Raw genomic sequence first — 144,179 nt, 5'->3', positions numbered from 1 at the left:
ATAGTTTAAGGCAGGGATGTCGTCTTTCAGCCCTCGCGTTCAGTTTATACACCGAAGAAGCAATGACGGAAGTAGGTTCAAGAAAGAATGACACAAAAACACAAGGTGACAGGATACATCGATAAAAATCCGCTGATGACACTGCGATCCTCAGTGAAAGTGAAGAAGAATTAAAGAGTCTGCGGAACAGACTGAACAGCCTGAACTGAGAAAAGTGATCACGAATTACACGAACTTAAAGAATTTCACTACCTAGGCAGCAAAATAACCCATGTTCGACCTAGCAAGGAGAACATGAAAAATGTCTTGCACTGGCGAAAAGGGCTTTCCTGGCCAATAGGAGTATGCTAGTATCAAACATAGGTCTTAATTTGAGGAAGAAATATCTGGGAAAGTAGATTTGGAGCACAGCATTGCAATTAAAATCACTCCACTTCATAACTATCGCGGTGGCACTTTTACCACTCTGTAATTTCTCCAGATTGTCTGACGATGCCTAGAACGGGCGAAGTGCGTCACATATGAAGATTAAATAAAACTGTCTTGTGCTACTAAGTTTCTTTTGCATCTACACTACTGGCCATTAAAATTCCTACACCACGAAGATGACGTGCTATAGACGCGAAATTTGAGCGACGAGAAGAAGATGTTGTGATATGCAAATGATTACCTTTTCAGAGCATTCACACAAGGTTGGCGCCGGTGGCGACACCTACAACGTGCTGACATAAGGAAAGTTTCCAACCGATTTCTCATACACAAACAGCAGCTGACCGGCGTTGCCTGGTGAAACATTATTGTGCTGCCTCGTGTAAGGAGGAGAAATGGGTACTATGACGTTTCCGACTTTGATAAGGGTCGGATTGTAGCCTATCCCGATTTCGGTTTATCGTATCGCGACATTGCTGCTCGCGTTGGTCGAGGTCCAATGACTGTTAGCAGAATATGGAATCGGTGGGTTCAGGAGGGTAATACGGAACACCTGCACATCCCAACGGCCTCGTACCACTAACAGTAAAGATGATAGGCATCTTATCCGCATGGATGTAACGGATAGTGCAGCCACGTCTCGATCCCTGAGTCAACAGATGGGGACGTTTGCAAGGCAACAACAATCTGCAGGAACAGTTCGACGGCGTTTGCAGCAGCATGGACTATCAGCTCGGAGACCATGGCTGCGGTTACCCTTGATGCTGCATTACAGACAGGAGCGCCTTCGATGGTGTACTCAGCGACGAACCTGGGTGCACGAATGCCAAAACGTCATTTTTTCGGATGAATCCAGGTTCTGTATACAACATCATAATGGTCGCATCCCTGTTTGGCGACATCGCGGTGAACGCACATTGGAAGCGTGTATTCGTCATCGCCATACTGGCGTCTCACCTGGCGTGATGGTATGGGGTGCCATTGGCTACACGTCTCGGTCACCTCTTGTTCGCATTGACGGCACTTTGAACAGTGGACGTTAGATATCAGATGTGTTGCGACCCATGGCTCTACCCTTCATTCGATCCCTGCGAAACCCTAATTTTCAGCAGGATAATGTACGATCGTATGTTGCAGGTCCTGTACGGGCCTTTCTGGATATAGAAAGCTGCCCTGGCCAGCAAATTCTCCAGATCTCTCACCAACTGAAAACGTCTGGTCAATGGTGGACGAGCAACTGGCTCGTCACAATACGCCAGTCACTACTCTTCATGAACTATGTTATCGTGTTGAAGCTGCATGGACAGCTGTACCTGTACACGCCATCCAAGCTCTGTTTGACTCAATGCCCAAGCGCATCAGGGCCGTTATTACAGCCAGACCTGGTTGTTCTGGGTACTTATTTCTCAGGATCTTTGTACCCAAACTGTGTGAAAATGTAATTACATGTCAGTATAATATATTTGTCCAATGAATACCCATTTATCATCTGCATTTATTGTTGTTGTAGCAATATTAATGACCAGTAGTGTTAAATAACCATAGCATTGTTTGGCAAAGGGACATGGACTGTGGGAAAATCGTAAGATTAGAGAATAGAAGCAGTTCAGATGTGGTGCAACAAAAGAATGTTGAAACTTAAGCGCATTGGTAGGGTAAGGAATGAGAACGTGTGAGTTTCCCTTCTCCCTGCATACAGAGTGCACAGCCGAGGCAACGTAATTTATAGATGAACAGTTAGCAAGTTATTGATTCGAGCTGTAACCGTCTACCGCTGACAGCTCTACACACATACATATATAGAGACCATGCATGCATATTACCAATCGTGAAGTCTCGATTTCAATCACTAATACGTTATTTTCGACAATGCAACAGCCACGTAAATAGCAAAAAATCTCTTCGCAAAACAATTATGTAGTGGATGAAGGCACATTTAAATTCATCCTGCTATAGAGTATAACATCCGCGATACCAGTTACATTACCGATTTTTCATAAAATATTGTCTACATTGTCCAGTAATGACAACAAACAAATGGATCCTGCTGCGCCTATCACAACCCTTTTATACTTTTAAAGATCTATGATGACAATACATGATCATCCCAATTCCGCTATTTTCTGTGCTAGATGGTGACAGGGCATCGTGAATATTATCCTTATGTACAAGACTGAACAGCACATTAGTCAAATGGTATAGCATAGCACTGTACCCGAGTCCATCCAGTGACCCACAACCAAATGTTCTACAAATGCAATGCATTCGCTCTATTTTCTGTATGTCTATGTCCATGCATGTGTCGTGGATGGCTCCAATAAACCCCAGCCAGGCGTCTCGCTGGTGGATCTACCTTCGAATCCTACCCCAAGCGTATCGTATTGTGGATCATCCTCTAGACAGCGTTCCTGATATAATGTATAGTGGATCCATCTCCAAACTCTGTCCCAGACATAGCGCATTTTGAATCCATATCTAAATTCTGTTCCAGATATAACATGGGGTGAATTGACATTCTACGACTACCTCAGACCTACCTTGAGTCATGGGATCCACCTGCAAGGTGATGGTAAAAGGGAGGCTGGCTAAAAATAATATTAAAGAAGTCCATAAAAGGAAAGCTACTTGATGGCCAAATTTTCTGGATATTTATGAAGGGCTCCGAAAGGGTGACCAAGACGTTGTTGCCCAGATTTTAGGTCTTTTTCAGATTAAAAAGGTTTTTCACTCTCTTGGTTAGTCTACACTGTCGTGCATAACGCAACTCAAGGGTTCATTAACACAGTGTTTGTATGTTTGTTACACAACTTGTATAGTATTGCATTCTTAATTCCCTGAATAGAATTTAGTTAAAATGTACTGCATTTTGGCAAAACTGTAATATAAATACAATGATGGTTTATGTGGTGTCACCGCCAGACACCACACTTGCTAGGTGGTAGCTTTAAATCGGCCGCGGTCCATTAGTACATGTCGGACCCGCGTGTCGCCACTGTGTGATCGCAGACCGAGCGCAACCAAAAGGCAGGTCTCGAGATACGGGATAGCACTCGCCCCAGTTGTACGGACGACTTTGCTAGCGACTCTACTTTGTCTTATGTTGCTCATTAGCCGAGCCAATAGTTAGAATAGCCTTCAGCTAAGTCAATGGCTACGACCTAGCAAGGCGCCATTAGTAACATTGCACGTATCTAAAGAGTCTCACTTGTATCGCCACAATCTCCAGATGTACCAAAAGGATGGATTAAAGTTAAGTATTCCAGAAGCTACGTACTTTTCTTTATAGCATTCATTACGTATCCTGTTTCAGAGCTCACGCCCATCTGCGTGAGCGTAGCGCGTGCCTTTCGGCTTCCTCTCAATGTGCCTAGGCTGTCTTGTCTAGACACAACAGTTTACAAACTAGAAATGTTTTTGGCTGCAATGCATTATACTTTCTAATTTGATGTGTACCCATAAGATTACATTTACTAGAGTGAAGCACTGAGATGTCACACACGTCTGTCATCATTGACATCTAGATGCTGTCTCTGACGCCACCCAGTGGCAAAGATGTTTACCTCGTAAAATGCTGTACAGCATGAGCCAATTCAGACGTTGATGTTATTAGTGCTCATAAATGACAAGATATTATGTGTCGACGTAAGGCATGTAACCCATCTCCACTGTTTCACTGCAATATACTTTACTCTACTTTGTCTTATGTTACAATTTTTTACCTCAAATGCAATTACAGTTATATGAAAATATGTCATGAGATGTGGAACTAAGGAAAAAGAGAAGTGTAGTCATGGGTGTCAAATATGGGAGCAGATCCCTTGAAAGACTTCTTGTGTAAAGTGGTTCTCAGATGAACATCAATAAAGGTAAAACAAGAATAATGGAAGGTAGGTGAATGAAAACTGGTTATGCTCATGTAATTGGATAAGGACATGGGAAACAAAAAGTAAATGATGAGTTTTGTTATTTCTATATGGTGGTGTTGTATTACATCCCTTATAAAATGCAGCAGGATAGAACACTTGTTAATTTACATGGTGAGATTGCTACGCTTCTACATATTTTTGGGCCAAATCGCAGTCATAGTATGGCTACAGACATTCCAAGCCCCTGCGCATATGACTGCCACGTCCCCACAGTGACTTTTCAATATCAAGATGGTGGGGGTAGGAAATTAAAAAATGCATGGGGGGGGGGGGGGGGGAATCCCTAGTGGCAGTGGTGGGAAATTCAAAAGTCCAAGATGGCGTAAGTAACCCTACTGCGCTAACAAAATGTTTTTAAAACAATCTGAGTTGATTAAACCAGCATTCTTTGCAACCTCTCTAATGTCACAATCCGATACAGTGGACCTGACTTGTATAAACTGACATCTTGTTCAAAAGTATCCGAATGGCCTGAATTATTTAAGAGAAATACGTGAAGATACTTGACATTATTAATGCATCTTACACTACTTCCATTTGCATGTGTAAAATTTCTGTATTATTTTTCACAAGTATGCTGGCAATAGACACATTGTTTAAGTGAATATCATTTCCAGTCATAAAATGTCTCCAGAAAAAACATTAAGGGTGTAGGTTTTATTATTTTCACATATAAAATGTCTCAAAATACGCATGAAACTGCTGACTTAACATACAGGTTAAACTGCACTGAACAATGAAAACAGTTCGAGCATTATACCACACTTAGTGCAAGGAATAATGGAGTCCCAAATTAAGTGTTGTCACATGTATATGTTCTATAATAGCACAAAACACATGTGGCAGTTGTAATAATTGGAATTTCTACTTATGCCTAAATGAAGCTATGTTACTCATGGTGCAGAAACTAAGTTTCATCAGCTGACCATGTGCCCGTTTACAAAGGAAGAAGACAATGCACCAAGAAAAATACAGTTGATCTTACTGACCGGAAAATGTATCTTATTTATTACCTTTGATCTTGTGCACCACTGTAATTATATTCCACTAACATGCTTATCCACCAACGTCAGATTACCCGACACTTCAGACAATGAGCTTTACTAAAATGGCACGTTTTGACGTGAGCTTTAATGCGTTATATCACTTAATCTGAATAGTTTCGTAATACACAAGTAGAGGGCCGAAATATACCGAATACAACGAGCAAACACTACATGTCTTGTTTATGTCATAGACAAATGGCTCTGACCGCTATGGGACTCAACTGCTGAGGTCATCAGTCCCCTAGAACCTATAACTACTTAAACCCAACTAACCTAAGGACATCACACACATCCATGCCCGAGGCAGGATTCGAACTTGCGACCGTAGCAGCAGCGCGGTTCCGGACTGAAGCGCCTAGAACCGTTCGGTCACAAAGTCCGGCCTTCACTTGAAGCTCAAAGCAACCGACTAATTGATATCGACGTTTCTGATAAAAAAGTGACTGACGTGAAAAAACAACTGTTGGCCTGTCCTGCAAAGTCTTTTTGACATTTATCTCAGGAATTTGGGATTTCATGGAGCACATGTCGCAGAGCTGTGAAGAAAGACAGCATGCATCCATACAGGTTTACAGTTCTACAGAAACTGAATGTCAATGACAAAGACAAACGCATTACATTTTGCAGTTGGTGTCAGGAAATTATTTCTCAGAGACCAGAGATACTGCAGTACACGAGGTGCAGTGATGAGGTGTGGTTCCACCTCTCTGCCTATACAAACTCCCAGAAAATGAAAATCCACATGCACTCGTCAAACAACCCCTGCATTCACAAAAGACTGATGTGTTCTGTGCAATATCACATTGTCGTATCATCAGACCAATTTTTTTCTAGTTTACCGTGACAAGCGCAGTTTACATCGTATTGTTTTGGAAATTTGTGAATCTGTTTGACGATGAATAATTTACACTCGGCTGCTACCAAAAGGATGGCGCCAAATGTCACACATCTCGCGCGACCATGGATGAGATCTAATCATTTTCCCCACCAGAGTGATTTCGAAAGGACTATGGCCCGCAACGTCACCTGATTTAACACCACTGGTTTTTCTCTGGGATGACCTAAAGGGCAAGATCTACAGAAACAAACCACACAACTTGGAAGACTAATGAGAGAATATCATCCGTGAAATCCAGACAGTGATACAAGAGGTTTTGGTAGCAACATTCGAGAACCTGCAGCGTCATGTTCAAATGTGTTTACACCTGAAGAGCGGGCATTTCCAGCACCTTTTGTGATTCTCTTTTATTAACCCATGAACAACGTATTACATGTTCATTTAATTTCCTAATTTTTATGCAAAGCCTTCAAGTGTAATTTAAGCAAATGTTTGTTTCTGGGACCTCCTTTGAGAGGGACACCCTGTATAATAGTATGAAACACATGTGTCACTACTGCTGTCGTTTATGTGTTCTGTATCAGTAGAAAAACAGAAGTAGCTTGCAAATTGGCACTAAAGCTGCTCTGACAACAAGCAAAATTCAGGCACTGTACTCCACTTCAAAGAATGTTTCGCCTGAAACTTCCTGGCAAATTAAAACTGTGTGCCCGACCGAGACTCGAACTCGGCAGCTTTGCCTTTCGCGGGCAAGTGCTCTACCATCTGAGGTACCGAAGCACAACTCACTCCCGGTACTCACAGCTTTACTTCTGCCAGTATCTCGTCTCCTACCTTCCAAACTTTACAGAAGCTCTTCTGCGAACCTTGCAGAACTAGCACTCCTGAAAGAAAGGATACTGCGGAGACATGGCTTAGCCACAGCCTGGGGGATGTTTCCAGAATGCCAGGTAGTTTCATATCAGCGCACACTCCGCTGCCGAGTGAAAATCTCATTCTGGAATGTTTCGCTTATTGGCACTACCGCTCTAACTTACAGGTTAAGGCATATTTCTCGACAACAACACTTCAATCCTTGTGCCACACTTTAAGTAAAAATGAGTCCAAACGAATCTCTTATAAATTGCCAATTAAACTGACAGTTACCGATAAGCATCAGATAAGATCAGTTCTTTTGTTTTGCGTACTGAATCACAGTTTATCTTAACCCTGTTGCCGTTAATTCTTTGATATTATATAAATGAATGCTGTTGGGGTAATGATGGCCATTTCACAAGGAGACTGTCATTACCTCCACAATCATAGTGATTACCATCACAATGAATGCATGGTGAATATTACTTCGGTAATGATGGTCATTTGACATGGTGACTGCATTACCTGATCATGTTCAGTACCATTGCGCTGAATGTATGGTATACTGTAATAACGTAGACCACTGCCAGATGCTAGAGCTGTGACTATGGCACAACTATCATGGATTGCCACATTCAATAGATTGCCACATTCAATGGCCTGCCAACACAGCACTGCAGCAGAACCAGGCACTTCCACGTCATACCCATCCACAAAGCAATAGTGTCCCAGGACACTGACCATCCATTCAGGAGACTTCTGTGTGATATAGGAATTCAGTAATGTTACAGTATGTCTTCCCCATGGTCAGCCCAAGGAAACTTTATTTAGATCTATGGCCCAGTTTAATAAGTTGTTACATGATAGGGCTGCGTTATGATGCCTGCTGAGTAACCTGTTGTGAGACTGACACTGTTCTACTAACGCAATCATAATCACTACAGTTGGACTATGCTGTGCCAGATGACGCTGTACTTATGACGCAGCCGCTACCGCCACTGCTAGACCCGAACCATCAGTCACTACCTCATGGTCTAAAGCACAAACGGACTACCATGCGTCTCTATACCACTGGTGTCTGCCAGCTGCACACTGCTCCTCTGCAGTCAGTGGTCCACTGTTAGACTGGGCGACGCCGTCATCTGCCACAACGCTAGACGCCGCCTTCGGCTGCCTCTTGGCAGCAGCAGAGCAGTTTCAGGAACTTTACTTGGACATCGCCATAAGTGTTGTGTTGGCATTCTCTGAATAAGCGGCTTCACTTCCCGCTGTATGCTACCATGCCGTTCTGATGCACAGACAATGCAGAATGACGCCCCTCTAATACAATTGTTCAAGCCTGAGAGAATAATAAAGGACTGCCATGTTTACTAATGGTTTTGCTGCAGCTACCAATAACGTCCTTCAGTCTCCTTCGCCATCATCCAAGTCCAGGAAGCCCCAGGTGGGAATCGAGGACATAGTGACAAACACGAAGAAGGTTCCCACAATTCGCCTGCTGCACTGTGGAATGGCTTTGAGACTGATCGATGGCGAAGAAGCCATTCTGGTGGCGGAAGCAGATGGAGACTGCAATGTTTTTAGACTTAGACAGCAGCGTATAAAGGGTGTTTGGCGAGGAAATATCAATATTTAGCATAAGTAATTCTGAAAAAAATTTTATATGAACATTGGCCCGCAAATGTTTCTTTATGGAGGTATGGGTACTGAAAGGAACTTAATTCTGCAAAATTGATGTGCACAACGTGAACGTATACGCAATACAACTGGGCCATAACGTGATTTTCTAGCAAACAATGCACGGGTAAATGCCATGTTTACGCTATACAACCTACCATGTATTATGGTCATGTGACGTACGTAATACAATCACCCGTTGTTCGCGCAGTTGTGCTGTGTAGGCCGCATTGTGTAGTGTATCTGCGACGGATCGGTTAGCTGCGTAGTGTATTGTGTTAACTGTGTTCGTACAACTGCTGCTAACAGTGCTACACTTCTGCAGTACTGAGGAATACGCAGATGTCGTGTATGTTTATGGCTTCTGCGATGGTAGTGTTACCGCTTCAAGGGAAGAATACCACAGGCGCTTTTCGATTCGACGATTACCTGATCGCAGGGTGTCTACCAAAGTATTTATCGCTTTGTGTCCAACAGGCTCTCTTCCAAATCGACATTTTTCGTCCAAGCGTGCACGTCAACAAACTGTGCAAGAACAGGAAGAAATTATCGCAAGTGTGAGCGAAGTCCCAGTACGAGCATACGGAGACTGTCCCTGCGTATGAATGTTCCATATAGACATGTATGGAGAACACTACATTCGGAAAACCTGTACCCATTTCACACACAGCTTGTTGAAAATCTGCATGTTGGCCAAAATGCCCAACAACTTCAATTCTGTCATTAGGTAATTGAGAATAGTCATTTGCTTCCGTACTACTATTGACTGACGAAGTCCAGTTTTCACGGCGTGGAATAAACAACACAAGCAATAATGATCGATGGTCACGGGAAAATACACACACTTTAGTGGATTGCCATTTCCAAGTTCCTTTTGCCACAAATGTTTGGTGAGGCATGATCGGTAACCTTTCGATAGGTCCTTTTATTATCAATCAGCGATTGGCGGGAGAGAGGTACCTGCATTGTTTTGGAAAATTCATTTGTGGCACTATTGGAAGACGTTCCCTTAGCCAAGAGAATTGGAATGTGCTTTCAACATGATGGTGGCCCTCTACATGTTACCTTACTTGTGAGGGACCGCCGGCCGGTGTGGCCGAGCGGTTTTAGGCGCTACAGCCTGGAACCGCGCGACCGCTACTGTCCCAGGCTCGAATCCTGCCTCGGACATGGATGTGTGTGATGTCAGGTTAGTTAGGTTTAAGTAGCTCTAAGTTCTAGGGGACTGATGATCTCAGCAGTTAAGACCCATAGTGCTGAGAGCCATTTGAACCATTTTGTGAGGGACCATCTCAACCGCACCTACCTTAATCGCTGGATTGGCCGTGGCGGTGCTATTAACTGGCCTCCAAGATCACCTCAGCTTATAGCCTTAGATTTGTGTTTATGGGGTTGGATGAGATCAGAGGTGCAGAAAGTGAAGGTAGATACACGAGATGAACTGCTTCGTTGCATCATTGACGCTGCTGAATTGATCAGGAACCAACCACAGGTAACTGAACAAACATTACAACATTACACCAGAGCGTAAAAGTGCATTGACGTTCATGGTGGGACATTCGAACCTGTTTTGTGAACTGAACAACATCTCCAGTAATTAAAACTTCCGGGCTAAGAGGCCGTGGTCCAATAGTAGAAATACTTCTCCCTGACGTTTCGTTGCCAGCTGCGGGCAACATCATCTGAGGTGAGTCTACGAGTCGTAGACTCACCTCAGATGATGTTGCCCGCAGCTGGCAACGAAACGTCAGGGAGAAGTATTTCTACTATTGGACCACGGCCTCTTAGCCCGGAAGTTTTAATTACTGAAGACGCCGGCCGTGAAAGCCTACACGCTATGATTGAACAACATCTGTACGGTAAGTGTTAAAGCCGTTTGCAAGAGGCATGGAACGTCTTCTACAACTGAATACATGTAACATGCATGTTGTAATGCATTATGTACTAAATCCAAAGTAAATGAACATTATGTAAAAATTTGTAACATAACTGTACTTCTCTATAACATTGTTTTCACGAAAATAACGTTACGGTCCAGTCGCATTTCGTATGTATTCACTTTGTGCACAAAAATTTCGCAGAATTAAAGTTCCTTTCCATACAAATACATCCTTAACGAAGCATTTGCGGACCTATGTTCATATAACATATTTTTGTTCAGAATTACTTATACTATCACTGTGTAAAATATGGACCTTTCCTCCCCAAACACCCTATATAAATAGCAGATCAGATTTTGAATTTTACTCTTGCGAAACCCTGATATCTCTATCCTCGTATAATTAGATTACCACCGTCCTGTTTTTCAGTGTTTTGTATTTAGACTCAGTTTTATTTGGTAAAGACCTCTGGTCTGAACCATTAACACCTGTGGTATACCTGCAGTGCAGTTTACAAGGACACAGCTCCATGCTTTGAATCACACGATGTAGTTTGTTGGGTATGCCAACAAAAAGGGCATTACGCCAGCCAATGGCGAGAATGAGCTATGCTCAGGGGTGGGAAACAGTGGGCTCCACGATTGCTCAGGAATACATCAAAATAGCAAAAAAATTTTTCTGTAGACAGGAATTTTGCAAAATAGAGTACATGTTTAGGTAAGAGATTAAAGGAACTTTTAGTTGATATTTATATTACTTAGAATGTGCACTGTAGCACAGTGAGTAGTAGAAACTTAGTGTGTTTAATTTTGTAGGAAACGCTGACATCTGGTAGTTCGATATTATGAATAGAGGGGACAGTATAGTCTGGTGGTATGACGACCACAAGCGCAATAGCTCGTAAATACTATTTAGCTCCCATATGTAAGGGAGATGATAAAGTGAACGTAAACAGTAATGGTGCAGTGCTGGCAAAGTATAACACGTTCCAAGAGTCACGACAGTATCGTATGGTTAGAATTTCCTGTCTTTGCATCATGCGGCACTGACTTAAAGCGTCCAGCCGCCGTGCACCACACGGGTAGAAGACGAGTCATCGACCCTGACGTCGTCAAAATGCTCCAAGTCCCTCGAAATACAGTGAGCATCATGACAGCACAAAATGCGTCCAGGCTAGAGCTTTGACATTGAAGATAACGAGTCAGGTACTAAGAAGAATTGTGAAGTACATAAGGCAGACTAAGAGTACCAGAGGGTAGCTGATAAGCGCCTGAAGCGCATGAAGTGAGTCCGTGGTATCAGAGAGCTCTTGAAGCAGAGCAACTGGATTAGTCTCTCGGGCTGAGCGGTAATAGTGAGTTGAGGTGTTAAGGTTTCTTAAGATGAATTAAAGTTTTCCTATGACGCGATACTGTAATGAAAAGGCGTTAAGATTATTATTATGCTGACTTATTGAAGATGATGAAGTACTATGTGTATTTCTGAGGTATTGTGAAGACGAATTGTATTCATTGTGCCATAGACCGGTAGTTCTCGTCCCAGTCAATTTAGCTGAGAATACGACCCAACAGTGCTACCGCTGATTCCTTTCTTTTGCGAATAGTTTTCTTTGTTTGCTTTATCATAGTGATAAGGCAACAGAACTGATTAGCGTACATGAGTTCGCACAGGTTCGCACAGCGTTTACTTTCTAGTTTGAAGCACCGGAGAGTGCACGAGATTGTTTGTGCATCTTAAATTTACAAGAATTTTTTAATACTGCGTAGTGGTATGCTGTGTATGTGTTATGAAAACGTGCGAGATTCGGATTTTAGTATGATACGCTTTTGTGGAGAGTCTTTGAGCCCTTAATTCCAGTGAACTCAGGGATAAAAGTTCGTAGCGCTAGTATGGAGATAGTGGTAGGACTAGCAAGGTTGTGTTGATAAAATGCTTTCATGATCCCCCTCCTACACGGTGAAATAAAACAGCTGCTAATAGAACTGAAGAGAAAGAGTTGAAGAAATCCGTGCAAACTAGGAACTAGAGACTATGTTGTGAGAGAGTGAAACGGGTGTAGAGAGATAAATGGAAGGACAAGCAAGGTTACGCTTATAAAATACCTTCCTGATTCCCATTCTTCTCCCACAAGGTGAAACAACACTGCTGCTAACAGGACTGGAAAGAGAGACTTGAAGAAAACAGTGCAAACTAGGAACTAGAGACTGTGTTGCGAGTCAGTGAAGTGACTCTTGAAAGAAAGGGACATGGTGGGATGCAGGTTCTTCCAGAATGGTTACCATGGATTCGAGGTAGAGAACGTGAAGCGTAAAAGGAATAACAATATATTTGTGATTTTACATCCAGTTATGTCAGTCTCCCGAAATACTTTGCACATTCAGAAACGTTGCTGTTACCGTCTTTAAATTAAGTTTCTCAGAAGTGTTACAGGTAAGTCGTCGAACGGAAAACTAGAGATAAATACAGCAGCACAGTCACCATTCTTTATATGTCATCTCATATTAAAGCTCAACTTGCAAATCCTCTCTTTGTACTAAGAAATAGTATGTTATTTGCATTCGTAAGAAATGTTACAAATTATACAAACAGCACTGACATGTGCACAGGATATATTCCTATAAGGATGACTCGACACTAAAACCTCTTGGCTAAACATCAATTCTTTTTATGGACTAAAGATCCATTCTTCCAATTAATGATTTTGGTTATCCTCTAGAGAACGTTTTCATCATGTCCAGGACTTGGAGACGAGATCAGTTCGCACGTCTCAGCATCGGTTACTTCATCTCCCACGATATTTGCCTGCACGTCCGCCGTACCTTGCGGCAAACTGTTGCCAAATGTATTGAACGTAGTGGCTTGATTGTCCTGCACTTCAAGTCACTTGCCTCATCCCTGTTTTCACTCACGGTTGACCGTATTCTCCATTTGGACCTTGTGGCCACATTCATTCCTACTAAGAATTTATTTACCCTTGACACAACAAATCAAAGCTAGCTAGTAATCTAGAATGACGCATTGCTGTACCACTATGCATATTAGCTCTTGGAGAATTTCGGCTTACTTCACGTGCACATTTTAAACAAAGTAACTCCTCCAAAAGAAAATTACAGGAAATTTCAAACACAGCATGCAGTCAAACAATTAAAAAAACGTCCAAAAAACAACGCTGATTCGAGACACATATGGAAATGTGTGACTTCTGAAAATTAGAAGCATTAGCTAGTAAACAGCATCTTACTATCTGGCTGTTTAACAGAAGCCCTATTGAGCACGGTCGACCACATGAAAGCTGTCTACTTCTTAGAAATCGGACGACTGATTTAAACTAGTAGCATTTACCTTTGATTTTTCTTCAGCCCTGCTACATTCTTCTCTAGCAGCCAGATCTTGATTATGGACTTGATTTTCGTCACCTGGTATGCCAATTGAGAGAATGTTCATAAGATACATGACGACGGCGTCCCACTATATTAATTATAAAGTGATTACCTGATAATGTGCAATGGCTGACGATACCAGGATTCTGTTAAGTATGTGATAGTTATAGAGGTAACAGGGGAGATTCACGTCTTGAGCAATGCAACTGCTGACTTGAATTTTAAGAAGGCTAACCTTTTTGTAATACTCAGTGTACTAATGGCTCAAGATCACATTATTCACGGTTTTGGGGGCCCACAATGGGACTGGTGAAGAGAAGTGGTGATGAAATTCGCTGTTTGATTATCCATGACAAGGTCTAGTAATTGCAAGGATGATTTATAGTCTAATATTCTTGAACACAGCCCATCTCGTGGCATACAATCGCATGAAGCAGAGTACACAAACAGATTGGCATCTCACATACGAAAATTGATCGGTTAACTGACAGAAACTCTCCACAAATGTATGTGACCAATATACTTAGTCATGAGCAAGATGAACTAAGTTTAGAAATCATTCCAACCACGGATTTGATAACTTTGAACTAAGACACACATGGCAGCCTGATGCGCAAAAATCAATTTCCGAAAATTCAAAAACTGTGACATTATTCACAAAAGTGCAGGCGTCCTGGTATTCACGAAACGTCAGAGTAAGGAAACCATGCATTTAACATCATTGCAAAATTATACTTCGAACTGATTCGCACTTGGTTGCCTAACTGGAAAAAAAAATCAGTCAATTCAAGAACCATGGAGTATGTCACAAGAGTGCGGCATTGAATTCAGAGAAAAAAAATGTAATAAGGACTATCACAAAATCATAGCATCAGACAAAAAAACACAGGATGACCTTATGGGCGAAAATCAACCAATTTACGAAGATTCAAGAACTACAAAAATCTTATCAGTCAATTTAATTTTCAATATTCTTCCGTAGCATCACATCTGAAATGTTTTGATTCTCTTCTGTTCCGGTTTCACCACAGTCCATGTTTCATTACCATACAATTTCGTGCTCCAAACGTTCACTCTCAGAAATTCCTTCCTCAAATGAAGACCAGATACCAGTAAATGTGAAGGCCATATACCAGTAAATTTCTCTTGGTCGGCAGTGCCCTTTTGACGGTGCCAGTCGGCATTTTATATCCTACTTGCGCCGTCCGTCTTGTGTTATTTTGCTGCCTAGGTAGCAGAATTCCTTAACTTCGTCTACTTCGTGGTCCCCACTTCTGATGTTCAGTTTCTCACTGTTCCCATTTTGCTACTTCTCATTACTTTTGTCTTTCTTCGGCTTACTCTCAGTCCATATTCCGTACTCATTCTGATCATTTCATTCAACAGATCATGTAATATGTTTTCACTTTTACTGATGATAGCAACGTCATCAGCGAATCTTATCATTGATATCCTTTCACCTTGAACCTTCCTTTCAGTTCTGCCATTGAACAGTGATTGTAAAAGACTACACCCTTGTCTTACACCGTCTGTATCCCGAGCACTTCGTTCTTGGTCTCCCAGTCTTCTTGTTCCCTCTTGTTTGTTGTACATATTGACATTACCCGTCTTTTCCTGTAGCTTATTTGTCCCAGTATGGCAAACATTAGTCCATCAGTTTTCTAAAATTCAAGAACCACAAAATAATTCGCAAAAAGAAAAACCCATTAAAATTTGACTAAAATAAATAGGCATGATTCAATCCATGGGTAAAGAAAACAATAGGTCTTTCCAAATGATATTTCTCATCTTTACACTAAAAAGGTTGCTTTCAAGGACCCCAGGTATAGTGGTTATTTTCACAGCAGAAAGAACGACCCAGGGAGATCCGGGGAAAAAAAACGATTAAATTTAAGCCAAAAACTTCACAATGAGCGAAATCTGTGACGGCTGTGCGCACCGAGCGAGTGTACAACCCTACTTCAAATACAAACTGACGCAATCCGACAGAATGCATTATTCATGGAATCAGAGCAAACTGGCAGAGCGCGTCTGTAACTTCCTGACATCCAACGGACGGTGACGAGCCCCTGCCCCGTGGCGCGCATCTACTTCGTGCGAGGGAAAGCGGAATGGCTCTTGTTGCCAAATTTTGCACCTGCACTCAATGAAGACGGCGCATCCGCCCAGTATTGAGTGACGAGAATCTCTGGTTTCATCTAAGATGGTTGGAAATCTAGGTTGGTTTTACGAGTCTACTGCTCTAAGAAAACTTCTGAATACCTTCACTTCAAACCTGCTGTATCCTCCCATTTACACAAGCTCACAAAAACACGCGCAGCAGAAATATAAAGGAGAAAAACGGACTGCATAGAAAGGAAAAAGTAAATAAACATATGTGCATTCTCCCTTACCAGAAAATATGAGTGGTGCTGCAGTGAAACAAAAAAATATGTGTATAAACTAGTCGCTGGCAACAAGTTAAGGCAAAAGTTTTACACATCTTTTATAAATGTGGGTTTTATTCATCCGTTTCAAGGTGATCATACGTTTATGGCAGCAGTGGGAGATTGTATTGTCTAAGATGATAGTTATCACGGACACAGAAATCTTAGGTTTTGTTTGATGAGCATCAAGAGTAAATAATCGGACTTCAAAGGCCCGCACAATCACAAGTACTGAATTTTATCAAGACACTGGACAGTTCGATAGAATTATGTCACAATACTTCGTGATCAGTAGTTGCGTCATATTTTGGAAGGGTCTTACGGTCATACTGAATGAAATGGTAACTGGTAACGAATATACACTATTGTTGGTGATCATTCGTTCCTCGGCACCAGTAGGGAATTGCATCTTCTAGGATGACAATGTTCTCATTCATACAGCTATAGATCTTAGATTTTGTTTGACGAGATGATGAGTAAATGACAGCCTCCAAAATCACTGCTTCTGGATGTTATCAAGACGCTAGACAGTTCTACATTGAAGTCTACGAATATACTCGGCACCCCGGTATGTATCGAAGGATACCTTGTATCGCTACGAGTGGTTTCCTTTCCTGTTCCACACGCAAACAGAGCGAGGGAAAACGACTGTCTATACGCCTCCATACACACGCTAATTTCCCTCATCTTTTCTTTGTGATTCTTACGGCACGCAGTACGTTGGCGGGAGTAGAATCGTCCTGCAGTCAGCTTCAAACGCCGGCTCTTGAAATTTTCTTAAGAGGGTTCCTCGAAAGGAGCGTCACCTACTCGCCGGTCATATAGGACGTCTCTCTTCAAATTAACATTCAAGTCCTGTTCGTAATTTAAAATTAACTCCGGATTTCTATCTACATTCATACTCAACGTGTAGTCGGGTGAAATGGGATGCATCTTTTTCAAACATTCTATTTTATAAAAATCATTTCGCTGCATCTCTGTATTTATGTTTCTGACGTCTAAAGTGGCCACCCTGCTCACGTTATCTACTACGTCTAATCGGACCCATATAGTACCTCGTTCGATTCAGAATGAGACTTGAGCAGTGCGGGCGCATATTGAGATAGTGGAGGGTTATTTTCTTGCCCTGAGCGTTGCAGCTGTTCAATGCACAAAGGGTCCGGCAAGGGATCGCCATTTTCGTGTTCCAGACAGAAGGAGAGTATCCAGGGGAATAAAAGAATGGCGTGATACGATTTCTGTAACCAATGTGAAGCACAAGGGACCTGAAATGACAGTTCAAACACCGTACAATATCCGATGAGGACACGCAGCTCTGCAACGAACCCGGTAGCGATATCACAATGGTCATTCCAGAACACTGCAAATTCCGTGCAGATCCCTGCACAGAACTGTCAAACAAGATTATTGTTCCTTAAAAACCGTAAATGGCTGAACAGTTCCGCCTGGGAGATAGAATAAATAGGCGCAATACCAAAGAGCGTGCCAGGTGTGTCTTTCTGAATTAAACACACTAGGAAAGTATTCCGACTTATACTTGAAAAGCGAAGTGCTGCTATTGGGCGACTTTCTTGAAAATATCCGTGCACTCTCTCTCAAAAGAGACGAACTGGTTGCAGTGCGTAACGTGACTTCAACTGATTAAGCGCGGAATGCTTTGCTTAAAACCGCTAACGTAAAATTTTGTAACTTTAACGGATCATAATTTGTTGCTAAGTTACCGGGGGGGGGGGGGGGGGATGGGGGGCGGGTGGGTGTCAACTCCAAGCCAAGGGCTGGACTCTGCCTTACGTGAGACAAGGTGGTGGAGGATCCCAACACTGCAACTCCCAATGACTGATGGGCTACTCATGCAGATATGAAGATGGTGTGCGAATAAGGATTCGGAAAATAAGCGAGTATGAACTGAAATACTGACATGGATAGTCCAGTAAGGGCCAGCTCTATGGGCAAGCAAATTTTTGTTTGACTTGCATTTCTCACTGATCATAGCCAGACAATGGTTGAAATCTAGTTCTGCCTTGAGGGGCAAGTAAAAAAGGCCCTTAGAACAGAGTTCCTGCAGAAGAAAGGAAATACGGTACTAACCCGACTCTAGTAGATTGTAAAAGGGATCACCTTTCATCTTTTAGCACTTTTTGGCCCTGGTCAGCAAGATGAGGGAAGCAGATCGACGTTGGACTGCTGGCATTGCTGCAATCTCATCCGAACTGTTCTGCTGCAGTTCTTGAAGACTATGAGGATTGTTACGATACACCTTAGATCTGAGCGGTCACTTCACAAATTAAACGCACACTGGAAGATCAGGTGACCTGGGTGGTCAGCTAGGGCCGCGACCAGACGGCAGGTCCAGGTGGAGTATTCGTCCGAATGATCGACGTGATATGCCGGCCTCTTGTGTAAGTAGGCTGTTTAGCTTCTTATATTGGTAACGCCACCGCCACGTAGCGCTCTGTATGAAAATCACTGACTGTGCTGAGTGCAGTCTGAGGCTGGTCGGCATTGTTGCAATATTTGCTATTTTAGTGTTGGGCAGTTGGCTGTTAACAGCGAGTAGCGTTGCGCAGTTGGAGCTGAGCCGCCAGCAGTGGTGGATGTGGGGAGAGAGATGGCGGAGTTTTGAGAGCGGATGATCTGGACGTGTGTCCATCAGAGACAGTAAATTTGTAAGACTGGAAGTCATGAACTGACATATATATATATATATATATATATATATATATATATATATATATATATATATATATATATTATGACTTTTGAACACTATTAAGGTAAATACATTGTTTGTTCTTTATCAAAATCTTTCATTTGGTAACTATGCCTATCAGTAGTTAGTGCCTTCAGTAGTTTGAATCTTTTATTCAGCTGGCAGTAGTGGCGCTCGCTGTATTGCAGTAGTTCGAGTAACGAAGATTTTTGTGAGGTAAGTGATTCATGAAAGGTATAGGTTATTGTTAGTCAGGGCCATTCTTTTGTAGGGACTTTTCAAAGTCAGATTGCGTTGCGCTGAAAATATTGTGTGTCAGTTTAGTGTTGATCAGAATAGGGAAAGAGCGAAATGTCTGAGTACGTTCCGTTCTGCTCAGCTGTTTGAAAATCAAATAATGTAAGAGGTTTATCAGCACAGTAATTCATTAATTTTTCTAAGAGGACGTTTCACTTGCGACAGGTGACGTGTTGATTTGGTAGGATTCTGAAGTATTTTCAGGTGAACTGCAGCCACATTTTCTGGTGTGCGGGCACGTTTCGGAATATTTTTTTGACTTTTCAAAACAGATCCTGTCTGAGGCCACTTTCGGACTAAGCGTGTGCAGCACACTTAGCTGGCACCTTGACACTTTTAAACTACTCAGCAAACAACTGACCGCACCGTTTCCACGACTTCGTTGTCACGTAACATTCCACGACGAACAGCCGCTGTTCCAGTGTTAATACCACCGTCCCCTTTGCGCTGCTCCACTAACGTTGACGCAACCCGCGCTACGCTCTGAAGCGGTGTCGATCAAGTGGCGGGCGCACAATTGGTGTGCGCGTCACGGGTAGTGGCTACGTGCTTACATTCACGTGCAGTGGTGTCCACTTGTCCGGACCACTTTTATTTGCCCTGTCCTGTATAATAAATAGATCGATAGCGACTGACTGCTGCACATTTTCTAACTAAAAAACAAGCACCCGCAGATAAGCTGAGCAAGAAAGGACTTCAGTGAACAACCTTGACGCTGGAATAGGTCCGTTTCCAAGGGCAGAAGTGGTGGCAGAACCAGTGCAACGGCTTACTATCGTAGTTTTAACAATGGACAGAAATATCTGCCCTCTCAAATGTGCTGTGATGTAACAATGTGCATGATGGAAACAATTTTGTAAACAACTACTGCAGGTGATGCCGCCAACGGGACTGCCTAGGCGGCGCGCAAACATCTTCAGTTACTGGGGAGCACGTACCTATATGCAGGATGGAGTCTACATCTACATCTACATCTACATGTATACTCTGCAAATCATATTGAAGTGCCTGGAAGGGGGTTCATCGAACCACCTTCACAATTCTCTATTATTCCAATCTCGTATAGTGCGCGGAAAGAATGATCACCTATATCTTTCCGTAAGAGCTCTGGTTTCCCTTATTTTATCATGGTGATAGTTTCTCGCTATGTAGGTCGATGTCAACAAAATACACTCCTGGAAATTGAAATAAGAACACCGTGAATTCATTGTCCCAGGAAGGGGAAACTTTATTGACACATTCCTTGGGTCAGATACATCACATGATCACACTGACAGAACCACAGGCACATAGACACAGGCAACAGAGCATGCACAATGTCGGCACTAGTACAGTGTATATCCACCTTTCGCAGCAATGCAGGCTGCTATTCTCCCATGGAGACGATCGTAGAGATGCTGGATGTAGTCCTGTGGAACGGCTTGCCGTGCCATTTCCACCTGGCGCCTCAGTTGGACCAGCGTTCGTGCTGGACGTGCAGACCGCGTGAGACGACGCTTCATCCAGTCCCAAACATGCTCAATGGGGGACAGATCCGGAGATCTTGCTGGCCAGGGTAGTTGACTTACACCTTCTAGAGCACGTTGGGTGGCACGGGATACATGCGGACGTGCATTGTCCTGTTGGAACAGCAAGTTCCCTTGCCGGTCTAGGAATGGTAGAACGATGGGTTCGATGACGGTTTGGATGTACCGTGCACTATTCAGTGTCCCCTCGACGATCACCAGTGGCGTGCGGCCAGTGTAGGAGATCGCTCCCCACACCATGATGCCGGGTGTTGGTCCTGTGTGCCTCGGTCGCATGCAGTCCTGATTGTGGCGCTCACCTGCACGGCGCCAAACACGCATACGACCATCATTGGCACCAAGGCAAAAGCGACTCTCATCGCTGAAGACGACACGTCTCCATTCGTCCCTCCATTCACGCCTGTCGCGACACCACTGGAGGCGGGCTGCACGATGTTGGGGCGTGAGCGGAAGACGGCCTAACGGTGTGCGGGACCGTAGCCCAGCGTCATGGAGACGGTTGCGAATGGTCCTCGCCGATACCCCAGGAGCAACAGCGTCCCTAATTTGCTGGGAAGTGGCGGTGCGGTCCCCTACGGCACTGCGTAGGATCCTACGGTCTTGGCATGCATCCGTGCGTCGCTGCGGTCCGGTCCCAGGTCGACGGGCACGTGCACCTTCCGCCGACCACTGGCGACAACATCGATGTACTGTGGAGACCTCACGTCCCACGTGTTGAGCAATTCGGCGGTACGTCCTCCCGGCCTCCCGCATGCCCACTATACGCCCTCGCTCAAAGTCCGTCAACTGCACATACGGTTCACGTCCACGCTGTCGCGGCATGCTACCAGTGTTAAAGACTGCGATGGAGCTCCGTATGCCACGGCAAACTGGCTGACACTGACGGCGGCGGTGCACAAATGCTGCGCAGCTAGCGCCATTCGACGGCCAACACCGCGGTTCCTGTTGTGTCCGCTGTGCCGTGCGTGTGATCATTGCTTGTACAGCCCTCTCGCAGTGTCCGGAGCAAGTATGGTGGGTCTGACACACCGGTCTCAATGTGTTCTTTTTTCCATTTCCAGGAGTGTATTTTCGCATTCGGAGGAGAAAGTTAGTAATTGGAATTTCGTGAGAAGATTCCGTCGCAACGAGAAACGCCTTTCTTTTAACGATTTCCAGCCCAAGCCCTGAATCATTTCTGTGACACTCTCTCCCATATTTCGCGATAATACAAAACGCACTGCCTTTCTTTGAACTTTTTCGATGTACTGCGTCAGACCTACCCGGTAAGGATCCCACACCACGCAGTAGTTTTCTAAAAGAGGACGGACAAGCGTAGTGTAGGCAGTCTCCTTAGTGGGTCTGTTACATTTTCTAATTGTCTGCCAATAAAACACAGCCGTTGGTTAGCCTTCCCCACAACATTTTCTATGTGTTCTTTCCAATTTAAGTTGTTCGTAATTGTAATACCTAGGTATTTAGTTGAATTTACGGCTTTTAGATTAGACTGATTTATCATGTGACTGAAGTTTAACGAGTTCCTTTTAGCACTCATGTGGATGACCTCACACTTTTCGTTATTTATGGTCAACTGCCACTTTTCGCACCATTCAGAGTCGGTTCCATCTCGAAGCCCTTTACGCACTGGTGGTAAGGAGAGGAGAGTGCAAAAGGAGTGGAGAAGGATGAGGGGAAGGGAGTTACAAGGTCTAATTTTATTCAATGTCACCACTGCGTTCCCACTGCTTTCTCGTAGTAATATTTACCCCACTAGAGCCGAAATGTTTATGATATATTAAAATTGTTTTTCAGCATTAAAAGACCTTGAGAAGACATTTGTTTTATACATTTAAATACGAATGGTTCATTATGAATTTTTAAACAAGTAAAGGAGTCGATTTTGTTGACTATTTGCACTGATCTTAACGGTTTCCAGACGACGATAGTAAATTTAACTAAATGAGAGAAAAGATATTTTGAAGGTGAGGGATGGAGTACGTATTTATTCGCGTAAGGGAAAAGGTAGCCTGAACCTCTTGTCATGTTTTAGCGAGGAGAGGGGTGTGCGACCCCTAATAAGATCTCGAACCAAGCTGTTGGAAAGGAGCTTTGGCAGAAGTGAAGAAGAGGGGAAATGAGTTTAATATGAACCGATTTTCCAGAATTAGATTTTCACTCTGCAGCGGAGTGTGCGCTGATATGAACTTCCTGGCAGATTAAAACTGTGTGCTGAACCGAGACTCGAACTCGGGACCTTTGCGTTTCGCAGGCAAGTGCTCTACCACTGAGCTACCCAAGCACGACTCACGCCCCTCCTCACAGCTTTACTTCCGCCAGTACCTAGTCTCCTACCTTCCAAACTTTACAGAAGCTCTCCTGCGAACCATGCAGGACTAGCACTCCTGAAAGAAAGAATATTGCTGAGATATGGCTTAGCCACAGCCTAGGGGATGTCTCCAGAATGACATTTTCACTCTGCAGCGGAGTGTGCGCTGATGTGAAACTTCCTGGTAGATTAAAACAGTGTGCCGAACCGAGACTCGAACTCGGGACCTTTACCTTTCGCAGGCAAGTGCTCTACAATCTTTTTTTTTTTTTTTTTTTTTTTTTTTTTTTTTTTTTTTTTTTTTTTTTTTTTACTTTCGGTGTAACAGTAACAAACATAAACTGCTTCTAGCATTTTTTTTAAATATATAGGACGGTGACTTTATAAAATAAAATTTTGCTGGGAGACGTAAACCTGTGGACTTTTTTTTACATAATAGTGAAAAAAAAATCCTGCTTCTGTCAGTACAAAACAACAACGGTCTACGTTCCTCTTTCAGGCGCGTAGCTCGCTAATCTCGTCATACCTCGCGTTGGTGTCGGGTACGTCTTCACGTGTGTTTGTGGATCCTCTCCACTGTCCTGGTCCTTTCTTGTTCTGATACTTATAGACAATAATCACATTCTCGTACCCAGGACACCCCAGCTGGGTGGGGGATCAAGCAAGGCACTAAAAAATTTGCGTAATATGTTCGATATCTCGGATGTCTCATAAGCTGTGAGTGATGTTGTAGTAAGCCCCTAAAGTCAAGCACATTCTTACCGCCGTCTCGGAAAAGATAACGCACAGTCAAACCTCGAATCCAAGTCACTGCGTTTGTCTTCGTTCAGGGGTAATATGTCTTATCTGGGAGAAGTAGTATCCGTGGTTCTATTGTTTGCGGCCCCACCCGAAGGAGGAAGGCGATCATTTTTTTTGACCAAACACCTTTACGTCCGCCGACGGTCCGCATATCAGGCGATGCTCCTCTGTTTCTATAACATTGCACTGCGGACACAGTGGCTCGTCCGCCATATGAATTGTATGTAACCTGGAACGAGTCACGTATTTCCCATTTACCACCTGATACCAAAGTGCGCGCGTTCCCGTATCAAGGTGTGGGTGGTGCACTGTACGCCATACCACTGACCACGTAACTGTTGATTGGCGGCGCTCTACGGCATTATTCGGCCGTCGTCGAGTCAAGATGTGATATATATCACGTGCCGTTGCCGTCCTGGTAGTCGGTAGTTCCATATGTACCTAACTGTGTTCCACAAAGAAGGTTCGCATATGGGCAAGCGATGGTGAGATGTGAGCCACCGCTACCGGAGCCGAACGAGAAGGTGGAGCGAGTTCGTCCATCAAGCTGCCCGTCAGACGTGTCTGGTGTCGTGTCCACATCTTTATCATTGTGGTTACATAAATAGCCACTGCTCGGTCGCGTACGTGGACTAGTCCAAGACCTCCACGACTACGAGGAAGGGTGAGGGTTTCGTATCCTACCTTAAAAAGCAGACCTGTGCTCACAAAATATCCTAGTGCCGCCAGGATTCGGCGGGCCAACACCACCGGCATAGGAAGAACTTGTGCCAGGTGGGGGATGCGAGAGGCTAGATAAGTGTTGGCAAAGGTGACCAGTTGTATCATATCCAGTGCCCTTAACCTCTGACTTCGGACACTCGCACGAATTGTTTGCAGAAGATGTCTGTAACTCAGTGCCGCCAAGCATCGAACGTCTGTAGTGAAGATAATTCCTAGGCATTTCATCTTGTTGATCGGCTGTAATGGTGCTACACTTCCTGTCGGGAGTCCTCTCCCGATGTTCATTGCTCCCGACTTTGCCATGTTCAGGTGACTTCCCGTAGCCATACAATACAAATTAATCCAATGCAAGGCCGCTCTTGCCTCGTCGCTTGACCGCGCCAAAAACACTAGGTCATCTGCGTATGTTCGGCATATAAACTTGTTGTGCCTTATCGTCATTCCTTGGAGTCGATTCCGGAGCCCGCAAAGCAGCGGCTCGACAGCCATGGCATACAATATCGTTGACAGCGGGCACCCTTGTCTGACCGATCGTGAGATGGTGGTGGGCCCCACCAAGCGTCCATTGATGAGCACTTTAGATGCGGCTCCGTGGAGTAGTCTCATGACGACGGTGACAAAACTTTCCGGAAACTTCATTTTCGTCATCACGTCCGTGAGATAAGCATGACTCAGCCTGTCAAATGCGCGATCGAAGTCTATCGATACCAATACACCCCGGAGACGACATGTTGATGCCAGTGCGATAACATCGCGGTAGTCGCTGAGTGCCGTTTGTATATTGCTAGCTCCTCCTAGCTGGGTTTGGTCGAGTGAAATCACTTGGCGTATTACGCGTTTAAAGCGTGCTGCAAGTATCCTGACGTAGATCTTGTAGTCGCAATTAAGAAGGGTCAGTGGCCGGTAGGCCTGTATCCCTGTGCCGCCAGATGGTTCGTGGATGGGGATGATCATTCCTTCCACGAAGAAGGGTGGAAGAGCCACGTTGGGAGACATCAATTCGCAGTACATGGCAGTCCATCGTGGAATTATGAGATCTTTAAATGTACGATAGAACTCTAACGGAAACCCGTCGGGCCCCGGCGATTTGTGCGACGCTCCCTTATCAATCGCTTCCATTACGTCGTCAACTGTGATTTCACCTGTTAACTCCAGGTTGGCCGATTCGTCGAGACACGCGGAGAGCGTTCGTCGGACCTCATGAAAGGCTGCCTGATCGTGTTCCGCTTCTTCATAGAAATGACCGTAGTGTTCAACGAAAACGTTGGCAATATCTTTTTGCGTTGTCATGCGGCTACCATCTGGCAGTACGACCGTCTGTATTAAGGTTCTGCGGCTACGTTGTGTTTCTCTGATAACGTGATACATCGACTGGGATTCTCCACGGACTCGTTCAAAGGCCCTTGCACGGATTGCGACACCCTCCAGACGGCGGCGCGTTATGGAAATTATTTGGGCCTGTGCTCGTTTTATACCGGCACGACGCTCCTGTGAATGTGCTTGTACTAAAGTTCGCGGAGCATCGTGAAATAAAATTCCGTCGTGTATCGCCTCCACATCATCTGCTCTCTTCCGTATGCAATTAACGCTCGGCGCAATGCAGGCTTAACGCATTCCAGCCACCACTGCAACGTCGTCGGATATGTCGGGAGGCGTCGTTCACACACATGCCAAGTGTCTTCGACTAAGCGTCTGCACTCAGGTTCCCTAAGGTGTGCTGTATTCAGTTCCCAAACACTGCGACTCCTCCACACTTGTTGACGACTCAGGGAGACCGTGCATATATATGCTATGTGATCTGAAAAGGCGACAGCCCACAATTCCGCATCGAGGATCGCAGGTTCGGGACGACGTGTTACGTAAATGCGATCGAGACGACTTGCAGAGTGACTCGTGACGTAGGTGTTTCCACGTCTGTCGCCATGTATCTTCTTCCATGTATCAATGAGATTCATGTCCTGTATGAGTTGCCGCAGCTCCGGGCATGAAGTATAACGTGGGTGTTGATCTTTTGGTGCGGGCACGCAGTTGAAGTCGCCTCCAAATAAGGCATGTTCATAACGACCTAAGAATAGTGTTGCAATCTCCTCTGCGTAAAATCGGGATCGGTCGCGCCGTCTGTCTGACCCCGACGGTGCGTAAATGTTAACGACCCGTAGTAGGTGTAATGTACGTATCGTACTCATAGAGGTCGGGGAAGCTCTCAGCACATACTTCCTGCAGCAGAACGATGTCGACGTCTGACGCATGCAACATGTCTCGTAATAATTGCAATTTGACAGGCGTTCTGATCGTATTAATATTAATAGAGGCTGTTCGATATGCCTGCCGCTGTTCCTCAGTGCGTAAAGCGCACATGAACGCTTATGTTAATTTGTGTGCTGCTGCCCGGTGACATGCTGTCTGTGCGTCAGTCTGCATCTTCTGCGAGGTTAACATCCGGTGGACGCAGCACTCGCCATTGCGGGTGCGTCGTCGGTGTGTGGGTCAGTATCGGATTCGTCGGCCCAGTTCCTGTGCTGGAGGTCCAGCTCCCGTCGTGTCTCTCCGGCCGGGCTGACCGAAGGCGGTGGCGTTGCTGCGGTGGGTGGAGGGACTCCCGTCGGCTTTCCGTCCGGTGTGTCTGTATTCAAACCCTGTTTAGCATGATTCGCGTCGTACTGCTGTGTGGGAAGTAGAACCTCCCGTTGCGCATCCGGATGCACTGTATCGACGTTACACCCAAGTCCATCTGACGTGGACTGCAGTAAGCAGGTATCCGACGGCGCTAGCCGTCGTTTCTTGTGGCGCTTCGGCGATCGTTGTTTGCGCGTGTGCGCCTCCGTATCCGAGTGCGGAAGTGACTCCCGGTGCTCAGGGACGAAAGCAGCTGTCGGCATGACAGCAGGATCAATTTCCATATCTCCTACCGATCCTTTCCATCGGTTAAGTGCGTCGTCGGCGCCGGAGCGGCAGACGTGTGCGTCGTTTCGTCACTGGAGGCGGTCTCTGCTGCAGTCGGTTGCCGTAAACTGTCAGGATTCTGTAGCTGGTCATTCTTCGGGATGGGATCCGTTCGAAATGCGTCCGCATACGTTAGTGGCAGCGGCGTTAACGTGGACGGAGGTACGGGTTCGCCGTTTGGAACTTGCACTGTCCTCCGCTGCATACATTCGGAACGGACGTGGCTCTCTTTCCCGCAGCCTGAGCATGTTTTGGGTTGTCCATCGTAGATGACAATAGCTCTGCATCCGCCGATGAACAAGTACGAGGGTACATGTTGTGTCAGTTCTATTCTGATTTGACGCACCCCATTGAGAACGGGGTAAGTCGTGAAGTTGGACCATTTTTCCTCAACGTGGCTGAGCACTCTTCCAAATGGGCGTAAGGCGTCAACGACCAAGTCAGACGGAACCTCGAAGGGAAGTTCGAAAATACGTATGTTTCGTAAGCCCAGTCCTGCATGATCAATAGTTACTTCTCCAACATGTCCATCAGAGTGACGAAATTTGAGTCCATGTTTAGTATCTCGGATGATTCTGTCACATACTGCATCGTTAATCAGCTTGACGTAAACACTGCTGCTCACTATGGAGAGGTGGATTCCGATAAGTTCGTTGTAGTCAAATTTAACTTCGTCTCGTAGGAACCTTTCTATTTCGTAGGCTTTCGGTCTCGCATATTCATTCGAAAAACTAATCTTGAGAGTCGACTTTCGGTATGCATGTGCCATTCTATATCGAGTCGTCTAAACGCACGAGTACGCCGAAGAGGTAAACAACTGCGCGAGCGCGAACTTCTCCGGCAGGGACGTAAACAGACGTCCGTGCAGTAGCACCGCCGAAGGCAGACTCTCCATCTGAGCTATCCAAGCAAGACTCACGCCCCGTCCTCACAGCTGTACTTCCGCCAGTACCTAGTCTCCTACCGTCCAAACTTTACAGAAGCTCTCCGCTACAGAGTGAAAATCTCATTCTGGAAACATCCCGTAGGCTGCAGCTAAGACATATCTCCGCATTATCCTTTCTTTCAGGAGTGCTAGTCCTGCATGGTTTGCAGGAGAGCTTCTGTAAAGTTTGGAAGGTAGGAGACTAGGCACTGGCGAAAGTAAAGCTGTGAGGACGGGGCGTGAGTCGTGCTTTGGTAGCTCAGTGGTAGAGCAGTTGCCCTCGATAGGCAAAGGTCCCGAGTTCAAGTCTCGGTTCAGCAGGAAGTTCCATATCAGCGCACAGTCCGCTGCTGAGTGAAAATCTCATTCTGTAAACATCCGCTAGGCTGTCCCTAAGCCATATCTCCGCAATCTTTCAAGAGTGCTAGTCCTGCATGGTTCGCAGGAGAGCTTCTGTAAAGTTTGGAAGGTAGGAGACTAGGCACTGGCAGAAGTAAAGCTGTGAGGACGAGGCGTGAGTCGTGCTTCGGTAGCTCAGTGGTAGAGCAGTTGCCCTCGATAGGTAAAGGTCCCGAGTTCGAGTCTCGGGTCGACACACAGTTTTAATCTGGCAGGAAGTTTCATGAACCGATTTTGTTAAAGATATATGGATGTAAATGTGTATTTTCATTGATTTTAAGGGTTCCAAGATGCTGTTGGAAATCGGGTGTGGAAACAGTGTGCGTTTAAAGTTGTAGGCACGTTCTGGTGCTTCACCGCGGAGTATCAGGACTGAACATCGGCGCGAAACACCGGGATGGCTAGTACCAAGTTGTGTGGCGAATACAAGATTCGTCGATTTAAAGAAATCACCTGAAGCAATGTGTAACGATGTCACAACTTTTATTTGATTATTCCAAGGTAGACGGTACAGTAAAATGTTTCACCACAAGTAACAACCTCGCAGCACTAAACCATTCTGAAGTTACCCGGCAGGAAGCTATAGGAGCCACGGCTGTTTTCTAGGAAGAAATCCCTGTAGACCCAGATGCAGCTGCAGGAAAACTGTCAGCGTCTCGGGGAGTTGGACGCAAATGCTGCCGGCTGCAGCGACCGCCAGGCGCCGCACCGCAGCTGGAGGCTGGGCTCGTGACTCACAGCGACCCAGCTGAGGAGCAGCGAAGTAGCCTCAGGCAGTCGCAGACCGGCCTCCATCACAGCTACAGTAGCGACGCGGACCCAGGTAACGCTCATCTTCTTTACTAACGTCTCACCCCACAACGAGATATTCTCTGTGAAATCCAGCAACATTGTTGGTAGGTCGTCAGATAGGATCAGTTGTCTTTGAAGCTACAAGAGCAACGTGCAAGTGCACGCGTGTATGTATTCGTCCCGCTTTCTACCACACCTCTGTGTTTGTCGTCAACCATATAGTCTCATATGAAACGGTTGTTAGGATCTGAACACGAGAGCGAAGAGACGTTCAATATCGTCCCATGTCAAAAATTTTATTTCGCGATATTTTGATCTGCCGTACGCTGAAGTCTATATATATAAAGCGAAGGACAGGTTGTGTGGGGATTGAACCTATAAACTGACTCCTTGCACATCAATCCCATAACTAAATCGTTCAAATTATGTGTGAAACATGTAAGTAAGTACCTTACATCTCAATTTAAACTCACAGATCTCGTATATCTATACTGATGGCAATTTTTTAAACTGTTTTCAGCTATTCAGTGTCACCGAAAGTAAATTTTCGAGCATTTTTAGCTGTCGTGGGTTTGATATATTACGTTTCACTGGTTATTTTTGTTTACGTCATCGGCATTCAAGGAATGTAAACATAACTTTCTTCTAATGATACCAAACAAGAACAAGTAGCCTTTGTGCGCTCTTTAAACGTTTTTATGGCTCCGTGACTCAATCGGTTACAACGCAACCCTTATAGGATCACATGTTGTCGGTCTGTCCGACTGTTAAGCCCCTATTTCTCAAGAACGGCTACACGTATCAACTTGAAATTTATGTTACGTACTGACGTCTACGGTGCCTTGATGCCTCAGAAATTTTACTTTCCCCGTTAATGCACCCAGACTTCACGACCATTTATGTCACATATTTTGATACTCATAAACTCATTCATAAAAACCTGTAGTGGAGTTATGCACGTTCTTAAGTTTTTAGGTAACCCTAAAAGGTCAAGTTCTACTGGCACTTGTCAGCTTTTGTTTTGTTTCTGTCGTTTTTCGTCTCTTCCATCAGCCAATCCGAAAATTATGCCGATCAACAATATTTTCCCGTCATCAAAACTGTGAAGCACCACATTTTTTCAATCAATTGTGGTTTACTTACACTCTCTGCACTATCGAGTCCTGTATAATGTACTTCTTCGTGACCTAATAATGCAATTCACTTACGTGCAAGATTTCGAATTATATTTATCCCTGTGAGTGTTTAGTGGAATATAGGGTAATTGTTATATGAGAACTACATTGACGGAAAAAAATCGCAACACCAAAAAACAAAAGTAATTGTTATATGAGAACTACACTGACGGTAAAAATCGCAACACCAAAAAATAATTGACCTATAGCGATGAAAAAATGTTCAAATGTGTGTGAAATCTTATGGGACTTAACTGCTACGGTCATCAGTCTCTAAGCTTACACACTACTTAAGCTAAATTATCCTAAGGACAAACAGACACACCCATGCCCGAGGGAGGACTCGAACCTCCGCCGGGATCAGCCGCACAGTCCATGACTGCAGCGCTGAGACCGCTCGGCTAACCCCGCGCGGCTATAGTGATGAAATTACTTTACGTAACGTATTTAAGAGATTAACATTCCAAGGTCACAGGTAAATGTAAGCGGGTGAGAAGCCATTTGCAAAAGTAAAATACTGGTACGTTAATAACCAGCGTAACCGCCAGAATGTTGAATCCAAGAACGCAAATGTGCATGCATTGTGTTGTACAGGTGCGGATGTCAGATTAACATTCCAAGGTCACAGGTAAATGTAAGCGGGTGAGAAGCCATTTGCAAAAGTAAAATACTGGTACGTTAATAACCAGCGTAACCGCCAGAATGTTGAATCCAAGAACGCAAATGTGCATGCATTGTGTTGTACAGGTGCGGATGTCAGATGCCTGGTGAACTTGGTCGGTCAGTAAAGGGACGGTTAATTCTGTTTGCCGATGACTCCGGAGTTTTCGTCCGATGATGTCCCGTATGTCCTCTATTGGAGACAGATCTGCTGATATAGTGTCCGCAGCTCGTGGTCGTGCGGTAGCGTTCTCGCTTGCCACGCCCGGGTTCCCGGGTTCGATTCCCGGCGGGGTCAGGGATGACTGGGTGTGGTGTGACGTCCTTAGGTTAGTTAGGTTCAAGTAGTTCTAAGTTCTAGGGGACTGATGACCATAGATGTTAAGTCCCATAGTGCTCAGAGCCATTTTTTTTGCTGATCTAGTAGACCCAGGCAACATGTCGACACTTTGTAGACAGTGTTGGGTTACAACAGCGGCTTGTAACCCAAAAAATACCCTCTGAAGTGCTGTTCATGAATGGCAGCACAACAGGTAGAATCACCAGACTGACGTACAAACTTGCAGTCAGTGTCCTGCTGTTATAAGGAATAGCACCTCAGCCCATAACTCCAGGTGTTGGTTCAATGTGTCTAACACGCAGTCAGGTTGATTGCTGGCACCCAGCTGGCCTTCTTACAACCAACACACCCATCACTGGCACCGAGGCGGAACCAGCTTTCATCGGAAAACACAACAGACCTCCACCCCGCCCTCCAAAGAGCTCTCGCTTGACTCCATTGAAGTCACAAATGGCGGTGGTTTGGGGTCAGTGGAATGCACGCTACAAGGCGTCTGGCTCGGAGCTATCCTTGAACTAACCGATTTCTGACAGTTCGCTGGGCCACTGTGCTGCCAACTGTTTCTAAAACTGCAGCTGCAGGTGCGGTACGATGCGACAGATCCATACACCCAACACAATGGTTTTCGCTCTTGGTGGTGCCACGTGGCCGTCTGGAATCCAGTCTGCTTGCGACTGTACATTCTCGTGACCTTCGCGCCTAGCAATCATGCACAGTGGCTACATTCCTGTCAAGTCTTTCTGCAGTATCGCATAAGAAAACATCCAGCTTCTCGTAGCCCTATTAATCGACTTCGTTCAAACTTAGTGAGATGTTGATAATGGCGTGCCGGCCGCAGTGACTGAGCCGTTCTAGGCGCTTCAGTCTGTAACTGTGCGGCCGATACGGTCGCAGGTTCGAATCCTGCCTCGGGCATGGATGTGTGTGATGTCCTTATGTTAGTTAGGTTTAAGAAGTTCTAAGTCCTAGGGGACTGATCACTTCAGATGTTAAGTCCCATAGTGCTCAGAGTCATTTGATTTGATAATGGCGTCTTCGTCACCGTAAGGTATTCTTGACTAATAAGAACTCACCACGTACAACTTCAAAGGTTACTAACGCTAACAACCGCTACAGCGTGCATTTAAAGCAAACCTGATCTGCATTGTAACGGTCTTTTAAATTAAGAAATCTTTTGAATATTTAGTAAAATTATTCTGCTTTGTATGAAATACACTGAATGATGACGAGTGCATAAAAATATTTATTTTGCCTTACCTCTAAAGCAGCAACAGTGGAACGCGATATATTTTGGTCTCTAACGAAAAAAATAAAATAAAATGATAGCTACAGGCTCAGCAGTTGCAATGCTGGCCCTAATACTCTGAAATGTATATGAAACTCTTTTGGCTGATAAATGAAAATTTTTAAGGTAAAATCCAACTTCTTTTGAAAACATGTGACCTGGACAGGGAGGCGGTAGTGATTGTGGTGAATTACTAACACTGAGATTTTTAGCAAAGTTATATTGCAAGTTATGTTTGTCTTTCCAAAACATCTAACAACTGAAGTTACATTAGTCAGAGAAATGCATCATATTTACTAAATGATTCACGGACAATAAGATTTGTACAGCAAGTATCACGTAACCTCACTAAACCAGCATAAATGCAAATCAGCAAATTAGATCTAGCTCTGCTAACAAATCTTGGAAACCTTATAAAAGTGAAATATCTAATTAGCCTTTTTACTCAAAAATTACAAATTATCAGTCAAGTCATCTATACTAACGCGCTGCAAAACGAAAATCATAATTCTTTAACATATTTACCTTGCTTGTGAGAAGACTTCTGCTTACATGTTCTCGTAATTCCTACATTAATCTAACACCTGGTGGCTTCACAAAGCACACTACAAAAACTGCCTACACCATCCTCTTCCAATCACAGACAGCTACCACCAACTGTGCGCCAAGTGCTCTTTACGCCAACACTACAATCTCAGACCAGAAACTGTATCTTTGGCTCTGCGGTCGTGCACAGTCAGCGATCTATTTTATGAACCCTATCAGAGACATACATCGTTTATAACATACTAGTTTTATTTTAATTTACATTAATATTATTGTCGTAGTTGGGTGCCACAAGTACAAGTGTCCTCCAGTAGACTCCTGTCACAACCCTCCAGCGGTCTTTAACAAATTTGGCACATATTTGTAAGTACCCTGTACAACAAATGTGTGGTAAATTTATCCCACTACTGATAAGTAGAAATCTTGAGTTGTGTAAGACCATTACAGTGTAGTCCTGAGGATCATTATAAAGTAACAATGATTGTACAAAAAATGTAACTGTATAACATAATTAAACGTGAAAGAATTGGTGGTGCTTAGGTGCAGTAGTATTAATTATAATCTGGTTATATTATGAGTAAATTGTCTCGTAAGCAAGGTTGTTGACAAGTACATCACATAAAGCAATGTCGGCATACAATCCTGACCGTGAAGATGATGGTATAGGATTGGGCAAGGGAAAACAAGAGTCATGGCTGAAACCTACGAGTATGTTGAAGTGAATGCATCATAAATTCCGTGTCCTTTGTATTGTGCAGGTTCAACAAATGAGTAGTGACCAACGTGGATTGCGTTCAGAGGACGAAGAGAACCGAATTCCGTATTATTTGCTTCAGTTATGTACAGAAATACAATAGGTACTCGGCAACAAATTATTAGAAAACATAGTTGTCGATTATCATATGACAGTAATGTGGTGATTTGCATCATCACTGTTCTTCATAGTGCAAATTCCTCTGAGAAAAAACATATACAGTCAGTTATACCAGTAATAAATTGCTTCAGTACCATGAACAGAGGTAGGACACCGGATAATGGAAGGTATGAAAAGGTAACAAAGGTAACGTAGGGAAAAATGGTCATTTCTACCTATCTCAACATCGAGTAATCTATCTGATGAGAGAAAGTTCAGTATCCTAATTAAATTGTAGACTGGATGACACAACAGCACATTACATCAGAGTGAATAGGCAAAATTGGAGGTGAACTCAGAATAAGCCAACATCAATAAGTGTGGCATCGGGCTGCCGATTATGCACTAGTATAACCTAATATGACAGAGAACATCACTGGTACATAACATTATACTGTGGCTCTAAGTGGCCTTGTGCATGCAATAACGTGACATAATTTCTTAAGAAAACCTAATATCAGATCAAGACTGGAATGGCTCCAAGTGACATTGTAATTGGTATACATGCAAATTTTAATATTTCAAATAATTGTACAGAAACTATCAATCAGATGCTCGAAGTTGCCTTCCTACAAACTTAAATGTTGATCTTAGTAGCTGTAAAATGTGACAGAAATCATCTTTGTGGCTCAAAGTCGTCTAGTTTTAACATGAAATAAATGCTGACCTTAATAGCTAAAATGTTTGAGGCTCCAAGTGGCCTGGTTTTACATGAGATAAACATCAAAGCTGAGAAAGTATCAAAAACTATCATTTACCTATAACAGTACATGGCTCTCATAAACCTATCCATAATTCATAAGGGGAATATGTAGCTCGATATGGTTTTTCCAAGAACGAAGTGCATAAATAGCAGTATTATACAAGAGTATGGCTTTTTGCGAGTACATATTGGACAAATAGCATCACAAAATACATATTAACATCTTACAAAATCATTATAGATGAATCATCAATATGATCCTCATTACAGTAGTGCAGCTCAGTGCATGAACGCTCATTAGACATCAACATAATGGCTCTTTCGGATACAATGAGACTTCAATACATTGGTTCAGCAAAATATACGAAATGGATGAGTATATGCAATGGACATGAGTTACAGGGTACATTGATTTCTTAAATTTACGTAGGTTAAAGTAAGTAAACTATTGACATCATCAAGTACAACAGATATATAGCAAATTACAGCACAAGACTGGACATAAATGACACATGGCAAAATTATAAAATGCAAAGAGTGACTAACCTAACAAAAAATGTAATAATAATTCATCAATCAATGGCATACATTTTGGTAGTAATAATATCTTGTATAGGATGTGCAATAATGGCAAAGAGGAGAAGCAAAGCTACATAAAAAGTAGCACATTAAAGTAGCACATTACATGATGTCAGCAAAGACAAAATAGCATCAGAAATAAACGAATATAGGATATATAAATGCTGTGTACAAAAAGGACACCAATTCTAATTATGAAAAATAATGCTTGAGCTACAGTTTGTAGCAGTCAGTCCACCAAAGGGATGTAATCCACTTGACACATTTCAAAATAAGTGGTGTCGTTTTCAATTGTTGCTTTCGCGTACATGGGTATGAAAACAGATAAATGCGCAAGGTGTAAACTTACGGTAACAGAACCGACCTGCGAGATTCTCCGTGCCAGGTACGTCGCCAGCTAATAAAATGCTGTATAACCAAGGAAAAGTGAAAACAAGGTACTTATAGAATTTGTGCAAGCATGGGAAATGTGTCAGTTAAAAGGTCTGGTGTGCTTTATAGTTATGTGGACTAGCATGTAGAACTAAAATAAGCATAAACTGAGATTTACTGGTATTGCAAATAACGACTTCTACAGGACAAATGCCAAATATCATCGTTCCTCAAAAGTACCAAAATATTTTATATACCAGGCTGAAAGGCGGAAAATAAATAGCTGTGGCATGTGACCATCAAAATTCTATCCAGCAACGTGAAATGAACCAAAGCAAAAGTTATTAAGGTGCTTGACTATGCTGACGTGATGATTGCCTCGCGATTTTCTTGTCCGTGAAGTTTCAGTATGAATCACATTGGGATTGGGAAGGTTACGTATCTTAAAAGGTACAGAATACAAAAGCTCAAATTTAGTGTAACGACGTGTTCCTCTATTGGATAGGTAGTGAGTGCGTACCAACACTTTTTGTCCTATGCGAAATTCCTGGAGGTTACATGTTTTTGTTGCGGCGCTGTGGTGCATGCTTTATATTGTTAACTGCAATGTCCATAATTTCATAGTGACATAATCTTTTTGTAGTACGAAAAGAAAGAATTTCACGAATTTTGTTAAGTGAATCCGTATTTTTCGACACAGGATACGGAAAAGCATGGTGGAGTCATTTAGTATGGAATTGATGTCGTCCTTACTTGCGAGAAGACTTCTGCTTACATGTTCTCGTAATGCCTGCATTAATATGACACTTGGTGGCTTCACAAAGCACACCACAAAAACTGCGTACACCATCCTCTATCACTCACAGACAGGTGCCTACAACTGTGCTCCAACACTACAACATCAGACCAGGAACAATATCTTTGGCTCTGCTGTCGTATACAGCCAGCGATCCGCTTCCAAAAGCCTGTTAGAAACATACATCGTTTGTAACATACTAGTTTCATTTTAATTTACATTAATATTACTGTGGTATTCGGGTGTCACATACAAGTGTGCCCCAGTAGACTCCTTTCAGCCTCATCGCACAACTCCTTCTTGGTGTTTTGTTCATCAGTGTATGTCGATAACAGTAAATCTGTGGGTGGGACTGAAGGCGAAATTATATGAACAGATTTTGTGTTCATTTATGTCAAAATTTGTCACAAATTACACTAATGGGTTTTACAAAGTCTGAGTACTATTACGTATGAGAACTGGAGCCGAATCGCTTGGGTTTTCCAACGGATCACATCAGTGGTGGCACCCGAGGTCAAAGGTTATCAGCAGTGCCCGCTCTTGCGCGCCGACCGCACAAACAGACCGCGTGTTTGACCTCCACTCACGTCATTTACTGTACAAGACCCAATTGTTGTCGCAAAGTGATAATACTCTGATTTTTCAGTAATTTTCAGACTTTGTTCATCGTAGAAAGTTTCCTACAAGTGTCCCAGTGATTTCTGTTAAGAGCATATGGGACGATATTTACATCACGTGTTTCTTACACAAGCTGTAGAGAGGGAAGAGCTCACTGAAAGCATTTTGCGTATACACTCGATTGTAGATAAATCGAAACTCGATAAGTCGAATTTCTCGATAAATCAAGTAGTTATACTGCACCTCGAAAAAATGCCCACAAATTACATACTTCTAACTCAATGGCTATCTAATACTCGATAATTCCAATCGCTTCGTCAGTTCTTTCGGTAATTTTTTAGTTATTTAACTACTCATGAAATTACTCTGTTTATTCATTGGTGAATAAAAAACTAGAGTTCATAAATCAGCTGTAAAAATGACTTCAAATAACTACGCCTGGTTGACTGTCACAGAAAGATAGCAAGTTGTTGGTTAAGTAAATAAAAGGATGTAGTGGCTGTTATCGTGATTCCGTCGTCCACGTAGTTGAAACAGGAAGACAGGATTGCAGAAAAGAAAAGTGTCGCATGGAGGGAGATAGCCAGCCAGGCATGCTGAGTTTTCGTTTCTTGAAGAATTCTTCGCCACTACTGAGGGATGGATTACTAGATTATTTAGAAAACCGTTTTAAACTGTTCAGTGCCGATGAAAGGTGATTTCGTTTTCGAGTGTCTTCGCTACCAAACATGGAATTACAAAGAAGAAGACTCTCGTGGGGGAGAAAATGACCACGAAAGACTAACGTGAAAATGGACGATTCTCAGAAACTAAAATAACATTGATAGCGAAGACTAGTGGCCACAGATGTTTCAAGGGTATCGGATCAATTCTAACAAAAATTCCTGGATGACAAAAGCATAATTCAATGAGTGCCTGAAACAATTTGCTAGACAGTTGCTATTGGATACCGATAATTTCATTTTTTTACTTTCGAGGACCCTCTCGAAATTCCAGCCGCTTGACCAAGGAATAAATTCAAAATTTAAAACTCTGAACCGAGAAGCAGTGCGATGGTTGTGTTGGACAGCACCGAGAATGCCGGAGGCAATCTTTTATGCATTAGAAAAACAAATTGCTGACAGAAATGGAGCATATGACAAAAACTAATCACAATAGCTGTATTAAGCTGCCGTAATAGTAATCCACTGTAAGATATTGGTTGATTTGCGGTAATGGACCAAAAGGCGAAGTCATCAATCCCATCGGATTAGGAAAGAACGCGAAATGAAGTCGGCCGTGTCCTGTCAAGCGAACCATCCCGGAATTCACCTGAAACGATTTAGGGAAATTGCGAAAAACCTATATCAAGAATGCCGGACGCTGGTTTGAACCGTCGTCCTCCTGAATGAGAGTCCAGTGTGCTAACCACTGCTTCATCTCGCTAGGCCACAATAAGATTTGACAACGGTGAAGGAAACAGAAGGTGCGACCCGGCTCGCTCTTCGTGGGGTTGTTGCAAGTTTCCCGTACACAATTAACAGTTATTCTGATACAGGTGTAGTGCAAAGCATTTTGAACCTAACAAATTTCGGTCCGGACTGACAATGATACTCGTACCTATACAGTATACTGCTAATTCGGCAGGCTAGAGCCGTTCTGGAAATTGTCCCTTGAAAATCCCTTAAGTTCCATTTGAAACATGGTATACAACATTTACCGATCCTCATCCTGCACACGCGATTGTAAATCTTGAACACTTCAGCTACGTAAATCCGAACGAAACTTCCTTACTTTATTTTCCTCTGAATGCTTCTTCTCATCGCACAATCATTTCTTACCTCCAGGTTAATTTTTAATTTTTACCAGTTTCCAACACCACTGTTATCTTCTAAAGATTCTTCCTTCGTCCCCTCGCGAAGCTACGTACTTGCTCACTCTCACCCAAATTACTCTTTGCTTTCCACTTACTTAAAAATCACTCGGGGTCTCGAATCGAGAAACTCGGATTGTCAGTACGACAAGGTTCACCGAATGCCCACCTCTCAAGGAACTTGGCCCCGACAGATCTGATACCTACCCCGTCATCGTGGTTCTTTATTTGGGTCATGCACAACCTCACTCGACATTATCATCTTTTCACAAGTAATGTATAAATGAAATCCCACTGATTGCCTCCGACTGAACATAAAAACAATTAAGAATTTGGAAATAAGTCCTGTCTTGGCACGCTTCAAATCTGAGAATAAAATCAACTGAAGCTGAATGTATTCCAGTAATCTACGATATGTTCACAAAATGATGGCAGAATCAGTAATAATGATCGAGGCAGCGTCAAAGCAGGTTGCGTGAAGTGGTGGGACGTCAACAGAGTGTTCTGCAACAAGATTCTTCAGAGTAAATTATCCGTTCTGTTGATAATGGTGGGCTCCATTTAAAGCTCAGAGCAATTGACTCATGAATATCGACTTTTCTGACAGAAAATTGCAATGTTTATTTGTTTTTACTTTTTTCTTAATCGAATAAGAAAGATGTGCTGAATAAAAAGAAAAATATGTGGTCTACAATAAGCTAAGTTACCAGTGAAATGAAAAAAACCTTCGGTTCAAGGTTTTTATCACGTAAATGGCAATTCAATAGCATTTCCTTGTGTTAGTTTCAGTATTATTTGTTTTTAAGAACTAAATGAACTATACACAAATCAGTTGAACCATGTGTTGATTCGTTTCTCCTCAAAACCATTGTTTAGATTAGTGGCTCCCAACCTGGAGAGAAGTACCTCCTGAGGGGCACAATGAAATTTTATGATTTTGTCTCAGTCATTAAACTAAATTAATTTTAAAAGATCATTACTATTATCATAATTTTACAAGACTCTAATATTTACTACATAATTTATCAGTAATTACTTTTTGTTAAATACTAGCATTAAGGAGTGACACGATGCGGTATAGGTTACAGCTTGTAAACTGAATATATGAACAACATCTATGTCACACAGTCCACACATCACACATGTACTTTGTGCTGTAAGACATATACATCACACATGCTAAATATATCATAAACGTTCTCTTCAGAGTTGTAAATAATTTCTATTGTCTATCATAAATGGCTTCATCACTTATTTTGAAACAGACAAACGATCTAATTGACAGTACAGGACAACGGTAACTACATAATGGCTACTATAGTGCTCCACACAGGATTATTATTATTGTGTTATCATTATTATTATTTGTCGTTATTACTGGCAGTGGTCAAACACAAAGCACTGACAGCCTGAAATCTTCCAGTCTCTGTTATTCAGAAGTAAAATCGTCAGAAATAAGCTGTACCAATCGTCTCACTGACTCATCAGCTCTTGGTTTAATGAAACACCTACAAAAACAAAATGTATCATTTTAAAAGTAAAAATCTTTTCATTGTACAATTTAGTTAAGTTCAAATGTTAATTATAGTAGTGTGGAGAGTGTAGAGGGGTACTAGCTAATGCTTGATTGCACCCAGGGGTAATGAACTCACAAAGGTTCGGACCCTACTGGTTTATATTAAACACATAACAAAGAAAATTAACATATTTTATCAAAAACCCGCAAATGTTATACACTTATTACAAAAGTCTATCTAAATACATCCGACTTCATAGTTTCTTTTGATCTAGCTCTTGATGCAATACGCTGATTAAGAACTTTCTTCTAAGAATTTTGTAACTGTATCTCGCTAGATGACGTCATATCACCGATGTAAACATTGTGTGCTAAATTTCAATAGCATTTGCAGACCCCCACCCTTAATTTTCAGTACGAACTTGTCACATCTTTCCCTACATTGGCGATGTTTATTTAAAATAACGCCTTTTCTTCACTACCTACACGTGTCTATTAAATACGTTAAATAAAATCAAGCGATGACTGGGAAAACTTGCTGAAGGAGTTTCATGTAATGCCATACATACTTACACCGCATTGTCTACGAATTGCAGTATTGATATCCCGGTTTCCATAATATACACAGAAGAAAGTGGACTGAATGAAACATTTTACTGTTAAAGGAGCTACATAGGGGGAAAATAATAATAATAATAATATTAATACAATAATAGTCCATCTGCAAAGAAAAGCAGGAAAGTATGTATGGTAAAGAACACATTTGGTAGAAAGAACTAATTTACTCAACATAAGGTACAAACGGTCTTAATGGGAACATTTAGGAGAAATCGTTGCTTAAGAAAAGGAAATAATAGACCAGAAATAGCAACATATTTTACGCAGTAGACGCTATACAAATTGATGATAAAGGCAAAATTCTCTCTACCTCTTTGTCTCTCTCCTTGCGTTTGTCTGATTACCTGTGTGTTTAACAACTCACTATATCTACTTTTAAATCCATGTGTACGTCATGTCATTAAACGATAGTTACGTCGTTTTGCAAACGGAAATACTGAACGTGTTACCGGCACCTGTTGTATGAATGAGATGCAGATATATGCCAGTAATTCAGGATTCTGTATTCAAAACGAGGGAGCTGTTCGCCTCCCCATTATGCTATCGATAGATTTTCAGAGTGATAAATTATATTGGAATATCGCTCATAGTGACAGACTTTTGGAGGAATACTCTCTCGTTAAACTGTTGATTCAACGCACTGTTTAATCGCGCCATTACACAAAGTGGTGGGAATAAATTGAACGAAAGCTTTTCCAGTCTTTATCCGGAAGATATGTTTTAGAAATATACTTAATGACGGACCCCCCACTTACCGCTCTCAAAGAGACTGCATTATTAAGATGGTCTGCAAGTGTAGCGTGTCCCACTAAGTCAATTGGGCACCGTTGCAGCAGTCCAGCGCTAATTAAAGTGGATCGACAGAAACATCGCTACCGAGAGAGGTGGAGAGAGTGGAATCGCAATCGCGAGAATGGCGGCTCACATGTGTGCCCAACCTATCAGATTTAGATTTTCCGTTGATTTTCGTAAATTATTCCAGGCAAAGTCAGGGATCGATCTTTTCAAAGGGCGCGACCAATTTCCTTCCCCATTCTTGAATTATTCTGAGCTTGTACTCTGTCTATAATGACCTCGTTGTCGAAAGGGCGTTAAATCTTAACCTTCCTTCCTTTCTTCTAGAAACGTCGCTGCTCTTCTTACATGTTCTACTTACTTGTTCAACAAGGGCCTTACAAATTGTACTGTCATGTGACAAATGGAGCAAAAATCTAGAACGAAATTTTCAAGTCCAACTTATGATACAATTGGCCTGAAGTCGCTGAGAGTTTCTATGTATCTTTATTATTTAGTTCACACCAAACTTTAAAGTGATTTCACAAAGTAATTTATACTTCCTCCAAACATGGGGTGTAGGGTTGTGTTTTACATTAGGTCAGTTTGAATCATTCGATATATTTATGTACCTGTATACCACGAACAGTATGCCCTCGGCTTAAACACCGTTCCTCGGATCAAGGTGTTACAAATAAATAGGGTGAAGCATTAGAGACGATATCGCTTAAATACTGTACGGGAACCAAAGAGTCGTAATTGATTTTTCTGTGAGTAAAGGCTCTTGAACGAGTAACGCGTGTGAGGAATGTGATTGTTACTGTTTATCATTCGTAATAAACAGCCCTCCCATTGAACTAATGTCCGAGGTGCTCTTTTGAAAAACAATGCACGTCTTCACTGGTGTGACCAGTCTGATAACGTTTACAGTTCATGGCTGGTTGCCGGAACATTGCTAATTACAGGATACAGCGACGGACAGTCAAATAAATTTACAGAGAAATGTTTGGAAACAGCTTTCCCTCTAATTCGAAGAACTTTATCTCCATGGATAAAAACTTGCGAGAAAGTGTAACTTCCAGGTAGTAGAGGGTGGGTCGACAACGGTTCTCGGCAAAGGCTCGTTGCAACTATAGAATTTGAAGATAAGATGTTGGATCAGGTAACAGAAGACTCGTCAGCACAACAGCCGTGAACATGCCAGTGAAACGCACGCTAGGCAGTTATCGCTTTGAGCAGCTGCTAAGAACTGAAGCTGTTGGTATAAGCTACGAGTCGTTTGTGTCAATGAAAGCAATTTCCTTACCTCAGGCTGCTCACTTTATCATTGCCACCATTCGTACAATTTTGAACCTAAAGATTTGGGATGCCCTACATTAACCGTTCCATTTCTTGCAGGGTATCGAGCTTTTAATTTCCACAAAATTATGTTTGATAGCACCATTAATTAATACGAACGTTTTAGGCTGCTGCTGAAAGTTGCTTTTATCAGCATAATAGTGTGCCCCGTCACTCCAAAAAGCTACAACCCTGTATTAATAAACAGTAGACAGACGCTAAGAGGTGCATTTAATGCTTCAGATGTTCTTAACAATCTCCTCCCCCCCCCCTCTCTGTAACACACACACGCACGCACACACACACACACACACACACACACACACACACACACGCACAAAGTTGAATACGACGATCAGAACCTTCATACAAACATGTGAAATTTTCAGTACAGTCCTTCTATAGAATGTTGTTCAATTCGTGCATCACAGTGGCTTGAATGTCAGTTGCCCGACAGTCAAAGTGTACAGGGTAAACCTCGCACACACTTTTCCACAAAACATGTCTTGAACACTCGATTTTGCTCCATTGTGATCTGTGACAGAGTAAAGTTGACACACTGCGATCGCAAGCCCACTACTTAATACTGCCCGCCGACAACTGACTGGTCGAATGCATATTTTATTTTGTTTAGAATTGTTAGTTCAGGCTTTCAATGTAGTTAGTGCGTTGACGTCGCTTTTACGCAAAAAATAAAATCAGTTCCGAACTCTCTGGCAGTTCGGTGCATACTACTGGAAACAGTCGCCGAAACGTTTGTTTGTTTTAAACGAGAACGTCTTCATACGCACTGTAGAATTTTATTTAAAGCGGTCCCAGGAGCATGCGCACATGGACATTTTTCAGTGGAGAACACTGTTGCTAAACAATAGTCACATCTGGAAAGAATTGAAGCAAGAGGAGATGTGGAATTTCATCCTCATGCTCATGACAAGAGTTCTAAACCCTTACAGCCATGTTAGTGATGGCATTATCATATCATAGTTAGGAATTCGTAACATTTTATTCCTGACGCATTATCACCGTCAGTACTTAAGGAGAAATAATTATTTAACTTAACCATAGATTCTTGGGACTTAGCTGAATTAACTGAAATGCAGCCCACAGCACCTTCCATTGTCAGTTATTACTTTTTTTTCTCGTTTTAAAGAGTAAAAATTGTACTGTCCAGACACGTTACGTTTTTATTGACGAAGCGTCATCACTGGGGACGTATCACTCTTTTTCACATATTTTAAAGCTAACAGTCTTTTCCTCAACGCCAGTAGAGGTTTTTATCTAACAAGCTGGACCTGATTGTCACCCTGTGCGGATAATTTTTACGAACCTGCTTAATCTCCTGCTGTATTTGCATTATTTGCACTCCACTTTATTTCCGCAGCACTTCACGGAAGCTACTTTCATAGAAATTTTTTAAGCACTTACTGCTGGCAACGAAGGAAAGTAGACACTTCAAAACATCTGAAAACGAGTAATAAATGCCAAGCGCTTCTGAGGATGCTATGTCAGTAAAAGATAAGAGCGCCTTCCTTAAAGCTCCCTTAAATTGCAGTATTCAACAGGAGAAAAAAATACTATGAAAGACACCTATTCAAAAAAGCAGAGTATCATCCATTCTCTTCTCTTCTCGCATCATGGGTGTCAGTTCTAGTGATCTTCATGATGTTTCTTATTTGTCCCACCTAGGTGTAAATTTTGTACCAGGATGTTCTTGAAATATGTAACTCGACTGGCCTGAAGCCATATCATGAGAAGAAGTCTTTCGTCGACTCACGTACAAAAACGTCTGCTTTTTGGACGCTATTGATTTAATAGAAAGATATCTGAACGTTTCTGACATATCTTCTTATCTAAAATATAATTATCATATAAATTACAATCACTTGAAAGCAATTCTGCCTTATTTTGTGATAAATTGTAGTCAGACACTGCCACATAGTTTGCATGCAGCAATGGAACAAAGAAAATTTACACCAATGAACGGAAGAAAACTGCTTCGCAGCTCACAATGAAAGTAGCAATCACTAACCGCCTAATCTCTTATTATTGTATCTGTACTCGATGCAATTCATACGTCTTCTGATTACAAACTCTGGTCATATTTTTCAGGTTGGTCTCGGCAGTTATGGGGAAGCTACCTATGCTGAAGCAATGCTGCTGTGGTTGTTCTCTCAAGAGGGGCAGCATTATCATTGGAGCTCTGGGAATAGTAAGTAGCGCGAATACAGGCTATATATCTAATCCAAGAAAAAGGGAACTAAATATACAGAAAACATTTCACTCCGTTCTAAAAATAAATTATTGTACATCTCACAATTAAAGGAACTGAAATATTTTCCAGCCAGAAAGAAAAAATTGTTATTACATGTCCGTTAAACTTTGGGCGCATGATACTGCCCCTTACAAATGATTTGCTATAACTAACCAAGTGGTAAACTCCTGTCCTGGTGACAGGACTGAGTCGTTTTTATTCGAAGCAGGAAGTGGGCACACTGAATAGTAGGAGTAGAGCGCTAATTAAAGATGAACTGACTTGCTGTTCAGCTTGGCTGTGAGTTACAATATACAATATACTTTTTTCACACACACATCTGAATGAACGGTGATTTCGCTTGCTCTAAATTGTCATGTCAAATACGAAATACTAAGCATAAAGGATGGAATTCATGTAGCACATATGAAAAACACTGGTAGACTCCTAGCTCCACTCAACATAAACTGAGGCCTAATAGTCACTGACTGATAGCCTGTGTCATCAGTTAGTATATGCAGAATTTTGGTCTGATTGTCACAGTTTACCGCAGGACTAACGAAGAGATTCATTAGAAGTGTAATACCTGAAAATTTACTTTCCTTTCACTAGAAGGATTGTAAGTTTCCTAACCAAGAGAAAGTAGCGTTAGCATAAAATGCATCAATAGAACTTAGCTTTTTTCCTGTTATGCTGTTTGTCATTAGTTTTCAGTAGTTTTTTAAGAGTGTTACTGATTCAGAGCTACCTATGTCTACTATGTAATTTCAAAACATTGGGCGACAATGGAAGATAAAATGTTTTTAGATTCCTTGACCTGCTGATGATTCCATTTTGTGTACAATACATCGACTATGAAATAGATGGCTCCTTCCAGAAGAATTCCTGCGTATGCTCGCTGCCTGGTTTCTAGCTGCTGTCCAGATTAAGTGCGAGCACACAAGGCTACAGATCACAGCACCTGAAGGAGACGCCAACGAGAGAGTCAGTAAATTGGGTACAGAAGGCAATCGTATTTCCAATCTTCAGATGCCTTTTTTTTTCTAACTGGCCTCCGAGTCAAGATAAGTTGTTCTATTCAGATGCATTTCATGTGCGAGAAATGGAACGTAATCGGGAAACTTTTGGAACGTCCGAAATAAAACAGCTGGGCGAACGTTTAACATCGCTGTTTCTCCGCCATCATAACGTTTACTGTATCTGTACATGCCATTCATCGTCTCAGCTTCGAAAAAACGTTACGCAGTTAATGTTACAAAATTTATTGTCCAAACGCAGTAACTTCGCAAAAAATATATGGAAGTCGCCCTATACCGAGAAAATATTCCTACATTTTCTGTGTTCCGAGCCCAACGCCACTGAAGAGCTCGTATCTACAGGCTTTAATAATGTAGACACACCCTGCGCCATGAACATAATGTCACTCGCCTTGTGAGATCCCGGAATGTGTCAGCAGTTAAACATGTATCTGGACGTTCAAGGAAAGTTAAAGTGTCGTCGGCCTCTAGGAAATTGTCCAGGGATGAGGCAAAAGACAGGCCGTTGCCTTGCATCGATAAAAAATTCCAGTACTGGTATTAAGTGATTTAGGAAAACCGAATAAAACTGCTTGAAGAAATGGCGTTTGTAGCTCTATCTCCCAAATCTCTCCTAAACGACTCAAGCGAGGAAGATTTGTCATGTGGTCTGTCTACCAGATGGGATGGTGAGCCTGGCGAACCCCTTGCTATAAAACTGTTCAGCACTTGTGTAATTTCCCTGGTAGTTGATTCCACAGCTAACATCACCGAGAATCAACCACCAAGTGAGTTATACTCCTTGATGTCATTCGGTATTGCTACCATGTTTCACCTTTCCATCTTCCATCCCGTACTTATAACCTCACATGTCACAACGCACTAAGCAAAGAATATGGGACCGAACTAATGAGTAGACATTGGCCTAAAGTTACTTGGGTAACCACGTAAACCTTATCAAAACTGCAGGACACGCAGTAACTGCTCTGTTTTGCTCGATGTCTTAACAGATAGCTACATACGACTGTTACAGTTTCCAGGCCCGTTGGTGGAACGCTTTATGTGAACGAACATTATTGTTTTACTAAATGATGTATCACTTCACACGCTTTCTGCCCTTAGAAACATGTTTGGAAAGGATGTGGACTTTTCTTAATGACTTGTAAGTGTAACTTTAGGCTTTGGATATCACAGAAATGTTTGATCTGCAGTGGTGTATGTATGCGACGTACCGATCATAACGATCATAATGTTGCTTACTAAATAAATCTCTTTGACAAGATTAAGCGCTAGAGGAAGTTGGGCGATACACGGCTCTATTTGGAACATTAGCTCGACATTATCGTAGAGTAGAGGGGTACATGTCTGTTTTCTTGTCCAGCAGCTAAACTCTCTAAAAGAATAGTATCATCCTCTGACTCTTTGGTCAAATTTAACTAAGCATAATCAAATAATGCGAACTGAAATAGATGCAACTTGCATAACGTAAATATTAACAAAACGTTAAAAAGTTTAAATACTCCTGAATAATTGATGTAGCCAACTCCAAAACGTTTATATTCTAATCAACTGATTATTTATTCGATCAGTTAAAGCACACATCAGTCAAAATGGTGATACTTCAAAACATGTTTAACCACGAAAAAAAAAATCACAAAATTTATCAGAGCATTAAAGGTAGCATGATTGTGCATTTTAAGTCGTAGCAGATTCCCCACTTAGTATTTACACAGCACTGATCTCGTTCCGTTGAAACAAACAAAATATTTGCTAGTGAATAAGTAAATGAGCTTCACCTTGGCGATCAACATATCGAAAATCTCGTAATCGTGATTAGATTCCCGCAGTCTATTCAATAATAATTCTAGATTGCAAACGAAAATAATTAGCCTTTGCGAAATGTTATAGTACTAACTGGCTTGCTGATTCAAAGTCCGATTTGATAATAAATTTTTAAAAGTTTAGTATTCCAGAGGCCGCTTGCCGCCAAAAATCGATCGTTTCGGAAGTCCTAAAACCACGGTATCGGATCCCCAACACTCAAATAATGTCCAAGATGGATCTGCACACCGTGAAGGCGTGCCACAGAGTTCGTGTGGGCCTTAGGATGACAGGAGCTACAAGACGTTCGAGATTGTAATCTTCGGTTTCCCTACCAAAATTAACAATGAACGTAAAATACAGTAAGGGATCACCACTCAAAATACATGCACGTTACAATTATAACGTATATGTTAAATGAAAATTGTTTCTTTCTCAGTCATTCATACATGTTTTCCTCTGCCTGATGGCTTACGTACAATTAAATAAAATAAGAAATATGATCACACTTTTTGATGATAAATGACAAATCAATTGTTGCTAAACAGGGTAAAAAATAAAGGTGCCCTGTTCAACGGTAGTAACAATTACTACATTTAAATTACCGCTTTCAAGAGACGAGAGCCTTTAATACGGGAAGAATTGATTATGTCATTAATTATAATAGAATTCATGCAATAAGTTATACACATGTTACACAGGGTAAGGTTTACGCATAAAGAACGACTTGGTACATTCATGTTCTGTTTAAGCGAGGAAAATACGATGATCAGGCACATATACACTAATATAATGATGCAAAGCACATAATAATTATATATATACATTTGCGTATATATATATATATATATATATATATGTGTGTGTGTGTGTGTGTGTGTTGGTGGGTTGGGTGGAAGGCTGAGTGCGTCGGAGGGGGGGGGGGGTTACTGATGATAGCTAGCGCCCCCTCCGCTATATGTATACCTTGTTTGTTCAGATTGCATGAAGCGTCGACTGTTATTAACTGTTAACGATTATTATAAGGGTATTCGGTTGCTGTTACATCTAACGGAGCGTGGCGGAGGGTACCCAGTACCACTATTAGCCGTTTACTTTCCTGTTCCACTCGCAGATAGAGCGGGGTAAAACGACTGCTATATGACTCCGTATGAGCCCTCATTTCTCGTATTTTATCTTCGCGATCCTTATGCGATATGTATATTGACGGCAATAGAATCGTTCTGCATTCAGCTTCAAGGGCTGATTCGCAAATTTTTTTCAGTAGTGTTCCTGGAAAAGAGCATCGCCTTCCCTCCTGGGATTCCCATTTAACTTCTCGAGCCATTATCGCAACTCTTGCACCTTGTTTGAACCTACAGGCAAAAATCTAGCAGTCCGCTTCTAATTTGTTTCTGTTTCTTCCTTTAATCCTACTTGTTGCAGATCTCAATCACTCGAGCGGTGCTCGAGACTAGGTCACACTAGCGAAATATGTGAGAGAGTGTCACAGAAATGATACAGGATTTGGGCTGGACTTCATTAAAAGAAAGGCGTTTTTCGTTGCGACGGAATCTTCTCACGAAATTGCAATCACCAACTTTCTCCTCCAAATGCGGAAAATATTTTGTTGACACCGACCTACATAGAGAGGAACGATCACCACGATAAAAAAAAAGGGAAATCAGAGCTCGTACGGAAAGATATAGGTGTTTATTCTTTCCGCGCGCTATACGAGATTGGAATAATAGAGAATTGTGAAGGTGGTTCGATGAAACCTCTGCTAGGCACTTAAATGTGATTTACAGAGTATCCATGTAGATGTAGATGTAAACCTCTATGCACTCTCCTTTACTGATGAATCACACTTTCCTAAAATTCCTTCCCTGCCATAATCTTCGTACGTTCGTTCCATTTCACACTGCTTTGCAACATTATGCCCAAATATTTAAACCACGTGAATGTGTCAAGCAGGATGCAACTAATGCTATATCTGAACATTAAAGGTTTCTTTTCCTTACTCATCTGCATCAGTTTACATTTTTCTATATTCAGAGCCAGATGCAATTGATCACATCAACTAGAAGTTTTTTCGAAGTTACCTTGTATCATTAATCTTCGACACCTTCCCGTACGCCACAGCATTACCAGCAAACAACAGCATATCGCTGCTCATCCTGTTCGCCAGATCATTTACGTACATCTAAAATAATAGCGGTCGTATGACACTTCCCAGGAGTACTCCTGTCCCTGACGAACATACGCCGTCGAGGACAACACACTGAGTTTTATTACCTAAGAAGCCATCAAGCCACTCACATATCTGGGAACCGGTTCCGTATGTTCATACCTCCATTAACAGTCTGCATTGCGGTGCCGCGCCAAATGCTTTTCGGAAATCTAGAAATATAGAAGCTGCCTGTTGTGCTTCAAACAAAGCTCGCGGTATATCTTGAGAGGAAAGGGCAAGCTGACTTTCTCATGACCAATTCTTCCTAAAACCTTGCTCATTCACAGACATAAGCTTTCCGGTGTTAGGAAATTTATTACATTCGAACTCAGAACAAGTTCTACAATTCTGCACCAAACCAATGATAAGGATATTGGTCCGTAACTTTGCGGGTCCGTTTCTGTGATATAAATAATATTAATGTCTCAATAGGTACACCTCACTGCCATGGTTGATTTGATTCGTCTAGCTACACATCTAAACTGTGAATTATTGTTTAATTTTATATTACTTCCCAGTAGCCGCAGTATGCCGTGTTACGACAGACGCTGCCTTCAGTACTTGCATCTCCCTCGGCGTGCTGGTGCTGCAACCAACGCTCACATCACACCTTCCTTGTGTGGGAAAAACCACCGAATTACTGCGGCTGGTCGCTTGATCGTCGCCAGCCTCGCGCCTACCAAAATAGCCCCAGCCAGCCGCTTGCCCATGCCCTGGTGGTCAGCCTTGCCAAAACAAAACTTCCTGATTGCAATATGTTTAGACGGCTGACAGCTCGCGAGCATATACGTCATGTTACACGTGGTAGAGAAACGCATGAGAATGTGGTAGGGCGCCCTATTCACTGATTGTTAAGCAACCGCTTTTCTGCTTTAGAACTTTAGCTGTTCGCCAACAGTATCTTAATTCTTTCGATATTTTGCACAGAAAGTCGAAATATCCTCTCCCCATAGATGTAACAGCAAGAAAAAGTTTATTTTATGTGTAGACTACTAATGAAAGAATAAATGATTAAGTCACAGGGCCGTGCGGTGTGCACGCCCGGTCTCGGGCGTCTTGTCATTGTTCGCGCGGCTCCCCCCGTCAGAGGTTCGAATCCACCCTCGGGCATGGGTGTGTGTGTTGTCCTTAGCGTAAGTTAGCTTAAGTTAGATTAAGTAGTGTGTAAGCTTAGGGACGGATGACCTCAGCAGTTGGTTCCATGGAACTTACCACAAATTTCCAAATTTACAAGTCACGGGACTCGCTTGCGGAAGAAGCAGGAATCAGATCCCTTTCCTGCCAAACAAGAAACGGGTTTCCTTAAATTTCATAAAATGAAATACACTGTTCCATCCTTGTCTGATTGTAGCTGTAACTCCATCTTTTATGATCGTTGTCTCGACACTTAGCTGACCTAACGGGAAGTATCAAATCAGCATGCAGTGCTCTGTAAAATGAAAATACATTCTGGAAACAATCCTCTAAGCTATCGTTAAAGCGTTTCTCTGCAAATCTTTTCTTCTCGAAGTGCTAGTCCCACAGGGGATGCAGGAGAAGTTTGGAAGATATGAGAAATTGTAGTGGTGGAAATAAAGATATAAGGACGGGTCCTGAATCATGCTTATATAGTTCATTCAGTTGAGTGTTTTATCGTGGAAGGCTACAGTCCTGGGTTTCAGTTCCAGACCGGCACACAGTTCAGTCTGTTGGGCAGTATCACACACGGCATGATTCTTCCCAGTGTGTCTATGTGGATATAGTGGAAATATCATTGCACCACGCTGACTGTACATCGTTTTCTAGCTTGCGTAATTCGTACCAAATCACACAAGTTTTATGTTTTTGCCAAAAGTCGTAAAATTTAATTCAATTTATCCATGAATATTTGGCGCTTGTTCACGATGTTATTTATTAATTCTCAGTAGCTGTATTGTATTAACATTCGTCAGATTTCCATATTTTAAAACTCTTAAAACGTTTTCTTATTTCACAGGTACACGGGATAGCGACCATCGTCGAGGCAGTTCATCTTCGTAAGTATCAGATCTGCTTTCTCAGTTCGTGTGAGATCAACCATTAAATGGCCTCTGTATTTTTAATTCACATATTGGTTCCCGACGAAACTCTGTAGGATGTTCGATACCATTCACCGAAAATACTTTGCAAATATTATGCACTGCACTTCTTGATGAGCTGACCCATATAATTGACATCACTATTGAGAAACAAATGTTCCTTTTTGTGTAGCTGTCTGTTTACTCAGCACACAACGGTTACAATTATGTCCTCAGTAATGTGTAAAAACCTAGAGAGACTCCCACTTTTATGCCCAGAGACAGTCATATGATTTGGTGGATTACGTCATGGAGATGGCGCGTGCTGTGGTGGTACCCTCGCTGTCCCGCATCGTTTGCATCGGCAGCAGATGGCGACAAGTCTTCCTCTTGCTGTTTATCAAGAGTGGACTTCCATGAAGAACTAGGTCCGTGACTGGTGTCTGTATTAAAGTTACTTTCACACAGCCCAATTTCCACTGCTCTCAGGAATTTAATGTTGTTACTTAAATAATACATAATACCGTTCGCATTATTCTCTATTTGCACAGAGCCTTTGAATTCACATGCATAGTGTCGTTTTAAAATGGTTAAGCAAAGTAGTTCTTAGTTCTACAAACATCTCTCAGTTGGACTGAAAAAAACACGACAGAAAAATCCTCCATTAATTATCACCAAGCTACTAGACCAGCATTCTTAACACTCGTGTTTATTATCGCTTTCAGAGAGCCGGGTGGGGTGTTTATGCACAGTTTGCCTTCATTTTTCTCTGTCTTCTTATACTTCTTGTCTTGACATTGTTTCCCAGTTTCTCTTCTAGTCCTCAGGTCTTCCTTAATCTGATCCAACCATCTTTTTCTGGGTCGTCTTACTGCTCATTTCCCCTGCCCATTTACATCCAGATATTGTTTTGGCAGACGGTTGTCGTTCACCCTCTTCCCATGTCCAAATCACTTGACTTGTGCGGTACGTAGTCCCTCTTTCATTGTCAGATCCATTTACATCTCTCCTCTGATGTCTTCATTCCTAGTTTTATCTCATCTACTCTTCTTCAAGGCTGATCACAAGAACTTCATTTCGCATGCTTGTAGCTTGTTCAAATAGGCCTTGTAAATTACATAACACCTCAAGCTGTACGTCGCAATCATCAGGAGATACGTTTTAAACATGTTCTGTTTGACTCTCAGGTGAACTCCCTAGTCACGCACGAGACTCCTCACGTGAAGAAGAAGTATAGGTCCTTTTCTTACTCTGTTCTGTATTTTTTTTAACGCTTTCAGTCCTTGAAATTGTACTTTTCAGGTAACTGAAAGCTTCCACACAGATAATTTTCTCTCCATTTAGCATCAGGTTACCAAGGGCAGATGTCTGTCTCATAACCATTGCTATAGTTTCGCTCTTCCTTACTGTCAGGTGGTACTCTTTAAACGTGAGGTTCCATTCTTCTTATCTTCTCTGTACCTCTAGTTCTGTTTGTCCTCGAATAGCTACATCATGAGCAAACTTGTTTTTATGCCAGGACATAACTGGATTTCAAGTGAACGCTGGTGTAATTTCTGCTTGAAGATCACGTCCAGTGCAACAGAAAAAAATGTAAATGTCGTGTGACTAGGGCCTCCCTTCGGGTAGACCGTTCGCCTGGTGCAAATCTTTAGATTTGACTCCCCTTCGGCGACTTGGGCGTCGATGGGGATGCAACGATGATGATTACGACAACACTCAGTCCCTGACCAGAGAAAATCTCCGACCTCGCCGGGAATCGAACCCGGGCCCTTAGGATTGACAGTCTGTCGCACTGACCACTTTGTTTTAGCTGTTTGCTTCATTTAATTACAAAAATAAACATTCTTTATCTACAAATTTATAATTGCCTTTCTCACTGTACATTAGTCAACAACTGCTGGATACATACAAAGCTGAAATGATGGTGAGAAAGTCAACTGACATGTTTCCTCTTCTTGAAGTTCTTACTCAATTTCTCCTTTCTGCTCTTTCTTTTAAGCATCTTTCTTCTTTTCTCTTCTTCTTCATCTGGATCTTTCCCCTCGAGGATTAGCTTCTTTTTTCTGTTAATCATTTTTCTCACATAAAAGTACACTAATAATCATCTCACATAAAAGTCTGTTTCATCAAGCTTGATCTCTCCTTCTCTCTTAGTAACGGACACCTGTGCGCATACCTTTGCAACATCTTTATAGTCTACATCATATTGTTTCAGCTTTGTGTTGATTGCATTTTCAATTGCATGAACAAGGTGAATGTCATATGGTGAGACCAAAGATATGGCTACACCAAAACTACCTGCACGAGCAGTTCGGCCAACACGATGGATGTAATCTTTTGGAATGTTAGGCAGAATGTGGTTAATAACCAGCTCTACAGCTGGTATATCAAGACCTCTACTAGCTACATCAGTGGCGATTAAAATTCTAATAACATTGCTCTTGAATTTTGCAAGTGCTACCAGTCGTAGCCTTTGTTGCGTCATGGGATGTAATGGAACATTTTCAAATCCAACTTCATTTAGCGTCATCGACAACAACTGACAATTCTTGCACGTATCAGTGAAAATAATTGCAGAGCCATTTTCATGATGTTGTCTGAAAGTTCGAATTGTTTCGACCAAGTACCCATCTCGTACATCATGTGAGCAAAGAACGTAGAACTGATCTAGTTGATCAACTGTAGCAACTTCAGTCTTATCTTCCCACATAAATACCTCATTCGCAGTAACAGCTCTAACTTCTTCCAATGTATCACTAAGCTACCGGGGGCGGACAGTGCAAAAGAGAAATACTGGTACATTAGTAACCGTTGTAACCGCCGGAATGTTGAATCAAGTATGCAAACGTGCAAGCAATGTATCGTGCAGGTGCCAGGTGTCAGTTTGTGGGATCAGTCAACACAGGGACGGTTAATGCTGAAGCTGTCGTACTATGATGTCCCGTATGTGCTGTGTTTGAGACAGATCTCTTGATCGAGCAGGCCCGGGCAACACATCGACACTCTGTAGAGCAAGTTGGGTTACAAGACCGGTGTGTGAGTGAGCATTATCCTGTTGGGAAACACTCCCTGTTGTTCATGAATGACAGCCCAGTAGGTTGGATCAGGAAACTGACGTACAAATTAGTCAGGATGCGTGGGACAACCCATAGCATAACTCCAGTTGTAGGTACAGTGTGCCTAGCACGCAGACAGGATGGTTGCAGACCCTGAAGTATTCTCCTTCTAACCAACACACGCCCATCACTGGTAGTGGGGCAGAACAATCTTTTATCAGAAAAAACAACAGAGCTCCACTCTGCCCTCCAATGAGCTCTCGCTTGAAAACACTGCAGTCGTAAATGGTGGTGGTTTGGAGTCAGTGGAATGCGCGCTACAGGGCGACTGGCTGCGAGTTGACCTTGAAGTAACCCATTTGTAACAGTTAGTCAACTGCTGCTCCAATTGCTGCTGCTGTTGGATACATTATTATGAGCCAGACACATGCGCCGAAGTTGATGGTCTTCTCTCTCGATGGTGCGACGTGGCCATCAGGAATCCGGTCTTGGTTCAAATGGCTCTGAGCACTATGGGACTTAGAACTTAGAACTACTTAAACCTAACTAACCTAAGGACATCACACACAACCATCCACGAGGCAGGATTCGAACCTGCGACAGTAGCGGTCGCGCGGTTCCAGACTGTAGCACCTAGAACCGCTCGACCACTGCAGCCGGCAACCTGGTCTTCTCCCAGCAGCCATTTACAGTGGCTACATTGATGCCAACTCTTTCTTCAGTATGTGAGAAGGAACATCCGGCTTCTCGTAGCACTATTAAATGGCCTGGTTGAAAGGCAGTGAGGTGTTTATAGTGGTGTCTTCGTCGCCTTAAAGGCATTCGGGACTAACATCAACTCACCACGACCAAACTTTCAAAGGTAATTACCGCTCACAGCCGTCGCAGAGTGTATGTAAAGCAAGCCTGATTTAAATCCTCGTAATGGCGCTACTAGCGCCACTCTTATGCGACCGGCAGGGCATTTGAACAGACATCATCTTTCAGATTCAGAACCACGCCTACCAAATTACGTTTACGTCGCACAACTCTTTTTTGGTGTTGCGATTTTGTTCCGTCAATGTGTTTCGCTGGCGTACGTGAATGGATCTGTTATAGAACATACACACACACACACACACACACACACACAAACACACACGCACACACACTGGTCATACCGGACTCGAGAGTCCATTACCGCAGCAACATATTTTCGCCATTTGTCCCTGTCTTGGGCTATTTCCTTCCATTCACCTTCAATACCTAGGCTCCTCAAATCAGCCTTCTCATTGTCCCCCCATCTACACCTCGGTCTCCCCACAGGACGTTTTCCCTCTAAGTGCCCTACCAGTACTCTACGCGCTGCCCTGCCCTCATCCATTCGAGCTACGTGACCCGCCCATCGCAGCCTGCGGGATTTAATAATACTGATTATGTCAGGGCTTGAATCGAGTTCGTGAACCTCTTCGTTGTGCAGTTTTCGCCACTCTCCGCTAATGTCATCCCTTTTTGCTTCGAAAATTTTCCTCAAATTTTTGTTTTCAAATACTCGAAACTGCTTTTCATTTTGCACAGTGAGAGACCGAGTCTCACACCCATACAGCATAACTGGTAGAATAATAGCTTTGTATATTCTAATCTTTAAATCCCTAGATAATATCCGTGATGGAAGTAATGTATTCAGTGAGAAGTAGCACGCATTTCCCGCCCGTAATCTCTTCTTCAGTTCGGATTCAATCTCATTTCTCGAAGTGATGTCCACGCCTAGATAATTAAATGTGTTGACTTTTTCAAACTGCATGTCTCCAACTCTTAACATTTCCTGATCTACTGTTGTTGGCATTCTAGTAGTAACCAGATATTTAGTTTTGTCTTCACTTATCCTTAGACCTACAACTTCACTAGCCTTGATTAACGCATTCGCATTTGCTGTTACAGATTCTTTCCTATCGCTAATGATTTTTAGATCATCTGCATACCCTGTTGTTGTTGTTGTGGTCTTCAGTCCTGAGACTGGTTTGATGCAGCTCTCCATGTTACTCTATCCTGTGCAAGCTTCTTCATCTCCCAGTACCTACTGCAACCTACATCCTTCTGAATCTGCTTAGTGTATTCATCTCTTGGTCTCCCTCTACGATTTTTACCCTCCACGCTGCCCTCCAATACTAAATTGGTGATCCCTTGATGCCTCAGAACATGTCCTACCAACCGATCCCTTCTTCTAGTCAAGTTGCGCCACAAAATTCTTTTCTCCCCAGTCCTATTCAAACTTCCTCATTAGTTATGTGGTCTACCCATCTAATCTTCAGCATTCTTCTGTAGCACCATATTTCGAAAGCTCCTATTCTCTTCTTGTCCAAACTAGTTATCGTTCACGTTTCACCTCCATACATGGCTGTACTCCATACAAGTACTTTCAGAAACGACTTCCTGACGCATAAATCTATACTCGACGTTAACAAATTTCTCTTCTTCAGAAACGATTTCCTTGCCTTTGCCAGTCTACATTTTATATCCTCTCTACTTCGACCATCATCAGTTATTTTGCTCCCCAAATAGCAAAACTGCTTTACTACTTTAAGTGTCTCATTTCCTAATCTAATTCCCTCAGCATCACCCGACTTAATTCGACTACATTCCATTATCCTCGTTTTGCTTTTGTTGATGTTCATCTTATACCCTCCTTTCAAGACACTATCCATTCCGTTCAACTGCTCTTCCAAGTCCTTTGCTGTCTCTGACCCTAATATCTTAAGATTTCCATTTAACTCCACACCCTCTGAATTATCTGCTGTTATTCGTACAATATATTCTAGGACTAAATTAAAAAGTAGTGGAGACAGGGCATCTCCCTGATTAATATCATACACACCATTGAATCCCAGAATTCCTTCAGAGTCTTTGCAGCGAAGTTAATGCTCGAATTCTCTCCTTGTTTCAGTCTGCGGGACATGCCCGACAACGTTCAAGATGAGCCTCGGGTCAGGTGAGTAGCAGAGATCGCCCGTGGGCTCGCGGCGCTGCAGCGGCTCGCAGCATCTTCACGCAGCGTCCGCGCTCTGGAAGCGACCAATGAGGCACGCGGCAGCAAGCCAAGGCCCCAGCCGGCCGGCCGCCCAGCCACGCAGCACTGCGCCATAGCGTCGCCGCCCACGCAGCCTGCTAGGGCTCGCTCTCGACTCGTGCTGCGCATCCTGTACGTCGCTGAGCTCAGAAATAACGGCACGAAGGTCATGTACTATCCACACCACCGGCTAACGTATACGCCTAATTAATTTAGTCATTATATCTGTGTCTACAGTCTCGAGGTATACTGAAGCGCCAAAGTAACTGCTGTTGGCATGCGAATTCACATACAGAGATATGTAAACAGGCAGAATACAGCACTGTGGTCGGCCAACGCCTTCATTACACAAGACCTAGTAGATAGTGTTGGAAGTTCCATGCGGCTTTTCGCGGATGATGCTGTAGTATACAGAGAAGTTGCAGCATTAGAAAATTGCAGCGAAATGCAGGAAGATCTGCAGCGGATAGGCACTAGGTGCAGGGAGTGGCAACTGACCCTTAACATAGACAAATGTAATGTATTGCGAATACATAGAAAGAAGGATCCTTTATTGTGCGATTATATGATAGCGGAACAAACACTGGTAGCAGTTACTTCTGTAAAATATCTGGGAGTATGCGTGCGGAGCGATTTGAAGTGGAATCATCATATAAAATTAATTGTTGGTAAGGCGGGTGCCAGGATGAGATTCATTGGGAGAGTCCTTAGAAAATTTAGTCCATCAACAAAGGAGGTGGCTTACAAAACACTCGTTCGACCTATACTTGAGTATTGCTCATCAGTGTGGGATCCGTACCAGATCGGGTTGACAGAGGAGATAGAGAAGATCCGAAGAAGAGCGGCGCTTTTCGTCACAGGGTTATTTGGTAAGCATGATAGCGTTACGGAGATCTTTAGCAGACTCAAGTGGCAGACTCTGCAAGACAGGCGCTCTACATCGCGGTGTAGCTTGCTATCCAGGTTTCGAGAGGGTGCGTTTCTGGATGAGGTATCGAATATATTGCTTCCCCCTACTTACACCTCCCGTGGAGATCACGAATGTAAAATTAGAGAGATTCGAGCGCGCACGGAGGGTTTCCGGCAGTCGTTCATCCCGCGAACCATACGCGACTGGAACAGGAAAGGGAGGTAATGACAGTGGCACGTAAAGCGCCCTCCGCCACACACCGTTGGGTGTCTTTGCGGAGTATAAATGTAGATGTAGAAGTGTCTGAAGCAGTTGTTACATCGGGCACTGATGCCACAATGGCAGGCCATACAGAATTAAGTGAATTTGAACGCTGTGTTATAGTCGGCTTACGAGCAGTGGGACGCAGCATCTCCGAGGTAGCGATGAAATGGGGATTTTTCCCGTACGACCATTTCACAAGTGTACAATGAATGTTACAAATCCAGTAAAACATCAGATCTCCGATATCGCAGTGGCCGGAAAAAGACCCTCCAAGACGACTGAAGACAATCGTTCAACTTGACAGAAGTGCAACCCTTCCAGAAATTGCTGCAGATTTCAATGCTGGGCCATCAAGAAGTTCAGCGTACGAATTATTCAACGAAACATCATTGATGTGGTCTTTCGAAGCCAAAGGCCCACTCTTGTACCCTTGATGACTGCACGGCACAAAGCTTTACGCCTCGCCTGGGCTCATCAACACCGAGACTGGACTGTTGATGACTGGAAACATGTTACCTGGTCGGACGAGACTCGTTTCAAATGATATCGAGCGCATGGTCGTGAACGGGTATGGAGACAATCTCATGAATCCAAGCCCCATGCATGTCAGCAGGGGACTGTTCAAGCTGGTGGAGGCTTTCTAATGGTGTGGGGCGTATGCAGTTGGAGTTATATGGGACCCCTGATACGTCTAGATACGACTCTGACAGGTCAGACCTACGAAAGCGTCCTGTCTGATCACCTGAATCCATTCATGTCCATTGTGCATTCCGACGACCTTGGGCAATTGCAGCAGAACAACAGCACAATGCGACACCCTACACGCCCAGACTTGCTACATCGTGGCTCCAGGAACACTCTTCTGAGTTTAAACACTTCTGCTGGCCACCAAACTTGTCAGACAACATTATCGAGCATATCTGGGATGTCTTGCAACGTGCTGTTCAGAAGAGATCTCCACCGCCTCGTACTCTTATGGATTTATAGACAGCCCTACAGGATTCATGGTTAGGCAGGTGTACCAAGTTGCTTTGGTTCTTCAGTGTATTCTACAACTGGTAAAAATCAGGAAACATAGACCACTACAACTTATGTCAAAGCTAACACTGGTCAGCCCTATGCTGGGCAACCAATTTACAGCATTAACTCTGTTAATTGCACTTAGGAAGATATTATTATGTTGTGCTGCTCTTTTTATATCATCCAGTTTGATAAATTAATTTCCCTTTAATCACATTTATGAACTACAAACACTGCATGTTTTTCACTTTTGATTTTCTTCCAGTACAGTGTAAGAGACAGCAACAGGAGTTGGAAGATCAGTTGAAAGGAAAGGATAGTTGCGAGGATAGTTCTATCGCCGTAGTCTTAGTTGTGACAACGTGAACTTTGCTTCCCTCTCTACTAGAGCAGTTTAGGTGGATTGCACTGTCATCTGTAAAGTAATCGGAATGGCAGTGACTGTCTCCCTACCTTCATGCTCTTCCAGGTGTTTTCCCTGAAAGACTACTCTTCTGTTGCAGCCATGTTTTAGTGGAGCTGCGAAAGCCCATCGTGATTAACTTCCCATAACCCTCCCAAATTAATTACATGTATCCAAATTTATATATAGAGATTAAATGGAAAGCAGCGTAACTCCACTATCAGTTATTACTTCTTTCCTTCTTAAGAATTTACTCTCTCCCGTTGACAATCATTAAATCCCGTAATGCTTGATCAGAAAAGAAATTGGAAGCTAGAGATAAAAAAAGCCGGAAAACCACATATTCAAAGGAGATGAGACAGGCGATCGTCCTAGATTCCACTACTTTGTACTTGATTTAACTATTCTGCTGGTGCTGCCAGTCATACTCGCCTAAAGAAAGACTGGGATGCACCGAGCTGCGCAGTGCAGAAATTTAGGCTCCTTCCCAAAAGGGGGAAGCGTCATCCACTGAGCGGTACTCCAAGGCGTGGCGCCGTCTACTGCACTGCTACAACGAGTCAGTCAGGACGTTTGCATGCTACGGACCAGTCAGTCTCATGCAGTGCTCACTTTCAACCTGTGTATTCCTTGCCGCCGAAACAGTGTCAGTCGCAAATGGCAAAATTACGAACCATTGCAGTACGTTCACGACAATTCTTTCCAATAGTGAAACCCCCAAAAATAATGCGTCTTTTTCAGTCTCCAATGACAAAGTGAAGGTCGCCCCTCGTAAGAAAAGATTTCAACACTGGGACATAGTCCCTCTCCCCCCCTTCCATCCTCTTTCTTCCCCACCTCCCCTCTCTTTGCCCCCTTCTCTCCCCCGAGTCCTTTTACATTTCCCTCCTCTGCCTCCTCTCATTCCCTCTCGCGTCTGCCCTTCTCCCCCTTTATTAGTCCTCTCCCTCCTTCGTTCCCCCCCCCCCCCCTTTTTCGTTTTTTTCCTTCCTCCCTCCTTGTTCTTCCCCCTCCTCCAGGTCCCCCCCCCCCCCAATCTGCCTTTGGCTCGCGAGTGTCATCCTTGTGCCGCCACTTTCGTGCCGTGTTCTACAGTGAGTGTTCCGTGTTGTGTTTTTTTGGGAAGTGTTGCGAACGGCCATCATACTGTCGCTGGGTGTGCCTTTTATCTCTTGCGAACAGAAACCAGACTGTCGCTGTGTTTTTTAATTGTGTGTGTACTATGTTCTTGACTGATTCCTGTGTCTTTTATTAACGTTGCCAACCCCTTTTGCTTTCTGTTTTAACTTTCCGCATTTTTCCGCCATTTTACACTTGACATCACCATTTTATCGCCTGTTTTTCTTGTTTCTTTTCTTCTGCCATTTTTTAAAATGAAAGTCTGTAGGCTGTAGAGCAGCGTACTAAGCTGCTGCCAGCCTGCCCCCTTCGGGGGGAATTGAAAATCAATAAAGGAAAAAAGAAAATGGAACATAGTATCACACTACTTTACGCCAACTGTACGTTCCCCTACCAATGTCCAAAGCCTCAGAAACCAGTTCGAAAAATTCAGAGAGGAACACTATGATACCAGAGTTTGTTGCCAGTGGCCTGCATTTCCTGCAATTACTAATCTTCAAAGGAAGTCAGAGAAACATGGAAAAGTCGCCCCCGAGTCCTGCACGCAGAGCCGTACCGCCAGAGTCACCATGCTAAAAGGGAAAAGGACGCAGGCACAAGTTGGGGCTAGCAGGTAGACCCAGGACCTGACCGCTATAAAACTGTACCCCACAATGGTGAACGTGTCGGGGCAGACGAGTTCGGCAACTGGGACTGGCCGACTGGTCGACCTGTGAATGGGCTGCTTCCCAGCAGGGGGAGAACCAATTCTATATCAGCACTTATTTTGATTCTTTGGACGCCCAGTAATTTATATTTTTTCTGCCAGGAATTGGTTCAAATGGCTCTAAGCACTATGGGACTTAACATCTGAGGTCATCAATCCCCTAGACTTAGAACTACTTAAACCTAACTAACCTAAGGACATCATACATGTCCATGCCCGAGGCAGGATTCGAACCTGCGTCCGTAGCAGCAGCGCGGTTACGGACTGAAGCGCCTAAGCCGGCCGGGGTGGCCGAGCGGTTTTAGGTGCTACAGTCTGGAACCGCACCACTGCTACGGTCGCAGGTTCGAATTCTGCCTCGGGCATGAATGTGTGTGATATCCTTAGGTTAGCTAGAGTTAAGTAGTTCTAAGTTCTAGGCGACTGATGACCTCTGTAGTTAAGTCCCATAGTGCTCAGAGCCATTTGAGCCATTTTTGAAGTGCCTAGAACCACTCGGTCATGGCGGTCGGCACGAGGATTTGGTATTATCTCACATATTGAACGCCAAGAAAGAGGAAAATTGAATCATTTGGAACAGTATGTACAATTTATGCCATAATATCAGAAGGACAATGCTTGCCACCCTGAGTAGATTCGTGCCTGACCTCACTTTCCAGAATCTTACGCCATCCAGGCTGCGGTCTAGTACATCCGCCACTGCCCTGCTCGGCCAAAGCGTTTCCTACCGCTCTACTTCGAATCCTCTCCAAATGTGCACGGACCTCAGACACTAATAAACTATTCAAACCATCATCGAGATAATGAGTTAGAGAGCGACTTGCAAATTTCACAGAGCGCAGTACCGCCGGCCACTGTTTATTACGATATCAGTAATACTTTCCACACCGAATTTCTGTTTTCTCAGCATCGGAATGATAAATATATTGTAATTATTAATACAACCAGCACGCGAAATGCTTGCCGCAGTTCATAGTAGCACTGATATCGCGGGAAAAAAAATTCTAAACAACAGGTACAATAATAAAAACTCTTCAGAACCATATAATTCGATCACGTACTTACTGCCATTGTATATGCAATAATACCTCAGGTTCTCCCCTCACTCTCGACATTCAAGCCCACATTCGTTACAAATTATGTGGACAAATTTCATTTAAAATCTTGCCCTGAAGTGCACACTTGAAAACCTAAATTAAGGTTCCATAATAAGAAACGAGCAATGGACACGTCTGAAAAGGGTGAAACTAGGACAGACAAGTACGGACGCAAGAAGTAGGTACAACAGTTCTCAGGAAATGACAGGGAAACAGCAATATAACTCACGTAGAAATAAAATAAATAGAAATTTTAAGGAAGTTAAAGTTGAATGGTTACAGGGATAAGTGAGGAAATAGAAATAGAAATAGAAGGCAGATTCAGCACCTGGAAATTTCAAAGAACCACCAGTGAAATTAAACGCAAAGGAGTCAATATTAAGATTGCAGAAGGAATTCTATTGTTAAATGCAGACGAAAGAGCAGATAGGTGTAAAGAGTACGCGGAAGGGCTCTACGGGTGTGAAGAAATCAGATGATGTGGTAAGGTCTCCCGTAGTCAGTTGATACACAGTTTCTGTGGTAAGCAGAGTATACATAAGCTTTACTTTGTATCAATAAAACAACTTCTTAGTGGAAGCAGATAATTTGGGTTTAAAAATTTGGAGAAACGAGCTTTAATGCAAGAATGGAGTTGCGTAAGAAATAGAAATCAGTACTGCGATTTCTTTTTCTTGAATTTAATTTTATCACTATATTGTAAAATAATGGAAAGAGGAAAATAGTTTTCGTTGACTACAATTCCACCAGTCAAAACGTTATTGCTGTATTCTGTGCTTGTATTATCACAAACAAAACGTAGTGCCTCCGGATTAGTGACACATGTAACAAAAACTTTGGCGCTTACAACCAGTCAGTTCCCTTGTATGATACCAAGAACTTCCATAATAAACTATTTATTATCTAATTTGTCTCACTATTTTGTGCAGTGATTAGGTGTCAACCATAATTTTGTGGTATCAAAATGCCTTCTTATTTTGAAGGATATTAATAAATTATTCACAAAAAGAATACTTTTTTTTTATTCTCGGTAGTATCGCGTACACAAGGTATAAAAGGGTGGTGCATTGTCAGAGGTGTGATTTGTACCCAACTGATTCATGTGAACAGGTGCCTCAAATGGCTGATTGACGTGAATGGTAACTGGAACGAGAGGCATAGGATATTCCATTTGGAAATCGTTAGGGAATTCAATATTCACGGATCCACTGTGTCAAGAGTGTGTTGAGGATACCAGATCTCAGGCATTACCTCTGACCACGAATGAAGCAGTCGCCAACGGCCTTCACTTAACGACCCAGAGCAGCGGCGTTTGCATAGAGTTGTCAGTGCTAACAGACAAGCAACACTGCGTGAAATAACTGCAGAAAGCAATTTGGGACGTACGATAAACGTATCCCTTAGGACAGTGCGACGAAATTTGGAGTGAATGGGCAATGGCACCAGACGGTGCCTCGCGGTCTGAGGCGCCTTACCAAGGTCCACGCGGCTCCCCCCGTCGGAGGTTCGAGTCCTCCCTCAGGCATGGACGTGTGTCTCTATCCTTAGCGTAAGTTAGATTAAGTAGTGCGAAAGCTTGTAAGCTTAGGGACCAGTGGCCTCAGCAGTTTGGTCCCATAAGACCTTACCACAAATTTCCTTTTTCCAGCAGACGACCGACTTGCTAATAGCACGACATTGGCTGGAGCGACTTGCCTGGGCTGGCCATATTGGTTGCACCACAGACGACTGGAAAACCGTGCCCTGGTCAGGCGAAACCCGATTTCAGCTGGTAAGAGCTGATGGCAGGGTTCGAGTCTGGCGCAGACCCCACGAAACCATGGACCCAGTTGTCAACGAGACACTGTACAGGCTGGAGGTGGCTCCATCATCGTGTGGGCTGTGCTTACATAGAATGTTCATAATGGCTCTGAGCACTATGAGACTTAACTTCTGAGGTCATCAGTCCCCTAGAGCTTAGAACTACTTAAACCTAACGAACTTAAGGACGTCACACACATCCATGCCCTAGGCAGGATTCGAACCTGCGCCGTAGCGGTCGTGCGGTTCCAGACTGTAGCGCCTAGAACCGCTCGGCCACTCCGGCCGGCACATAGAATGCACTGGATCCTCTGATCCAACTGAACCGATTGTTGACTGAAAACGGTTATGTTCGGCTACTTGGAAACGATTTGCTGTTATTCATGGACTTCATGTTCCCAAATGAGAATTGTACTTTTATAGATGACAATGCACAATGTCACCGGGACGTAATTCTTCGCGATTGGTTTCGAGAACAGTCTGGACAATTCGATCAAATGATTTGACTACCCAGATTGCCCGATATGTATCCCATCGAACTTTCATGGGACACAATCGAGAGATAAGTTCGTGCATAAAATTCTGCACGGACAACACTATCACAATTATGGACGTCTGTAAATACATCACAGCTCAATGTTACTGCAGAGAGCTTCCAATGGCCTGTTGAGTTCATACCACGACTTGTTGCACTACACCGGGAAAAAAGAAGTTGGACACGATATCAGAAGGTATCCCATGACTTTTTTCGCCCAAATCTATTTTCACTCCGCAAGCTTTGTTTATCGGCTGTAAAGTAATACCAACTGGCTGTGACTTCACTGCTAAGTGCTCCGTGAACACGACGGACAAATGAGTATGCTGTGGTGCAAAAACTAGTGGCAGTTGGGAGGAACCATTTACATGCTTCCCCACATAGTGCCTTTAAAGATGTAAGATGAATATCAACGAAAGTATAATAAGGGTGATGGAATGTAGTAAAATTAAATAAGACGATGTCCAGAAATTAGATTAGAAAATGAGACACTAAAAGTAGTAGATGAGTTTCGCCATATGGGCAGCAAAATAACTGATGATGGCCAAATTATTGGGGACATGAAATGCATAACTGCAATGGCAGCAAAAGATTTCTTGAAGAAGAGAAATATCTTAACGGATGGTAGGAATTTTCTGAAAGCATTTGACTAGACTGTGGTCTGTACGGGAGAGAGGCGTGGTCAATAAATATTACATACAAGGAGAGAATAGGGAATATCAGAACGTGGTGCAGCAGAGGAATTCTGTAGATTAGATGCGTAAATCGGATAATTGTTGGATAAGTACTGAATTTATAGGGGATAAAAACATTTTTGGCACAACTTGGTTGATAGGGCACGTCCTGGGGCATCAACGAATAGTCACTCTGGTAACGGAGTAAATGGTAGATGATATAAATTGTAATAGCAAAAACGGAAATGATATATCTTGAATAAGGTGTGTTGTGTATAAACTGTAAAGGAAGACCAAGTTTTGGCTAATGTAAGCAGGTCCAAGCATTTGTAGGTTGTAGCAGCAATGCAGAGGTGAATAGGCTTGCACAGAATAGACCAGCGATTATGTGTGTCAGAGTAGTAATCTGATTGAACCCCTCAATAATAAGGTGGACTGCGGGCTGTTTGAGGCCAGCCAAATACCAGGCTTGCTGTCAATGTGGTAGAGAATTCCCCAGTTGAAAGTTTATAGGACGGGGGTACTAGCTCCTACATTTGCCTTACCACCAAGGGAAACCTTCCGTAAACCGTGGACAGAATCCAAGGAGTTGGAACCATTTTTAATGCAATTCCAGGACCATGGATAATATTTTCTGTTGTCCCATAATTACGTTAAAATTATTCCAATCATCCGGTTCTGACTAAGGTTTCGGGAAGTATCCCTTCGTTCATTAGCACAGAGGCACATTAAAAATGCATTTCTAGTCATTACAAACAGTTCTAATCACCCCCGTCAGGACCAATGATTTTCCGAAGATTTTTCTTGATCCATTATCCCAGAAAGACGTTCACTATAGTACCAGCTCCACGGTTGCGACCAAGGTTTTCTTGGTGGTAAGGCAGATGCCGGAACTGGTAATCCTTCCTCATTTACTCTCACTTGGGAATTTTCATTTGCAATAATTAAAAACAAATAAAGCAATAAAAATAAACAGATTAGGTGCATAAGCTGCTGCATTGTAGTTAAAGTCCATGGTAGTTGCTTCTGTTTCCATGAATTTCACCTATTTTTGGGGTACCACTAAATTTACGACAGTTATAATTCATGAAGGCACTCAGTAATGTACCTTGAAGTGTACCAAAAGAATGGACGTCTTTTTCTCACACACTGAGATTTAAAAATGTGCATTCTATTAATGATAATCTGTTGCTGTCTTACTTTAAGACGAATGGAACATTGCAGGCCGGCATTCACTGGTGTGGTTCAGTGTGGATCATTATCAGGTGGTGTCTGATCGGCCTGGTGGTATCAAAGCACTCACAAATTTCACACTACGTCGTTGTGATAGAAGGCAGCGGCTGTTGTCTACGACCGTGTGGGACTGCACCTCAGGCATGTAACAACCGTGGTTGACCGTAGGAGTCTACCCAACACCGAGAGACGTCGCTTGTTGTCAACATACTGGACTCGCATTCACGAGATCAGCATTTCCATCCAGCCATCCTAATTTAGGTTCTCCATGGCTCCATGGCTACCACAATCAAACAAAAGCTACTCATTGAATTTACAATTAGTTTTACCTTCTTAAGAGGAGCATTTTCAATAGGGGGCTTCGCAATGCTAGCATTTCCTTGATATATCTATAAATGGGGTTGGCACTCCTCATTGAAAATCGGATTAAAAGCACAACAATTTGTTATATATCGAAATTACACTTGTACAACCGAAGTATAATTACTGAGTATACATATTTTGTTACATATGGATGTTAACACAAGATTGGTGGGCATGGGGGGATATATCCTAAATTCAGCAGTCACTTACAATACTAGCGTTCGAAATGGACAAGGAAAGGTGGGAGCTCACCATTCAGAAAAGAATTTACTCTAATAATTAGTGAAAGTTAAGAGACGGGATCCAATAGTTAATACGTAAATGTATTGAAAAGACAAACTATGAACTACTTGTGGGTGCATGTTATTAAAGCGGCCTCCCATCCATAAAACAATAAAATTCATAAAACTCATTCTGCAACACCTAGATTAACGCAATAAAAGATACGCGGGTCATGGTACTTCTGGATCAATTTAGATATCGTGTGCAGAACTACTCATCAAGTGTTCCCACGTGGGCGACAGACAAGGGTAAATGTAACACACAAACTGCCGTTATGAAATGTTCACTAAATCACGGAGTATTGGAGAAGGAAAGACATTCGCTGAAGTCGAAGAGCTTACAAGGACGGTTGAATTATACCGAACGTGGTGACTGAGAGTTCTACGTATATTTTGCATAATGCAACTGACCAGGGTCTGAAACAAATTTTAGAAAGACTTCGTAAAAGAGTTCTTCGTGTCCGTGCCAACATCGCTGATAATTGGATTCTGCATCACAATAATGCTCCATCCCATACTGCTCTGTCAGTACAGCAATTTTTAACCTATAAACAAATTTCAGTACTACCACAGCCACTGTGTTTCGCACGTGCAACTTTTTTCTATTTCAAAGAGTCAAAATGGCGGTCAGGGGACCATTTTCAAACAACACAAGATGTCTAAAAGCCTGTGACGAGGGTCTTGGAGGATATTACAGAAGATGTTACCATCAATGGCGGAAGCGCTGGAAAAAGTGTGTGCAATCAGAAGGGAACTACTTTGAAGAAGACAACACCAATCTTGACTAAAACGGAAAGCAACATTTTTTTTCACATCAGTCTCATTACTTTATTGTCGCACCTCGTAGAATGCTTGTATCTCAGCAGTGTTGTTGCTTCTGTCTCAAGAGAAGTACTAATGCAGTCATTTAATTAGAATTTGGGTTAGTAAGTGCTCCAATGGAGCAGTTTCACTTGATCGGGAACGCACATCTCACACCATCACATACTTTACCTGCCTTTCTGTTACAGAGGGTGAGATGACGGTGGTGACGGGAAGCGTGTTGGGCTCGCTACTCATCGCTCTCGGAATCGTCCTCATAGTTGGTAGCGTCATGGTGAGTACCGCCAGCCCAACGTACAGGGTTTCTCGTATTGTACATTACCTGTTCTTGTTTGCCACCTTGTACTATCCTGAAACTCCCTAGCAGATTAAAACTATGTGCCTTGCAGGAACTCGGACCGAGGACCTATGCCTTTCTCACGCAAGTGCTCTACCGACCTTTTTTTTTTTCCGCGGGCAAGTGCTCTAACAATCTTGTTTTTTTTTTTTGTTTTCTCTACTGACTTGCTCTACTGACCTTTTTTCTTCTTGAAATAAAGAATAATGTCTTCCTTATAGAGAACAAAAAACAGACGTACTGTATGAGCAAAATGTTGCACATGATGAGAACCGACTGAGCTACCATCCTCACAGTTTCACTTCTATCAGAAAACATTTTTCTGTCTTCTAAACTTCAAACATGTTTTCCTGCGATACTTGCAGGACTAGCACTTCTCGAAGAAATGTTATTGCGGAGATGTTACTTAGCTACAGCCTGGGGGATTGTTTCCAAGAAGCTTCGTATCAGCGCACGCTCAGCTGCACAGAGAGAAACTCATTTTACTGTCCTGTTGATAACGAATTTCGCAGATTTGGGCAAGGATGGAGGAAGCAATTGATCACATGCTTTCGTGAGTAAACACGTCAGCAGTTCTTAGAGGTCAGCATTTCTGCGTCCAGATAGCGGCGTTCTGGCCTCGATTTCCGGCCGGGTCGGGGATTTTCTCCGCTCGTGGCAGGGGGCGCGTGTGTTGTCATTATTTATTTCCATCACACGCGCAAGTCGGTGAAGTCGCGTCTAGCACAAAGATTTATGCATGGCGACCGAGCAACCCTCGGGCAATAACGCCATATAATCTCTTCACTTCGTTTTCATGAGTAACCGTATGGTCTTTAGCTTTAAGAACTTTAGAGAAATTATAGAAAATTATGCCATTCCCGTTTTGCAGGAACTGAAACCAGGCCTCTCAAAACTATTAGTAAGAAGAACTAGTGTCGCTGTACGAAACCTTCAGTGATTAGACAGAGTTTATCAAAACTGCAGCTCGATACAAACTTGTCTGCTTCCTGTATATTTTATTAGCACCACCCACCCTCGTTTTATGTTTTAACTTCCCACAATTTTCCGCCGTTTTACAATTTAAGTCACCGTTTTATGGCCTGCTTTTATTGTTCGTTGTCTTCATATGCTTTAAAAATTCTGTAAGCTGAAGAACAGCGTACTAAGCTGCTGCCAGCCCGCCCCCCTTGGAGGGAATCAAAATTCAATAAAGGGAAAAAAACGGGGAGGGGGTGTTACCTCGTGCACCCTGAGTCAAACCCTACAGTTTCCCAGAACCGTGCATTTTTCATAACAACCTGATCATTAGTCAGGTTGCTGTCGGTATTTTTGCGATGGCAGAAGATATCGAACTCCTCCAGGAGGTCGAGGAACCTGCCCTTCTCGCAGTTCTGCAGCAACCTCACATTGGATGTCAAAGTCGCCACCTTATGTTTTGTTGTAAGTTAATTTGGAGCCATACTCGATTTCTCCATGGTATCTTTTCCTCCCAATGCGACGTGTTCCCCAAATCTGATTTCCAGCCACTTTCCCGTGTGGCCAATGTTACAGGCCCTACAATATGGGTAATCAATTTTATAAACTCCAGATGCATGAAATATGTTTTTTACGTCCACAGAGTGTTGCAAAATACATCCTAAGTTACTTTTGGTACCAGAAGACACTGTCATATCGTACTTTAGAAAGATAGTTGCAATCCTAGTGCTCACTTTGCGTAGTAAGGTAAGCTGACAAACGTAGTATGTTCTTTAGAAGCCGCATTATTATTGTAAAGCGTGATTCTATTTTTGTATTTATTAGCTATATTCTTATATATAGTACCTGCAAAGTCACGAGGATAGGTATTTACTTTTGCAATGTGCCTTATTGTTGCCATTTCCTCATCGTATTCGTCTTTTGACAGCGGAATTTTAAACAGCCGATTGAAAGCAAAATTGGGAAACGCCTTTTTATGTTGAACTGGGTGGTCTGAAGTAAAATCCACAATCCCATCGGTACAGGTCTCGTTACGAAATATACCAAATGTGTGCCTGCCATTTTCATTTCGAATTGATAGATCTAGAAAAATAATAGATTTACTTATTTCAGTCTCACAAGTACATTTAATGGTTTGATGCAAATTATTAATTTTGGCTACTATGGTGTTGATGACACAATTTTGTCCGCTAACCAAGGATTTGCAGAGAAGAATCTGTTTTCTAGATAATTAATAAAGATGTCTGCAAGCATTCCCGATATTGAGCTCCTCATACTGAGACCATCTTGTTGGAAACAAATGTCCCCATTAAATTTAAAGTAGTTAAACTTCATAATTATGGTAAGTAGCCCAATGAATTCATCTGCTACTTATTTCCTCTCTAACTTCTCCCTTCAAGATTCTATTAATATCGTCATACATAATCGCTGAAACTGATGGAACTTGTCCGATATTTCTAATATAGTGGTAAATTATTTGCTTTCAGAAATAATTATTACACTTAACTTGTTCTTTTGTTCTGTTTTTGATAACAATTTTTGGTGTCATTGGTTTCAACTACTTTAGAAGCCATTCTTTTAATTTTGCTAACAGAGATTTCCATATGGTAATCTTTTTTCAGGAGGTTCTAACATCCCTACCACAACAAAGGTCAGCATTTAATAACGATTGTGGTGTTGCTCACGCTGCCTAATACTGCATTTTCTGGCAACAACAGTCATATTATGTGGCAGGTGTCATTAGAGCACAGTTAATAAAGTCATTTCATGTAATAATAAATAAACTAGGCACTCATCTTTTCGTGTTTCCCACGCTGGTCTCGTCGTAAAATCATGGCTCAATCGTTGAAAATCTGGGTGGTTATGATTCCAAGCTCGGATGAAAAGAGGCCTAGGTTTTATTCTGCTGTATTCAAAAGTTTTGTAGATGCGCTTCACAAACCATTCTTGAAGCTTACACTTTTACTGGACAATGGTGATGTAAAAAAAATAATCAGCACTCCGAATTTAAGTTACACTTCCTTTTAATTGCTTTTATTGCAATATCATGTAAACACAAAACATCACTTCACAATACAAAACATATTTGAAAACATCTCTCTCATAGTCACTGTTAAAGTTCACATTTTATAAGCGGACTACGTTATGCGTCTTTCCAACATGACATCCAACACTTGACTTTCTCAAGGTCCGACTCTCTTAACAACTCAACAACTAACTAATAATCGCTTACGCGCCCAAAAATCGGAGTTACAAGTACGTCAAAGATCATAGCGACAAAAGAAAGCCGGCCGGTGTGGCCGTGCGGTTCTAAGCGCGTCAGTTCGGAATCGCGTGACCGCTACGGTCGCAGGTTCGAATCCTGCCTCGGGCATGGATGTGTGTGATGCCCTTAGCTTACTTAGGTTTAAGTAGTTCTAAGTTCTAGGGGACTGATGACCTCAGTAGCTAAGTCCCATAGTGCTCAGAGCCATTTTTGACAAAAGAAAGTGTGGTGTCACCGCCAGACACCACACTTGCTAGGTGGTAGCTTTAAATCGGCCGCGGTCCATTAGTACATGTCGGACCCGCGTGTCACCACTGTTAGTGATCGCAGACCGAGCGCCACCACACGGCAGGTCTCAAGAGACGGACTAGCACTCGCCCCAGTTGTACGGACGACGTAGCTAGCGATGCACACTGACGAAGCCACGCTCATTTGCAGAGCAGATAGTTAGAATAGCCTTCAGCTAAGTCAATGGCTACGACCTAGCAAGGTGCCATTAGTAGTTTATTGCCTGAATCTACAGAGTCTCAATTGTATCGTCAATAGCGATGTACAACAAGGATGGATTAAAGTTAAGTATTCCAGCAGCTACGTACTTTTCTTTATAGCATTCATTACGTATCCTGTTTCAGACCTCACGCCATCCTTCGTGAGCTTATAGCGTGCATTGCGGTCCCCTCAAACCACACTGTGTCGGCACTTCTGTCGACACATCAGAAAGAATAGACATAAGAATAATGCCATTGCAGTATAAACATATCGATGTATCACAAATGAAATCAAATATGAATGCTGTCTCAGAAATATGTCAACTACTTTGCAGAAACACAGTAGAATATAGCTGGTATCGAGAGGTTCAGGTGAGGTGCCGTAATGGTTGCGTAATTCAAGTACCATTACAAGGTGCACGTTGCAATTTCTTTTCATCGTCAAGTACAATAAACTGATTGTCTGCAAAAATTTAGTTGCTTATGGTTCCCTACCATTGTGTCTACAACCCTATGTTTCCATCTTCTTAAGACGTCGTCAGTGTATACACTAAATAACGTCGATGATAAGCTGTACCTTTGTCTGGCACCTCGTTTACAATGATCGTATCTGAAATTCCTGCACCTGTCGTAACGTTGCGTGAAAATGTGGAGAGTCATCTGATAATCTGACGGCAGGCTGTGTGTGATGTGCAGGAGGCGCCGCGAGTGGTGTTGGCGTGGGTGGTGGCGCGCGGCCTGGTCGGGCTGCTGACCGCCTTCCTGGTGCCCATCAGCATCGGGCTGAAGGTGGCGGAGGGCGGCGTCAGCCACCTCTTTGCCGCTCACGCGTTCCTCGTCTTCGGCGTCCCCGAGATAGGTAAGCCGCTCAACTACGTGCTGCAATATACAGGGTATTACGAAAAGGTACGGTCAAACTTTCATTCCTCACGCACGTTCCTCACGCACAAAGAAAAAAAATATGTTATGTGGGCATGTGTCCGGAAACGCTTACTTCCCATGTTAGAGCTCATTTTTATTACTTCTCTTCAAATCACATTAATCGTGGAATGGAAACACACAGCAACAGAAAGTACCAGCGTGACTTCAAACACTTAATTACAGGAAATGTTCAAAATGTCCTCCGTTAGCGAGGATACATGCATCCACCCTCCGTCGCATGGAATCCCTGAAGCGCTGATGCAGCCTTGGAGAATGGCGTATTGTATCACAGCCGTCCACAATACGAACACGAAGAGTCTCTACATTTGGTACCGGGGTTGCATTTCAAATGCCCCCATAAATGAAAGTCAAGAGGGTTGAGATCAGGAGAGCGTGGAGGCCATGGAATTGGTCCACCTCTACCAATCCATCGGTCACCGAATCTGTTGTTGAGAAGCGTACGAACACTTCGACTGAAATGAGCAGGAGCTCCATCGTGCACGGACCACATGTTGTGTCGTACTTGTAAAGGCACATGTTCTAGCAGCACAGGTAGAGTATCGTGTATGAAATCATGATAAAGTGCTCCATCGAGCGTAGGTGGAAGAACATGGGGCCCAATCAAGACATCACCAACAATGCGTGCCCAAACGTTCACAGAAAATCTGTGTTGATGATGTGATTGCACAATTGCGTGCGGATTCTCGTCAGCCCACACATGTTGATTGTGAAAATTTACAATTTGATCACGTTGGAATGAAGCTTCATCCGTAAAGAGAACATTTCCACTGAAATGAGGATTGACACATTGTTGGATGAACCATTCGCAGAAGTGTACCCGTGGAGACCAATCAGCTGCTGATAGTGTCTGCACACGCTGTACATGGTACGCAAACAACTGGTTCTCCCGTAGCACTCTCCATACAGTGACGTGGTCAACGTTACCTTGTACAGCAACAACTTCTCTGACGCTGACATTAAGGTTATCGTCAACTGCACGAAGAATTGCCTCGTCCATTGCAGGTGTCCTCGTCGTTCTAGGTCTTCCCCAGTCGCGAATCATAGGCTGGAATGTTCCGTGCTCCGTAAAACGCCGATCAATTGCTTCGAACGTCGTCCTGTCGGGACACCTTCGTTCTGGAAATCTGTCTCGATACAAACGCACCGCGCCACGGCTATTGCCCCGTGCTAATCCATACATCAAATGGGCATCTGCCAACTCCGAATTTGTAAACATAGCACTGACTGCAAAACCACGTTCGTGATGAACACTAACCTCTTGATGCTACGTACTGATGTGCTTGAGGCTAGTACTGTAGAGCAATGAGTCTCATGTCAACACAAGCACCGAAGTCAACATTACCTTCCTTCAATTGGGCCAACTGGCGGTGAATCGAGGAAGTACAGTACATACTGACGAAACTAAAATGAGCTCTCACATGGAAATTAAGCGTTTCCGGACACATGTCCACATAACATCTTTTCTTTATTTGTGTGTGAGGAATGTTTCCTGAAAGTTTGGCCGTACCTTTCTGTAACACCCTATATGTGTATGCTCACAGGGGTGCACATTGAATAAAATAGACGCCATGTCATTAAAACTGTAATACCAGGAAGCATACCGAATGCAATTATACACATTGTGTATATTCAAAATAGTAGTAAGTATGCTTCATTAAATTTGTCGCTGATTTGAAGGTGCACACCGAGCTGCCACTCTGACAGCAACAACGGCTCTAAACTGGCTGCGCGTCGAGACGAAATGAGTTGGGGTGCCACCCTGTTACAAGCTCCTTCAACTCTTAGACAAAGTTCATCAGTCGGAGTTTCTGTCTAGTGCTTTCGCGCCAGTCTCTTGGCAATGAACGACCAGATATTTTCAGTCCGTGAGAGACCTGAATAACTTGCTATAGGGGAACAGTTGAACACCACAGGTATCGAGCTAGGTTGTGGCAAGATGGACAGCACGCAGACTTACGTCTATTTTTGAAAGTTGACGCCACAAAGACCCTGTAGGTACGCCACAGCCACCAGCCTAATCACGTCAGAAATGTAAGACCTGCTGCCCAAATCACCGGCTATCGAAATAGATGTTATGGTGAAACTTCCTGGCAGACTAAAACTGTGTGACGGACCGAGACTCGAACCTTTGCCATTCGCGGACAGGTGCTCAACCATCTGAGCTACCCAAGCCCGACTCACCATCTGTCCTCACAACCTTACTTCCGCTAGTACCTCCCAAACTTCACGGAAGCGAGCCTTGCAAGACTAGCACTTCTGGAAAAAAGGATATTGTGGAGACATGGCTAAGACACAGTCTGGGAGATGTTTCCAGGCTGTAAGGACGGGTCTCGAGTCGTGCTTGGGTCGCTCTCAGCCTTCAGTGGCGCAGCGGTTCTGACGGTATTTACGTCCTTGCAGCACGTGTACGCGAGAGATGTTTACGTTAAGTGTGTAGCGGTATGCCGCGGTAATACATAAAACGAATCATTGTCTTGTCGTTCCGCAGATGGACAATGAAATTTAGGTTTGTTGACCAATATGCTCGACCGAAGACTTAGGAGATAGAACGTTATTTACGGGACGAGACAAAAATCGAACCTGACTTTCTGGTTTGTTTACGGTTACCTATAGTCAGCACCGCGGTCTATGTCAAGGTCGTCAGTGAAGCGACATGTGACGAACTAACGCTCCGACACTGACTTGGACTTCGTTTCTGTCATTCAGACAGGAATATTGGAGCGCCGGCTTTGCTTTCGAAGTGCCAGAAGAAAAGGTGACAGACGCCTTGCGTCCTTACGGAACGGCTCTACATCATGTAGCTGGAAAATGAGCACGTTTCAAAATGTATCCCGTCCTCAAATACGGAAGGAACTACGAAAACATGTTTCGTCATACCTGGTTGAGAAGTGATTGTCATCAACGACGGACAACCAAGAACGTGCTCTGGGTGTGGGAAGAGAGGACACGTACGTTCTGAGTGTATCCAACGAATGTTGTTACAGCTGCCACGGTATGATCCAGCACTCACACGACATCCGATTGTGCACCCTGTAATCTGTGCTGAGGCACGACATGTTGACTTAGGCCGCGCTACAGAAACGTACCGGAACGTATAGTCAGAGGCACATCGTGGCGAACCCCAGAAGGAAGACGTTGCGCTGGTCCACCTGCAACAGTCACAGGACGCCCTTTCTTCGGTACCGCTATCGGGCATGCTGACCTCTGATTCCGAGGCTCAGCAATGGAAACAGCGGTCACCAAAACGCCGGAATAATTGCCGCCTTACGGTGGAGAACGACCAACCAGGTCCACCAGACAATGCTGAGGTGTGGATGTAGGCTTGGCCAGCGGGACGATAACACGACCTTCCCATGACGATGCTCCAGGAACAGCAGAGGAGTCCGATCGACAGCAACAGGATACTGGGAAGGCTACGGTGCCTAAAAGGCACGACAACGATGGGACGCTGGGGAACTGGTCACAAGACACACCCCCGTGAGGAACAGATGATGATGGAGATGTGTGACCCGAAGAGAGCATGGAGTAACGGCAGACCAACTGAGGGGACGGCGGGGGACTGTAGAAAGAAAGCAGCCTGGAAGGTGCCCCATCTCCGCTGACAGCCAAGCAACAATCTTATCGGATAGGGTCTGTTAACATCAATATCATTGGGACTCCTGTAAAGATCAAGATGCTCAGTGACATGATAAGGGCTGCAGACTTAGACATAGCGCTGTTACAGGAAGTTCGGGTGCTTCCTCCCCTCACAGTTACAATGTTTACTGCTTCCTGTGTGACGAGAGAGGCGTTGGCACTGCGATACTGTTCAAGGAAGGGATGTGTGCAAACGAAGTGGAGTATTTGCCTTCTGCCCGGGGTATGGCCGTTACCATATGTGGAATACCTTTGATCAATATATGCACCCTTAGGTTCTGATAAGAGAAGGGAAGAAGCAGATTCTTACGCCCTTGGGGCGACACCCGTTGTTCCAAGGACGATACGATGCTTGCATATTCGGCGGACATTTTAACTATGCGCTGGACAGGAAGGACCAACATCCTAACTGTACTCCTAGCCAGGAATTTCGGGAGCTGGTCAACGGGATGGAATTAGTCGGTACATGGATACTGGATTGGCAGGTACAATATTATATGGGTCTCCTAGAGGGTAAGGATTAATTACACATAATAACCGGGATATAAATTTTTTTCTAACCACTCCGCGAGCCGTTTGGATCGTATCCATGTTTCAAGGGAGTTGGCGATGTCGACGGTGGACGCAGAAATTTGGTCGACCGCGTTTATAGACGTTGAGGTATATAGTTGGACGGTTACCCTTGCTGGACAGCAGATACGGAGGTGGAGGGTAATTGGAAGATGAACGTCTGCCACTTGTGAGATGCAGAATGCTGAGTCATGGTGGAGGACACGTGGCATGGCTGCCTCTGTCGACGAAATTCTTATGGTTTTGTCTTACACTGGTGGATCGAGTGCGCGAAGCCAGCTTTATGGAGGACTTCAATAGGTTATGGGAAAGAGATATCTCGACGGCAGCACACAACCTCTGATTTTTACTTTACGGCCCTCTGGTAACTGTTCGCTCAATCACCTTCACCAGTACGCCAGACAGCCGTTCACCGAGTCAGGGCGAAGCTGATACAACTTGCGATGCTAAGGATGGCGGGTGCGATGGTACGCGCGGGGTCGCAGGACTGCTTTCCCAATGCAGCTCCCACGATGCTTTATGTGATAATGGAAAGAAGAAGGAGACGAAGGACGTTAATTCATGAGCTAGATCTCGGCGACGGCCGTCGTTTTTCAACACAAAAGGACATAGAACAGGCGTTCACGGATCATTTTAGCAGATTCTATGCGAGCAACGGGATGGGCCACTGTTAGCTCCTAGACGAGACCCCAGAGGGGGAAGTGGACGTGTTAGGAGGAGCTGGAGGAAGCGATTACACGAGATGCCTCCAACAAATCCCCAGGCCTTGATGGATTCCCGTTGGAATTTTACCTTCTAATGAGCTTCTGCGGCAAAAAATCCCTGTTCCCGTAGAAGTCACGAAAGGGCTCATGATCCCGATACTTTAGCCACGTGGTGGCTAACGACCTTGTGTTATCGCCACTTGACTCTCCTTAATAGTGACTACTAGATCTTTATGCGTATACTGGGCAGTCGTATCGCACCAAAACGTCGCTAACGGATCAAATACACACCGATCAGACTTCTATGGCGGCATCAGTAATACCCACTCAGGCTTGGGAGACCATCGTGACGTCGTAGCCCACTCGGCTGCATGCCGTCTCTGGGGGGCTGTAGATTTCGATCATGACTTTGGTCGGGTAAATAATGTGCACCTCGCTGCGATGGTGAGCACGATGGGTGTCTCGCCAGTACTGACTACAACAGTGATGCGTCTTTCACACGGCGCCAGATCAGAGATGGTGATCAACGGAGGGAGAACAGATTATTTTAAGATCTTAAGATCGAGCAGACAGGGTGACCTCTTGTCGATCTTCCCATATGCGATCGTCTTAAAACCGTGCCTCGCAGGCCTTCGTCGTCGACTTACCGGGATCTCCCTGTGGCATCTATCATTCAAATGTAGAGCATACGCGGATGACATTGTGTTCTTCGTCCGGAATGAGGAGAGACTCAGTCAGCACTGGATTGACTATAGACGCATGGGATGGCAGCTGGCAGTGAGGTCAGCTTCCGAAAATCACAATTCATCCATGTGGGGTGTGCACTAGAACTAGGAACGGAAGGATCCTTATCTCTGGTGCAAGCCCTCCGATGTTTGGGTATCACCTTTCGTAAGGCAGGAACGGCTGCGGACAATTACCGAAGGCTACTGCTCAGAGTTCGCACGTCAGTACGACTCAACGCCCTATGGTCGACGGATATGCTGTAGCGAGTATCACTCGTGAGCCTTTATCTCGCACACATGTTGTGCCACCTGACACATCTCCCCTAGCAGAGCATGATGGCTAAGAGTGTCAATCTAGATATACTAGGGGTGAGAGAAGTGGAAAGAAGACAAGAATTTCTGGTCAGATGTTCATAGGGTAATACCAACAACAGCAGAAAATGGTATAACGGGAGTAGGACTCGTTATGAATAGGAAGGTAGGGCAGAGATTAGATTAGATTAGATTAATTATTCATTCCATAGACCCATAAAAGAGGGAATCCTCCTCGGTGTGGAACATCTCAGATAAACACTTTTCTTTTTTTTTGTCATCAGGCTACTGACTGGTTTGATGCGGCCCGCCACGAATTCCTTTCCTGTACTAACCTCTTCATCTCAGAGTAGCACTTGCAACCTACGTCCTTAATTATTTGCTTGACGTATTCCAATCTCTGTCTTCCTCTACAGTTTTTGCCTTCTACAGCTCCCTCTAGTATCATGGAAGTCATTCCCTCATGTCTTAGCAGATGTCCTATCATCCTGTCCCTTCTCCTTATCAGTGTTTTCCACATATTCTTTTCTTCTCCGATTCTGCGTAGAACCTCCTCATTCCTTACCATATCAGTCCACCTAATTTTCAACATTCGTCTGTAGCACCACATCTCAAATGCTTCGATTCTCTTCTGTTCCGGTTTTCCCACAGTCCATGTTTCACTACCATACAATGCTGTACTCCAGACGTACATCCACAGAAATTTCTTCATCAAATTAGGGCCGGTATTTGCTATTAGTAGATTTCTCTTGGCCAGAAATGCCTTTTTTGCCATAGCCAGTCTGCTTTTGATGTCCTCCTTGCTCCGTCCGTCATTGGTTATTTTACTGCCTAGGTAGCAGAATTCCTTAACTTCATTGACTTCGTGACGATCAATCCTGATGTTAAGTTTCTCGCTATTCTCATTTCTACTACTTCTCATTACCTTCGTCTTTCTCCGATTTACTCTCAAACCATAATGTGTACTCATTAGATTGTTCATTCCGTTCAGCAGATCACTTAATTCTTCTTCACTTTCACTCATGATAGCAATGTCATCAGCGAATCGTATCATTGATATCCTTTCACCTTGTATTTTAATTCAACTCCTGAACCTTTCTTTTATTTCCATCATTGCTTCCTCGATGTACAGATTGAAGAGCAGGGGCGAAAGGCTACAGCCTTGTCTTACACCCTTCTTAATACGAGCACTTCGTTCTTGATCGTCCACTCTTATTATTCCCTCTTGGTTGTTGTACATATTGTATAAGACCCGTCTCTCCCTATAGCTTACCCCTACTTTTTTTCAGAATCTTGAACAGCTTGCACCATTTTATATTGTCGAACGCTTTTTCCAGGTCGACAAATCCTATGAAAGTGTCTTGATTTTTCTTTAACCTTGCTTCCATTATTAGCCGTACCGTCAGAATTGCCTCTCTCGTCCCTTTACTTTTCCTAAAGCCAAACTGTTCGTCACCTAGCGTATTCTCAATTTTCTTTTCCATTCTTCTGTATATTATTCTTGTAAGCAGCTTCGATGCATGAGCTGTTAAGCTGATTGTGCGATAATTCTCGCACTTGTCAGCTCTTGCCGTCTTCGGAATTGTGTGGATGATGCTTTTCCGAAAGTCAGATGGTATATCGCCAGACTCATATATTCTACACACCAACGTGAATAGTCGTTTTGTTGCCACTTCCCCCAATGATTTTAGAAATTCTGATGGAATGTTGTCTATCCCTTTTAATGTCACCAAAAGTTGTTTTGACTTTCCTGTATGCTGAGTCTGTCCTTCCGACAATCATATCTTTTTCGATGTCTTCACATTTTTCCTGCAGCCATTTCATCTTAGCTTCCCTGCACTACTTATTTATTTCATTCCTCAGCGACTTGTATTTCTGTATTCCTGATTTTCCCGGAACATGTTTGTACTTCCTCCTATCATCAATCAACTGAAGTATTTCTTCTGTTGCCCATGGTTTCTTCGCAGCTACCTTCTTTGTACCCATGTTTTCCTTCCCAACCCTTTTTAGAGATGTCCATTCCTCTTCAACTGTACTCCCTACTGCGCTTTTCCTTATTGCTGTATCTATAGCGTTAGAGAACTTCAAACGTATCTCGTCATTCCTTAGTACTTCCGTATCCCACTTCTTTGCGTATTGATTCTTCATGACTAATGTCTTGAACTTCAGCCTACTCTTCATCACTACTATATTCTGATCTGAGTCTATATCTGCTCCTGGGTACGCCTTACAATCCAGTATCTGATTTCGGAATCTCTGTCTGACCATGATGTAATCTAATTGAAATCTTCCCGTATCTCCCGGCCTTTTCCAAGTATACCTTCTCCTCTTGTGATTCTTGAACAGACTATTAGCTATTACTAGCTGAAACTTGCTACAGAACTCAATTAGTCTTTCTCCTCTTTCATTCCTAGTCACAAGCCCATATTCTCCTGTAACCTTTTCTTCTACTCCTTCCCCTATAACTACATTCCAGTCGCCCATGACTATTAGATTTTCGTACCCATTTACATACTGCATTACCCTTTCAATATCCTCATACACTTTCTCTATCTGTTCATCTTCAGCTTGCGACGTCGTTATGTATACCTGAACTATCGTTGTCGGTGTTGGTCTGCTGTCGATTCTGATTAGAACAACCTGGTCACTGAACTGTTCGCAGTAACACACACATTACAAAAATGTAAATAGAATAACTTGAGTTTCATTAATTTTAATGATCCTTAGTCAATAAACAGTAAAATTATGTACATGAATTAACTTTAAACTTCTAATATTTACAGGTTTAATACTTACATCTGCTTTCATTAAATCCATCATTCAGACATTTGCTAGTTTCTTGGCTATTACAACCAAGTATTGTCAAAAATTAAGGTAAATTATTCATTTCAGTGGTATTCAGTTAAGAACAGTCAGGTTATGTGCAAGATTTAAAATTAAACTTCCACTATTTATAGACTTAAGACTTTCATCTGCTTTCCATACATCCATCATTCACACAGTAGGTAGTTACTGGGCTGTTACAACCAAGTATTGTCAAAAATTAAAGTATAATAAATTTTCATTAAAATGGTCTACTGCACTTGCTGAGAAACTCATGGATGGAATAGAAGTTGGCCGCCAAAAATTCTTTTAAATTATGTTTATATTGTCCCTTGTCTGAAACTAAACTCTTAATGGTTGCTGGTAACCTATTGAAAATGTGCATTGCTGGATACTGGACTCCTTTCTGAGCAAGAAAAAGAGATGTATTATTTACAACAAACTTCATTAAGGAATAAATTTTCCGAGAAGCTGTGGTTAATATGCCCAATTCTTTGAATAGGTTTCGACATGATGTTCTAGGATTTACACTACTCATTTATTAAACGCTTCTGTACTCTAAAAATTTTTTCTCTGTTTGTGGAGTTACCCCAAAATATGATACCATATGATATAATGGAGTGGAAATAAGCAAAATATGCCAGTTTTTTTATATTTATATGTCCTATGTCTGACATCATTCGCATTGCGAACACAGAGTTGTTTATGCACTTTAGCAGTTTGTTAGTATGTTGCTCCCAACTGAATTTATTATCAAGTTGTAATCCCAAGAATTTTACACTCTCAATGTCTCCTATTTGCATGTCATCATGTTTTATAGACACACCATATGGAAATGTCTTGGAAGTTCTGAACTGTATTTAGTGGGTCTTTTCAAAGTTTAATTACAGTGAACTGGCTATGAACCATTTATTAATGTCAGTAAAACTTTAATTAGCTGCCCTTTCTAAATTTATATTTGACTTACTATTTATTGCAATGTTTGTATCATCTGCAAATAAGACAAACTTGGCATCTCGTAATGTAATAGATGACAGGCTATTAATATACACAAGAAACAGTAGTGGACCTAGTACGGAACCTTGGGGAACACCACATGTAATTTCTTCCCAGTCAGACGATGTCTGATTGCCTACTGCTGAAGTCTTATGTAATGACACCCTTTGTTTTCTATCTGTAAGATATGACTGAAACCACTTTGCAGCGCTACTAGTGATGCCATAATATTTTAATTTACTTAAAAGAATTCTGTGATTCACATAGTCGAATGCCTTTGACAGCTCACAGAATATGCCAGTTGCCTCTAATTTGTTGTCCAATGAATTATGGACATTTTTGTTGTAAGTGTAAATAGCTTTCTCAGTATCAGAACCCTTAAGAAACCAAAACTGTGACTTTGACAGTAGGTTATTTTCATTAAGTTGCTTGAGTAGACACTTGAACATAAACTTTTCAAAGATTTTTGAAATAGCCGGCAAAAATGAGAGCGGTCGGTAATTTGAAGGAATTTCTCTGTCCCCTTTCTTGTGGAGAGGTATAACTTCAGCATATTTAAGCCAGTCCTTGAATGTTCCTGTGACAAGTGATTGACTACACAAGATATGAGTAAGCTCACATGAACACTCTATTATTAACTTCGTAGATATGTTATCATAACCATTAGAATGCTTTGATTTCAAGGACTTTATGATAGATTCTATTTCTTTGGGTGAAGTAAGTGTCAATTCCATTTTACTGAGTTTGCTTGTGTGCACTGGTCTCAGATATTCAATTGCATTATTTACTGAACCTGACAACCCCATGCTATCAGTAACAGAGACAAAATACTTGTTTAAGTGGTTTGCAACACAACATGCGTTTGTTACCAGGGTTTCATTTATTTTTAGAGCTATTTGTTCCTCCTTATTTCTGGTCCTACCTGTCTCTGACTTTACTATATCCCATATTATTTTTATTTTATTGCTGGATGTATTTATCTTCTTCTCATAACGCAAGTGTTTACATTTCTGGATAACCTTCTTCAATATTTTGCAGTAATTTTTGTAATGATCTATAATGCTAGTATCAAAGGTGTTCCTAGGTGTCAGATAGAGTTTCCTTTTTGTCTCACATGATATCTTTATCCCTTGTGTGATCCATGGTTTCTTATTAGACCTCTGCTTAATTTGAGTTACCTTCAGGGGAAAACAATTTTCAAATAAGGTGATAACTTTATTAATGAATGTTTTGTAATTTCCATTTGTGTCTTGGATGCTGTAAACATCCATCCAATTAATTTCTTTGAGCAATCTCCTAAATTTCTCAGTTTCTGACTGTTTTATCGGCCACCTGTACACAGTTCTGATAGATGTTTTACCCTGACAATTTTCAAAATTTAATGTTGCATGTTATGGTCAGATAGCCCATTTACTACTGGTTTTGTAATGTGGCTTAGTTACCTAGAATTGTCTATAAATATATTATCAATGGCTGTCTTAGAACATTTGTATACCCTAGCTGGGAAATTTACAGTAGAAATTAAATTGAATGACAATGTAACTGATTTCAGTAACTGTTCACTGACAGTGTTTTTCGGGACATCTATATTAAAATCACCAGCAACCACTAGTTCTTTGTTTTTTAATTTTAGATCATATAATAAATCTTCAAGGCCGTTTATAAACAGGTTGAAATTTCCTGAAGGTGGTCTGTATATGGCTACTATTATAAAGGACCTATTATGAAATACTATCTCTGTTGCACATGCTTCTAAGTGCTGCTCTAAGCAAAATTTATTAATGTCAATATTCTTAAATTTAAAACAGATGTGTGTTACTGTGAACAGTTTAGTGATAGGGGTGTTCTTATCAGAACTTACAGCTACACAACACCGACAACGATAGTTCAGGTATACATGCCATCGTCGCAAACTGAAGATGAAGAGATAGAGAAAGTGGATGAGTCTTTTGAAAGGGTAATACAGTATATAAAGGGAGATGAAAATCTAATAGTCATGGGAGACTGGAATGCAGTTGTAGGGAAAGGAGTAGAAGAAAAGGTTACAGGAGAATATGGGCTTGGGACAAGAAATGAGAGAGGAGAAAGACTAAATGAGTTCTGTAACAAGTTTCAGCTGGTAATAGCGATTACTCTGTTCAAGAATCACAACAGAAGGACGTATACTTGGAAAAGGCCGGGAGATACGGGAATATTTCAGTTAGATTTCATCATGGTCAGACGGAGGTTCCGAAATCAGCTACTGGATTGTAAGGCTTACACAGGAAGAGACAGACTCAAACGACAATATAGTAGTGATGAAGAGTAGGTTGAAGTTCAAGACATTAGTCAGGAAGAATCAATACGCAAAGACGTGGGATACGGAAGTACTAAGGAACGACGAGATACGGTTGAAGTTCTCTAAGGCTGTTGATACAGCAATATGGAATATCTCAGTAGGGAGTACAGTTGAAGAGGAATGGACATCTCTAAAAAGGGCCATCACAGAAGTTGGGAATTAAAACATAGGTACAAAGAAGGTAACGGCAAAGAAACCATGGGTAACAGAAGAAATACTTCAAGTGATCGATGAAAGAGGAAGTACAAAAATGTTCCGGGAAACTAAGCAATAAAAAAATACACGTCGCTGAGGAATTAAATAAATAGGAAGTGCGGGGAAGCTGAGACGAAATGGTTGCAGGAAAAAGGTGAAGACATGGAACAAGAAATGATTGTCGGTAGGACAGACTCAATGTACCAAAAGTCAAAACAACCTTCGGTAACATTAAAAGCAAGGATGATAACATTAAGAGTGCAATGGGAATACCACTGTTAAATGCAGAGGAGAGAGCGGATAGGTGGAAAGAATACATTGAAAGCCTCTTTGAGGGGGAAGATTTTTCTGATGTGACAGAAGAAGGAACAAGAGTCGATTTAGAAGAGACAGGGGATCCAGTATTAAAATCAGAATTTAAAAGAGCTTAGGAGGAATTCAGATCAAATATGGCAGAACGGATATATAACATTCCACCAGAATTTCTAAAATCATTGGGGGAAGTGGCAACAAAACAACTATTCACGTTGGTGTATAGAATTTATGAGTCTGGTGACATACAATCTGACTTTCGGAAAAGCATCATCCACACAATTTCGAAGACGGCAAGAGCTGACAAGTGCGAGAATTACCGCACAATCAGCTTAACAGCTCATGCATCCTGGTCGCTTACAAGAATAATATATAGAAGAATGGAAAAGAAAATTGAGGCTGCGCTAGATGACGATCAGTTTGGCTTTAGGCAAAGTAAAGGGTCCAGAAAGGCAATTCTGAAGTTGCGGTTAGTGATGGAAGCAAGACTAAATAAAAATCAAGGTACTTACATAGGGTTTGTCGACCTGGTTAAAGCGTTCGACAATATAAAATTGTACAAGATGTTCAAAATTCTGATAAAAGTAGGGGTGAGCTATAGGGAGAGACGGGTCATATACGATATGTACAACAGCCAAGAGGAAATAATAAGAGTGGACGACCAAGAACGGAGTGCTCGTATTAAAATGGGTGTAAGACAAGGATGGAGCCTTTCACCCCTACTACATTCTGTACATCGAGGAAGTAATGATTGAAATAAAAGAAAGGTTCAGTAGTGGAATTGAAATTCAAGGTGAAAGGATATCAGTGATGCGATTCGCTGATGACATTGCCATTCTGAGTGAATGTGAAGAAGAATTATATGGTCTTCCGAACGGAATTAACAGTCTAATGAGTACAGAATATGGATGCCCGCTCGGTTAGCCGTGCGGTCTAACGCACTACTTTCCACGCGGGAAGACGAGGCGGTCCCGGCACGTATCAGCCCTGAGGATTAGTGTAGAGGTCCGGTGTGCCGTCCAGTATGTGGATGGTTTTTAAGGAGGCTTTTTGCATCTACCTCGGCAAATGCGGGCTGGTTCGTCTTATTCCGCCCCAGTTACACTAGTCGCATGTCAGCGATTGATGGCCAAACACTGTCTTCACGTACGCGTACAACATAATTACTCTACCACGCAAACATTGGGGTTACACTCGTCTGGTGTGTGACATTCCTGTGGGGGTCCACTGGGGGCCGAACTGCACAATAACCCTGGGTTCTGTGTGGGGCGGCGGTGGGGTGAGTGAACTGCTGTAGCTTGATGTGGTGTTGTGTACCACTGCGGGCTACGGCGAGGACGAAGCCCCTCCTTCATTTGTAGTTCCCCAGTTCACCACAATACAATACATAATATGGTCTGCGAGTAAATCGAAGAAAGACGAAGGTAATGAGAAGTAATAGAAATGAGAACAGCGAGAAACTTGATGTCAGGGTCGATGGTCACGAAGTAGATGAAGTTAAGGAATTCTGCTACCTAGGCAGTAAAATAACCAATGATGAACGGAGCAAGGTGGACATCAAAAGCAAACTAGCAATGGCAAAATGTGTGTGAAATCTTATGGGACTTAACTGCTAAGGTCATCAGTCCCTAAGCTTACACACTACTTAAACTAAATTATCCTAAGGACAAACACACACATCCATCCCGCGCGGCAGCAATGGCAAAAAGTGCATTCCTGGCCAAGGGAATTCTACTAATATCAAATATCGGCTTTAATCTGAGGAAGAAATTTCTAGGTTAGAGATTAGATTAGAATAATTTTTCGTTCCATAGATCCGTGCTGAGGAGATCCTCGTGGATGTGGAACATATCTTTTTTTTTGTTAAGCTGAAATAACAATACTAATACTGTGAATATGTACAATACACCATTTGTTTCTATTACAAAATTCATCAATGGAGTAGAAGGAGTTGGCCACTAGTAAGACTTTCAGGCTCCTTTTAAACTGATCTTTATTTGTAACTAAATTTTTTATGTTTGCTGGCAAATTAGTGAAGATGAGTGTTCCTGAGTAGTGGACCCCTTTTTGAACTAAAGTAGGTGCTTTTAAGTCCTTGTGCAGATCATTTTTGTTCCTGGTATTGTATGTATGAACTGAGCTGTTTGTTGGAAAAAGAGAAATATTATTTCTGAGAATTTATGTCTGGAGTACAGCGTTGTACGTTAGTGAAACATGGACTGTGGGAAAACCGGAACAGAAGAGAATCGAAACATTTGTGATGTGGGCTACAACGAATATGTGGAAAACAGTGATAAGGCGAAGGGACAGGATGATAGGATTTCTGTTAAGACATGAGCAAATGACTTACATGGTACCAGAGGGAGCTGTAGAGGGGAAAAACTGTAGAGGAAGTCAGAGATTGGAATACATCCAGCAAATAATTGAGGACGTTGGTTGCAAGGGCTACTCTGAGATGAAGAGGTTAGCACAGTAGAGGAATTCGTGGCGGGCCGCATCAAAACAGTCAGAAGACAACGTTACAACAGAGTATCGGTTTGCAGGGCTCTGGCAGTTAGTTGACTTGAACGTAACTTAATGTAACGCGTTCCACATACATACGAAAAGAAATCCACTACTGAACAACTGTACTGTTGATAGCAAAATGCTATAAGGAGTAACTCTCCAGAGCGACCTTAAGTGGAATGACCATACAAAACAAACAGTAGGAAAAGCAGATGCCACAATGAGATTCGTTGGAAGAACCGTAAAGAAACGCAACTCATCTACGCAGTAAGTGGCTTACTAGGCGCTTCTTCGACACGATTCATCACAACACCGTTTAGTCCGTGCGAATACTACAGATATGCTCAACAAATTCCAGTGTCTGACGCTACAAGAGAGGTTATGTGATTCTCAAAGAGGTCCATTATTTAAATTTCGAGTGATCGATTTCCTGGAAGGGTCGGACGACATATCCTCTTCATTCCCAAGCAAACATTAAAGGTACGAGTGGGCTACTGTTATGTCAGCTGGCTTGTGTTAATGCTAATTAATAATTAATGACCACAAAATACTTTTTGTAACAGTAGTGAATTTCTTATAGATGGTTTCATACATGGTAGCTCAGGACTTGAACAGGACAACACAGAACCGTGTACCTTCATGTACTCTAAAAAAAAAAAATTTGCACATTACTCATATTCCTCATATTTACTGTAGATTTCAGGATAGGACAAAATTCACGCTTGGTACCAATACATTCAACAGTTGTAAGAAGACAATTCAAAATACTTTAAAAAATGTACCCTAGCAAAATTTTTCCAAGTTTTTTGTTTTTCCTGTTATTATTGCTTGGATGACTATTCAGTTAATACTAGTTGTCCTGACTTACTTGTACTTTTGTGGAATGTGTATAGCAACTTTTATCAACAGTCAAGCAGAGGAACACTTTGCACTGCTAACACTGTACAAAGGTAAGGTCTCTGCAGCCTTCTGCCACGGATTTTGACCTATTCTTCTAAACATGGGAGTCAAGCCTGGTATGAAGCTAAAAAAAAATTCGTACCACCTCCACTGACGTAAGCAAAGTTAGCACGGAACCCTGAAGTATCATATATGAAGACCTTATTTCAATAGTGGTATACTTATAAATATTCAAGTATATATACTTGAATATTTCTGGTATCTCAACTGCAGATTTTTCAGCGCTCATTTAACTTTAGGGCTCTGCATCTCAGAATGAACAAAAATGAACTTGTACCACTATTGAAATAAGCCCTTCATATCATACGCCAAAGTTTAAAGTCTATAAATCCGTTATAACATTGATCTAGTAATTAAGGAACGTCCGCGTAGCGTTAATGAGTTATTAAAGCATGTGAAAACAATGTAATTATAAAAAGATAAGTCTTTACCTTTATTTCAGCAACTGCAGAATCGGAAGTTTGCAATGAGTGCTGCCACCTTGTGGTGCACGACAGAAGGATGAACCACTGAGCAGTCCAGAAAAGCTCCAGCTGCGTTCGTGCTGGAGAAAAAAGTAAAACCTGGAGGTATCGCATACGAAACAAGCGGCTGAAGAGGATATTACTTCCCTTGACATACATCTCGCGAAATTACGACGAGAAAATTGATAAAATTGGAGCTAACACAGAGATTTACCGACAATTATTCTTCCCAAGCGCCATTTGCGAGTGGAACAGAGAAAGCGAGGTCAGTTAGTAGCACCAGAAGTGCCCTTCGCCACGCACCGTTCGGTAGAGCGCAGAGTATGACGTAGGTGTAGGTGCAGACGGCAAATGCAATCTCGCACCGGCCGTTCTCCTCTGAAACGTCCGCACAGAGAGAGACGTCCGTCGTGATGCTGTATGCAGACTTGGGACTCGGACAAATCGGCGTGCTGTCACTCTTGTGTCCAGCGGTGCTGAGCGCACCATTTCGGCTCACCACCCCCTCCCCTCCCCCCCCCCTTCCTCCAGTGCCACGCGTAGGACATCCGCAAAAACCGCTCATCGTACTGACAGCCCTTTGTGCTCCAGACGTCGTGCAGTGTCTGTGTGGATACTTGTCCCTCTGGAAACTTGTCTATTTCCTGGCTCAGGATACGCGACGTGGCAGCACAGTCCTAAGATAACGTCTCTCGGGTCCGGCGCTTGCAGAGTGGGGCTTTTGAGTTCAGACATTAACCCATCGATTCCTAATTGGCATTGCAATCGTGGGAACCAGACCGACGTAACCGACAACATCGCGGTTTCGTTAAGCCACAGACCTACCTCTGTGGAATTCCAGCAAGTGCTTGTAGAATTTCCACCTGCCTTCCTTTTCTTATAAAGCGGTGGCGACCAAGAATTCGATTCACGAGTCGTGCCGTGGCACGAGCGCCGTGGCGCTCGGCATAGCTGCACACTTCCCGCTTCGCCATAGCGCACTGTCTCGGCGTGAGGAGTAGGGGGAGGGAACTGCGAATGCACCGCGTTTAAATGTCAATGCAGTCGCACTGCAATCGATTTTGTTCTGTAGTTCATATTTCTCGATAACGTAGATCACAAACAAAACAAATTTTTAGTATACTTTAATTATTTCTGACGTGCTGAAGACGCATATTATTTTTATTTGTTACGAATTGTCGGCATACGGACAGACGCAAACAATTTCACAAATTTTCACACACAGGTCGCCACGTAATACTGAATTTGATAATCCAAAAAGAGGTCATTCATACACATATGTAGATTGAAATAATGCAGCATTTTTGTAAGCTCATAGTTGAGACCTGAGCCAACCAATGTATAAGCCCTGTGCCGCGCGGGATTAGCCGAGCGGTCTTGGGCGCTGCAGTCATGGGCTGCGCGGCTGGTCCCGGCGGAGGTTCGAGTCCTCCCTCGGGCATGGGTGTGTGTGTTTGTACTTAGGATAATGTAGGTTAAGTAGTGTGTAAGCTTAGGGACTGATGACCTTAGCAGTTAAGTCCCAAGATTTCACACACATTTGAACATTTTTTTTTTATAAGCCCTGCACAGTTTATACGTAAAAATATTTGTCAGTAAAACTGGAGTTACTTTGCAGGTTAATCAATTACATCTGCACATGCACAGGAGTACTTGCAACTGAAGCGGTAAACGATATCGAAAACAGACATCAGACATAAGACTGACAAAGCCCTCGAAACGTTTAGAAAACTGTCATTGCAATTCTGTCGAGGACATAATGATTTCTTCAGATCTTGAAAGAACTGGACTTTCTCAGAATTTGTCTGTTCTACAATGCAGTCTTCTTTTTAAATGCACGCCATGAAAACAGAAAGAAATTATTCTCATTTTACACTGTCTTGCTGTGGGCAGTGGGCAGTTAAGTCCACTTGAAGAACGACATCTGCAGTCCATTCCGGATGTCCTAAATTTCGCTGCTGCACTCCTCTTTCCTTCATAAATTCAATTATAGCAGGTTTTTAATCGAAAAATGTTTCACACTAGCATTCTGCCGTAACCAACTTATTTTGAAGCAATATATAAGGTCTTTACATTCTTCGTTCAGTTCCATCTGAAACTGTTGTAACTGACAGTGAAATAATGCGTGTAACTACACAAATTTTGCTATTCGCGACACCTACACTATGTGATCAAAAGTATCCGGACACCACAAAAACATACATTTCTCATATTAGGTGCAGTGTGCTGCCACCTACTGCCACGTACTCCACATCAGCGACCTTAGTAGTCACTGGACATCGTGAGAGAGCAGAATGGGGCACTCCGCGGAACTCGCGGACTTCAAACGTGGTCAGGTGATTGGCTGTCACTTGTGTCATACGCGTGTACGCGATATTTCAACACTCCTAAACATCCCTAGGTCCACTGTTCCCGATGTTATAGTGGAGACGTGAAGGGACACGTACAGCACAAAATCGTACAGGCCGACCTCGTCTGTTGACTGACAGAGAACGTCGACAGTTAAGAGGGTCGTAATGTGTAATAGGCAGTCACCTATTTAGACCATTACACAGGAATTCCAAAGTGCATCAGGATCCACTGCAAGTACTAGGACAGTTGGGCAGGAGGTGAGAAAACTTCGATTTCATGGTCGAGCGGCTGCTCATAAGCCACACATCACGCCGGTAAATGCCAGACGACGCCTCGCTTGGTGTAAGAAGCGTGAACATTGGACGATTGATCAGTGGAAAAACGTTGTGTGGAGTGGCGAATCACTGTACACAATGTGGGGATCCGATTGCAGGGTGTGGGTGTGGTGAATCCGCGGTGAACGCTATCTGCCAGCGTGTGTAGTGCCAACAGTAAAATTCGGAGGCGGTGGTGTTATGGCGTGGTGGTGTTTCTCATGGAGGGGGCTTGTACCCCTTGTTGTTTTGCGTGGCACTATCACAGAACAAGCCTACATTGATGTTTTAAGCGCCTTCTTGCTTCACACTGTTGAAGAGCAATTCGGGGATGGCGATTTCATCTTTCAATACAATTGAGGACCTGTTCATAATGCACGGCGTGTGGCGGAGCGGTTACACGATAGTAACATCCCTTTTATGGACTGGACTGCACAGAGTCCTGACCTGAATTCTCTAGAACGCTTTGGGATGTTTTGGAACGCCGACTTCGTACCAGGCCTCACCAACCGACATCGATACCTCTCCTGAGTGCAGCACTCCGTGAAGAATGGGCTGCCGTTCCCCAAGAAACCTTTCAGCGCGTGATTGAACTTATGCCTGCGAGAGGGGAAGCCGTCATCAAGGATAAGGGTGGGCCAACACCATATTGAATTCCAGTATTACCGATGGAGGGCGTCACGAACTTGTAAGTCATTTTCGGTCAGGTGTCCAGTTACTTTTGATCACATAGTGTATTTCTTTACGTGGTCCATGCCTGCAAATTTAGCAGAAAGTACTTCCTGATGGACATAACAATGAATCCCGTCCATCGATGGTGTAATGTTTTGCTCGTTCAGTGTCAGCTAAATATTGTAACTCTTTCTGCACGGTATTGTAATGTCGTTTCACAGCAAATGTGCAATACTTGACAGCATAACATATACTGACAATTGTTATCCCTCTCTTCTGTCGTTCCCATTCAGTCTTAAAGGTGTGTGACGATAGATCGCTACACTGCCTCTTTTTCTGCAAACAGCCACTGGACCTATGAGCATCCTTCATAACACGAACAAACAGCAAAGGAAAAACAACAGTGACATCTCCAGTCTGCAAAACTGAAGAGAGTTGTACCGACTGGAAAATGCTACGTGACAGTACCAAATAAAATTTTGCACTGTATAGAGTTCTTCCGAGAAGGACAGAGCAAAGCCGAGAGACGCCAAGCCTCAGCGCGCACATGGCCCGCACGTATCCAGCACACCTGGCTCACGAGCTGCTGCACAGGGCGAATCATCTGCCACTTGCACCGCAAATATTTCGATCATGGAAGACGCAGTCGACACTCGATATCCACAGAAGTGAATTTTAGTCAAAGGCGCGTATTTGCAGCCAACCCACAGATTTATAGATGTTTACGGTATTATTACAGTTGTTACAAACTTTTAAATGTGGAAATGCCTAATGACAGTAAAATCCTAAAAGTAGTGTAAATGAAAATGTCAGCGGTGTTTACTGAAATATAGTGCAAGCAGTTTATAAGTTGTCGTACTGCGAACATTGTAAACACTGACAGCTGTTTGTTCCTTCCTATTGTTTAGCCGCTAGGTGACTAAGTAATGTTTCCATATTGTAAATTTCGTGGCCACTTGTTGACAAACTTCCTATTGGCTTCTGTCTCTGGTTCTTCGGCCGACGTTCATCTAATGATTTTACTGACGTTTCGACAGCAATGGAGGGTGAAGTTTTGACAATGTCAGCCACTCATGCTGGCGAAACGTCAGTAAAATCATTAGATGAACGTCGGCCGAAGAGCCCGAGACAGAAGCCAATAGGCAGTTTACGTTATTAGAATGAAATTTTCACTTTACAGCGGAGTGTGCGCTGATATGAAACTTTCTGGCAGATTAAAACTGTGTGCCGGACTGAGACTCGAACTCGGGACTTTTGCCTTTCGCGGGCAAGTGCTCTACCGACTGAGCTACCCAAGCACGACTCACGCCCCGTCCTCACAGCTTTAATTCCGCCAGTACCTCGTCTCCTACTTCCCAAACTTTATAGAAGCTCTCCTGCAAACCTTGCAGAACTAGCACTCCTGAAAGAAAGGATATTGCGGAGACATGGCTTAGCCACAGCCTGGGGGTTGTTTCTAGAATGAAATTTTCACTCTACAGTGGAGTGTGCGCTGATATGAAACTTTCTGGCAGATTAAAACTGTGTGCCGGACTGAGACTCGAACTCGGGACCTTTGCCTTTCGCGGGCAAGTGCTCTACCGACTGAGCTACCCAAGCACGACTCACGCCCCGTCCTCACAGCTTTAATTCCGCCAGTACCTCGTCTCCTACTTCCCAAACTTTATAGAAGCTCTCCTGCAAACCTTGCAGAACTAGCACTCCTGAAAGAAAGGATATTGCGGAGACATGGCTTAGCCACAGCCTGGGGGTTGTTTCTAGAATGAAATTTTCACTCTACAGTGGAGTGTGCGCTGATATGAAACTTCCTAGCAGATTAAAACTGTGTGCCGGACCGAGACTCGAACGAGGGACCTTTGCCTTTCGCGGGCAAGTGCTCTACCAACTGAGCAACCCAAGCACGACCCACGACCCGTCCTCACAGCTTTAATTCCGCCAGTACCTCGTCTCCTACCTTCATATCAGCGCACACTCCGCTGTAGAGTGAAAATTTTATTCTAGAAACAACCCCCAGGCTGTGGCTAAGCCGTGTCTCCGCAATATCCTTTCTTTCAGGAGTGCTAGTTCTGCAAGGTTCGCAGGAGAGCATCTGTAAAGTTTGGAAGGTAGGAGACGAGGTACTGGCGGAATTAAAGCAGTGAGGACAGGGCGTGAGTCGTGCTTGGGTAGCTCAGTCGCTAGAGCACTTGCCCGCGAAAGGCAAAGGTCCCGAGTTCGAGTCTCGGTCCGGCACACAATTTTAATCTGCCAGGAAGTTTCAGTTTACGTTATGTTTGTCTACACTGCATTGTGTATACGCCGCGATTGCATTACGACGGTCCTGTCAGTTATTGTGTAATAGAGCACACAGTAGAACATGCATTGGAAGTTCATATTTCCCTATGCGGAAAAATCGGACATACCCATGGTATATGGCCGTTCGTTCGTGTACCGTGTACGCTGAATGATATCCTAATAGACGTCAACCATCGCGACAGTTATTTGCGAACCTTTTCAAGCAGTTATATGGAATAAAGCCTAAAATGTGTAACAGAAGGAATCGTGTGACTGGAAAGGAGGCTCAAATTAATGTTCTTGCTGCTGTAGCAGTAAATCCGCAAGTTAGTTTCCGTACAATCGCACGATGGAGCGGCATGAATCAGGCAAGTGTGCTACGCATTCTCCATCGTCGTAATTTCCATGTCTATCGCATCTCTCTCGATCAATTGCTGCTTGGAAATGATTATGGAAGTCGTTTGAACTTTTGTATATGGGTTTTAAGACGAGATACTCTGGACGTGTCATATATCTTGTTTACAGATGAAGAAACATTTACTAATCATGGTCAAATAAAACGAAGAAACATGTACTACTGATCCGTTGACAGTCCCCGTTAGCTTCGTCAAGTGGAAGACAGCTACCATATAGTTTAAATGTCTGGTGGCCTATGACCTCATAGGCCAGTTACTGGTAGAGGGAACACTGAATTAGCAGAAGTATCTCAACCTCCTAAACGACGATCTTCCACAGATGTTAGAAGACGATCCCCCTGAAAGTTGGAGGAAGCTGTGGTATCACCAAGATGCCTGTTGGCCCATAGTGCACGAATTACGACTGCGTGTGTTCAGAGATTGTTTCCAAATCGATGGACTGGACTAAGAGGGCCTGTTCCTCAGCCTGCCTTTTTCCCAGATTATTGGATTTTTTTCTGTGGGGGAAGCTGAAAGATACTATCTACATGGACATAAAATTGCACCAGATGATACGAAACGGCGTACTACTGCTGCCTGCTCTGCAGTTTCCCCTGCAATGCTGAGACGTGTGCAGCAGTTGTCACATGGCAGACTGGCAGACTGCGAGCACATAATGATCCTGGCGGTGGCCAATTTGCGCACAGCCTTTGAGAGTACATTGGCTATTTAGGTACCAGGCGCCACAGAAGAATTTTATTCACCTTTGTTTGTCTTTCATTTGTCCTAGGCAATGTTCCATTTAACGACACGACACCTCCGGCATCGTACTGACATCAGTGTAGAGTGGCACATACGCACCCATGTCTAATTCACATTTGTTTGTGCTAAAACAGGGAACAAACGACTGTCGTTGTTTAAAATGTTCAAACTACGATATCTCGTAAACTACTTGCACCAGTTTCCTGCTGCAAAAACCATTCACATTCTAATTTACTCTACTTTGATTGTGATACTGTCAATAGGTATTGCCACTTCTGTAAATAAATACACCTTCGAATTGGATGACACTTTGCGTATGAACTACAAACGCGGGCCCTGCCTACCACTCCAATCTGTGAAATCAGCATATCGATAGCGCCTTCCATGTCCGAAATATTTCCAGTGCAAGTGTTAGGTGATTCACCCTGTGTACAGGATATAGATGACATTACTCCTACCAACTTCTTACGGCTGCGTTGTTTATACATTCATGTAGTTCTACACTCCTTGCCAATATGCTGTGTGTTGGATACCGTTTTAATGTTGCAATTTTAATACCGAACAGTGTAATATGAAAAACCATCTAATCCGGTACGGTTCATATGTAAAATACTGATCAGCGTTGTTTTGTAATACCCCTTGCAAGCAAATTTCCAGCATTCTCAGAGATATTGAAGGAAGGTAATGGAGTACTAATTGTTCCAAAACAAAGAATACAGTGGCACGTTCATACTCAGAATTATTTTTGTGTGGTGACGGGGAAAGATGTATCTCATAATCTGCCGTTCTGGGGTGACAGGTAGAGACGTGTTAATTCATCCTCATTAGGATGGTTCTCACTTTCCAAGGTTAAGCTTTTCTTTGTGCTAATCTCTAGTTTGGTTCCATTACACCAAAAAATTATTTGTTTCGATTCACAGGAAAAGGACAGCCTCCCAACTTCTGAAAGGAAAGGAGAAAATTCTCATTTACTTTTTATCTCATACAATATTGCACTCATGTAGCTGAATAATCAGTTACTTCCAATTTTATCATTAGTTGTACTGTATTGACTTTAATAATCGAATATATAACAAGTCTATGCACTCCTAAATTTTATGTATATATCGAAGCGGCAAGTAGATATTCACTCAAAGGCTGGGAATCGAACCCAGGTCTCCTACTTATTAGTCAGGTGCGTCAGCCGCTAAGCCATCTGGGCAAAGCGGTTCACACAACTGCGCGGATTACCCTGGCTTGCGTCCCCCCTCGATCCAAATTCTCACTGCCTCCCCAGTCTTCATTAAATTCCCCTGTGCAGTTGTGAACCGCTGTGCTTAATGATGCGTAGTGCCTAACGTACCTGTCTCATAAGCAAGAGACCTCAGTTCGATTACCATCCTTGGTACAAATATTCACTCGCCATTTCAGTCTACATACACAATATCATATCTGTATGAGACCAGTATACGTTCTGAAATTGTGTCAATTCATTTGTGTGAGTACACTTAAATTTAGTTTTTCTGTCCGTAAAAACTACCAGCTTTTATTAAACATTCGGCTATGGAATACAGTGAGTTCTCCAGTAAAAAAGAATTTAGGCTGTATTTAAAATTTGTTTTCATGCCTGTCAGACAATTTATGTTATTGGGAACATGACTGACGGATTTTTGAGGCTGCATTTTAAACTTCTTTCTCAGCCTCCGATAACTTTACTAATGATTATTACAGGTAATTTTTTTTTCTCTTTCCTTGTAGCTGCGGACTTAACTATCCTCAAATTGTAATGGAGTATTTGAGAAGAAGTTTATTAGTGAACACACATATTGTGAAGGAGCATTTAAATTCCTTAGCTGATTAAAAAGTTGTCTGCAAAATGAATATGGCTGAACACCACATATTGCTTCCTCTTCTCGTTATTGGCCATCTTGAGGCTGAAGCTCACACTTGTACACGTATTTGCTTTAAAAAGAATTTTTTGTGGAAAACTACTACAAAACAGACTACGGATAATCAGACAGAACCGTAGAAAACAGATATGATACAAATACTATTACACTCAACCAAAGAAAAAAAGAATTGAAACAAAGAATAAAGCAGCTTACAGAATAGGTAGTATACTGAAAAAAAAAAACAAGAATAGTTGTAATATTGATGACCAAACACAGAAAAAATTAAAGACAATCATTACAAGCCGGCCTGGGTGGCCGAGTGGTTCTAGGCACTTCAGTCTGGGACTGCGCGGCCGCTACGGTCGCAGGTTCGAATCCTGCCTTGGGCATGGGTGTGTGTGATGTCCTTAGGTTAGTTAGGTTTAAGTAGTTCTAAGTCTAGGGGACTGACGACTTCAGATGTTAAGTCCCATAGTTAAAAAAAAACCTTACAAACACAGACAAACATCACACGTCTTGTATTTATTCACTGACATGTCAGGACTGCAATTCAATTTATGTTGGACAGACAAGTAAAAGTTTCAATATTAGGTACATGAAACATGGAGAAGCAGTGAAAAGTAATAACTGTCACTGTACACTGCACAACACAAAGGAAGTGTCAGTTTTTTGCAACTCAGTAATTATCTCCCTCTACGACGAAAACGTTTGAAATATTGCTCAAAGGTGGCTATAATCTTCCTCTGTAACGGTGCAAAATCGTGGCGCCCTGTAGCTTTACATAGACAGCCCGTGAGAGGTTCCTAGGCACGTGCAGGCAGGCAACCTCTTGACATTCTTCAACTGAGTGTCGTCTCAGACAGAAATTTGTCGACCAATGTGAAAAAAAGGCAGAGCTCAGAAATTTATGTGATGGTTAAGATGAGTTAATGATGTCATATTGGTACCAAATTCCATTACAATTCTATCCAACGCTACCACACGATGGAAACTTCGTCACACCTGCTGTTACCCACATTTCACCCCTTCTTTTTTAGTCTCTGCAATGTAGATCACAACTGCGACCCCGAAAGCTGAAATCACGTAGGTTTCTTATGGGTGACTGAGGAAAAAATTTTAGAACCGCAGCCGCTCAGAATAGGCACGAAACGACGTCATGGGTTGACGTAAAGGGCGTCAGTGAAACCAATCTTTTCCTTGAGCCCATGGTTCCCACACATTTCGCAATCGATAGTTCGCAGTGCTGTGAGTAACAGGAGGATGTTCAGACAACCTTTGATACTGATGGTACTCAACAGACAATTCAGCCCTCTAAAGACATCTTGGGCCTGCAACACCATTGAACATGAATGCACCGCTTAGAACTGTAGGGGGACAGTAATATTTGCCCTGGTGTACAGGCTGGAACCACAAGGGATTGTTAAAAACCATTCGGTGAAATCTGAACTTGATCCAAAGAAGCAAAGGGTGCTTATGCTCTTTAAGCCCTACTGTTTTGCGTTCTACTATGGCGTCATCATGGGGGCGGTTGGGGGCTTGGAGATTGACAGATGTTGAATAAAACGGCAAGAGATCCCTCCAAGACCCTCAAGTTCAGCAATGCAATTGCAGAAAATTACTGTCCTCTGTCGAGCAAATAGAGACAGATTTATAGGTGCCTGCCAGCAGGCAATCCCTTAACATCCCTCAGGTGAGTGGCGCTAAAGTGCTGCTCTAACGCCTGCATGTGGGTATGTGGTATCTATGAGACGCCAGAGGGGTTACCTGACTGCAGGAGCCTAGGAATCCATCACAGGTCATCTGTAAAATGGTTCAAATAGCTCTAAGCACTATGGGACTTAATATCTGAGGTCATTGGTTCCATAGATTTAGAACTACTTACACCTAACTAACCGAAGAACATCACACACATCAATGCCCGAGGCAGGATTAAAAACCTGCGACCATAGGAGCAGCGCGGTTCCGGACTGAAGCGCCTAGAACTGCTCGGCCACAGCGGCCGGCCAGGTCATCTCTGTAGAGTACATTTCTGAAGTGCTCAGTGCAGATGCACTGATGTCACCGAAGGTGCTGCCGAATTGTGGGGTCTAAGAACGTCCCACTGCCGTTTTATTCACGCATGTAACTTCCCCCATGTTCACGCCACAGGAGGGCGCGAAACAAGACGCTGAAAAAGCACAAACACGCTTTGCTGCTTAGGATCACGTTCAGATATCGTCGAATGGTTTTAAATGTCCTGTGCACCAGCGGAAAAATTGAGGTTGTATTACACTTCAAACGAGTGCAATCACATTCAGAGGGGTTGCAGACTCACGATCTCCTTAGAGAATGGTTGAATTGTGTGGGTGTTGCCACCAGTGCCACAGCTTGTCAAAAATGAGGTCCTATTGCTCATCGCACCGTGTACGGTCTTTTTCGACCGTGAAATGCGTGGAAATCAACGCCCCACAGGTAAGGATGGTTTCACTGACGCCCTTAAGCACCCCACTCCCGTGGTCTTTTCGTGCCTATTCTGAGAGCCGATGTTTCTGAAATGTTTTTCTTGGCCACCCGCAGGAATATCGGGGGAATTCAACTCTGGGCGCGACGGTTCTGAACTCAATCGCAGAGGCTACAATTGAAGGGGTGAAATATGGCTAAGAGGATATGTGACGACCTTCCCACCGCGTGAAAGGTCCACAGTGGTGTTGGGCAGGTTTTTGGTGGAATTTGGTTCCAATGTGACATCATTAACCCACCTTGCACCTTATGTGACCTTCTCAGTTATGGCCCACGCTTCTGACTGAAACATCGCCGAGAGCGAGAATAACATCTCAGGGCGCCACGCTTTTGCACCACTACTCAGGAAAATGGAAGGCGCCTTTGAGGCAAATTGCAAACTTTGCGTCGCAATGGGTGACAATTATTGTGTTTCCAAGAAGGTGACCTTTTGTTTGTGTTGTGCAGTGTCATTCGCAGTACATGTTACGGATATCGACCAAAGGCCAACGACATAAACACCGACCTCAAAATTCTCAGATGCAGCCACGCCCCCCACAGAAACTAATAACGGAAGAAAAATGCCAAATTGAGAAATCATAGTAGAAGGAAAAGAAATAATAAACGATTACGCAGCTCTCTGCAATGGAATTCTATTCTTTTCCCTAACCTATAAACATACACATACACACACACACACACACAAAGAGAGATACACCTCACAAAGTCTTTTTAAAAAATTCAATTCACCCACCCTGGACACAGTCAAGTATTTGCCATATAGGTTGTATCTGTACATTGCAAGTGGTGACACAATGTAGTTCACAGTCAAGACAATGCATAAACGTGTAAAAGTAAGTGTAAACATATTGTGTATGCAACACACACACACACACAGTCTTCCACATAAAATAAGTTCAGTCACACCACTATAACACCGCCAGTCGTAAATTTTCAATATAAGTATGCTTTCTGTGTTGTGTTCTGTATAGCTGGAGATGAGAAACTATGAAATCAAAATAGATCAAACGCTAAGTACAGTAAGCTACAAAAACACAGCATATCTTGACAATTTATTTTTTTTAAAAGATTCTGTTTTCACATTTGTGAACACTTTACTTAAAAGCTGAATTTGTGAGTATGCAGAAAGTTAAAACCAGTCTTTCCTGTTATTTAACATAAAGCAAATAAAATTCCCACATCGTCTAGTGGATGGATGGAGGTGTTTCGCTGCTTCCAGTGCATGCCTCTGGTTATACGTAGCATATTGAATATAAATCCTTAGACAGAACACAAAAACATCGATTACTCACTTAACTGAATTGGCCGGCCGGTGTGGCCGTGCGGTTAAAGGCGCTTCAGTCTGGATCCGCGTGACCGCTACGGTCGCAGGTTCGAATCCTGCCTCGGGCATGGATGTGTGTGATGTCCTTAGGTTAGTTAGGTTTAATTAGTTCTAAGTTCTAGGCGACTGATGACCTCAGAAGTTAAGTCGCATAGTGCTCAGAGCCTTTTGAACCATTTGAACTTAACTGAATTCATTTTCAGCACTCTTGTATGCTATAAAAATTTTTGGTGGATAAACTTCAGACCAATCCTGTAGAGAGTAGCTACAGTGGTTCCAGACAAATACGTATTGTATGTTACCAAGTCTCAGTTCTCAGATTTTGTGCTTCTGAAACAAATTGAAAATAATGAATATATTATCGAGATCTGCACAATTTGGTATTTCTATGTTAAAATGCCTCAAACTGATTTCTGCAGAAACACTTGGTGAACAAGTGCCTATTACTTTTATTTATGAACATACAAATAAAATAGGAAATTTTCAAAACGGCTCTGGGCACTATGGGACTTAACATATGAGGTCATCAGTCCCCTAGAACTTAGAACTACTTAAACCTAGCTAACCTAAGGACAGCACACACATCCATGCCCGAGGCAGGATTCGAACCTGCGAGCGTAGCACTCGCGCGGTTCCAGACTGAGGCGCCTAGAACCGCTCGGCAGGGGAAATTTTCAGAATAAATTATTAGACGTTATGTTTAGTAATATTAGTGAGTGGATATGATAATCGTAGAGCAATGCTGAAGAGCTCACTGAAAACAGGATAAACAGTGTAATAATTACCGCATCTGTTGTCCGCCTGCTTATCTGGGTGGTGTGCTTGCCTCCAATGCAGCAGGCCCTGGTTCGATTCCTCACCGGGTTGGAGATTTTCTCCACTCGTGGACGGAGTGTTGTGTTGCCCTCATCATCATTTCTCATCACTGGCGCGGAAGTTGCCCAATGTGGCGTCGACTGAAATAAGACTTGTTTTCGGCGGTCGAACTTCCCCGGATTGGGCCTCCCGGCCAACAGTGCAGTAAGATCATTTCACTTTTTTTCCGAATCTGTGCAGAGGCGCCTTAGAAGCACAATCTGTTTAATATTTCAGACTGTTGTTGGCGGACAGTAACTGGTTCCAATACCTATCTGATGACACTAAATGATAAGGAACAGTGAAGGTTGTCTCGCTTTCGAAAGACATGATTAGAGGCAAATATGTGAAAGAAATCACTTCAGATGCAAATCAAATCTTGTGAAATATTTTCAAAAATAATATATTAAAATAAGGACCACTGTGTAGAAAGCAGTGAACATAAATTCCTTAAATTTTCTAAATAAATTGAGATTTATATGAACGATATATGATGGCTTAGACATTTCCACCAAGATTCCATACTAGAATTCACATGGCGAACTGCTAGCCCCATCGCATCTGTGCTGTGCATAGCACTCAGGTCGTGACGTCACGAAAGGTGGTCGCAGCCCCCCCTCCCCCCCCCCCCTCGCCTGTATGTAGGCCTTGGGTCAGTGCGCCATCGAGCAGGGGGTGGAACAGGATTGGTACAAGCGTCCCTTAAGGGCGAGGAGAGGGGTGGGAGGGCATTGTCTTCCCTCATGGCGAGAGCAGTTATGGGGCCTCATTAGGTGGGCTATCACAGTGCCCGAATCAGAGACGCGGCAGACAATGTCTTCCAAAAGCGCACAGGTAATTGTTTAAACGTTAAAGTAAGCATACTAAACTCCAATAATGTTAACACACGTCTGGCGTAGCTCCTCACCCTACACCGCCTGCTGACTATGTTTCGATGTAAACCGAAATTTAAAATGAATGAAAAAAATCGTGCTTTCTGTTGAAAACACTGCACAAGTCTGACGGTTATGGTGGTAATGAAACATTGCACCACATACATAAATGGGCTATTTTGAATGTTGAATTTCGACTTTTAGAACAAGCAAGCTATCTTCGATTCCTCAACAGTTTGAATGATTACACCAGTATATCAAGTATTATTTTTAATTTACCACCATTTAAAGCAAGCTACATCGGATCTTAAATGCATAAAACTACTCAAAACAAGTCTGCCAACTTGGATACAGACATCATAGAATTGGCGGGAGGAGTGGGAGAGATCTTCTGTTAGCCCTGGGGTGATCTTAAATGTGAGCTTCGGAGTGGGGATGGGGTGGTGGTGATGTATGGGGGAGAGAAGAAGGGGAGGAGGAAGGTGGTAATAAATCATTCTTTTGTTGTGGATGAGAGGAAGATAATCAAACATGTGTCTCCAGTGGGGGTACAGTTTGCAACAAAAGTAGTTGTGCTCGAAAAGACAATGCTCCCATACAAATACGTCAAAATTACGTCAAAATATTTATTTGTGTGTTTCCAAAACCAGAAAAAAATTGGTTAACTTAGTCGGTTGAACAGCTTAGTAATATAATTGTTCCACTTCAACACTTCATCAATATGTTCACCCATAAACTTGAAAAATTCTTCACAATATTCTGACTCCTTTTTATGCCCTATATTAGTTGGTACCATTATATTTGTTGTATAAAACTAAAGATATATTCCATTTTTAGAATTGTAGTTGTCATTGTTGTTGTCGTTGCTGTTGTTGTTGCTGCTGTTGTGTTCTTCAGTCTGAAGAATGGTTTGATGTAACTCTGTGTAACCCTCTGCATCTCCAAATATCGACCACAAATCACACCTCCTTCTAAATCTGCTTACTGTCTTAATCACTCGGTGCCCTTATACCATTTTAACCCCCCCCCCCCCCCACACACACACACACTTCCCTCCAATACTAAATTAGTGATCCCTTGATGTCTTACAGTGTGTCATATCAACCGACTCCTTCTGCTAGTAAGGTTATGCCACAAATTTCCTTTGTCCCCAGTTCTGTTCAGTACCTCCTCATTTGTTATACCCACCTAATCTCCAGCTTTCTTCTGTAGCACAGCATTTCTAAAGCTTCTATTCTCTTTTTGTCTAAGCTGTTTCTTGTCCGTATTTCACATCCATACCTGGTTACACTGCATACAAATACTTCCACGAAAGACTTCCTACACTTAAATCTATATTAGACTTTAATAAATTTCTCTTCTTGCCAGTCTACGAGTTATATCCTCCCAACTTCGTCCATCATCAGCTACTTTGCTGCCCAAATAACAAAACTCATTTACTTCTGTAAGTATCTCGTACCTTACTCTAATTCCCTCAGCATCGTCTGATTTAATTCCACTACATTCCATTACCCTTCTTTCGCTTCTGCTGACTTCATCCTATATATTCCTTTCAAGACACTGTCCATTCCAATCAGCTGCTCTTCCAAGTCCTTTGCTGTCTTGATTGAATTACAATGTCATCAGCAAAGCTCAAGGCCTTCATTTCTTCTCTCTGAACTTTAAGTCCTACTCCAAATTTTCCTTTGATATCCTTTACTGCTTGCTCAATGCAGAGATTGAATAACATTGACGATGGGCTATATTAGATTTTAATAAATTTCTCTTCTTGCCAGTCTACGAGTTATATCCTCCCAACTTCGTCCATCATCAGCTACTTTGCTGCCCAAATAACAAAACTCATTTACTTCTGTAAGTATCTCGTACCTTATTCTAATTCCCTCAGCATCGTCTGATGTAATTCCACTACATTCCATTACCCTTCTTTCGCTTCTGCTGACTTCATCCTATATATTCCTTTCAAGACACTGTCCATTCCATTCAGCTGCTCTTCCAAGTCCTTTGCTGTCTTGATTGAATTACAATGTCATCAGCAAAGCTCAAGGCCTTCATTTCTTCTCTCTGAACTTTAAGTCCTACTCCAAACTTTTCTTTGATATCCTTTACTGCTTGCTCAATGCAGAGATTGAATAACATTGACGATAGGCTATATTACATTTTAATAAATTTCTCTTCTTGCCAGTCTACGATTTATATCCTCCCAACTTCGTCCATCATCAGCTATTTTTCTGCCCAAATAACAAAACTAATTTATTTCTGTAAGTGTCTCGTACCTTACTATAATTTCCTCAGCATCGTCTGATTTAATTCCACTACATTCCATTACCCTTCTTTCGCTTCTGCTGACTTCATCCTACATATTTCTTTCAAGACACTGTCCATTCCATTCAACTGCTCTTCCAAGTCCTTTGCTGTCTTGATTGAATTACAATGTCATCAGCAAAGCTCAAGGTCTTCATTTCTCCTCTCTGAACTTTAAGTCCTACTCAAAAATTTTCTTTGATTTCCTTTACTGCTTGCTCAATGCAGAGATTGAATAACATTGGCGATAGACTACGACCCTGCCTCACTACCTTCTTAACCACTGCTTCCCTTTCATACCCCTTGACTCTTATAACTGCGGCCAGGTTTCTGTACAATCTGTAAATACGTTTCGCTCCCTGTATTTTACCCCTGCTACTATCAAAATTTCAAAGGGAGTATTCCAGTCGACATCGTCAATAACTTTCTCAAAGTCTACAAATGCTATAACTTATCTTGCAAGAAAACGTTTAGGATCAGTATTGCCTCGCTTGTTCCTACATTGCTCCAGATTCCAAACTAATCTTCCTTCCATTCTTCTTTAAATAACCTGTGTTAGAATTTTGGAACCATGGCTTATTAGACTGATAGTTTGGTAATAAACACACTTGTCAACACCTGCTTTCTTTGCAACTCGAATTATTATTATTGTTATTATTATTATTTTTAAGTCAGAGGACGTTTCGTCTGCCTAATACGTCTTCATACCAAATGGAAGAGTTGTGTCATGGATGGCTCTCACTAGGCTGTCAGTAGTTCTGACGGAATGCCGGCTACTCCCTGGTCTTGTTTCGAATTAGGTCTTTCAGTGCTGTGTGAAATTCTTCTTGCAGTATCATATCTCCCATCTCCTCTTCATCGAAGTATTCTACCATTTCTCTGGCTCCACTTTCATATGTCTTGCATAAACCCTCGATATAATTCTCCCACCTGTCAGCTATCCCTTCTTTGCTTAACACCGGTATTCCATCTGAGCTCTTGATATTCATACAGCTGCTTCTCATTTCTTCAAAGGCTTCTTTAATTTTCCCGTAGGCGGTATCTATCTTTCCCGTAGTGAAATACGCTTCTACATCCTTATATTTGTCCTCTAGCCAGTCCTGCTTAGCCACTTTGCACTTTCTCTCAGTCTCATTTTTTAGACGTTTGTATTCTCTTTCGCCTCCTTCATTTCCCAGATTGACGCCGCTGTGGCCGAGCTGTTCTAGGCGCTAGATGTGTGTGATGGCCTCAGGTTAGTTAGGTTTAAGTAGTTCTAAGTCTAGGGGACTGGTGACCTCAGACGTTAAGTCCTATAGTGTTTAGAGCCATTTGAACAATTTTGAACCATTTCCAGAATTTTTACATTTTTTCCTTTTATCAATTAAATTCAATGTCTCCTGTGTTTTCCAAGGATTTCTGCTACAGATTGTCTTTTATCTAGTTGATCCTCTGCTGCCCTCACTATTTCGTGTCTCAAAGCTACCCACTCGTGTTCTATTGCACTCCCTGTTTTAGTCAATCGTCGCCTAATGCTCCGTCTGAAACTCTCAACGACACTCTGGTTCTTTCAAATTATCAGGGTCCAGTACTCTTAATCTCCTACCTTTTTTGCAATCTACGATTCATAAGCAAGAAATTTGCCACTTGGAATTTGTTACAATTCAAAATCAGATTCCAAAATCTCTTTCTAACTATATAATGTCTGATTCCTTCTGGTGCCTCCAGGTCTCCTTCACGTATCCAGTCTCCTTTCATCATTCTTGAACCAAGTGCTAATGATGATTAAATTATGCTGTGTGCAATATTCTACCAGGTGGCTTCCTCTCCCATTTCTTTCTCCGGCCCATACTGATCTAAAATTTTTCCTTCTCTTGCTTTTCCTGCTGCCCAATTCTAGTCCCGTATCACAATTAATGTTTCGTCCCCCTTAACTATCTGAATAAGTTATTTTACTTCATCATACATTTCTGCAGTCTATTCATGATATGCGGAAATAGTTGGCTACTGTGGTGGGTGTTCGCTTTGGGTCTCTCTTGGCTTTGATAATGCATTCAATATGCTTTTGATAGTAGCTTAACCGCTTTTTTTATTACTCGTTATTAAACCTACTCATGCATCGCCCCTATGTGATTTTTTATTTATAGCCCTGTATTCATCTGACCAAAAGTTCTGTTCTGTTACCACCGAACCTCACTAATTCCCACTATATTTAAATTCAGCTTATCCATTCTGCTTTTTAAATTTCCTAGCCTAACTGTGCAATTAAGGGATATAACATTCCACTCTCAGACCCGCAGAATGAGAGTTTTGTTTCTTATGGTGTCAGCGTACTTCTGAGTAGTCCCGTCCAAAGATCCGAATTTTATTTTACCAAATGGTTCAAATGGCTCTGAGCACTATAGGACTTAACTTCTCAGGTTATCAGTCCCCTAGAACTTAGAACTACTTAAACATAACTAACCTAAGGACATCACACACATCCATGCCCGAGGCAGGATTCGAACCTGCGACCGAGCGGTCGCGCGGTTCCAGACTGTAGCACCTAGAAGCGCTCGGCCACTCCGACCGGCTTTATTTTACCTTCGGAATTTTTTTCTCAAGAGGATGCCAACATCATTGAACCATACAGTACAGCTGCATGCCCTCAGGAAAAATTACGGCTGCAGTTTCCAGCCCGTTCACAGTACCAGCACAGTCAGAAAGTTTTGATTGATATTACAAGGCCAAATCAGTCAGTCATCCCGACTGTTGCCCCTGCAACTACCGGAAACGCTGCTGCCACCTTCAGGAGCCACGCATTTTAGAGTAGCACTTAGTAATTGTTCGAAAAATATTGTTAACATTTTCTTTACACATTCGTCTGTATTGATTAATAGTACCCCTACAACTACCGAAAATGCTGCCGCTCGTCTTCAGGAACCACACATTTTAGGGTAGTAATTACAAATTGATTGAAAAATATTAACAATTTCTTTACTTACTTTACCTCTATCTTGATTAATTACAATGCTCGTAGCATTTGCGAAAAGAAGGCTACAAATTATTTTTGTGTAAAATAGGCTATCTTAAGTGAAAGATAGACATCATGATTAGAAGTGAACCCAAACTGAAACCTGTGAAACTCTCTTCATCATTTGCGCCAAGTCAACAAACCTTTCTCTCCTTCCAGCATTGTTTGAGGTTAAAACTGAGCCAGATCGAGACTCGAGCTCGGGACCTTCGCCTTTTGCGAGTAAGTGCTTTACCGACTGAGCTATGCGCGCACTACTGAGGACCCGTCCTCACAGCTTCAGTTCTGCCAGGCAAAGGTCCTTCGCTCGAGTCTCGATCCGGCACACAGTTTTAACCTGCCAGAAAGTTTCACTGTCTGAGTTATTCGACACTTCTTGCGTTGTTTTCCTTTAAAGCGGTTCTTTTGAAAAGCCATCAAATCCATACAATAATTAAAAGTTTTCTAAGAATATGAGGTGTTCCTTTAAGCACGCACACTTGATAAATCATAAAAGGTACCAGTGGACGATATTTCGTTATTTAAGACATGTAATATATGATGAATAAATGTATCAACGTATTTTCAGTCAACTAATCATTCTGTCATCTAAATTGCGCTATTCTAAGTAATTTTTTATACATAATTGCGTCAAATGAGGACATATAGTAGGTTGCAAGTGCTTCTTTGAGATGAAAAGATTGGCACAAGAGAGAAACTCATTGCGACACCCATTAAACCAGTTAGAACACTGATGGCCCACAGCAAAGTGTGTTACTACTCTTGAGTACATTACTTCCTCAAATATTTTGGAAAAATGCATCATTAAGGAAACTGGACGACGAGTATTTAAATTACTCCCGTCACCTTTCTTATATAAGGGTTCGATAGTGGCATGCTCTGGTATGCTATTACGTATTTCTTTCTAACGATTCTGTAAACCTACTAAATTACAAAACTGTAAACTGAATTTATATGTTTCCTGGGGTACGTCTTGACATGTTGCAATCCATATCTAATTTCGTAATTTTTCTCTTACCGTGACTTAATTCTACTGTTAAGTTCGTGTGTCTCCTGGCCACTTCGACATCTTCTCAGCTTGAACTGGAATGCTGTAGTTGGCGGGAGAATAGAAGGCAATGTTACTGGGGAATAATGACGCAGCAGTATTGATGAGAGAAGGGAAAACACTTCCTCAGTTTTCACCGAGTAATGGTAAATACACTTACTTACATTCTACATATCGTCTAGGGCTGGCGTCTCTTACAAGTAATAAAAATATTCTACGTTCCGGTTTTGAAGCCATCCAGTGCGTAAATTTTGAATAAAAAATCATCTTTAATGGCAGCCGTAGACTTATCAGAGAAGGAGGGGAGTGGACAGAGGTTAAGGGCACTCCTTGCTGTTGGGATTGGAAACTGCTCCTAAAAGGTGGAACAATCAAAATTGATCAACGGCACTGAGATGCAGGAGGCAATTGAAACCCATGCATTAAAGACACATGATCTGTATCCAAGGCACACGTGGTTTGTAACTGAAAAAATGTCATGACGATCTCTCCATTGGCGAAAAATTCCAAAATATTCCCTCATTCGGATCTCCGGGAGTGGACTGAGTGCCAAGGGGGAGGTGAACATGAGAAAAATATACAATAGCCAAGGAACAGATAACCTTTTACGCGTCAGAGCATGGAATGTCAGAAAGGTAAACGAAGCAGAAAAGGTACAAAAACGGAACGAGAATGCAAACTGTCAGTATAGACAATTTGGAGGTCACGGAAGTGAAATGGAAAGAAAGTAAAGATTTCTGGTCAGACGAATACAGGGTAACATCAATAGCAGCAGAAAATGGTATAACGGGTGTAGGATTTCGTTATGAAAAGTAAGGTAGAGCAGAGAGTGAGCTTCTGCAAACAGTTCAATAATGGAGTTGTTCTCGTCAGATTCGACAACAAACCATCTCCGACAAGGATATTTCATGTATACTTGCCGGTGTCACTATCAGAAGATGAAGAGAGACATAAAATATACGAAAATATTCAAAAATAATTTATTATATAACGGCGATGAACATGTGGCAGTCGTGTGGGACTCGAGCGTTTGCAGGGAAAGGAACAGAGGAAAGTTTATGGGACAGTATGGGCTTGGCAATAAGAAAGAGAGAAGAGAAAGACTAACTCAGTACTGCAATAAATTTCAGATGGTAACGGTGAATATTCTGTTAAGGAATCACAAGAGAAGGAGGTGAACTTCGAAAATACCAGGAGACACTGGAAGGTTCCCGCCGGATTCCATCATGGGCACGCAGAGATTCTGATATCAGATGTTGGATTTAAGGGCTGTCCAGGTGACAACAAACAGTCGAAATTCTCTAAAGCTGTGGATATTGCCCTAAGGAATATCAGAGTGGGAAGTTCGGCTGCAGTGAATTGGATTTCTCTGAAAAGGGCAATCACAGTTTTGCGACCTTTCAAATAGGTACAACGAATGTGACTTGGGTCACAAAAGGAATACTTCAACATAATCGTCGAAGGAAGTAAATACAAAAAGGTTTCGGGAAAGGCAAGAATACAGGAATCTAAATCACTTAGAAATTATATAAATAGAAAGCGCAGGGCAGCCAAGGTGAAATGGCTGCAGAAAAAGTCTAATAAAATCTAAAAAATAAATGACAGATTCAGCACATAGAAAAATCGAAACAATCTTAGGTGAAGCTATAAGCAAGAGTGGTAACCTTAAGAGTGCAATATGAATTCACTGTTAAGGAAAGAGAAGAGTACGGTTAGGTGGAAAGAGTAAATCGAAGGCCTCTGTGAAGGGGAGGGCTTGTGTAACTGATAAAAAAAAGAAACTGGAGTTGATGTGGAAGACACAGCGGATCTAGTATTAGAGTTTAATTTATAACAGCTGCTGAAGCCTTGAGCTGAAATAAGACAGATGGGACAGTAACATTGTATCCCGGCGCTGGGTAGGAGCGCGGTCTGGGGCGCCTTGTCACGGTCCGCGCGGCTCCCCCCGTCGGAGGATCGAGTCCTCCCTCGGGCATGGTTGTGTGTGTTGTCCATAGCGTAAGTTAGTTTAAGTTAGATTACGTAGTGTGTAGGCTTAGGGACGGATGACCTAAGTAGTTTGGCCCCATTAGACCTTACTACAAATTTCCAAATTTTTCCATTGTATCAGATCTCCTAAAATCATTGAGGGAAGTGGTAACGAAACGACTTTTCACTATGACTAGCGGTGCACCGTCAGGCTTTCGAGAAAGCCAGTTCTGAAGGTAGTAAGGACAGATAAATGCTAGAAGTATCGCACAATCAACTTAGCAGCTCCTACAGCCAAACTGCTGACAAGAATAATAAACAGAAGAACGGAACAGAAACCTGAGGATCCGTTAGATGACAGTTTGCCTTAAGGAAAGGTAAAGGCAACACAGAGGCAAACCTGTTGTTGCGCATGATAATGGAAGCAAGACTATACAAAAGTCAGGACGCGTTCATAGGATTTTTCACCCTAGAAAAAGCGTTCAATTATACGAGTAACGGCTTCAAGATGTTTGAAATTTTGTGAAAAATAGTAGTAAATTATAGGGAAAGACGGGTGATATGCAGCATGTACTCTTATATTACCATCAAGAAGGTATAATAAGAGTGGGAGACGAAAAACGAAGTGCTAGGATTAAAAAAGGTGTAAGACAGACACGCAGGCTTTCATCACTATTGTTCTGTCTGTAAATCGAAGAAGCAATAACGTAAATGAAAGAAACTTTCAAGCGCAAGATTAAAATGCAGGGCGCAAAGGATATCAATGGCACGATTCTCTGGTGACATTGCTATCCTCAGTAAAAGTAATGAAGAATTACTGGGTCTATTCAATGGAATAAACAGTCTAATGAGTGTAGAGTATGGACTGAGAGTAAATCGAAGAAATGAGAACAATGAGAAATGAGAATATCGAGGACTGAAGATCATGAAGCGGACGAAGTTAAGGAATTCTGCTACTTAGATAGCAAAAGAGCCTCGATGGACGGAGCAAGAATATTATAAAAAGCAGACAGCACGGGTGAAGAGGACATCCTGTTCAAAAGAGGTGTACTAGCATCAATTACAGGTTTAACGTGAGGAAGAAATTTATCAGAATGTCAATTTGGAACACAGCAGGATAATGTAGTGAATGATGGACAATGGGAAAACGGTAACATAACTGAACTGAAGCGTTTGAGGTGTGGTGATACAGAAGAACGTTGAAGACGGTATGAGCTGATAAGATGCTGAATGATCAAGTTTTCTCCAGAATTATTGAAGAAAGGAACATGTGGAAATCACTGACAAGAAGTAGTGACAGGTTAATAGGACATGTGTTAAGACATCGGTGAATAACCTCTACGGTACTAGAGGTAGCAGTAGAGGATGAAACATATAGGGAAGGCAGAGATCTGCATATACCCAGCAAATAATTGAAGTTGTGTGATCCAAGTGCTACCCCGACATGAAAATGTTAGCGCAGGACAGAAAATCGTGACAGCCTGCTTTAAACTAGTCAGAAGACAGAAGACTCGAGAAAAATCGGTACATGCTTATTCTGTAAATAGTAAACCAGTTTATGTATTCTTTCTAGATATTGCCATAATTTCATATGCATTGATGAAGTGTACAAAGTAACTTGTTTCCATTCTAGGAGACTCTCGAACATTCTCTCCATCTATATGTAGATTCTCTGTACGACGAATGCACAGAGTTAATAAAGAAAAGACTTTGTGAGTCAGTTATATGAATTTCTGATGTTCGAAGAACAGACACCGCGCTTTCATATAACTGATCCGCCTCGATGGGCAATGAATTCACCACCTTCACTGCGGATGCACAATAACGTTCGACCTCCTGCGGCAGTCTCAAAGTAGCGAGCATTGGGGACGTGGATTGCGATTGCGTATTTGTGGCGCTACGTGGGAGTGTGGGTCGGTCGAGGGCGTCCAGAGATATTCTTTGCAGGGGCAATCATCACTTTGTGCTCTTGGCGCAGTGGTTAACGCAACTGCCTAGAAAGTGTAAGATAGCGCGTTCGAATCTCGCTCTGCCTCACATTTCTGATTCTGCGTAAAGTCCCAAGGCAACTGATATCGGTATTTTCTTCCCTCTCCTCTCCTTTCTCCCCCTTCTACCTTCAGTTTCCATGATTAGTGAGTCAGGCTCCGCACAGCTCTGGCATTGGAGACAAGAACTTGGCACGCATATTTTTATCATTTTTTTTTTCTCTAGCTGTGTGCCATACACATAATCCTTTTACTAAGTGCAGCACATTTCAAGTGCCTGGCCAATTCAGTGACGTATGCCATGGACTTCCAAGATAGTTTCTTTGCTTATTCTTTGTCTAAGCCAGCTGAGACACCGAAGCTTTGCTGAGCCCTCATCTCTGAATTTATCCTGCCGCTTCTTGATGCATCTGATACTGCCCAAATCTCACAAGTCGCTGGTATGGTGGGTTGCCATGTTTGCTGTTTCCACTAATATGCTATGGTTATTTGCTTGCTAGACAAATTAATTGTTTCACTCTCTAAACATCCATACCAAGTTTCGTCAGCTAATCCACAACATCACAGTTTTGGCATCTGAAACTTTTTCGCGGATTTCGTGCGGCTCGATCACTAGAGACACCACTGATCATCAGTCTACTGAATTATAAATACTGACAAGTGAAGGTAAGTGTACTTCTGTATTATCGGTATTCTGAATATTTTTCTTCTTGCTAGAAAATTAAAGGTAGATTAACTCTGATGCAGCCGGCCGAAGTGGCCGTGCGGTTCTAGGCGCTGCAGTCTGGAACCGCGAGACCGCTACGGTCGCAGGTTCGAATCCTGCCTCGGGCATGGATGTGTGTGATGTCCTTAGGTTAGTTAGGTTTAACTAGTTCTAAGTTCTAGGGGACTGATGACCTCAGCAGTTGAGTCCCACAGTGCTCAGAGCCATTTGAACTCTGATGCAGATACATGTCATGCGGTTACAACTTTATGCTCTGCACCGCTTACAGCTTTTGTTCAGTGAATACAATGGATGGAATTTTTTTAACCTGGATTTAATTAAGTGGGTGTGTCTGAGACAGGGAAAGACTGCGTCACACTTTGTTCTTAACAGATCTCACGCAATCGATAGAAGCAGCGCACCCCACAACATTGCAATGTAAAGTACTATAATATTAACAGACTTATTTTTCATCCTTGCCCTTCGCTGTGTTTTCAGGTCTGGACATTTATTTCCTGCTCGTGGTGTACAGCTTCTACCGAATAATTGCGGGAAACGAACCGCCGCCCGAAGACGTGTGACGGCTGACTTCTCACTCTGACGGCACCGAAACCATCACTGCTGGTCGTACTCCCTGTCCAATTACAACCGCATAAAGTGGGGTGCACGCAAGTGTTTACGTGTGTGTGTGTGCGCGCGCGTGTGTGTGAGAGAGTTTCATAAAACATTTGTATTTATTCTCAATAAACCTATGAGATATGAAATTAAAAGCAACTGAACAGTTATTAAAACGCTAATTTATTTCATGCACCTGGATTTATATTTATATTTTAAAAATTCTGCATCATTCCATGACAATGGAGAACTGACAATATGCTTCAGTCAGTTACAATTTAGACTGCTTGTGGTGTTAGCTGTGTTATTCAGTGGTATGGTATTTAACTAATTTGTAAATGAAAATGATAATGTTATGTTATTACAGTGAGTAATTACAAAATAATTTTTTCTCCCGGATAAAGATTTGGTCAAGTTGCTAAAGAAATCCAAGTTAACGTTATGTTAAAGTGTTGTATGTATGTTGTGTAAGTGTCACTAAATCACAGTTCGTACAACAGATTCTATACAACTATTGATTATGGTGGAAACAATTATCTTCAGCAAAATGATCATTAAAACCACCAAATATCAGCCGCGCCCAAGACTGACGTATGTTACCTGAAACAATTTTCTTCGCAACTCGTGCATAATTAATTTCGGCTCCATACATCAACAAGAAAGGTTTGTTATATGGATCGTGCAATGAGCCCTGTTTTTAAGCAACCAATATGATTCGAATTAGTTTCATTAAATTGAATTCGGGACCACTGGTGCACATTTATTTTTACACATTTTTATTACCTTCGGCAATTACGTCTGCAGAGTTATGTAATTTGAATTTGCCGCTGAGATAATTGTTAAGATAGTGGCAGACAATTGAGAGAGACTTCCTATTGTTAGAGCAAATTTAACGGGATAAGTATTTGAATTAATGGTTATTAAACTTTACTTTTATATTGTGCACTATTTAGACTAATTTTCATCAAGCAAATCTTTGATACTTTCGTAAGAAACACAGATAAAAATGCGATACAAATCGCTATCATCAATGGCTGCGCTCGTTGCAGTGCGAAGAAATAATTAACACAGATAATGCTTATTGAGAGAGAAATTAAAGTTACAAATAATTATTCACTCATATTTATGATAATAATGAACTCTATTCTCAACTAATAATTAACAGACAATTACAATTTCTTAACATACCTCAGTTTGATATGCGTCTTGCGTCCGCAACCTACAAAAGCCAACCAAAAAAGGTAAAAACAAAGGAAGACGAACTCTGATCATAAAAGGAATTTACTATTATCATTGTCTTTGTATGATACACATCGAAATGTCCAATTACATCATAAAATGTTAAACATAATTAATATTTATCATCCTCCTTTTTTATTTCACTGTTTTTCTATATGTCGGATAGATAAACTGTTAGAGGCGTCATTTCCTCTCGTCGCACTGTAGCTAAAATTTATCTCGTGGATGTTACATACTGCATATACGTTAAAGGCATGTAACACATAGTAACATATCCATTATTTCCGTAAACTGTGAATAAAGTGTGCCCTCATTTGGATGAACTACAGTTTGTTACAGCTACAGAAAACGATCAAGTTCGGTTGTTGAGGACTGTATTTTTCCGTTTCACATGTAACTGAAAATGTGTAGCGATCTACTGCAGCAGTAAATCTAGTCGTCTTTAATGACATCTATTTACAGTTGCCAGTTGCCGTCTACCCCTGCAGAGACAGGATTGTCACCTCGGCAGAGGTGGTTTGTTCCACGGAAGAGCTAAATGGTTCAAATGGCTCTGAGCCCTATGGGACTTAACATCTGAGGTCATCAGTCCCCTAGAACTTACAACTACTTAAACCTAACTAACCTAAGGACACCACACACATCCATGCCCGAGACAGAATTCGAACCTGCGACCGTAGCGGTCGCATGGTTCCAGACTGAAGCGCCTAGAACCGCTCGGCCACACCGGCCGGCGGAAGAGCTAACAAAGGATATACTTTCTACGCTGTAGATGCTCGTCACCAACAGGGAACTTGTGTGAACCATTCAAGTGCGTCGTCAAGGCCGCTCGGTTTCTATTGCACCAACATACAGACAACTAGATCGTTCTTCAAACCTAATTCCTACGTGGACCTAGGAGCGACATCTTCTCACTCACCAAGGCCGTCTGTCGACCAGCCGACTGCGTGATAGCGCCCTTTTGCTACAGAAACAAACCTGATTTCTTAAAATGAACATAACGCGTTATCTAATGATGTTCAATCTCTGCGAATAGTATAATCTGGCCACGAATACGTTATGCGCCTGAAAACTAAGCTTAGAAAAACAATTAAGAGTGGGTAAAAAGTCACCAAACGGCACCATAAAGGTGTGTTCTCTCCAGCATTTAACGTAATCTTCAGAACTGCTGACGCCCCTACGGGGATATCTCAGTAGAAAGGAGAATACCAGCGACACGAAAGTAGTTTTCGGTTCCCTTCAGCGTTCGTCTACAGATCTATATGACAATAAATTCCTTCACGTTCGTTCAGTCACAATTGTTCAAATCATTTGATACGCTGTGTACGACGATTCACATTTAATTATGTCCTCTTGCGCTGTGGTGAAATCATTATCTCCGCCACATCCTTTCAGAGATGCTGCTCTTACGGTAATTGAGAGGCTTGTTAGAGCTCAGAATAGAATCAATGGTTGAATACAAGAAAGATATCTGTCGGATAGTGCAACTGACTACTAACAGCAAAATACAACGGTTTCTACTCAAATTATCGTGCAACATGGAGTTGAAAATCTTCATCATATGTGTAACCTTAGGTTTAACTCTGCAGTAGCCGAAGGTGGCGCTGTATCGCTACCGCCCAGGTCAGGACACCGTCTCAACTATACTTACGGTGTCCTCAACGAATGTGACGAAAAGAGTGTAAGAAAATCTTAACACGTAATTTTATTCATATTTGCGCCCGGCAAGAGCGTGAATAGAGCACTTATTTGGCGGAGCGGACACAAGAATGAATGATGATAATATGGGGGACCGGAATCTATACTTTCGTACAATAGTTCTCTGAGCTCTGATTATTTAACAGCACGCGACTCACCGCCTTGTTAATATAGGATTGCGAGAGGCGTTTTTAGAATTTGTTGTAAAATGTATGTCTACGTGAAACGTCCATAGAGACAAAAACGTAGACGTAACCTCAGGGATTATATTTCATGTTATCACATTAAAATATTGCTGCAGGATATCTGTACCATAGTGAAATTAATTAAAAGAAACCTCTGAATCAAAGAAAGTATTTCCTTTTTAAACGAAATAATCGTTGTTTTACCGAGAAGCGGCCAGTATCTATACTGAACTGAAAGTTTTTAGTTTTTACTTTAATATAAAGTAAATTAATTTATGCACTTTCTTTTCTTTACTAGTTATGATTGTGTGTCCTTTCAAGCATCCGTTGATGTCGAAACTTCTCGTTGGTGTTGCGACTTTTTTTCGTCAGTGTATCTATACTTATGGCTTACCTTTGTTCACGCTTAATAGAAGTATTCTGCCACCTATACTGTCAATTCCACTTAACATTAACTCACTTTATTTCGTCCAGAGTCTATGCTGTCCTTCCAGATTTTACCTCGGCTTTAAATTTGTCTGCACTCTCCTACTTGCCTCCAAGTACAACAACAGAGACTATAATCCGCAATTCCGCCTTATAGGTTTCTTAACAATCTCTAACTTCGTAGAAACCGAAGAAGATACTGTTACATACAAAGACCACGCTGTTAGTAATGGCTATGTCCTGGAACGTAGATATAGTACAAGCAATCATTTTTTTACTTATTTTTAGGTAGGGAGGGTAACATCAAAATGTGTAGAATCAAGCTGCAGTTACATTACCGTTAGCACGAATTGACAACTACAGCAACATATTTGGCTCCCCACAGACGAGTGGAAGCTACGTAGAAAGGTGCTGAGAGTTTATCAGGTGGAGCACTGTGAAGCAAGATGCGTGGTAGACAATAATTAGCATGCACTGATAATCCATATCTCACTTGCGATCAGTCCATAACATCAGGGGTTTAAAGTAGCTTGGATCAAACTCCACTAGGTGACGACACTTCTAACGTGAATGCAACTTTCTACTTCAGGAAAGACAGTAGCGTGTTTGGGAGTGCAATATGAGAATGGGCAAGTTCATAACGGATGTTTTTCTCTTCCGTGTGAATGAAAAATTCCACATAATAACGGGAAAATATTTCCCTGATCTTCGTGGTGTCATCATCAGTTTCTGTTACAGTATGTGTAGCAACATTTCTTCTTCAATGCCTTTTAATCACCTATATTATCAGAGACCAGGAAAGGCCAGTTTATGATTATCCACTCTCATTAGATGTTTTAAGGCACAGTGCATGACTTTGGCCCTAAGAGTCACCATACTCTGTGTACATCTACATCTACGAGGTGCATTCAAGTTCTAAGGCCTCCGATTTTTTTCTAATTAACTACTCACCCGAAATCGATGAAACTGGCGTTACTTCTCGACGTAATCACCCTGCAGACGTACACATTTTTCACAACGCTGACGCCATGATTCCATGGCAGCGGCGAAGGCTTCTTTAGGAGTCTGTTTTCACCACTGGAAAGTCGCTGAGGCAATAGCAGCACGGCTGGTGAATGTGCGGCTACGGAGAGTGTCTTTCATTGTTGGAAAAAGCCAACAGTCACTAGGAGCCAGGTCAGGTGAGTAGGGAGCATGAGGAATCACTTCAAAGTTGTTATCACGAAGAAACTGTTGCGTAACGTTAGCTCGATGCGCGGGTGCGTTGTCTTGGTGAAACAGCACACGCGCAGCCCTTGCCGGACGTTTTTGTTGCAGTGCAGGAAGGAATTTGTTCTTCAAAACATTTTCGTACGATGCACCTGTTACCGTAGTGCCCTTTGGAACGCAATGGGTAAGGATTACGCCCTCGCTGTCATGGACACCATCATTTTCTCAGCACTGGCGGTTACCCGAAATTTTTTTGGTGGCGGTGAATCTGTGTGCTTCCATTGAGCTGACTGGCGCTTTGTTTCTGGATTGAAAAATGGCATCTACGTCTCATCCACTGTCACAACCGGCGAAAAGAAAGTCCCATTCATTCTGTCGTTGTGCGTCAACATTGCTTGGCAACATGCCACACGGGCAGCCATGTGGTCGTCTGTCAGCATTCCTGGCACTCACCTGGATGACACTTTTCGCATTTTCAGGTCGTCATGCAGGATTGTGTGCACAGAACCCACAGAAATGCCAACTGCGGAGGCGATCTGTTCAACAGTCATTTGGCGATCCCCCAAAACAATTCTCTCCACTTTCTCGATCATGTCGTCAGACCGGCTTGTGCGAGCCCGAGGTTGTTTCGGTTTGTTGTCACACGATGTTCTGCCTTCATTAAACTGTCACACCCACAAACGCACTTTCGACACATCCATAACTCCATCACCACATGTCTCCTTCAACTGTCTATGAATTTCAGTTGGTTTCACACCACGCAAATCCAGAAAACGAATGAATGCACGCTGTTCAAGTAAGGAAAACGTCGCCATTTTAAGTATTTAAAACAGTTCTCATTCTCGCCGCTGGCGGTAAAATTCCATCTGCCGCACGGTGCTGCCATCTCTGGGACGTATTGACAATGAACGCGGCCTCATTTTAAAACAATGCGCATGTTTCTATCTCTTTCCAGTCCGGAGAAAAAAATCGGATGCCTTAGAACTTGAATGCACCTCGTATATCTATACTCTAGAAGCCAACTTACGCTGTGTCACAGAGCGTATCTTCTGCACCACTTTTGTCTCCCCCTTTTCCTTTTCCAGTCGCGGACACAGTCTTTTTTCAAGAAATATGTAGAAGAAAACAATATATTGCTTGACGCTCTTAGGAAGGTACACTCCCGGAATTTTAGCAGAAAACCTGATGCAGGATACCTCTCTTGCAGCGGCTGCCACGGGAGTTGACCGAGCGTATTCGTGACGCCTTCAGCATTACTAAATGAAACTGTAACGAAACACGCTGCTCTTCTTTGGCTCTCCTGTCCTCCTCCTATTAATCCTATGTTATATGGGTCCAAGACTGACAACAATATTCAAGTACTGGTCGAGCGAGGATTTTCTAAGGTAACTCATTTGGGAGTGGAGAACGCTTCTTCAGGATTCTTCCAGTGAATCTAAGTCAGGCATCTGCCTTACCTGCGACTAGTTTTTTGTGGTTGTTCCACTATAAATAGCTCTGTATACATACTCCTAGTTATTTTATGGGCGTGATTGCTTCCACTGATTACACTGCAATCGCACTATATGTTAATTTACTTACGTTGTTCACAACGCTGTAGAAACAACACCACTGGTCAGAATGACGTCAAATTGCAATGGAAGGTTATCGGAGAAAGGGGAAAACGTATGGCAGAAGAACAAAAATAGTGTGAAAATTGATGAATAGGTGGCGCTGTATGTGTCAGAGTAAATGAAAACACCTGTCATGCGCACGACCCATTGAAGTTGGTATAAACAGTCTGCGACGATTTCCATGACTGCTTTAATTAAGGACCGCACTCTGCTTGTAAACCTGTATTACAAGAATTATGACTGTGCACACGTCACTCTGCAGAAGTTCTGGACACTGAAGGGTTTGAAAAGATCTTGGTACGATGACTGCCGTGGATCTGGAGAAAATGATTCGGAAATTCGAAAAGACGGATTCTTTTGTTGTGCAACCTGGTAGAGGGAGGAAGCGAACTAATTCGACGTCAGTGGAAGCAGTGGCCACAGAAATGCAGGAGGAGACGAGTGGTGGTGTGCAAACGTGTAGTCCACGGTAAATTGCCAGAACATTGGACATACCCGTCAGTACGATGCGTAAAATCCTACGAAACATCCTGCATATACATCCAGCATTATAAAACTGTCATAAAAACATATGAAATGTTTATCGAAGGAGGCAACAAGTGTCCTGCAATTCCAATCACACAACGGCCGGCCATAGAAGATTCCGAAGTGGATTCTGATCCTGAGGACTTACAGAGCGATACTGATTCGGATTAATGGGTGTGAAACCATTCAAATAATTTTGTATGCAGCAGGACAACATCTACAATATCACCGGATTATGTTTTGAATGTTAAGACCAATTGTCTTCAATAGCCACTCTTATTATCGTTATCATTATTATTATTACTAATAATAATCTTATTATCATAAGAATTACTTCTATCGTTGATTACAATATTCCGTTTATTAGTTGTATTTTATCGGCGACTTTGAAGTTAGTCCCATTATACACTTAAAGCGCCAAAGAAACTGGTATAAGCATGCGTATTCAAATACAGAGATACGTCAACAGGCAGAATACGGCGCTGCTGTCGACAACGCCTATGTAAGACAACAAGTGTCTGGCGCAGTTGTTAGATCGGTTACTACTTCAAGTGAGTTTGAAGGTGGTGTCACGGTCGGCGCAGGAGCGATGGGACACAACATCTCCGAGGTAGCGATGAAGTGGGATGAAGTGGTGGTTTATCTGTGCGGAAACTTCACGAGTGTACCGTGAATATTAGGAATCCGGTAAAACATCAAATCTCAGAGATCGCTACGGCCGGAAAAAGATGCAAGAACGGGACTAACGACACTGAAGAGAATCGTTCAACCTGACAGAAGTGCAACACTTCGCCAAATTGCTACAGATTTCAATGCTGGGCCATCAACAAGTGCCAGCGTGCAAACCGTTCAACGAAACATCATCGACATGGGCTTTCGGAGCCGAAGGCCCACTCGTATAGCCTTGATGACTGCACGACACAGAGTTATACGCCTCGACTGAGCCCGTCAACACCGACATTGGACTGTCGATGACTGGAAACATATTCACTGGACGGACGAGTCTCGTTTCAAATTGTATCGAGCGAGTGTATGTGTACGGGTATGGAGACAACCTCATGAGTCCATGAACCCTGCATGTCAGCAGGGGACTGTTCAAGCTGGTGGAGGCTGTGAATGGTGTGGGGCGTGTGCAGTCGCAGTGGTATGGGACTCTAGATACGACTCTGGCAGATGACACGTACGTAAGCATCCTGTCTCATCACCTGCATCGATTCATGTCCACTGTGCATACCGACGGACTTGGGCAGCAGGACAATGCAACACCCCACACGTCCGGAATGGATACAGAATGGCTCCAGAAAAATTCTTCTGAGTTTCAATACTTCCGCTGGCCACCAAACGTCCCAGACATGAACGTTATTGAGCATATCTGGGATATCTTGCAACGTGTTGTTCAGAAGAGATCTCCACCCCCTCGCACTCTTTGCGATTTATGGACAGCCCTGGAGGATTCATGGTGTCAATTCCCTCCAGCACTACTTCAGACATTAGTCGAGTCCGTGCCACGTCGTGCTGCGGCACTTCTGTGTGCTCGCGGGGTCCCTACACTATATTAGGTAGGTGTACCAGTTTCTTTGGTTTTTCATTGTATAATTGTGTCGCAATTTTTGTGGTGTCGAAGAAGTGTTATTCTCCAATAAATTTTGATGAATATTCTGTTATTTTGGTTTAATAAACAAATCATGTTTCACTCTGCAGCGGAGTGTGTGCTGATATGAAACGTCCTGGCAGATTAAAACTGTGTGCCGGACCGAGACTCGAACTCGGGACCTTTGCCTTTCGTGGGCAAGTGCTCTACCAACTGAGCTACCCAAGCACGACTCACGCCCCGTCCTCACAGCTTTACTTCTGCCAGTACCTCGTCTCCTACCTTCCAAACTTTACAGAAGCTCTCCTGCGAACCTTGCAGAACTAGCACTTCTGAAAGAAAGGATATTGCGGAGACATGGCTTAGCCACAGCCTGGGGGATGTTTCCAGAATGCGATTTTCACTCTGCAGTGGAGTGTGCGCTGATATGAAACTTCCTGGCAGATTAAAACTGTGTGCCGGACCGAGACTCGAACTCGGGACCTTTGCCCTTCGCGGGCAAGTGCTCTACCATCTGAGCTACCCAAGCACGACTCACGCCCCGTCCTCACAGCTTTACTTTTGCCAGTACCTCGTCTCCTACCTTCCAAACTTTACAGAAGCTCTCCTGCGAACCTTGCTAGAACTTCTTGCGACTGTACATTCTCGTGACTATCGCTGCCAACAGTCATGTACAGTGGCTACCTTCCTGCGAAGTCTTTCTGCAATATCGCAGAAGGCACATGTAGCTTCCTGTAGCCCTAGTACATGACTTCGTTCAAACCCAGTGAAGTAATGACAACGGTGTCTTTGTCGCCTTACAGGCATTCTTAACTAACATCAGCTGATACGTCCAGTCTCAAAGATAACTGTCGCTCACGACCTTTAGACAGCGTGTTTTTAAAGCAAACCTGACTTCATCCTTATAGCGCAGCTGGAGCGAAATTTTTCAGATGTAGAAACACGCCTACCAACTTTCGTTTATGTCGCAAAAATCTTTCTTGCTGTAGCGATATTTTTTTGTCAGTGTGTAATTGCATGGCTTCCGAATCAAAGTCATTTGACAAAAAAGTTTTCTGAGTATCGTACCGCAACACAATGTAAAAAATTATACTGAAGAAACCAAGCAGTAGACCCAGAAGAAGGCCACTGTAACCGTGGCCAGAATGTTGGTTTCTTCAGTACAGTTTTTCGTGTATTATGATGTAGTACCACGTTCATCACATTCGAATAGTTACAATACATTCAGCGACTAGCATAGCTGATGGGAACAGGGGGGGGGGGGGGGGGGGGGAAGATCGTATGTAAAACATGAGCGTACCACATGTCCCATGAAAAGTAGAAAACATAAAAAACAGAAAAGAGGTGACTGCAGAGAGCAATAGAAACTACTACATTAACGTAAATGAAATGGTCTTTTTTTTTTTCAACATTCCCATGAACACCACTTAACTCACAAACTACACTACCGGCCATTAAAATTGCTACACCAAGAAGAAATGCAGATGATAAACGGGTATTCATTGGACAAACATATTATACTGGAACTGATATGTGATTACATTTTCACGCAATTTGGGTGCATAGATCCTGAGAAATCAGTACCCAGAACAACCACATCTGGACGTAATAAAGGCATTGATACGCTTGGGCATTGAGTCAAACAGAGCTTGGATGGCGTGTACAGGTACAGCTGCCCATGAAGCTTCAACACGATACCACAGTTCATCAAAAGTAGTGACTGGCGTATTGTGACGAGCCAGTTGCTAGGCCACCATTGACCAGACGTTTTCAATTGGGGAGAGATGTAGAGAACGTGCTGGCGAGGGCAGCAGTATAACATTTTCTGTATCCAGAAAGGCCCGTACACGACCTGCAACATGCGGTCGTGGATTATCGTGCTGAAATGTAGGGTTTCGCATGGATCGAGTGAAGGGTAGAGGCACGGGTCGTAACACATCTGAAATGTAACGACCACTGTTCAAAGTGCCGTCGATGGGAACAAGAGGTGACAGAGACGTGTAACCAATGGCACCCCATACCATCAGGCCGGGTGATATGCCTGAATGGCGATGACGAATACACGCTTCCAGTGTGCGTTCACCGCGATGTCGCCAAACACGAACAGAACCTGGATTCATCCGAAAAAATTACGTTTTGCCATTCGTGCACTCAGGTTCGTCGTTGAGTGCACCATCGCAGGCGCTCCTGTCTGTGATGCAGCGTCGAGGGTAACCGCAGCCATGGTCTCCGAGCTGATAATCCATGCTGCTGCAAACGTCGTCGAACTGTTCGTGCAGATGGTTGTTGTCCTGCAAACGTCCCCATCTTTTGACTCAGGGATCAAGACGTGGCTCCACGACCCGTTACAGCCATGTGGATAAGATGCCTGTCATCTCGACTGCTAGTGATACGAGGCCGTTGGGATCTAGCACGGCGTTCCGTATTACCCTGCTGAACCCACCGATTCCATATTCTGCTAACTGTCATTAGATCTCGACCAAGGAGAGCAGCAATGTCGCGATACGATAAACCGCAGTCGCGATAGGCTCCAATCCGACCTTTATCAAAGTCGGAAACGTGGTGGTACGCATTTCTCCTCCTTACACGAGGCATCACAACAACGTTTCACCTGGCCGGTCAACTGTTGTTGGTGGATGAGAAATCGGTTGGAAACTTTCCTTATGTCAGCACGTTGTAGGTGTCGCCACCGGCGCCAACCTCGTGTGAAAAGCTAATCATTTGCATATCACAGCATCTTCTTCCTGTCGGTTAAATTTCCCGTCTGTAGCACGTCATCTTCGTGGCGTAGCAATTTTAATGGCCAGTAGTGTAATTGCAGAGATATACGTGTAACTCATTCGTATGTTCTGGTGAGGGTTACGAAGATTTCAGTGAATCTTGTTGTGATGGTTAGGATTTAACTTTTTCAGACACAATGGAAACCGTGTATAGAGAGAGTAAGGTGGGAAAAATTTAGGCTAAACATTGTACGAGTTAAGCTGAAGTGAAATAGCAGATTTCAATCGAGAGACAGCGGCATGATCAAACAGTAAGGCACATATGGTGATAAAAGTACCTAACATGTGTTCGAATTATTATTCTTAAGAACGATATAAAACCAACGGCATGTCCAATTTTACAAGTTTCTACACTTTGCCATCATTTCCAATTTTGGAACAGCTGGACTGTAACGAGCTGCATCGGTTCTATAGATGCAGAAAGAATTTGTTAGCTTCTCTGCCGAAATAAAATTCTTTGACCTCAGCCCTACTGAATATAATCAGTTCCAGACACTAAAACATACGGACCATATCCAGAATTAAATGGCACCAGGCAGTACAGAGCTCGCGACAACAAATATAATTACTGATTTACCGTATCAGTGTGCTTCAACACTAGTACCGTCATCTGTGTGATGCTGCATAGCAACAAACGTAATAAATCAACAGTATTCGACAGACACAGCGTACTTGAATAAATTTTGACTCATCTCAAACGCGCTACAGTCGTTCTTTACATATAAAAACATTGTTTTTAAACCCGTCCAAAACTTTTATTTGTATAGAGGAATATACAGTACATAACCCCAAACAGACATGAACATGGAGGTCGTGTTAAACAGTGGTTCTTCATTTTATCTCGGTGAAACGGTCCTTCCATGATTCCTCGTTGCTCCCGTGGCCCCGCACAAAGTCGCACTCACAGACGGGCCAGAAACACGCACTCCTGACGACCTGTGACGCGCGACGCAAATTACTCGGCGTAGAGCTACGCAAATTTACACGTCGACGTTTATTGGCGGACCTGGAGTAATTCTCTGCACTGCTGCACCTATGAATTCTGACTAATTAAAGATCGCTAGACTTGCTTTGACGTGCGAAATGGGGTTAAACTTCTAACGAGGCCTAAGTCAATAATTAAAGTCTTGCAGATATCCAACTACTCAGCAAGATTCGCAGATCCGAGCACTGGACTGAAATACGTTCACCGCGGCTTCCCAACAACTGCCGCACATGATCTCCATAATTATAAAACAGTAGTAATGTGTATTATCCATAAGAATAAGTCATGAAAAACACAACAATCAAATTTCCATGGAAACAAATGAAATGTATTTGCTTTAATTAAACCTCGCAAAGCCCGCTTCATTCATTTAAAGCCACCTCCATACATCTACTGTATCTCGGTGGCTATCGGAGCATACAGGGTGGTCCACTGATCGTGACAGAGCCAAATATCGCACGAAATAAGCATCAAACGAAAAAAATACGAAAAACGAAACTCGTATAGCTTGAAGGGGTAAACCAGATGGCGCTACCGTTGGCCCGCTAGATGGTGCTGCCATAGGCAGATTTAAACTGTGTGCCCGACCGAGACTCGAACTCGGGACTTTGCCTCTCGCGTGCAAGTGCTCTACCATCTGAGCTACCGAAGCACGACTCACGGCCGGTACTCACAGCTTTACTTTCGAAGGTAGGAGCCGGGGTACTGGCAGAAGTAAAGCTGTGAGTACCGGGCGTGAGTCGCGCTTCGGTAGCTCAGATGGTAGAGCACTAGCCCGCGAAAGGCAAGGGTCCCGATTTCGAGTCTCGGTCGGGCACACAGTTTTAACCTGCAGGAAGTTTCATATCAGCGCACACTCCGCAGCAGAGTGAAAATCTCACTCTGGAAACGTCCCCCAGGCTGTGGCTAAGCCATGTCTCCACAATATCCTTTCTTTCAGGAGTCCTAGTTCTGCAAGGTTCGCAGGAGAGCTTCTGTAAAGTTTGGAAGGTAGGAGACGAGGTACTGGCAGGAGTAAGGCTGTGAGTACCGGGCGTGAGTCGTGCTTCGGTAGCTCAGATGGTACAGCCCTTGCCCGCGAAAGGCAAAGGTCCAGAGTTCGAGTCTCCGTCGGGCACACAGTTTTAATCTGCCAGGAAGTTTCATATCAGCACACACTCCGCTGCAGAGTGAAAATCTCATTCTGGGTGCTGCCATAGCCCAAATGGATATCAACTGCGTTTTTTTTTAAATAGGAACCCCCCTTTTTTATTACATATTCGTGTAGTACGTACAGAAATATGGATGTTTTAGTTGGACCACTTTTTTCGCTTTGTGATAAATGGCGCTGTAATAGTCACAAACATATGGCTCACAGTTTTAAATGAGCAGTTGGTAACAGGTAGGTTTTTTAAATTAAAATGCAGAACGTAGGTACGTTCGAACATTTTCTTTCGCTGTTCAAATGTGATACATGTAGCTTTGTGAACTTATCATTTCTGAGAACGCATGCTGTTACAGCGTGATTACCTGTAAATACCACATTAATGCAATAAATGCTCAAAATGATGTCTGTCAACCTCAATACATTTGGCAATACGTATAACGACATTCCTCTCAACAGCGAGTCGTTCGCACATGCATTGACAATGCGGTGACGCATGTTGTCAGGCGTTGCCGGTGGATCACGATAGCAAATATCCAACTTTCCCCACAGAAAGAAATCCGGTGACGTCAGATCCGGTGATCTTGCGAACCATGGTATTTTGCTTCGACGACCTATCCACCTGTCATGAAATATGCTATTCAATACCGCTTCAACCGCACGCCGGACATCCATCATGTTGGAAGTACATCGCCATTCTGTCATGCAGTGAAACATCTTGTAGTAACATCGGTAGAACATTACATAGGAAATCGGCATACATTGCACCATTTAGATTGCCATCGATAAAATGGGGGCCAATTATGCTTCCTCCCATAATGCCGCACCATACATTAACCGGCCAAGGTCGCTGATGTTGCATTTGTTGCAGCCATCGTGGATTTTCCGTAGCCCAATAGTTCATGAATGACGCTTCGTCGCTAAATAGAACGCGTGCGAAAAATGTGTCATCGTCCAGTAATTTCTCTGGTGCCCAGTGACACAACTGTATACGACGTTCAAAGTTGTCGCCTGGTGCATAGAAATATGGTACGGGTGCAATCGATCTTGATATTGCATTCTCATAACCGACGTTTTTGAGATTCCCGATTCTCGGGCAATTTGTCTGATACTGATGTGCGGATTGGCCGCGACAGCAGCTAAAAAACCTACTTGGGCATCATCTTTTTGTGTCGGTCGTGGTTGACGTTTCACATGTGGCTTCCTGATCCTTAACTAACGCAACTATCCGGCGAACGGTCCGGACACTTGGATGATGTCGTCCAGGATACCGAGCAGTATTCATAGCACACGCCCGTTGGGTATTTTGATCACAATAGCCATACATCAACACAATATCGGCCTTTTCCGCAATTGGTAAACGGCCCATTCTAACACGAGTAATGTATCACGAAGCAAATACCGTCCGCACTGGCGGAATGATACGTGATACCACGTACTTATACGTTTGAGACTATTACAGCGCCATCTATCACAAAGCGAAAAAAGTGGTCCATCTAAAACATTCGTATTTCTTTACGTACTACACGAATATTTAATAAAAAATGGGGGTTCCTATTTTTAAAAACGCAGTTGATATCCATTTGGCCTATGGCAGGGCCATCTAGCGAGCCAACCATAGCGTCATCTGGTTTCCCCCTTCAAGCTAGACGAGTTTCGTTCTTTGTAGTTTTTTGGTATGACGCTTATTTCGTGAGATATTTGGCCCGGTCACTATCAATGGACCACCCTGTATATGTAGATTTTTATAGATATAAGACCTTTCAAGATACAGTAGGGAAGCGTCTGTATTTTACAGTGTCGGTATAGTTTGATGCAATGTTCTTTCGGACATGCGCGTGTGTCCAAAGAACATTGCATCGAACTATAAAGACACTGTAAAGTACAGATATTGCCCTACCGTATATCCTGCCACAAAAGGAAATCTGACGAGCGAAATCAATGTCCCTCCCTGTACGGGTATCACACGATTGATAATTCTTATTTACGTGCCTGGTAGGAAAAAGTGGATGAGAAGTTCCGCCTTATGCAAAACACTTTTGGAGTTTTATTTAAGCCAGATATGTTTCAGCATCTTTTGTGCTATCTCCATTGGGTTACTTTATTTCCTTTCTTACATGAAACTATTGAATGTTGTTATCTGTGAGTCTGCTACCCAACCTACAAGTTGTCATGGCCTTGAAGCTGTGGTGTTTGTTTATGTTATTTGTGGTGTGGTAACGCAGTGATTTCTACCACCTTTGTCGTTTCTGCGATTTTTCGAATTTCAACAGTGCTTGTGCCGTCATTACGTATCGTGGCTGTGTAGTACTCCGTGTGCCACACAACAACAGCAACACATAATGGAGGCGTTGTTGTAGGTTTTGTAAACCCTCGTAGCCAGTTTCGTAAAGGCCTCGTCGCTACTGCTGTGAAGGCCGAGTTGCCATCGTTGTTACGGTAGGCCGACTCTGCAGTACACCACTAAGACAGTTTCTGCCTGCCACTATTACACAGTTACGCCCCAGGATCACGTAGAAGGATAGGAGAACAAAGGTTCTGGAACACTCCAACAAATTAACAACAAAGCCACACAAATGAGTTAAAGAGGTTTACTTGTCTCTATGACTTGTCGAAAAATGAAGTCTGCAACACTGCATGTAACATAACATAAAAAAGGCCCTCAATGGCTAAGTGCAAATAAGCGTTGGTAAGCTTCACAGCACTAGCAAATGAAATTCATAAAAATTGTCTCTTCACTTCTAAGAGTTCACTAAACGACGTTCCTGTCTAAGCCAACCCTGGACGGTAATATACAACCAAGTGAGCGAGAGCTGCTCTTCTATCTTCCGAGTACGCTTCTATCCGCCGTCGTCCGGACATTGACGGATTGTACTCGCCCAGCAATTGGCAGAGGCCAAGCCAATATCTTCACCCTTCAGCGCCACCCGTGACGAAGATGGAACTCGCCCAAGTGGTGAGTCCCTATGGCACTGTCACAAGCTCAAATCTTCGCGCATGTGGTGCTTTTGCTCTGGCTGTGTCTTGTTCGGACGACACAGCAGTAGGCTGGGTAGCAGATTCACAGATATCAACATAAACATTCAATAGTTTCACGTAAGAAAGCAAATAAGTAACCCAATGAAGATGGCACAAAAAGTGCTGAAACATAGCTGGGTAAAACAAAACTCCCAAGGTGTCTCACATAAGGCAGAATTCCTCATCCAATCAGACGACAGATTTTTTTTTTGTCTTTTTTTATTTTTTGATCATCCGTCTTCTGACTAATTTGTTGCGGCTTGCCACAAATTCCTCTGCTACGCTAACCTCTTCATCTCAGAGTACCATTTGTTACCTACGTCCTCAATTATTTGCTGGATGTATTCCAATATCCGTCTTCCTCTATAGTTTTTGCCCTCTGCAGCTCCCTCTAGTACCATGGAAGTCATTCCGTGATGTCTTATCAAATGTCCTATCATCCTGTCCCTTCTCCTTATCGGTGCTTCCCACATATTCCTTTCCTCTCCGATTCTCCTCGTTCCCTACCTTATCAGTCCACCCAATTTTCAACATTCGACTGTAGGACCACATCTCAAATGCTTCGATTCTCTTCTGTTCCGGTTTTCCCGCAGTCCATGTTTCACTACTGTACAATGCTGTACTCCAGACGTAAATTCTCAGAAATTTCTTCCTCAAATTAAGGCCGATATTTGGTATTAGTAGATTTCTCTTGGCCAGGGATGCCCTTTCGCCATTGCTAGTCTGCTTTTGATGCCCTCCTTGCTCCGTTCGTCTTTAGTTATTTTACTGCCTAGGTAGCAGAATTCCTTAACTTCATCTACTTCATAATCATCAATCCTGATGTTAAGTTTCTCACTGTTCTCATTTCTACTACTTCTCATTACCTTCGTCTTTCTTCGATTTACTCTCAATCCACACTGAGTACTCATTAGACTGTCCACTCCGTTCAGCAGATCATGTAATTCTTCTTAACTTTCACTCAGGATAGCAATGTCATCTGCGAATCGTGTCACGGATATCCTTTCACCTTGAATTTTAATTCCATTCCTGAATCTTTCTTTTATTTCCATCATTGCTTCCTCGACGTACAGATTGAAAAGCAGGGCGAAAGGCTACATCCTTGTCTTACACTCTTTTTAAGACGAGCACTTCGTTCTTGGTTGTCCACTCCTATTATTCCCTCTTGGCTGTTGTACATATTGTATATGACCTGTCTTTCGCTATAGCTTATCCCTACTTTTTTCAGAAATTCGAACATCTTGCACCATTTTACGTTGTCGAACGCTTTCTCCAGGTCGACACATCCTAGGAATGTGTCTTGATTTTTCTTTAGCCTTGCTTCCATTATTAACCGCAGTGTCAGAATTGTCTCCCTCGTGCCTTTACTTTTCCTGATCGTCATCTAGCGCATCTTCAGTTTTCTTTTCCACTCTTCTGTATATTAATTCTTGTAAGCAATTTAGATGCATGAGGTGTTAAGCTGACTGTGCAATAATTCTCGCACTTGTCAGCTCTTACTGTCTTCAGAATTATTTGGGTGATGCTTTTCCGAAAATCAGCCGGAATGTCGCCAGACTCATACATTCTACTCACCAACGAGAATAGTCATTTTTCTACCACTTCCTCCAATGATTTTAGAAATTCTGATCGAATGCTATCAATCCCTTCTGCCTTATTTGACCTAAACTCCTCCAAAACTCCTTTAAATTCTGATTCTAATACTGGATCCCCTATCAATTCTAAATCGACTGTTGTTTCTCCTTCTATCACATCAGAGAAATTTTCCCCCTCATAAAAGCTTTCAATATATTCTTACCACCTATCTGCTCTCATTTCTGCATTTAACAGTGGAATTCCCGTTGCACTCTTAATGTTACCAACCTTGCTTGTAATCTCACCAAAGATTGTTTTGACTTTCCTGTATTCTGAGTCTGTCCTTCCGACAATCATTTCTTTTTCGATGTCTTCACATTTTTCCTGCAGCCATTTCGTCTTAGCTTCCCTGCACTTTGTGTTTATTTCATTCCTCAGCGACTTGTAATTCTCTATTCCTGAGTTTCCCGGAACATTTTTCTGCTTCCTCCTTTCACCAATCAACTGAAGTATTTCTTCTGTTACCCAAGGTTTCTTCTCAGTTACCTTCTTTTCCTTCCAAATTTCTGTGATAGACCTTTTTAGAGACGTCCAATCCTCTTCAACTGTACTGCCTACTGAGCTATTCCTTATTGCTGTATCTATACCCTTAAAGAACATCAAGCGTATCTCATCATTCGTTAGTACTTCCTTATCCCACTTCTTTGCCTATTGATTCTTCCTGACCAATGTCTTAAACTTCAGCCTATTCTCCATCACTACTATATTGTTATATGAGTCTATATCTGCTCTTGCGTACGTCTTACAATCCAGAATCTGATTTCGGAATCTCTGTCTGATCATGATGTAATCTAACTGAAATCTTCCCGTAGCACCCGACCTTTTCCAAGTATACCTCCTCTTCCTGTGATTCTTGAACAGGGTATTCGTTATTGCCAGCTGAAAGTTGTAACAGAAATCAGTTAGTCTTTCTCCTCTCTCATTACTTGTCCCAAGCCCGTATTCTCCTGTAACCTTTTCTTCTACTCCTTCCCCTACAGTTACCCATAACTATTAGATTTTCATCCCCCTTTGATTACTGTATTACCCTTTCAATATTCTCATACACTTTCTCTATTTCTTCATCTTCAGCTTGCGACGTCGGTATGTTTACCCGAGCTATCGTTATCGGTGTTGGTTTCCTATCGATTCTTATAAAAATAACCCTGCCACTGATTTCTTCACAGTAACACACTCTTAGCCGTACCTTCCTATTCATAACGAATCTTAATCCTGTTATAACATTTTCTGCTGCTGTTGATATTACCCTGCACTCATCTGACTAGAAATCCTTGTCTTCTTTCCACTTCACTTCACTCACTCCTGCCATATCTAGATTGAGCCTTTGCGTTTCCCTTTTCAGATTTTTTAGTCCCCTAACACGTTCAATCTTCTGACATTCCACTCTCCTACTCGTAGGATGTTATCCTTCCGTTGAGTTTTCAATCTCTGTCTCATGGTAACCTCCTCCTTGGCAACCCCCTCAAATGGTTCAAATGGCTCTGAGCACTATGGGACTTAACATCTTAGGTCATCAGTCCCGTAGAACTTTGAACTAGTTAAACCTAACTAACCTAAGGACATCACACAGCACCCAGCCATCACGAGGCAGAGAAAATCCCTGACCCCGCCGGGAATCGAACCCGGGAACCCGGGCGTGGGAAGCGAGAACGCTACCGCACGACCACGAGATGCGGGCAGCAACCCCCTCCCGGAGATCCGAATGGGGGACTACTCTGGAATCTTTAGCCAATGGAGAGATCATCATATCACTTCTTCAATTACAGGCCACATGTTCTGTGGATACGCGTTACGTGTCTTTAACGGAGTGGTTTCCATTAGCTTCTGCATCCGCGTGCCGTGGACCATGGCTGATTCTTCCGCCTTTAAGGGTAGTTTCCCACCCCTAGGACAAGAGAATGCCGTCTGTCTGCTCCTCCGTCATCTATGACAAGGCCGTTGGCAGACTGAGGGTGACTTCTTATGCCGGAGGTCTTCGGCAGCCAATGCTGATTATTAATCAGAATTTAAGCAGCGGAGGGATTCGAACCCAGGACAAAGAACGTTTTGATTATGACTCGAAGTCGTTACCCCTAGACCACGGGTAAGAATAATCTACTAAATTATTTATATACAGTGAAAACAGTAAGGGCCCTCTCACACTTCCCTGGGATACTCCGCAAATTACTTTCACATCTGTCGATTTCGTTCCATTAAGAACGACACGCTGCGTTCTGTCTACAAGGTAGTCTCGTATCCATTTGCGAATCTCCGTAAGTCGGTAAACTCCCTTTTTTATTTGTATTTTCTTTTTTTATCAGGATGACTTGGTATTATCATGACACTTCAGTAGACCATAGTCAAATCATCGTGTAAGATAAGCTGCAAATGGGAGAAAAAATTAATTATCGTAACAGAATAATAAATAAAAGGAGAAAGGAAAAAAACTAGAATGTAGCCGACAAACCACCACCAAGCTCACATGATATATATCAACACATATTTTTATATTTTTTTAGTAATTTTTTAATTTTTTTATCACTTTGTGTTTTTTATATATTTTAATATTTTGTAATATACTCTAAAAGTCGAAGGAAAAACGAAACCAGATTACATTCGAAATAGCAAATAAGAAAAATCCCAATTTGATTGCAAGTATTGTACACGCTCATGTGTATCTACGCTTCATCTGTACACATTTTAAAATAGAAATGGAACGATGCGAAGTCGAAACACAAAACAAAACAAACAGGGAAACCAGGAGAGGACAAGCCGAAGCAATCAGATGGGAAGATACATAACAAAGAAAAACACTTATCAGCAGAAAAATTAAATCAACCAGCCGGCGAAAACAAGATACAACATTCTGCAAGGTTCGCAGGAGAGCTTCTGTGAAGTTTGGAAGGTGGGGGACGAGGTACTGGCGGAATTAAAGCTGTGAGGACGGGGCGTGAGTCGTGCTTGGGTAGCTCAATTGGTAGAGCACTTGCTCGCGAAAGGCGAAGGTCACGAGTTCGAGTCTCGGTCCGGCACCCAGTTTTAATCTGCCAGGAAGTTTCAAGATTCAACATGTTGCCGAAGAGGTCTCGATATCGAGGCATTCGCAAGCATGTCTAGTAGGCAGTGATCATGTACTGCATGATCTTCCCCCTCGCCTTCTACAACATAACGAACAAAGTGTCCCAGCAACCACATAATGGTATGAGTTTTCGACCGTGGAAAGAAAGAAGAACCTGGGTGCAATATGATGTCCGTAGTGTATGTATTCTTAGAAGATCGAGTAAGGAAGGCCAATTGTGTCCTTATCCAAGACTAGTGTGCCATATTGCCCCCACAAGTAAGGCGATGTCGTATCGTATCTGGAGACGTACAACGACTACATAAATTCGTGTCACTAAGCCCAATACGAAAAAGTCGCTGGTTCGTTGGAATGAAGTTATTGACTACCTTATACCACGAGGACGCTAAGCGCATCGGTAAAATAGGGAGACTGAAATTGAACCAAACCGTTGTCTAGTTTGTTTGCAGAGAATCTCTTTCAACGAGGTTCGACAGGGACTGCTTCGCAACGAGTCTTCAGGAATTTCATGGTGAGGACAGATCTCCGTAAGATGACAGCTCATAAATAGCTCACCGCAAGATAGAAGTCACGAATGTGTTTTTACTTATAATTTTTGCGACCAACATCAGTGTGGGCTCAAGACTAGCAGGACGGACACAGAGAAATAAATGAGAGGTGAATGTGTGAGTTTCTTATCGTCAAAACAGTACGACGCACATATAGAATCCGCGTCTTCCTTCGTACATCAGTCAGAACCAGCCCCCCAAAGGAACGAGGCTTCGTGATCACCTCATACCGTAAGCGAAATATGTGTCTTTTCCATAAGAAACGGACAGTTGTTGTAGTTTGTTCGCCATCATCGATGGAAGCGGATAAATTTGGGCCATGTAGTAAGCTTTGCGTCAGACATATGTATCCAGTATTCGGACTTTCTGGGGCAGAGTAAGCGAACGCCTTTCATGCTCCCTGAACTCTTTTTCCGCAACAGACTTCCATTTGAGCGCCGCCATTTTGAGTGGACAACGATCGGTGCTGATACCGATAGACGTATGCCGATCCCCCGCAGTAGCCCATCGAACAACCGTGTCATCAAAACCTCGTATGGGAAGAAGCTTGCCTTCATTACCTTCATTAAATTTTACACTTGAACTCCGACAAGAATCATCGATTACAGCATTCAGTGGACGTATCTCAGCAGGATTGCGAAGAAGAACCATCACGTCATTAGCGTATGAACGAACAGCTATAGTCCCACCTGAAAGCGTCCAATCTGTCAGCTGGGATGCTAGCATCCGAAGTAGGGGCTCCAGAGACAACACAAACAAACTCATTGACAGCGGGCTTCCTTCAGGCACTCCCCTACGGATATTCAATGGGGGCGTCAATTGGCCATTAACAACTACCGAAGCCGAAATACCCTTAAACAGATTTGAGAGCACTCGCCCTGTGTCAACAGTGAAACAAACTGCCTCCAGAATTCGAAGCAGAAAGTCCTGATTAACATGATAAAATGCCTTATCGAAGTCTAGAAAAGCAAGGACACAAGGGACGGACGTTACAATAGCAGCCGAAACCACGTCACGACACTCGACTATAGGAGTAAGAATGGTATGACCAGGTACGCAGCTTTGATGTTTTGCAACAATCGTCTCCACCAGAGCCGACATCCTACTATTAACTGCCCTCGCCACAGTGTTATCATCAAAGTTTAACAAAGTAAGTGGGAGAAAGCTATCAGGGGCAGCCGGTCCACTGAGTTTCGGGATTTTCCCACTTTGAACGAGTTCGGCACTACTCTACCCCATAAGACTTCTTTCAAAAGGGGGTTAAGGTAGCATTCAACAGCGGCCAAAAGCGCTCGTAAAATTTCTTGTGAAGGCCATCTAGACCCGGAGACTTTTAAGAAGGCGATCCCACAATAAGTTTGTAAACTTCCTCAGGATGAAAGGCAGCTATGAGCGTTGCATTATGTTGAGGAGTAATTGTCGTATCCAAAATGCTGATAAGTGGGTCGTAAAAGCTTTCAGTGGACTCATCGATGTCGTAGATGTCTACGTAATACTGGTGTAAGATAAGCACTATATCAGCTTTCGCCACTACGATACGTCCATAATTTGTCGTGAGAGAATGAATACAAGCCCGCAGGCGACCGGTCTGATGCCGAAGCAAATGACATACGGAATTCAGTTCTTCCGTCACCAATGAACCCGGTTTCGATCGGATTTTCAAACCTTCCATTTGTATTCTCTCAAGATCAATCGTTTGTCATTTACTCACCTAACATACGCAATTCCTAGACGGGCGTGATCCTAAGCAGCATAAAGTTCACGCAGGATGGAGTAGTAACATTCGCGAGTTCTCCGAAAGTCTCGCCCTTTTGCAACACAGAAAAGTATCAAAGTTTGCCTGAGCCTCGGTTTTGCTAGCAGTGTCCACCAGTCAAGGGTGGAAGAGTATTTCCCAGTGTACCGTAGAGTACACTCCCACACTACGGGCGTCACGTTATCGAGAGGGGGGTTAGCAGGATGAGCGATGTTTAACGTCCACAGTGGCCGAAACAATTTGACTGGTTGCCGTTCAAAATTGAGAGCTGTGGTCACAGCACAGTGATCCGTAAAGGAAGCTAGGATGATTTCAACAGTAAGAATACTATTGATCAGGCAGTCTCATAAGAAAAAGCTATCTAATCTGCTACCAGAAGTCGCAGTAAATTTAACTAACTTCGGGTATTTACATATCCAGACGTCTTTTAGGCGTAAGGAGCGGACCAGTTCATGTAATTCACGAGATTAATTAAAATTTGGAGATAGATCAGCCAGACGCAGTCCACAGTAAAACCACCACCCAACAGAATACCCAGAGGACTCTTACGCAACAGATAAACAATATTCTCTTATAAAATCGCGAACGATCCACTGCGGGACCAGTGCCAGAAGGGTCATATGAAAGGACCAAGGTAAGATTAAATAGCTGACAACCTATGCCCGCGCCAGAATCCAACATTTCCATCTCACCAATAGGAAAAATTTCACGAAAGAAAAGGTGGTCCCCGTAGAATATTCGGGTGGTACATTAAACATCATTCGAAAACCAGGTAAAGAGAAATTACTAAATAAAACCTCCTCTGAGAAGACTATGTCCGCATATGAATCATAAATGAACTGACGCAGCTAAGCCAATCGCAGATCTGATTCCACACGATTAACATTTAAGGAAAGGAACGTGTTAGCTTGGGTCATTTATCACAGCTATACAGGGATGTACGGAAGGTATTGAGCAGAATTAGGTAGACAGCTGAGCGTCAAGGTCCATTGCGGAGTCCACAGATGAATAAGACATCTGGGAACAGAACCCCATTATCACAAGCTTTTTTCTTAGATTTCTTACGTGCCATTGCATGGTCCGGTTGTATACACTGTTTCTGTCGACTACGTGACATGGCGGGCTGGAGGTGTGTGAGGGGTTTTATAGGCACAGCCTCTTGCTCCTCAGAACAAGGGTCATGTACTGCAGGTACAGCCACTAAGGCGGAAGCATTCTGTGTAACTACCAATACAACGGGTGATACTTGGTCGTATGATACTCAATGCAGCTCACTCCCTTTGAAGCACCATGAAATTTTCACATAACTCGACATTCGACACTGAAGTTCGGTTTTAAGACCAAGTATGTGCGACGAAAAGAATTGGAAATTGACTAATTTTTATGAGATCATCATGAAGTAACAGAGATTCAACCCTCCATCGTGAGTAGCGTGGTCTACGTGAAACTAGTGGATGATGCGCGGATTCCCAACAAGACAAGCGACCTTCGACTCAGACATTCAGATGGACGCACTGACACCCTCAAACTGGTGCAGGTCTCGGCCAGAGAACAGTCCGTGTGTTCGAAGTTGCCGTTTGAGATGACAAATTCGATCATGGTGATCACAGCCTTGAGACCCTACGGCAGTTTGATAAGCCATATGGCGAAAAAATTAGCACATGTACCCAGATCTGAATGGGGTGCACCAGGTTCCATCTGATCATGTGACTGTCGATTGAAGCGTAGTCCTTCAGTCGAGCCTCAGCAGTCTTCGACGTGGCGCCAGGGCACTATAAACAGACACTCTCCACTGCCCCCCCCCCCCCACTCTATGGCATCGTTCTTGCAATGCACAGGGGGAACAGCCCCGTGGGAGAAGTTGTCCAGTGCAGACTTGGTGGTAAGAACCAGTGTGATGGGGGGGGGGGGGGGCAACGACCCCTAGTTGTTGTTGGATACCGACACTCGTTTGCAAAACAAGGCGCTCCAAAGCGATGGAAGAAACGTCCACTGGCTCCAGTCGATACCTGCAGGATGATGCCTTAAGAAGGCAAAGATCTCGACAGTGGCGACCATCCCTAGCAGGATGATATGATCATTGGTTCTCCTTGCGGGATTCGACCAGCAGCGGACTAGAAGGAGATCTCTGACAGTGACTTCCTTCTCGATAATAGATAGCAGATGGATATAGTATCTGGCCCAGCTCAGACGTGCTCCAACATTCAGCCAACCCGTTAACTCCGAGGGATGATCGCAGCACAAGTCTGCATGGGCCGACGATGACGAGCACGTACGTCTGCAACAGCAGCTAAAGTGGTTGCAATTGCTTCACATCATGACAGCTGAATGCTGATGAACACAGGATGGAACCTTTTGTTGGCGGTAACGCCTCCCTGTGCCTGGCTGCGACATGGCCATTCTTGTGAAGAAGGTATCGTGGTCCATTCTGTGACCTCCATCCCATCAGCACGAGGACTTTGTATCACATATAGGGCAAGAGGATTGTGAATGTGTACGGGCCTTTGATACGAATAACCAGAGAGACCATTTGAGGTTTTATGCGGAAGAGGTCGCGCCCTTATTCTCCTACTACTATCATATCATCCTAGGGAGCGACTTCAATTGTTTCCTGCCATCGCAGCGTCAAATATCACACTTTAGAACGTCATTGACACCTGGCAGAGTATTCACGCTACTGACAGGGATACACATATGTCATCGGACATTAAGCGAGTCGCATTGACGGGATCTGTGTCTCCCAGGGACACTGCAATGACATTTGACGCTGACGTGTGGCGGACGACATTTTTTTTTCTTTGAA

At 42.9% G+C, this 144,179-nt stretch overlaps 1 protein-coding gene across 1 annotated transcript; it reads left to right on the top strand.

The window, feature by feature from the left end:
• The first annotated feature begins 29,775 nt into the window (after window positions 1-29,775).
• LOC124622246 lies at window positions 29,776-118,136 on the top strand. Its single transcript, XM_047147905.1, has 7 exons — window positions 29,776-29,909; window positions 46,073-46,172; window positions 53,236-53,275; window positions 59,279-59,323; window positions 70,817-70,902; window positions 75,373-75,535; window positions 117,850-118,136. The coding sequence occupies exons 2-7, from the start codon at window positions 46,089-46,091 to the stop codon at window positions 117,930-117,932; spliced, it is 501 nt and encodes a 166-aa protein (XP_047003861.1). The 5' UTR covers window positions 29,776-29,909; window positions 46,073-46,088; the 3' UTR covers window positions 117,933-118,136.
• The last annotated feature ends 26,043 nt before the right edge of the window (window positions 118,137-144,179 follow it).

This window comes from Schistocerca americana, chromosome 1 (genome assembly GCF_021461395.2).
Source record: "Schistocerca americana isolate TAMUIC-IGC-003095 chromosome 1, iqSchAmer2.1, whole genome shotgun sequence".
NCBI classification, from domain to species: Eukaryota; Metazoa; Arthropoda; class Insecta; order Orthoptera; family Acrididae; genus Schistocerca; species Schistocerca americana.
The sequence above is the reverse complement of the archived record's forward strand: the minus strand, read 5'-3'. Positions and strand labels throughout refer to the sequence as shown.

What these genes read in the sequence shown, in the direction of transcription:
- LOC124622246 (XM_047147905.1), top strand. Translation starts at nt 46,089, where the DNA reads ATGGGGAAGCTACCTATGCTGAAGCAATGCTGCTGTGGTTGTTCTCTC. An exon ending in TCATAGTTGGTAGCGTCATG is followed by an intron (nt 70,903 to 75,372) that starts GTGAGTACCGCC and finishes TGTGATGTGCAG; the next exon opens with GAGGCGCCGCGAGTGGTGTT. An exon ending in CTTCGGCGTCCCCGAGATAG is followed by an intron (nt 75,536 to 117,849) that starts GTAAGCCGCTCA and finishes CTGTGTTTTCAG; the next exon opens with GTCTGGACATTTATTTCCTG.